Here is a 102,782-nt window from a genome sequence, read left to right on the forward strand (position 1 = left end):
ATCAGCCATCACTATCTATGGTAACTCTTAGAAGATTTGGAATTAATATGAGTATTTAATTTCCTTCTGGGAGCAATAAAGTATTTTTTTGAATTCGAATTTCAAACCATATAAACCAACATAATGGCAGTTTTAACAAATATGTAAAAAAAAAAATAATAATAATTTTAATGAAAGTTACACACTGCAACTTTAAAAGTCATAGATTAGTGTTTTGCCATCGCAGTAAATTCCAACTGAGCGCTTCAGCTAGAAAATAAAACAATAAAATAAAGTGGAAAAAAAATGAAAGGGGAAAATTTCCTCTCACTGGACTTTTAAAGCTGGATGGAGACGCGTTACAAAGTACTCGAAACTGTATTTTCCTTGGAGGATAAGAAGGCAAGCCACTCTTTTCAACATTTTAAGCATGTATAAAAAGAAAAGTAAATAGAAAACGACATCCCCTTTCCTCCCATTCATGAACCACTGAGTGTCGACCTCATAAAAAATCCCAGGGAAAATACATTCAAGCTTCTCTTGACTTCCTTTCCCAACCCTGTTCCCCATATCTCCAGATGTTGTGGGCTTTACAAGCACTTCCGAAGTTCCACGAGTATTTCCGACATAAACCGAAAAGCATTGGAGCGCGCGAATGTGAATTGTGAAAGCGCGCGCGTGAGAAATGAAAAGCACTAAGATCACTGAAACATGCCGGCGTTGCAACCAACTGTGCTTATAAATGCTTCATTTGGGCTCCTTATTCATGCGACAAAGTTATTTAGCCTATTTATGTTTTTTGTTGCTCCGTCCACTCGGACAAGAGGTTCTGTTGTTGTGTGCATATGCTTGGCCTCCATGCTAATAGTGGCACAAGAAAAGTCTTTATCCCTTCTGCCTGACCTTTTGGAATTTCAAAATAATGTCCCTATTATCGGACAGGGCCGTGATACCAAACAAGCAGGAGACGCCTGTATTATCGCCGCCTGCAAGCAGAAAAAAAAAAGAAAGGAAAATGCAACGCAGTTTCTAATGCATGTGGACATAAACCCGACGTGGAGCGTTTTCCGAAGGAGCGAATGGAAAACAAACACGACTGTTTGAACGTTAAGACGCTGCGGTTTGCCTCACAGAGCCCTGCGGGGGGGGAGGAAGCAACAGCCTCCCTGCCTTTCTTCCGCTTTATGTTCCCGTCTGAATAGGAAAACAAAAGAAACGCTCCTTTTGTGCATGAATAGGCGCCCGCCGTCAACAGCGCACAATGGGAGGAACGCATTTCATGCAGCGTTGACCTCCATCTAGTGGCAGAACCGCTTCAGTTCCAAAAAGGCATCAAGATTAATGATGGAGCTTCTCTAACACACAGAGAGAGAGAGACGGAATGAAACCCAAATGACAATAGCGACACATGAACACTCAAGAATGTAACAGCGCGACTTGCTGAACGTTTCGAAGAAAGCAGTGGGAGCCAAATTGTGACAGTGCGATGAGCCGCGGAGCAATTAATTGAATTTAATTGAAAATGACAAATCCTGTTAAAAAAAAAAAAAAACTACCACGCTGTCAGTGACTCAGGAGAGGGACCGTGACTCGTGTGAAATCGCAGCTGCTCCCTGAGACGCAATCACAATCGCAAAACAGGCAAGTGAAAGGTTTGACTGAAATACAGACCAAAACAAAAAACAACAAGAAATATTGTACAAAACGAGACAGAGAGAGCTCGCATTTCGTCAGATTTAGCTCCTCTGACTCATTTACTGAACCATGTGATTCTAATTCAATCCGGGTGCGTCGCCCGACGTCATAGAGCAAAATCAGGTCAAGTTCCGAGTGAGAGCAGTTACCTGACTCTGTAATATTCATCTAAACGTATAGTCGCAGAATGCCCAGCTCGCCTTATTTGCTGAACTCTTGAAGCCCCAGAATCCCTCAGCAGCACAAGGCCTGGCTGACCTTTGTTCTGACAGATGCACAAGAGCTCTGCATAAACAGCCTGGCGCTGCTGATGTTGGCCGACTGAACATTGCCAGCTGTAATCTCCCGGGGAGTTTTTTTTGTTTGTTTGTTTGTTTGTTTCTGGCCTGGACAGCAAATTATTTGCAAACAAAAAGTGTCAAAATACTAAAACGCTTGCAAAAGGAAAAAGATGTCGCATTAACAGCAGACATCGGTGTGAACGTATGCGAGGCGATCCGTATCCCTTGGGATGGATACGCGTTCTCCGCTTTTTTATTGTTTCACAAATAAAAAACATGTCAGTGTTCAGCCCCCTTCACTCTGTTACCTCTAAATGCAAGAGAGTCCTCCTGTGCAGGGGCGGAGGCAGAAGGAGGGGCTTGGGGGGGGCACTGCCCCCACATCTGATTGACTGCCCCCCGGAGGTGCCCTCCAGATGATTGACATGCAATGTCAGACATCATTCCTATACAATATTTGGAATCAATGTAAGCCACACTAATATCCAAAGTAGAAAAACAATAACTTCCTTGTAAGTTATCTCAGAGCTTCCAGTTGTAAGGTAGCAAAATATGCAGAGGTCCAACAGATATGAATGCTTCTTCGAGGCAATGTCCGTCAAACAGTATTCATTATTTGCATTTGGGTTTTTTAAATTATTTTTCAAAAGAGGAGCTAAATATTGATTTACGTTGGTCGGGATCGAGTGCAGCCTTTGCTCCACGGCTCCTTTGACAATCTCATTAGCCTGTTCAATTTACTATTCCAACATGTTGTTTGCGGTTGGTAATGAGAACGAGGCTCTTCAAGCATGAAGAGGAAGGAGGGAGGATTCTTTTCTCTTTTTGTAGCTTGGGTGTATTTTTTTCTTTTTGTCCTTCTGAAAACGAGTCCATCTCAAGGGAACTTTCCCCATTTTCTGCTACTATTTTCGTTGTGCCGGCGTTTGTTTAATTGGTCATGCTGCTTGTGTTTTTTTTTTGTTTCATTGAATGAATTCTTGCTTTCTTGTTAACGACAAGAAGACAAATGGCCTCAACTCATTCACTTCAGTTTAATATATATATATATTTTTTTATGTTTTTTTGTTTTTCTGCAGCAGCGATTCAGGCTCAGAACTTCCTCATATTGAGATAAAAACTAAACTCTGCATTCGGCCATTTGTCATCAGCGTCTAAGGATTCATTAACTTCCCCAGCATCATAACTGGTGCCATTTGTCCATTTAATTAGGACGCAATAACAACGAAAAGATAAATTCCCACAACAGTAGAAAAAAAAAGAGAAGCCTTTGCAGTGTTTATTGGTTTATCAGTTTATTTTCATGCTTGCCTCTTTCTGCTGAAATATGATCGCCTTCCTGTGTTCAATACGTGGCGCTGAATGACAAAAACACTCAACAGCAAATATGCACAATAAGCAAAATATATATTTTATATGTGGAAAGGGGAGCTCTAAAACACCTACTAGCTCCCTGCTGATAAATGATGCAGTGTATATAATCATAGGGTCGAATTGGGTATAAAAAATAACCAAAAACAAACTTTTGGGTCAAACCTCGTGATAATATGAAACGAGATCATCCCGGGTGGAACAAAAGGCTCACACTGCAGGGCTGTGCTAGGGGGGCTGACCTGGTAGCATTACGCATCCTGCAGGCACGGCCTCGTTAAATAAAAATCTCACACACTCCAGATTGTCTGCATGATGCAAAAGAAATTCTGTGTAATGGACAATTTGGACTAACTCTTGCCACTCCAAGCGCCTCCCCTCCTTTTTGCTTCTAGCTTGATAATAAAGTCGATACGGAGGAGGCTGATCAATATGTAGTCAGCAATATTCAATGCAGGGTTTCAAATAATGTTATGATCTCATTTGCATAGGTTGGGCAGCTGTGACCCTTTCTCACTCAGAGGTTCCCATGGGCCTTATTGTGTTGTTTCTTTGGGACTATTCTCCCTCCGGTCCAATTTTTTTTTTTTTTACCTTACATGGAAGATCATTTCTCCAAGAAAGATAATTTGCAAGACTCCTAACCTGCTGAGGCTACTAGAGTCAGCGTCACTGTCCGCAGGGAGGGAAAAATGTTGAATCTTCTGAGCTCAGCAACATGTTCCTGTTCACTGGGAGTAATGTGAATACTTTGGAGTGGACCAGTCAAAGTTCTGACATGGATCAAAGCCATAAGGCTCAACACCAAAAATATTATACTCCAAACACCAGAGAAAACATGCAAAATGTGCTTTATATCACCTTTATGATCACAGGATTCCCCTTAAATAAGCTAAAAATGCTAATAAAATTATTGAATTACCCTCTGAACTTTCTGAATCAGTTCCAAACAGAATTGATTGAACCACATGTGAACATCATCCATGTCTTTTGGAAAACATGTATAAAAGCGGTGCAAATTTGTAAAAGCTGAACTGCAGAAAGCGGCACATGATGGACGTGTACCGCAGTGCACAATGTAAAAGGAAAAACAATGCCATCGAGGGTGCATGCTCTGACAAGTGCAAGGAAATAATAAAAAAAAAAATAAAAATAAAAAAAACTCCATTACATTCAGTTTGTGAAAGTAACAACAGACGTCACAGAATGTCAGACATCAGTACACACGCACATCTTGGGAATCCTTGTTAAGGAAAAGTACTGCCGCGTTTTGAAAGTCACCTGCTTCTCTTGAGCAGCCCTGCAGGAGACATTACAAAACAACATTCTATAAATCACATCCACAAAACAGTTTTTTTTTTGTTGTTGTTGCATCAGCAGGGAGAGCTCTGTTTAAAAGGAGCTTACGCTGAATTTCGCCCTCATCTCCTCGACGTCTCTTGGAACCCGGCCTGGAAGTGGACAGCGAGAGTACTTTAAGAAATAATTACCAAATCCTCTGACTTTGTTCACGCAGATGCATTGGAATTGCGTTTAAGGAAACGAGTGGCCTTACTGTGCAGCCTCCAGAACTTCACAGCCAATATGGCCACGACAGCCAGGAAAATGACAGATGAGGAGACCACCACAGACGCCAACATGGGACTAAAAACGAACAAACAGACACTCAGCCTGCTGATGGCAATCCACGTTGACTCTGAAACTGAAGGCGCAGCACAAATCAGAGATACTGAGCTTCTACCTGTGGCTGCTCCATGTCTCCCTCGTGATGGGTTTGGCTGGAGGCAGGTCTGGAAAGGACTGGCTCGACGCTGGTGGAACTGCCAGAGACAATGCGGCATTAGACGGATATATTTAAGGTAGCAACAACATGAAGAAGAAATTGAAAAAGAAAAATTGAAGCAGTGTGCCGAGCACAAGAGAGTTTGTTGCGCAATAGAAACTCGATGTGTGGCATCAATATTCTTGACAGGTGTTATGAAAAAATCCATACGCTGCAGCAGATGCTTCCTGCAGCACAGTATGATGACATATTGATGCTAAGAGCAGCTTCTTTGCGTTTTAATGGCTACAAAATGGACATTAGCAGCAACAACTCCAAAAGTAGTTAGAAGTTTGAGTGAATTCTTTTCTCCTCGTCATGTTTGAATGAACAACAGGAAGAAGGGTGGAGAGAGAGAGAGTGAGGTGCTTTTTCTTCATTACTGATGTCGTTTTATTGATGACGTGAATGTCATTTTAGAATCTCGGCTGAGATCAAGTTCACAGTGAGTTTATACCTGCGACGTCCCCAGGTGAAATTCTGACGTCAAGCGCATTTCTGACTGTTCCTTTGTGAAATAAAACTTTCAACAGGCGAGAACAATGGATTATCCTCACCTTTATCTCTCTAATCTGACTCTCGAGACGCATTACCTTTGCACCGGCGGGTCTAATTCATAAAACTGCCGATTATAAAATAGAAAAGGGTCTCCTGAGTTGGAATTCTGACGGCGAAAATCAAAGGTTTCCCAGTAACTCACACTTACCCAGGACGTCTCCCGCACAAAAGAAATGTAGATAATATTGCTGCTATGAACTATTTATCAGCACTTCTGAGAGTTTTAGTCTACGAGCTTTGACTTTACAAGCATGGCAGAGAAACTAAAAAAGGCCTGCAAGCTTGAGCGCATCGTCTGGCTTATTCTCTGCAATCCCCCTTTTCTCCTTGTCAAGGTTTTTTGACAATAACTCCTCAGCAGATTCACTTTTGTGGACAATAAATGGGTGACTTTTAAAGACCTCAGAAGCAGCGTGTAAATATCTACAGATGTATCGGACAAAGCGGGCTAGCCACACGGCTTCACTTTAGCAACTCGAGAGCTGAAAGGATTCATTGATCGCAAGAACAGAACAGTTCAAACTTGACAAACGCAAAACCTGGTCCAAACATGACAGCTAAGCGTTTTTCATTTTCTTCCTTTCAGCATCAAGTATTCCCCAGACGATGTGAAGGCCTCGGGGTAGACTCTTATTTAGCCTCTCTCTAGTCTGGGAAAGAATGTTTGTGCTGCAAACTATTAAAGACATAAATTAAGCTTTGTTTGTGCTTCCTTCAGTTTTGCCTCTCATGAAAATACCTTTTTAGTGAACGGCTCATTTTTACCATTAAGAGTAAAAATTGGAATTAAAGTCATAAAGCCATTTCTTATGGTTACTTTCTTTCATGGTTTTAGCTTTTTTTTTTTTTTTACTCTAAGATGATTGCCAAGACCACTTAAATACAGCGAATAACATTTTCCCATGGTGCCACACTATTAGCGCCAACGTCAATTAATTTTACTAGAATTTTAAGTGATAGATTCAATGTTGAGGAGAATCACCAAGTGGAAGGAAAAGGTAAGATGGCCTCCAACAGTGTTTGCCAACAAAAATGTGAAAAGGAAACTGTCCTTTTACCTGATTGAAGAACCCTTAACTCTGATTACTGTCTGACTTATTTTGGGATTTGTCGCTGTCATCTTCCACATTGACAAACTGAAGTTCTTGTTCATTGTTCTATGCAGATTAGCTCGAGATCAGGCAGACTGGATGGAGGATGTCTGTGAGGATCAGTTTTAAAGACTTGCCACAGATTGGATACAAGCCTGGCTTTACATTGATGCTTGCGGCCCTGCAGCCTGTAACCGGCTATTTTCCTGCGTTGGTCTGCGGTTAGTTTTGCCACTTTACCATCAACTCTGTCTAACTTGCCCCTTTTCCTGCTGAAGAAAAGCACACCGCCAGGTTGATGGCATGTTCAGAGAACCGAGCATGGGTGCTGTATAGCATTTTAGATGCAAATCAGAAAAGTAGTCCAGCCTGTCGGTTTTGGTGAACAGCCAAAACCAACACGCTGGTTGGTCACGCATTTGTGCCGTACTGTATTTTCCGATGTCACCTTGAACTATGTTCAAAGCAGTAGCATGTCTCAAAATCGTCTCCCTGAACTATTTGCTCCGTTGCTTTGTGTTCGTTACGCTGCTTGTTAGTTAAAGTTCTCTAAAAAATCCCTGAGCCCTTCACAGGAAAAACAAAAAACTGAATTTACACTGAAATTTAATTATACTTTCTCAGAATAGTATGAGCTTCAACTGCAAGAAGAATTTTGTAAAATAATTTTTTTTTTTCTCTCCCTTTGTGCAGTAACATTTGTAGCCATACTTATGGCAAAATGTGGAAAAAGTATAATAATTTAGAGAAGCTTCTCTGGCTCATGAATTATATGGGATTACATGTCGAAATATGCATCAAACGCAGTGATTCTTTTTTTTTTTTCATTTTGAACGCCTGCCTACCGGTGGTGGGTTGGGGTACGACCACCACTTGCACGGCTATCTTCTCCTGCCCCGCAGAGCACCAGTACCACGCCGTGTCTTTCATCTGCAGCTTCTTAAAGGTGACAGTGAAAGCCCCAGTTCTGTCATCTCTGATGGCCACGGAGGAGTCCTCGTAGCGCCCGTCAGAGCCCGTCGACAGGCAGGATCTCCAGTCGCCACTCCGACACCACTTCTTCTCGCTTCCTCTGTTGGCAGGCAGACACAGGGGAGTCACCGAAAAGCTGATCTTCCACCGTGCGCTCTCAACACGAGTGAAGAGCTTTCTGGTCGTCAAATGCGAATTGTGAAACGTTTCAGCGAGTTGGTCTCGCGGCCTTCGCACGGAATCAGCCCGATTGGTATTTGGGACAAAAGGGGAAAAAAAGTCAAATGCCTGTATCTCTCGCTGTAGAGGCATTCGATTGTGACGGCGCTTCCCTCTGCTCCACTCATTCTGTTCTTCACGGCTGACATGCCTGCAGGAATCATCAGGACAGCGTGTCGTTAATACAGGTGTCTAAATAAATTAGTATGTCGTAGAAAGGCCTATCCAAAGTAAAATAAGCCGTTAAGACACGGTGAGCAAAAACTAAAAGAAAATGTGTGGAAAAAAAAACAATAAGAGGAATTCTTTAGGTAGTCGTAGTATGGAGTGCCTTAGCTGATATGGTTCACAAATGGAAAAAAAAGCGTGGCGTAATATTGAGAGGCAAAACTAAATACATAAAAATAAAGGGTCCTTAGTTGCATTACATTAGTAAAAAGAATAAAAATAACAATAGTACTACTAAAATAACCAAAAAAACAGCTGATCTATTTTGGTAATTCGGTTCAAAAAGTCAAACTTGTGGTCTTAATTTTATGTGTTAAATGTTTATTTGATGCTTGTATTACGGCTTATCACTAATGAAAACCCAAAATGCAGTCTGCAATAGTGTTGAATTATTATCCAAGACCAATGAAATGCAATTTTCCAAATAGAAAAAAAATGCAGCCTGTATGCTGTAAAGCACATCCAGTCGATACTTGTTCTGAGCGCCTTTCGAATGAGTGCATCAGCATGGCTTGCAGGCAATCGGCCTGCAGTTCTGGAGCACAGGTTGCTTTCATAGTTGCCTTCAGGCCATCTTCACTGTTTGATCTGGTGTCTACAGTCTTTCTCTGGACGATGTATCCACAGACTTTCTACAGACCTCAAGCCAAACCAATCAAACACGGTGTTGCCACCGTCATTAAACGGGTCTTTGGCATTCTTCGCAGTGTGAGCCAGGGCCAAGTCCTGCAGGAAGATTAAATCAATATCCCCATAAAGCTTCTCAGCAGAAGGAAGCAAAATGGGATCTCAAATGTCCTGCAAGATGTCTGTGCTGATTGGGACTTGATGAAACACAGTGGGCAAAATTAGGTGGCTCCACAAATCATCACCGACTGTGGAAACTTTCCACTGGACTTCAAGCAAGACGGATTATGTGCCTCTGCACTCATCGTCCAAACTCCTCATGAAACGCAACATTTATTTAAAATACTCAGACCTCTTTGGTGCAGGAGGTGCTGAAACCCTTTGTATATTATTTTATTTAAGGACATAAAAGATTATGCATGTGTGTAGTTTGTTTTGAAGCAGGTGCTAAGTTAAGTATGAATTGTGTATTTTAACACTTAGCTTTAGCTATAGATGTGTAATTAGTTAGCATATCTAGGCATGACTACAACTTCAGAATGGCAGCAAAGTGCTTCCTGTGGAATTTGTAATATGTGTAAAATATGCATCAACCAGCATTCATGGAACATACATGGAACCTTGGTTGAAAGAGTACCAGAGGGTGTTTAAGGTACATTTTTGACTACAGTCTACCTGGTAGACTGTTTACCAGGGATTCTTTCCTTTCACTCAATTTTCTATTTATGTTTTCTTATAGCATATAAAAAGAAAAAACAATATCAGCAGTTGGTTTTTGCAGCTTACCCTCTTTGTGGAGGCTGTCAGTGACTGTCTATCAGACTTGTGTCAATCCACCTCATGCTTTTGCTATGACATGTCTACATTTAGTAATTAGTACACATATTTATTTAGATTTGATTCACTTTGGGTGACCTAATATTTGTTGAGCACCTGGTTTTTTGTTTTTTTTTTTTAATTCACCTTGAGTCATTAAAATTAAGAGAAACATGAATTATTTCCCTCTTGCTGTGCCTAATTTATAAACACAAGTTTCCCATTTTGAATTGAATTACTGAAGTAAATAAAGCGATTAACGGAGTCCCGTTTTTTGTGCTTCAAAAAGCCGATTTGGGCCCTCCAACGCTCACCATGAACCACTTTGACTTTTGTGAAAGCGGTGTCGTCGGCTTCCCACACGCCACCTATCTCCACGCCGCAGATGTACCACCCCGACTCGCCCTCCTTCAGGTCCGTCATGGTCACGGTGAACACCAGCTGGACCGGGTCGTCGAAGATGCTCACTTTCTTCTCGGCCGGGTCGACCAGGTGGTGGTCGTCGGTTCGAGCCCGCGTCCCCCCCTGGTCCTCCCCTGGCACCAGTATTTCACATAGCTGGCGTACTGGGGCTCGTAGTGGCAGGGGATGGTGAGGGAGCCGCCCTCCAGGACGTCGAACTCTTCCTCCATGGTCACCTTACAGAGAAAGGCTGGCAGAAAGGGGATGTGATGAATGCCGAGCACAAGTTTTAATCTTCAGAAAAGGTTCAGCTGGAACAGAAAAGTTATTTCTTGAGGACTTTTTTTCTTTTTAATATTTTTTTTAATCTGCTGCATGGAATAGGGAAAGCGGCCTTGACCGTTTTTGTTGCAAGGGTTTCCTTTGTGGCACGGGAGTTTGTTCCTTCTTTCTTCCCCTCTTTTTTTTTTTTTTTTTTTGAAACTTCCCTTTACTTGTTATTCTGAAAACGGATTATCCTTCCTATAATTCACAGGATTAAAGGCCTAACAAAAACCAACCTCAAACATACCCACCGCCTGCAGCCAAACACTGTGAGAGCTTGCGAGACGTAGAAAAACATTAAATCTCTCGGTGCCTTCCAGCAGAAAACAGCAGCTTCGACAACTTTCAAGCCAGTCTGCCTCCCAAATGATTAATGTAGAAAAGGAATAAAATGATGAAGTGAAGTGAAGCGAAGCGCAAAGAGTATCTTACGATGAAGCACTGCTGTTTGCTAAGTGCACAATAATAAAGAGAGGAGGCAACAGCAGAGGCATTAATCATCCTTTGTGTTAAACTCCATCAACGGCTGAAAATGGGTTGTATTTTCTTTTTGTTTTTTTTTCTGACCTCAACACTCCTACCTGGAATCCATGGTAACAAGAAAAGGGTGCTCGTGGAGAGCTGCCACATGTTTTGACTTCACTTTTGGAGTTTGTTAAGCGTTCTCACCACCCAGCACACAAAACGCTTTGGGATGTGGGTTCCGCAGTGTCAGCCTCTCCCCTCCCTCTGCTGGTCATGTGACCAAAAGCTGGATCCAGATGTTCCAGATGTTAACCACATAGGTGCCAAACGGACAAAAGGGAAGGGTTCAGATGGCAGCGAAACGAGTGAAGGAGAGGAATGATCGGAGAACGAGAGCGACGTGTTGAAGTCACTGAAGCAACTGGGTGACGAAGAGTCGCTTTCGGTCGTCCGTCAAAAGCAGGATTTGTGGGAAGCTGGAATTTATCAGTTGTTTTATTTTGAAACGGCATGCTCCTCGTGCCGGGACGTCATTCCAGCTACTTGACTTCAATCTCCCACCATCCTGGTGGGGATGAGAGTTCACAGTGGGAAAGTCAAAACGTTGACTGAACATCTCCATAAGTTGTGTGACCACTTCACAAAAAAATGTATGCAGTTCAATAAGAGGGCCAATCAAGATGTTTACGACGTAAGGCTAGAACAAAAACGTAAACTGCATTTTTCTCGCTGTCTTGACATTACATCAAAGTAAACATATCATGTTTCGGATCAGCTGGCATTAACGAATTCTTTGGTGGAATTCTAATGAACTTGATTCTTTTCTTTGTGACCTTCCTGAAGCTTCCTTCAATAGTTTGCTGCAATTCCGGCCCATTCCTCCTGACAGAACTGGAGTAACTGGGTGAGGTTTGTTCCTTTTAAGACCTGAGATTAGATCTCAATAAAGGCCTCATCAAAACATTCATTTTGTTGTCCGTAACGCGACATTTGACAGCGTGCTGAAGCTAACTGTCTGTTTGCAAGGCCCATTTGTGTCCAACTTTTTTGACTTCGAGGATGAAGCCTTGAAATGCGGCTGATGTTCCTCGTGCTCGTATTTTATGAAGCGCACCAATTCTCCCGGCAGCAACACACCCGCACAAAGTGCTGCTGTCAGCTCTTCTATTTCCTACACAAACGTAATCGTCATGACCAAACGCTTCAATTTCAACCTTTTATCAAATCACCTAAAACGATTTGTCCCCAAGTGAACAAGTAGGGACTCCCGACCACAAAGTTCGACAAAGCAAAGCATATGGAGAAACGTGGCAACTTTTGTGCTGCAAATGACAACTTTTTACTGAACTTTTCTGTAGAAAATTCCGTTAAGGCATTAAAAAAGCAGACGAGTCTCGACTTTCCAGCGCTATCAATCGCATGTAAGAGGCTGTGCTTTCAAACAGGTTTGAAAACCTAAGATCCACTTTCTGTGGATTTAGTGGGAAATCCATAAAAGTTGGCGGTGAAACCTGGGGGTTATTTGAATTTGCTGGTTTTAATCAACTTTTAGAAACTGTAAGAAAATAAGTTTTCTTTCAGCTTTATGATAGTTGTGATAGAATAAAGACAAGCACATTTGAAAGAAATGTGCTACAGGATGATTATTTTTTAATTTAAAGTGAAACATTTATTACAGTCTAATAAATAAAAACACTGAAATCTTTCAAAATATTCAAACTTTTTGAGATGCACATGTATAAATTCACACTACAACCAGACATGGATTTTTTTAAATTTTATTTTTTAAGCTTTGTTTGGAGGCAGGGCCAAGATGGCTTAGGAGGTAAAAAAAAAAAAAAAGAGAAAAAGTTCAACTAAGAGCAACAACTGAACGTAAATGGATGAATGGTTCAGTGGATTTGGTTAAATGGGACTGAAATTAAAGTTTTCAAAACAATATCTATATATTATTATGTGGTCTTTATAAGAAAGCCAAGTTGAGCTTTTACAGATTATCGATATTCAGAACAAATCAGCACACAAGCGGTTAATCAACCTCCCTCCACAGCCACCTCAGATTTGATTACTTTAGAGAAGCTGTGGTGAGTTGGGTCTTTTTTTTTAAAAAAACACAGAATAACTACAACTTTGGAGACATCTTTTATCATTGTTATTTATGCAACATTTACTCAGCTGCGCTAATGGACAAAAAAACACCAAGGACTCAAGAGTTTCTTCTCTCAGCCCTAAATCCTCTTTTCTGGACTGCAAATTAAGTTCCACTTGAACAACTTTCACCGACAATTCAAAGAGACAAGGTCACCGTTACACTTGCTTTATTTATGTCAGTGCAAAAAGGGAATGCTTTACAAATGTCAACATAACAAAATCGTTGCTATAGGAAAATTGTACTGCGTCAACCGTCGAGACGTAGCGTGTCGATGCTGGGATATTGTCGTCCAGATCAGCTGCTGAAAAACTGATGATTTTCAGAGATTTGATGACTTATTTAGAGATCTGTGGGGAGGAAAGAGAAATTAAGAGCTCGAGTTAGTTGATTTGGAGGTAAGAAATGTAGTCTTTGCTGTTGGGAAGTTAAATATATATATCTATATTTTAATTTTTTTCCCAAAAAATAAAATGCGGCACTTTAGCTGTTTGTGACAGTGGAGAAATAATGATGGCTGGAGGCATTTTATCATGCCAAGTTACAAAATCTAAGGAGATTCTGGAAATAGTTACTTCTTAATACTTTGTTTTTATGAAATGTCTAAAATAAACACCTTCGAGAAGGGGAAACGCCAATTAGAGCTGCGTTCGTTTCAGCCGATGAAGTTCATCACGACGAGATGCAGGACGGTGTGAGCAAACAGGAAGTCGGCGAAGGCTCTCTCCGGAGAAATGGACAGGAAGTCCCCTTTGTTCTGAGGGTTGATCTGGATGCGAAGACACACTGGGGAGAAAAATAAATAAATTAAGATTTAATTTTGAGATCATTTCTCCAGTTTACACTTGTATTAGTCCGCCATCCAACAGCTGTTGTAGATCAGTTTTTTGAACCGTTGCACAACTTGGAAAATGCAAGCAAACGTGTCCATCGGAATAAAAAGCGATTGGGAAATCAGCAACTATTTCCAGATGGCTTTTGCTCTTAAAGACACAGTCCACTCCATCTTCAGCTCCGGTCGCGCTTCCGCTCTCCGTCTCGACCGAGCTCGGCTTCGTGGCACACAGAGCTCTTCGCCGCCAGCTGCAGATTCAGAGTGCAGGTTCCACGCTTCTCAGTGGATTCCCCAGAGAGCGGAACAATTATTCTTGCTGCCAGTTTTGCTCAACTGTTTTGGTGCTCTTTCTGCAGGCCAGAACACAAACACACAGGGGAAGGCTGGCTAAACTGTGTCAAGGGGCCACTTCAGCAGCCACCTTCTCTGTCAGCTACATGAACCTGGCCAGGCTTAGGTTGCAATAGTATAAAACACTTTTTTAGTACTGTGCAAAAAAGTATTGGGTATATTTCTTTACAATTTACTTTATATAAAAAAGGTTGAGGAATAACCCTCTAGTTTTCATTTCTGGTTTGGAAGATACTTTTAGGATTGCAGGATCAAAACCGCCATGACCTAAATCTTTTTTTACAGTTTAACTTTTACAGCTAAGGCTGGTGACGATCTTCAAAAGTTACCCTTTCGTTTGGTGTCCCTCATTATTGGTCCTACTTTTTCTAGAGTATAGTGACATCAAACATTTAAGAAGTGTGGCAATTTACCGCTATGGGACTAAAAAAAAAAGCTTACCTAGAACTAAAATGTGATGTCAGTGCTGCCTTTCAAGCCTTTTTAAGGTTTTAGAAGATGTCAAGATGTGTGCAGCACTTAAGTCATATATATTGGATGTCTGCGCCATTCGGACCGTAGACCAGAAAACAAATGATTCTGACCAGTGGTTTAAACTTTATCCAACAGAAAAATGCTGTAGTGTGATCTAACCTTTTCCAATTAAGTACCGAAGGGATTTATTTTACTCAGTCATCTTAAAAAGGTTCATCATTTTCCATCTTTATGTGATTATTGGGGTGTCACAGATTGGCACATTGAAGTTTGACCAAATTGCTGCGGCATGACTTTTTTTTATTTTTTTAAATTGGCACGCTGCAGTGAGACCCCGTTAGTCACATATATAGTGGTTTCTTTAAACCGACTGGGTTTGTGTTTCTGAATTTATTTTAAATTTTGTTGTTTATTTGAAATATCGAAATGGCTCATAACATAACAGACATAATTTATTTATTTATTTTTATTTTTTAACTCTGCACTCACTCCCAGTAGATCACTGAGATCTGCACCTACACATATAGTCTGCGGACTGAACTTTGAACATGTTTCTGAGAACCCACTTTCATTTTCTTGCTTTTTCACATGAACGTACATTTAATATGATGTCAGTTTTGCAGAATTTTGCTACTCTTGGGACAACAAGGGATATTTTCATTCTTCTTTTATTTCAGTTCGGGGTGACAGGAGTTCGTCCTGCAACTGGTGGTTTGTGGTCCATCTCAGTCATGTCTTCGGACGAGACATTTCTATTCCTGTTGGCTGTGTGGCTTCCTTCCTTCTGTTGGTGTTTTGGGCTTAAGCTGAACTGCAGTTGTGACTACAGCTTAATTTACCACCATCACTGGTGTGTATTAATGGGTGAATAAATGCAGTTTTTTAGTGTAGTAGTAAAAAACTCTGGGCTACATAAAGCACTGTAGATTATTCAACATTGTATTGCTGATCATTTATAGGATCTCCAGAAGTTTTTCTAACAAACTAACATTGTAGGTGTGAAGCACTATGTTGACTATTTTGATGTACTAATTTAATATACAGGACACACATTGCTATACAAGTATTGCAAGGTAAAAAAAACAACAACAATAAAATGTGGTTATTTGTACGCAGAAATGTCTCTGTATTCTCTTTCGAAAACCTAAAATAACTTAATTTGAACACAAAAAAAACTGATGGCAGTTTGCTTTAGCTATGTTAGCCAGTTAGCATGCACAGAGGACACAGCACTGGCTGAAAATTATAAGCGGAAGTGTTGGATATTCCCGAAAAGTTCACACACAAAAAATACTGCAGAAAGCACTACCTGCGAGAATGAAAGAGCCCACGCAGGAGATGAAACCCGAGAGAAAGCTGTTGAAAGGAAATGTTCCAACGAGGAGACAGTAGAGGAACTGCATGGCTCCGGTTAGCAGGATGTACAGCAGATAAGCGTCCACCACTTTCAGCTTGTTGGGCGTCGTGGTGGTGTACTCCTCCAGAAACCGGGAAATAACAGACACCACTGAGTTCGACATGATTTTTCTATTTTTCTCTTTTATCTATACGGAGGTTAGCGCAGCTCGTCTTCCTCTCTTCAATCAGTGACGTGTCCTCACCAGCCGGAAGCGGCCCCGGTGTTACACAAATACATTCCGAGTAACTCGTAATAACGAGCAAGGAGCGTTGTACCTTGTGCGTCAACGTAGCCGCCATATTGTGAGTGGCGGTTTTGTCGAAATGCAACAGAATGAACGGGATTGATGCCCGTCACCCAAACTGCAGAAGATTCCAAAGATTTATAAGTAATATAAAGTTCAACAAAACGTAATGGTGCATGTTGTCGTGTAATTTTACCTCCAATACTTGGCATGTCTTTTACTCTTACGATACTATATTTAATAACAGCATTTTCTTTCTTTAGATATAAATTACTCCTTCCTGCTTGTTGATTTTTTCTTTCTTTTTATATTTATTACTTTTGTATGAATGTGCTTGCTTCCATTTGCTGCTTTTATATTTCTGCCATATTTTTTGTATTATTATATTAATACAGATCAAACACGGGTTTCAAAATGTTTTATAAAAACGTGATAGCATGGTACATTTAAATAAATTTTTACCACATTGTGTTTCGTTGTGGGTGTGTTTTGTTTTGATTTTCGTAATCAGTAGCGGTAAATAACATCAGTATTTATATTATATCAATTAACACACGGCTTATTTGTAGAAATTAGTGAATTAATTTTAAGACTAGCAAAGTTTCCAACTTGCCACTCACCGATAGCTCAGGCGTGATGACGTAGCGATTCTAGGGTCTACGTCTTCTACGTCGCTTGGCTACGTAGAGCAAAGAGGTGGAAACAAAACAACAATGATGTACTCCAACATCATTCCAAGATACGATTTAGTCAATTTATTTCTAGTGTGCGTGCGCGTTAAACGAGTTGACGGATTAGATACACTTTTTTTAAAATATAAACGTTTCCTCTGGTCTACTTTTTTTTTGTTGTTGACAAAAACAACAGCAAAACATGATCTAAAAATATCCTATGTAGTTGTTGTTTCTATATTGTTTTCATTTTGCCTTTCTTTCTTTAACCGAACGGACTATTGATAAACAGAAACACTGTGCGTTTATTAACCGCACTCATGCTTAATTGCGACGGCATTCGCGCTTTTGACACGAGTAAATGCGAGACACGACCCGAATGCTTCGCAGGTGTAAGAGACGATCTTTGCAGTCGGTCAGATGACGTAGGAATGCGCTGGTTACAAAACAAACATCCACAGGCGAGCACCGCGGCAGCTCCTAATATCATTTCAGAGAAGAAGCATTATAATCCGTCTGTGACTTTAAGTGTGATCTGAATGTGACACGCCAATGGATCCCGGTCCAGCTGCAGCTCCGATCCAGAACGACTGTGAGACAGAGTGAGTGACTTTAACAGTACCGATCCGCCTAACGTCGTTCCTCACATTAGGTAAACCAATGGAGAAGAAACTTGATGTGTCGAAACAACTGTTGATGTCACTGGGATTTAAAAAAAAAGAGCGACGTCTCACGGTGGTAGAAACTTGTCTCCCAGTTTGGATTTAAAACGTCGAACACTTTCCCGGGTTCCATGTCGCTTTTTTACTGTGTGTAACATTACATCATCTGAGAAAATGCTGATGTTGCACAACATCAGGGATCTCTATCAGGCATCTGATGCTGTATACAAGAAGTTATAAATGTGTTGCTCCGTCATTAATAGCAGTTGACACAGGCGTTGTCAGAGCAAACGTGTTTGACAAGCTGTGGATGAATAGACGGGGTCAGAGGTCGCTGAGGTGACTCAGCGACCTCTGAGCTGAGGTGGTGCAGGTGGCACCTCTTACCTTTGCCTCGGGTTTGTTCCTCTACTGTCTGACGTCATTACCTGGCCTTCTCTTGTTTGGTGCCCAATTTTCTGTCTTTACAACAGAAGTTAGGAAGCTGAAGTAGAGATCAAGGTGGCGCAGACATGGTGAACGATAATGGCCGACTCCTTTGTTTCATCAGTTTGGTTGTGAAGGAGATGAATGAATGACCTCAGTTCAGTGTCATCACTCTTTTTGTTTCAGATCGGAGACCAAAACTAAGAGGTGAGATGGAGCCTATTATAAAATACTAATAAGCAGTAACAGACAATGGGAACATGCATGTGGCCTTTGGTAAAGCATTCAAACCCTTAACATTGGTCACAGTTGTTGTGGCTTTTCTGTGACAGTAGTACATAGGAAAGGAAGATCATTTCAACCAGCCTTCTTTTAACAACGGTGGTCTTCTTCAAATTCAGTTCAAATTCAAAACATACTTTATCAATCCCAGAGGGACATCAAATGTCGTAGCTCATTAATTCAGAGTCTTCAAAGAGTTACTGAAGATGGTGATGGCTGAAAGATCTCTTGTAGCAGTCTGCATTGCAGCGAATCTGAAGAAGCCTCTGACTGAAGATACGCAAATTCGCTGTAACGTAGTAATGTATTATGACGTATTTATTGGCAAGCTTTGTAAAGTGGGCAGTCAATGGTTCATGTCAGCACTGCACCTCCTCCAGAGTCTCCTGGTTGCTTATCTGATTAACGTTGCCAATGGCTGGCCTGTCAGTCTAAGCTTTCTTATCCTCCTTGGTCTTCATGTTGTTGTTTGTTCACTGGATTTCATTTGGAGCTAGCAGTGTAATGATCGCTGTTTGTAAAACACTTGGCAAATAACGAATCCTTTGTCTTCCCCCTCATAGCTGTTAGTTTTTGCTGGTATGTCATAACATTTGAATATAACCCTTGGAATTGTGTTTAATATGCAAAACAGGCGAAAAGGTAAAGGGGCAAGAAGACTTTTGTAAATATCACTTTGTCGTTGCTGTGGGTGTGTGACACACCCACAGCAACGACATGTGAGTTTAAAGCCTGGTGGCTTTGAAATGTGATTCTCTGTAATACTCCCTCCGCCCCCTTGTCTCTTTCTAAGCATGTGTGGATACTATGCAAATAGTGATAACATTGACTAACCCCGGATTTGTGCCCTAAGCATTGATATTTTGCATTCAGCATATGCTGAACGCTCCCTGTGCTATCTACAATCTCCTCATTCTTTACATGCTTCTCTTTCCACTTACTTTGATTAGGTCAAGTTCACTCTGGAGCTGGTGGCCATCTTGGCGTCCGACCTCCATGTCCCTGTTGAAGGCTGCAGAGTCTAAGATTCTTGCATGTGAGACTGTGCTGACGGATACTATGCTGGCTGATTATGTAACCACTGAGAATTGATTAGAAAATGCAGATTACTGCTTCGTTGCTCCTCTCAACAGGTATTAAGAATGATTTATGGGCCAGGTTTGTGACCCTCGCAAACCAGGACCGCATATGGACTCTGTCTCTTACCAACAAGGGGACTCCCAAATCTGCAGAACAAGGTAATGGGATTTTTAAATAGTCTTCACAAGAAGGAAATAGGCGTGAAAACATAAACTACAAGAGTTTACAATAAGAGACAGCTCACAGAAGATGAATGTCTTCCTGGTCCTGTTGTGTTTTTTCTCCCCCACCCAGCACATAAGACTCCCCTGGTGATGGTTCATGGTTTTGGAGGAGGGGTAGGACTGTGGATCAGGAACTTGGATGCCCTGAGCCGCTCGCGGACCGTCTACGCCTTTGACCTTTTGGGCTTTGGCAGGAGTTCGAGGCCTAGCTTCCCGTCAGATGCTGCCAAGGCAGAGGAGCAGTTTGTGGACTCCATTGAGCAGTGGAGGCAGGCTGTTGGTCTGGAGAACATGATCCTGCTGGGGCACAGTTTGGGGGGCTACCTGGCTACCTCATACGCAATTCAGCACCCTTCCAGGTAATCGTCCACCCTTCTAGTCTCTGTTTCTTGAGATTCGCTTCAGAGACCAATATTAACAACCTTTGATTGAGCTACATTTATGGTCAGTAAAACTATTTAACAAACTCTGTGTTTGGCATTATTTGTGATATCCTTACATCAATACCTTGCACAAACCTTTTGTAGTGATTGGACCTTCCTTAGGCCTGTCCAATAAGATTTCACAAGACAGCATACAGAGAGAACAATCTTTGATTAGTTATCTGAGCTAGCCGTGGAAGAATATCTGGTGAAACATTGCTGTGTTGATTTTAAGCACCAGTTTCATTTAAAGTCCAAGGAAACTCTTCATGTTTTATCATCCTGCTTACTGAGCATCATCTAGCCTGTAGTTGCATGTAATTATTCAACCCTCACTGCAAATTAAGTTTATCGACAAAATATTAAAACTATCAGCTGTTTGCAATAAACAGCAGTACCATCTCCTGTCCCAACACGCTGCAGACATGGTTCATAGCCAGATGGAAGAGTTTCTGGGGAATGTTGCACTGCTCCGGCCTGCCAGTTCATTGACATTCTTGGTGTTGGGTGCTGCAGCCGGCATTTTCAAATTCCACCAGATACATTTTTCAAGAGCTCAAGTCAGGTAATCAAACCTTTGTGGCTCTGCTTGAAGGTCTAACGATACCCGAGATTCAGCTTCTTCACAGATGACCCGACGTTTTCCTCCAAGGATTTCCTGATATGTGATTGAATCCTCAACGTACCGCATGCTTGATTTGAAAAGTTCCAGTTTTCCCAAGCCTAAAGATAAGGCCACTTTGTTCTACTGATGTAGCTTTGAGCAAACTGGCGCTGACGTTTCTTCTGCTTTAGGTTCAGTAGTGATGAGGCCATTTAGCACAAGCCTCACTGGGGAATCTGAAAACCTCAGTGGCCCCATCCATAGAGTCTGTCGCAGGTCTTTTCCAGTAAATCAAGCAAGAGAGTGTGAGTCCATTGTGGTAACATTGTTGTGCAAAAAAAATTCTAGGATCTATTAAGCAAAATTACTTAGGTAAAATTGCACCATCTAGTGGCCATTCAATGTGATACACTACTGCCTTTCTCTGCTTACAACCTGATGCACATATAAGCCGCATCGCGTTTTTATTTGAATATATTTCCAGAGTGTCGCACCTTATCTTGGTGGACCCCTGGGGTTTCCCTGAGCGAGCCAAGCCAGAGACCCAGCAGATCGAGGATCAGGGTGCCGAGGCGGTGAAGAGGCCCACCATTCCCAGATGGGCAAGAGCCATCGTCTTTATTGTTTCTCTCTTCAACCCGCTGGCTGTTATTAGAGCTGCAGGACCATGGGGTACGCATGTGGAAATGTAAATCTGCCTCTGCTGTGTGTTCCATCAAATGTTCCACCATCGTCACCTTGCTGTCTGCGCTTCATTCGTTCAGGCCCAGGCTTGGTGAACAGGTTTCGCCCCGATTTCAAAAGGAAATTCGAGGATCTCTTTGACGATGACACAATGACACAGTACATTTACCACTGTAACGCACAGACTCCGAGGTAGGGCAGAGCAAAGTCCCGAAGTTCCTTTTCCGTCACCGACTTCCATAAATAAAAATGTAACATAACAATGTTATTCCTCTCTTGTTTCCTCTGCTTCTCCCAGTGGGGAGGTAGGTTTCCGGGCCATGTCAGAAACGCTAGGGTGGGCTAAGAGGCCAATGCTGCAGCGAGTGCATCTTCTGCCGCCCTCCATGCCCGTCACCATGCTGTATGGAGCTAGATCCTGGGTGGACAGCTCATCTGGGGACAGAGTAGCCGAGATTAGGGGCAAAGCCCACACCAAAGTGCTGGTGAGTGGACGCAAGAGAGCCTCGATACTTACTGGGCCTTCTAAAATTATTCAAACCACTTGGGCTTTTGCATGTTTCAACAGCGAAAATCAATGATTTTCTCTGGTTTTGTTTGACAAAGCAAGAGAGAGTACTGCAGTGCAAAAATTGTGAAAAGTAAATAGCTTGGTTGACCTCATAAATCCGGGTCAGTAACTGTCCGCGTATTTTGTGCCGCTTCCCTCAAACCGTTCCCCTCTGCAGCTGGTGGACGACGCCTCACACCACGTCTACGCTGATCAACCGGATGACTTCAACAAAGTGGTGGAAAGCATCTGTAAATCTGTGGATTGATGGCACGTGTGCGTCTGCAAGGCACCGGAGGTTCTGCGCTGTGTCGGCACAAGTCGTCGAGGCGGACTCGGCCCCGGAGCCCGAGCACGCAAAGCACCCTGAGCTGTTCTGTTCTGAGGCATTTGAATGAACCTGAGCGCAATTCTGCTGTCTTTCTTTTTCTTTTTTGTTTTCCTTTGTTCCCGTAAATAGTTCTTTTGCTCGTATTTCATGGCTGGTTTGTTTAGTACGATCACACTGGTGTTTATTACCTGATTTCCTCGTTACTCTCTTCAAACAGAACACCAACCACATGTTCAAAGATGTTCATTTAGTTGAATATTTGGTTAACGCCATGCATCCAAATGCGCCTCTGAGAATGCTCGTGTTTTATTGTTTTCTGAGCTGCCAGATGGCTGATGATTCATAATTTATTATGTGCCTGACAAGGTGTTCTTTCTTTGCCTTCTGTGTGTCTTATTGCCTTTTTACATCATCACACAGCTGTAATTTATAAACTAAAAACTTCTCGAAAGAAAAAATGTGTTTCCCAAACCAGCAATCAGTGGTGTACTACACTGCCTCTCCACTAGAGGTCAGCACTCAATGTTCACCTAACATTCCGGCTCACTAAGAGTGAGAACATACAAGAAATTTCTCCCCACATTTGCTATACTTACATATTTATTACTGCTTTTGGGCCTTAACCTTTAACCACATGGTGACCAGTGAATATTAGTGCAGTAAAGTTCTACTGTGAAGCTTCACTTTGATGGAAGGATGGAAAGAATTTGTCCAAAAAAAAAAAAAAAAAAAAAAAAAAAAAAAAAATATATATATATATATATATATATATATATATATATATATATATATATATATATATATATATATATATATATATATATATATATATAAAAAATGCAATGGTTTAGATCAGCATGCTCATGTGTGGAAAGGGCTCAGTCAAAGTCTAGACTTAAATTGAGAATTGTAGGCAAGACGTCAAATCTGATGACCTCATTTCAGACGCAAAGCTTGTAGACTTCTTGTCAGTGAGGTGGAAATCAAAATTTTTTTAACAGCATGAAAATGTAGTGTTTTAGTATCAAATCCTGTTTAGATTCATAACACTCTAAACCCATCATTAACGTATTTGTGTGCGTTTCCCCCCCCATTTCTCCATCAGGTCCTACTTTTCACCGGCTCTGACTCGGAACTGATTCAGTGTTCAACTAAAGAACTGTTCGAATATTGATGGCTAAATCGTTCTGTGACGTTGCTGCACACAAAAATCGGCCTTGTTTTGATTTGTAAAACCAAAATACACACAGATGTCGAATTTAAAATAAAAATTAAAAGATCAGTTTTTGTTGTTATACTTGAATTGTTCCACATAATCCTGAAAAAAAAACAACTTATTTTCACGTGACTGCACTTGGATGAGCAACAGGCTTTCAAAGATTATTTCACACAGTTTCCCCTTATTTGCCACAAGCTGTCACAGACAGTAATGCCTCCCACCACTCAGCCCTTCTCACCCAAAGTCACGGCGGTTTGGTCAAGGCCTCATTGCGAATTCGTTTTGTGTCAACGCGTCTTGCTCTGCGCCGCCGTGTCTGAGACGCGCTGGCAGAGACGTCGCTTCGCTTCAATCAGCCTGCCTTTCTGTCAGTGAGAATCTAGCACTTACCTTCATTAAGTTTGGTGCAGAGGTCAGAGTGAGGTCAGAGGATGAACTCATTAGAAATTAAGACGAGTCAGAAGCAATATCTTTAAAGAAAAAAAAAACTCCCAAGAGAGGACTGTTGGCCAATCCACTTGTGTCCTTTGCAGAGACCCGCAGGGTTGTTTTTAATATCTGAAAACCGGCCTCTAGAGTCATTGAAATGTAAAAACATGGTCTAATTAGATTCTAAAATAAAATATAAATCTCAATTAGTATCGGGAAACTCATGTTAAACTAGGAAAAAATTTAATTATGTCTTAGGTTCATTTCACAACCCTGATTTCACTCTGGGTTAGTAAGACTGGAGAAACGACTGAAAGCAGGCGCCTGAGCAAGGACCGCCGTCAAAATCCATTCAGGTTGGTCTATTTTTGTTTTTTCCTTGTCTTTAGTTTGTCGGCCAAAGACACAGAGGACAATTCACACACAGACTCCACTCGTAGCATTCATTTGACAGCCATACTGGAGCTACAGTTCTTTGCAAGCTTTATACACCTCGTGATATTTCTTGCCATCTGTTTCACTGAAGCACCACAAACCTTAACGTGTTTTATTATGGTTATATGTGACATAGCAACTTGAAGTAAGAGCATAACAAAAATAAGTGTGACGTTCATATGTGATCAGACACTTTAGTCAACATGTTGCTTTTATCTCCATTAATAGATTTTATGTCGTATGTTAAAGAAAAGCAACCAAACCTCATCATGACATCACCATGTCTCACTGTGTGGATAGCGGCTGAAGTTTTTCTAGGGTTCATCATAGACCAGATTTGGTGCGTGTTCATTAAAAAAAAAAATCTCCCTTCTAAGATCTGATAAAGCTTTGTTGTGTTGAATGTGTGCTTTGATGATGTAAAGACCAAAGCGTTTGGGATTACATCAACTATGAGATGCAGCTCAGGCCTGCCGCCTGTTTCAACTTGCCATGCTCCCTGCTGAGTAATCCCGTCGTAATGTTGCTTTTTTTAAATAAAAAAAAAAAATCTGTAATGACAAAAGATGAACATAAAAAATGGTGTAGCGAAAAAAAAGTTGTTAGAATGCAAAAAGGTGCTTGGATGTTTCCTCTGAGAGGCATAGTTCTATAGTGTTGTTTAAAAGGCAAAAAAAAAAAAATTGAAAAAGGCCTTGTCAAAATTTTAGTGAACTTTATTATTGTCACAACAAAATGATACAAAACCTCCCAGACAGATAACATAGATAAATAATATTAGGACAGACAGTTTTCTTCACATTGTGCACTGAGTGCGACAGTTTAAGAGGCCACAACAGGAAGACATTTTGAGAAAAACAAGGATTCTGGATGCAAACTTATGTCAAAAGCTGTTTTTTTTTTTAGAATTATGCATGACTCAGGTCTCAGACAAAAAAAAAAAGAAAAGAAAAATCATCACATATCACAAACCAATATGTTCAGACTTTGTTTAAGTTTATGTTCCTGCACAAGATTTACTGTTGCTACAAAAAGCTCATTCACAAATTGTTCTGCGGTAACAAATCTGATATTCTTTTGATTTTCTCCTTTTGCTCAGCTTCTTTTTAAAATCCACCTGAAAAAAACCAAAGCCGCTGGTCTAATCACTAATACCGCTACTGAATCGCATTGTTCCTGTTCTGTGCAATCGCACGCTAACACATGGCTGAGCTGCTGTCTGGCATGTGTGAATTGGCACTGATGGCCGTTTGGCCAATCGCAAATCTTTTAAAACCAAAGCATTTTTGGCACAATCTCAGTTTACAGACAATAATCTAGGTGCAGAAAAAGGGAAGCAGCCCTGACTGCAGTAAATCTAAATGAAGACATAAAGTTTTGAGATAAAGACAGACATACTCAACCAAAGCCAGGTTCGTGCCCTTCCCTGATATTCTTCTGCACGCCGGTCGTTGCGGTTTCTGCTTGAATGAGCAAGTTATCCGCAATATGTGACAAAGATGTCATGTGTTATTGTAACCAGATGATGGAGAGGCACACAGGAAATCCAGAATATCTTCTGGAGGGGAAATGATTTGCAATTCAGCAGTCAAACGAAGGTTATCTACGGCTCTGGCTCGGAACGTTCTGATGAAAAAAGAGGCACGAAAATTTCAACTCCAGCCTTGATTTCTCCCGTCTTTGGTTAACCGTTTTAGTTTGTTTTTGTCTGCTCGCGGTTTAAAATACTAAAGAAAAGAAAGTGTTAGCAGATATCTGAGGGGGGGAAAAAAGCGTCAATAATTTGCATACGCTCGGTTCTCCCTTCGTTTGAGCCGTGAGAAGTTCATTTTGTCGGTAACTTTCGCATTAAGACGTTCTAAATGAACAACACACAAAGACGTTATTTACATAACCACAGAGTGGCCCCACTGTGAACCTTCACAAGTTTTAGTTCAGTGTTTTACATTCCACTAAAATAGGCTTACATATTTAATACTGGTTAATCAAAGCCTCTGTTTTGGGTTGCATGTATTCAATGCCTTCTCCATGCACCACCAGAGAACAGCAGAAGTGTTACATATATAACAGATAAATAAAAAAATAGTAATAATAATAATACTGATAGTGCTACAGTGGTTAATCGCCGTTTCATTGTTCACAATGGCAAAATTGTGTAAATTTGTAGCAGTAAAAAATAAATCGGACTGCTTACGGTACAGGAACTTAGCACGCTTTGTAGAGTGAGAAGTTCTCATTGTTCGTGAACCACGATGTCAGCTACTCCATGCACTTGTGTTAGCTGTTTACAGTCAAGCGACGCCACCAGTTTCCTGGGTCCAGGTTGGGTGGGGATGAAGTGCTCCGTCACTGTTACTGTAGCTCGGCCTCCGACATCACTGAGACACGCAAGGAGACATCAAACGTTAGTCAAAGAGAGAAAAAATAATGGTAAAAAGAAAGAGATACTGAAAAAAAAAACAAAGTCTTCTTACCCTATGACCACTTCATGGCCCTTCTGAAGGCCCAGGCCCTCCACCCTGAACACGACGTCCTTCAGTATACGTGACAGCGGGTTGGTGAAGGTAATCTTTGCTGACATCGGCTTACCAACCACAGCTTCATCCAGAGGCTGTTTAAAAAAAAAAAATAAAAAAATGAAGTAGAAATTCATCAAAGAAAAGGAACTGAATGGAACGGGGAAACTGAATTTGTGTTTGCCATGCTTGGCTTAAAAAGAAATGCAAATACAAATTGAGATTGTACCGTAATCTGGAGGTCAGGCGTGCGCAGCCTAAAGGTTGTCTGGTTGGCCAACACTTGCTTGGTTTCATTGACTCTTCCAGACAGTGTCAGCATCAGAGCAGCCTGGTCCACTAACTGGTTCTGGTACTGCTGGTATGGCAAAACCCATTCAATAATCTTCTCTGTGTGTGGAGAGGAAGATACATTTTTACCAACTGAACACTCTCAAATTTCAAAAATAAAATGTTTGTCAATACATATTTCTATCAGCCAGGAGCTTTTTTTTAGCTACTATGTTAGCTACTTTGAGCTGACTCTAAAGAGAAATTTGAATCGCAAACTATTTAGTCTGACTTACCAAAGTACTATAGTTGTATATCAACATTCTCTTGATCCTAGAGTAAACTTTTTCACTTTGTCATTTATGACCAACAGAAAATATTTTTTATATATTTTATTGCTGCACACACCTTACATACTATGTACAACATAACTTAGTGGCATTCACAATCACATGACAGAACCTTTCATGTACGTTAAATTTATCACCATAACATGGTTAGCCCAAATGCTCTACTCTGCTCTTGAAAGCTGAAATTATTTAGGCATGTGTAGTACTTGGATAGGAAAACATCTTAGAATAGCTCATCAGTTGTTATTACACTAAAAAATGTGGCAGGACTCAATCATTATTATAACATAAAATCCCGGACAAGCCCCCACTTTTGTTGCAGATTTGAAAAAACACCACTTTTTAACTAACAACATAAAAAAGTACTGTGAAAAGAAAATCAGACCTTCATTGGGCAAAAGCTCCACAGGAATCTTGTCCTTCTTTATAGCGTTCTTCAGCACACCAGTATAGTACATGACAGCCACCTGGCTGTGTAGAGTTGTCTGGCGGGGCTGGGAGCTCTGGTTTTTTACCACAATGCTCAGCTTGGCGTCGTTGCCCATCCTCGGCCCCTCGCCGTCAATCTTCACCTCCACGTTCACATCCTCGGCTGCAGGAGCGCAATAGACGTCTGGCTTGCTGCCATACCGACAAGCTGTCTCCACCGCAATGCGCTCCTCCTCAGACTCTGCCCAGGAAACATACACAAGAGGTAAGTGAACAAGATCGTGTAAATTTACACCAGAAGTCGTACACACAAAAAAGGCAGACAGCGATACACATTTTTAGTAGTTTGGGAGAAATCTCCGGAGAGAAAACAATTTTTTGAAAACAATCATTTTATGATAGAAAAAGATATTGTTGAAATTATTCAGTCCAGCTTTAGGACTGTAATATTAAACTGATATGGTTAAAGTAAAACATGCTTTTCAGTACCTTCTGGATGTTTGTACAGGTGTGTGATGTCGTCACGCTCATCAGAGCCCACTGCTTTGGTGCTGATGCAGTGCCCGACGGCTTTCTTCTCACTGTAGATCTGACTGAAAGTACCATCAAGGTTCCTCTGCCAGTAGATTTTGTCACTGTTCACCTGAGAGTCAAATCCCAAAAAAGAATGATCAGCTTTAAAAATTGATGATCAAGCTGAACTCTGAAAAAACACTATTTAATGCTCATTTGTGTAGAGCTTGGAGGCTCGAGATATTAATCACAATGTGTTTGATTCAATTAGATGATCCTTAAATCCGCTAAAGGAGATGTTTACTGGCATCTCCTTACCAACAGCACCAAATATTGGCTGTAAAATTGCAATAACAAGTTTCTCTAAGCAAAGAGATTATCTGCAAATCCTTTGAAGATTCTGTTTGCAATCGGGATCTTACGAAAAGTCCGCTTACCTCAGCAAAGACAAAAGGCGTGTCATGTTTGAGGTAGACATGACCGGAGCGGATGGCGCTGACAGAGGCTGGGCCGCAGCGGAAGGTGCCCTGGCTCGTCTCTTGGGGTGTGGAGTCGACAGCCTGCCACCCTCCGTTGCCAGGGGGCAGGTCCGGTCTGGCCATCCAACAATCATTCCATACGTGGAAATTCCTGCAGCCGAAAATATTTCCCAGTTGGAGAGAGTACACTTAGCTCCGTCATTACGAAACCGAAGCATTGTTATTCATAAAGTGGGCTTTTCACTTTTCGCACCTTTGGTTAATTTGACTGTTTTAAAAACAGGGTTTTTGGAAACAGAAGGTTTGAGCGCAGATAAACCAAAGACGGTTATTTTGATAATCTTTCTTTCTTTCTGGTTGTTAGGGATGAAGGGCTTATTAAAAAGCAGCTTTCATCACACATCAGAAACATCAGAACATGCAAACGCTGGGAATGGATTGACTGGATATCTGGTTGCTTTGTGGCGAAAACAACCCAATTTTCTCCATAAATCATCCGTGGAGGAAATGAAGGGGGATTTTTTTTGTTTTCCCCCAGGATTATTTTGCTTTATTTGGATGGGGGAATATTAGTAAAGATCACACAGAACATCGGGTCCTGTGGGTTGTAATGAGCTGCAAATAACTAAAGCACATGATTGCACTTAAGCATTCCAGAGTAAGAGGAGTGCTTTTGCAGAGGTCCTAAATTTAAAGCCTGTTCCAGAGGTATGTATCTAGCAGCTGGCACTTTCACACATGTTCTTATGGGATGGATGTATAGAATGATGACCGGTCAGTGAAAGGCTCATTATCTTACCAGACTGAGTCACTGTTGAGGTGGTCAATTGGCTCCATGTTCTCGTCAAAGTAAACATCCGTAGTGAGGGACACGTCGGTGTCGTGAGCCGACTGGAAGTTGGTCACGCTGCGGGCGGGTATGCCAAGGCACCGCAGCACTGAAAACAAAAGACAGAGGATGTGTCAAAAATGACATTTGCAAGTACACTTTGTCGTTGATCTGAAACGAGTGCAAAGATTGTAATGCTGCATGTAATTTTTGCAGATTTTGCAGAGGGAACTTTATTATTTTGACTGAATGAAGGCAACACATGTAGCTCAGTTTGTGACAAAAGTAGCAGGTGTCTCAGGAATTTAGGCTATAGATGAGCTACAGCCTGCTAAAGTCGGCGAGCTATCATGTGAGGTTCCCTGAATGCACGCGCAGAGTTGCAGGAAGAGCTCATCATAGGGCCTGATAAGATCAGAAAAAATATTTGGTTTCTTAATCGAGTTGACTGTTTGAGCTGGTGGATTCAAGAAGGCATCGGCTCAAGATCCTCTCGAGATTCTTCAGACTCCAAAAAAACACGCACGGCCCGCTCCGTCCAGATGCCTGCAAGCAACTTTCCCTTTCCGCTCTGGTTCAAACACTCCCTACAGTCTCCTACACACACACACACCCACAAGCAGAGTTGAGTGATAACTACTCAGTTTCATTTACTGGAGTAGATTTTTTGGGGGTGGAATACTTTACTGTGCTGTACTTTTCACTTTTATTTATTATTTTATTGATGTTGCTACTCTTACTTGAGTAAAATTTCTGGATTCTCTTCCCACTGTGAGTAACTTCACCAAATGAAGAACAAGTTTATCTTAACCAATTATTTGCCAGACGCAGACACACAAATGTGCAGTTTTTGTTCAGGTTTTATACAGAAAGAAACAGATTTGGAAAAAAAATGCTTCCTTTGCCTGACTTTGTTATTTCGTCAAATTAATTTCATTTTGATCTTTAAAATACCAACATTTCCACATAACTTTATACCGTGGTGCATCTGTTCATGTAATTTTTAAATATTAAATGGTTACTGTTTTCACCAGTACTTGAGTAGCCTTTTTTTTCCAAAACACTTTTTTTTACTCTTACTTGAGACATTTATTGGATGGCTACTTTTTTCTAGTACTTTAGTAAAAACATGTTGAAAATATGTAACTTTAGTACAATTTTTGCCCACTCTACCCCTCTTTGCCCTCTAGTGCAGCTTCTATGTTATCTTGCACTCTCTCTCTCACCTGATGTAGTGACACCAGAGAAGACCCAGCATTGGCCATATCTCACGGGTACTCCTGCGGAGGAGTGGTACTTCCTCAGGATCTCCACGCTGCTGCTCCACGCTGCAGGAGAGACGCCGTCAGAGTAGTTCCCTGACCAGTTCCCAACCAGGACTCCATAGTCGTCTTGGGCGTTTATCTGAAAACACAATTTTGTTTGCGCCCTTTCCATTTGCCTTCATTGTAATCCCATGTTCTTGTGTATGCTGCATGCATTTTGCTCACCATGGCAGATACGACTCTGACCACATTGACCGGATCCCCGCGGCCGGATGGAGGCATGTCGCTCTTCTCCAAGACGAACAGACATGCATCCAGGATTCCCTCATGAAACTAGCAAAAGGAATTAAAAAAAAAAGCGAGATTAATTTCCAACAACTTGGACTTCCTGTTCAGTGATACATAACCACAGAATAAAAATTAGGTTGTAACGTATCAGAGTTTATTGTGGTCAATCGACAAGATGCAATGGAGTGAAGAAATTGTGAAGGTGGGGGAGGTGTGTGTAGCAAAATCTGTTCACACAAAAATTTGAAAAGTACATCACCAACATGGTGCAACAATGGCGAATGGAGAATGATACTGTTTTTCGTTAGCTTGGGACTGGGTCGGAGTCAGAACATCAGAGCAAACTGGAAAAGGACCAGATCTAAAATGGTCCAAATTGTTTGCCAGTGATGCTCTATGGCCAGTCTGGGGCGTGTTTGAATATGTAAAGACCTGCAGCTATAATTTTAGCAAAAAGTGGCTTGAAAACGTTTTTGACTCAAGGAGACTGAATACAAATTAACTCCACCCTTCTCCAAATTTTACTTGTTAAAAAAAGAGAGAAATGTGTTTTTTGTTGCCTCTAAAAATTGGAAATTGCTCTCAGCTGGAGTTGAAGTAGCTTTAACGCTACTTCTCCATAAGCCATTCTGTTGCTCTCATACTTATCAGGGCCTGACAGATGAACAGCATGCTCTGTTTTGAGGGCCATGTGGAAAATTTCCAAAAATGTTCCACTTTATTTTAAAGCTACAGCAGATGGGAGAGCCCTTACAGGCTCAGAGTGCTGGAGTCCTTCATAAAGACAAGCTTCGAGTCCGTACCTGCCCAAAGTTCCACGTGCGGGCTCCGATTTGCTTCTCTGTCCCGTAGTAAATCCTCCCGGTGTCATTCAGCACATACTCCTTCCTCTGCTCTTCGTCATCCAGGAACACAGTATCCTCTGGAGAAATAAACCCATGAGATATGAAGCTATTACTGCAACTGTTAAGACTTGAGGAAATGCAGCTGGCAGTTTTCAGATTTCCTCCAATCCAGCAGGATCAGTTACGAGCGTTCACGGAAACGACCCGAAATCTCCGGTTTTATCAACAACCATTGATCAAACCACTTAAGAATGTGGTCTTTTTTCCCATTTTATCCCCATGGTCAGGAAACGGTTAAGAAACACAATGAATCCATGGACCTTGCAGTGCGGGGCCCTCTGTGGCTTATGGGAAACGGCCTGTTTGGACAGAAGTCTGCGCCACAAACTTGGGCGTGGGCCACTTCACATGAGATACCTCTTTTTCCAACTTTTATTTTCCTCCCTTGTTATCAGCTGTGTGATTAAACACGGGTATTGGGGGGGGGAGACGACATGAGAGTAAAAGAGATTGAACAGTCACGGGAGACAACTGGGAGAAAAAGGGGAAGTTATGTTTGGGAGTTTAGAGAGGAGCAGGAAGAGAGAGGGAGGGAAGGGGGGCAAAGAATAACCCAGTGTGTGTTCGGGACTTTTAAAAGAGAAAGCATGCAGAGGTGAAAGTGCAGGATCTGTCAGTTGTGACTGTTTTCATTTTCACTTCTTATGGGAAAAAAAAAAACACAATTCCCAGAATGTGGGAAGAAACATCCAGGAGGATGTGAAGGAGGAGGCTCAAAAACAGGATTGAAGGGAGTGAGGTTCAGGTCAACAAATATCAAAAATAAAATAAAAAAGCAGGAAATACACATGGATGTGATAAAAAGCAGGTTTTTCCCAGCTGCACGGGTCACTCTGGACTCAGCCCCGTGGCATTTTATACAGTAATTGTTGGATTTGGACTTTTTTATGATCATGAGGGAGAGCTTGGGTTTAGGAAGAAGAGATTGGAAGGGAGAGAAGTGGATTGGGCTCGCCTCCAAAGGAAGCAAAACCACAATGAAAGACAGCTTTTTATTCTTTTTATATCAAACTCAGGTTTGTTTGTTCTGTTTTTTTTAAAGTTTGCTCCACTGGAGATGTTCTTCTCTCCTTCAAATATTCTGCACGGATCATTTACCAAACCCAGTCCAGTAAACAATGAAGCTCATTCTCTTTTCTCCTCTGAATAAAATAATAAGCGCTAGGAGTTTTAGAGCCATAGCTAAAGGGAGATTTAACACTGTGGAAGTGGGTTTATAGAAAGAGACCCAAAGTTTTTCCACACTTTGAGATGTTTCTGCCACAATCGTTAATGTATTGTATTTGGATTTTTATGTGATAGCCCAACAGAGCACAGTACAGCGTTACAGAATAAAAATTTATTTATAGTTTTCTTCTTCTTTTTTTTTGGTCTGATATGTGAAATTGGCAAATGATTGTATTGAGAACTTCAAATCTAAAAATTGAATTCCTAGTCCATTAACTTTGCAAAAACAGCTCAAAACCAGTCCAATCTTATCAGAGAGTCAGATTAAAGCTAAATTAAGACTTTGACTGGGCCATTCTAACACATTTGTTTGATCTAAGTCATTCCACTGTAGATCCTAGGTGCACAATTCATTTTGGAAACTTAATATTAAACAGAAAGTTTTTTTTTCTTCTTCTTTTACAATAATGGCTTTGTGTTTGTCTTTCTTCCATTAGGGCCAGATTTGTGAATTGTCTTGTCATCAGATTCCTCCACCTGACAGGTGCATCTCTGCCGTTGCCCAGAGTTACCGTGGGCTTCCTTTCGGTCTACCATCCTTTTTTCAATATGTAAGGAATTGATATTTTCAATCCCCTTTTGGAACATTTACGTTTCGGTTCTCCTTCTCGACTCAGTCAGAGGGAGGAGTTCAGAGAAAACCACATTCTGAAGCACCGCGTCATTAAGCGCCTCGATTTAACAGCAGAAACTGGGGGGCTCATTGAAATGCTGGAATGAGTCGGAGAGCAAAAGCATTAATCTCCGGTTGTCCCGCAGACGCCCGAAAGGCGGCAATAAAAAATACCCACACGGCACAATTGCGCTTTCCTCCTTCGCTCTGATTTAAAGGTGTGTTTACCGTGCTCGTCGCAGCAACACACACACACTCACACCGAACTCTCAATAAAACCAGCTAGCCTAAATTTAACAAGTGAAATATTTTAAGAGTAACCAGTCCTGACACTCTGTGCCTCAGAGGAATTTCATCTAGCCTAAAGTAGACCAAAACAAGAATTCATCCACACTCATGTTGCGAGGTGTATTTTCTGTCAGCCCCCAATCATGCAATGCCCCTAAATGAAATCAGGCTGACTGCCCAATAAAAGGAATTTGTAAATCGATTCCACCTGTGTGGAATTTAATGTGAATGTAAGTGCAGTTTTTCCATTGAAGGTCTTGAAGGTTTGGTGAAGAAAAAGCGTCACATAACACAGCAGACACAACAGCGACAAAATTGTGTGTCCATAATACATTACATTGTGACGGCAAGGAGGCAAACTGTGAAAAAATAAATAAATAAAACAATTCCAGGGGTGTGGATACTTTGCAAAGCACTTCAATTTCAGGCTCATCCCGGATAAAGAACATATTTTCCAAAGTTGCTCCATTTACATATCAAATTAATTGCACATGAGATTGGCTATGTTGTCTGTTGAGGAAACAGTATTTTTTAATGTGAGGGAGTGTGTACATGTGGCACCTTATGGTCCGTTTTTCCACAAAAGCAAACTTGCTTCGATCTCAAACGTAGCCGCGCTTAAGAGGCCCAACCAAGTGAGCCAAAAGTTTTGTATCACGGCCAAGGGAGTTACATAACTCACATTCTTACTCACAGTCATGCCGCATGTGTAGCTGCTGCTTGACGGACAGCAACACACACTCTGCTAACCTTTCTCACTCGTCTGAGACTCCATGTCAGTACTCGGAGATTAAATGTCCAAACAGTCAAGTATTTTCTTCAGGTATTTGCTGTCAGTCTGATTAAAATGTTCTCGTAGCAGCGCAGAAATGATATAGTAACAACACTATTCTAGAACATTTCACAGATTTCTTTTTTCCAGGCACGCAGGCTGAAGCTGCCTTTCATTTCCTTCCTTGTCTTCCTCCTCTCCTCCACTTTTCTACCACTCCTCCCTGCGAACCCTTTGCCCCGTTCCTCCCTCCCTCACCATCTAACCTCTTACCTTCACACCAAGGGTTGAAGAGGATGACGATGTCCTTGCCGGGGTTGTGAACCGTCGGCTCCTCGTCCTTCGCCGACTGAGTCGTGACGGTGAGGCCGAACAGGCCGATCACGGCGTTGGCCGGGGAGTTCACGGACAGCTTGACCTTGTTGCAGGTCTGCTCTGTGACCTTGGCCTCCCAGCGCTCGTCCTCCAGGTGCTCCACCAGAGGAATGATGACGTGGGTTCCTTTAGACACAATAGGCAAGGGACCTACGAGACACAAGACCGAATATATTTTGTTGGCTTCAGATTGGCATGTTTGAAAAATAGCTGCATTTTACACATTAATAAAATAAACACAAAGTTAATTTATTTCTGTAGATCAACCGATCGCGAGAAGCACACGGACTGATGTGTTGAAGCCTTCGTTTCTGTCAATGATGTTGATTCTCCACTTCCAGTAGATGAAAACAAGACATTTAAGATTAGAATATCACTCCAGATCAATAAAATATATATTTAAAAAAACATCTCAAAGAAATATGGTCCAATGAAAAGCATGTTTAAGACCTGCTTAAGGGTTATAACTTGTATAAGGTACTTTTAGTCTTACAAACAAACCTCAAGGGATTCCATCTTCTGATGCATTAAATATGATTGTATCTAGCATCTAATGGTTGCTGTGGAGATTTGGTGACTCCCCAGGATGGTATTCTGCTGCATGTCTCTTATCATTCTGATACTCTTCTTTAGGTTCAAATGGTTCATGGCATTCTGCCAGTTCTATTGTAACATATTTACCATGTAAGAAAATAAGCCAGTTTTTCACAATTTCGCTTAAGATGCTTTCTTTTTTTCCCCTTCCCTTTGAGATTGCAGCCAAGTTTCTCCTTTTGATAAACTGCAATAAACTGCATCACAGAAGAGACAGATAACAGAAGCTTCAAGTTGAAAAAATAAATGTAAAAGTCAGGGAGTTCTGCTTGATAACAGTAAACTCCAATCCACCATCTGCATCCCAGCCTCTCCCAGCTGTGCACAACGTTTTGAAGCAAACAAACCTTTAAGCCTAAAACTCCTCCAAGGCAGTTTTTTATTTCCATTTGGAAAACAAAGCACAAAACTTGTTTAAAGTTTTTTTTTAGTTTTTTTTTTTTTTTTTGTGACCTGAATTTTTCTTATTGGCCACAAAAAAGCCCACTAGCCTCTCTGAAGCACTTAGCAATAAAAGCCTTAACTCTGTTACTCAGCTAGGGGATCATATTCATTTGACTCTTGCACTAACTTTATAGAGAAGCCATTGTTCCCCATCTGACTGCCTTCAGGACTCCTTGCCCTTCCTCTCCTCCCAATGAATATTTACGCAAAAAGGAAATCTAATAGAAAACACAATGTCTTATCTGAAGAAACAACTTCACTCACAAAACAAAAGAAAAATAAATAAAAATTCAACCTCTGTCCAGTTGCCCAGAATTTAGAAACTCGAGCCGAGTTGACCACTTGCTGTAAAAACATCCCCTTCGAATGCAACTGAGAAAATTGTGGTAGTTATCTAAGCCGTGGTTGACAGCAAATCAGTGCTGTGCAGTGATGTAATGGCAGGTTATTTCCAAGTGTGTACTATGAGGATGGTAAATTCCAGAGGGAGGGTTCTGGTGTCCAGAGGTCTGGAAACTGTTAACTCAGAGGAATGGTTGGGTGGAATCCAAATGCTGTGCTGCGGCTCTGGTTCGACTGCAGCTCATTATGCATGTGGTGGTTATACATAGTGACCACATTGTACATGTGCTGAGCTCACTGAGAGTATAAGTTCACATGCAGATAAAGCTAGTCACACATGCAATAGAAAAACTTTTTTTTCTTTAACTTTGTATTGTTTTGTGCTGCTACCACCCACTGAGTCCCACAAACTAGTGCACAATTATGGTCAAATTTCAAATACAACAGCTATGACATTTTAGTAAACTGTGGCAGAGAACTGGCTGTTTTTGTTTCGAGGGGTGGTTTTGAGTAATACCCACTCATCTAAGAGAAAAATGTCTCCTCTCGACCCGAAACACTGCCACTCGGTCACTGGTTTTCTGAACTTCCCGGTTGAGAGAATCAGTCACTCCACACTGAAAACAGGATCTCCAATTCCCTATTATCTGACAAACTGGGGTTCCTCAAGGTTGTGTGTTCAGTCCACTGCTTTTCATACCACTGCATCTGCCAAATCAGTCGATTTTACAGCGGCGGAACTCATTTGTGGAGGCAATGAAGATAAGACCAAACATTGAGGCCAAATCGCCTGGCGATCAACAGAAACAAAACAGAGATATTCAACGACTTCCGAACTCACACTCTGCTACAGTAGACAGAATTTAGATTCACATTTGTTTGAGACGCTGAAGATTAGAAGAGGGGTTTATAGAAGATAATGATGGGAGCAAAGAAGAACAATTTAACTGCTTTCACCTTCTCCTGCAGGAACAGGTTTGTGTACGTTTCCAGAGATTCTTCACTCCCTCTCTATAAACTGCTGCCTTCAGGCAAAGCAGCAGACTGCTGCTCAGCTTTCTGCCCCACTGAGCTGCAATTAAGGTTTTATAACTTTGCGTTATCATCTTTATGGAGATGATAACGCCATCTCCACTGTATCAGCTTTGATACAGTGGCCCTATCAAAGCTGGGGCCACTGTCAATAAGTTTGGGAAAAGGAACCAGAGAGATTCAGTTTGTACCTTGGAGGCCCCACTACAGTAATATTTCTTCATCTTTTGTTTAGTTTTTTTAAACTACCTGTTTTCAGCTCCAAGTGTATCTTATCCGTGTCAGGACTGAAAGGCCTGTTGAACTCTATCTCCATCTGGAAGGTCTGTCCTCTACGGATGATCAGCTCGTCCCCGTGGTATAGATCGGTGTGATGCTCCGTCCTGTTCGCGCCGCTCTTGGAGCTCAGGAGGTCCACCGAGCACACGGAGAGCTTTACGTCTGAGAGACAACAGGCGGATGAGAGCTTAAAAACATTTATTTGCCTTAAATAAAATAAAATAAAGTCTGGTTTTGCTCGATTATTTCAGAATGTCGAACGAGACTTTGACTCCACCTCCGAATTCCTTCATTTCTCCGTTCTCAGGCTTTGGCTTGGCGGGCTCGGGCGTCGTGATCGGGGGCTTGGTGAACTCCACCTTATCCGTGACATCGTAAGACTCGCTGTTTTGGCGCTTGCAGCAGCACGGGCAGATCTTCCTGAGCCAGCGACGGCAGCCTCCCTCCTCCTGCTTCTTCCCCACTTCATTCTGAATGGTCAGCTCCACCCGAATGGGCGGGGCCGCTCCTGGGAAACGCCCGACTTCCGATGAGCTTCGAACTATCAATCGCTCTCCTGGCATTCTGAAAACATTAATACATTTTTTGTCAATTTAAAAATTTATATTTTAATTCCAGACAAAAAAAAACAAAAAACAAAAAAACACTTAATTGAAACTAACTGAACACAGATTTGCTACGCCTGCTTTTTTGTTAAACAACAGTCAATTAACTCAAAATTTACAAACCCCACTCAAAACCCCATAATGAGGAAATCTAAAAGAGGGCTTGTTTGCATTTCTCCAAAAACAAACCAGACCAAAGAGTTCGGATCGTAGACATTTTGTTACAGTACATTTCATTCCACCTCTGCAGCACTTTGTGTGATTAAGCCAACATCTGTCAAGCTCTCTCTCTCTCTCTCTATTTATTTTCACATCATGAAAAGGTCAAATGTCTTTTCATTTCCCACAATTACTTCGTATCCAAATCAGACTCTCAGGCATTAAAAGAGATTTTGCAGACCTTGTTGCGTACACTCCCTGTGTGATCTACCATAACTCTTATGAGCAGCTGGATTTCATTTGCCGCACCCCGCCTGCACACAAACGTAAACGGCAAAGTAATGCGGTTTTGCACGATCACGGTGTTTTTTAGTGCGCCTGCAAGCTATTGATAGATTAGATTCATTTGGAGAGCCTCTATTTTTCATTTAATTCTTTCTATATAACAAAAACCATCCAGACTTTACAAAGTTGTAAAATTATTTACGTCTAATTCTGAGCAGATGTAAGCAGTGAACAGAGTCGACTGCATCATTAGTCATTAAACAAAACCTAAGCTAATTTGGAAAAAATAAAAAATAAAAAAATAAATAACAAAACAGAATAAATGGATGCGTCCATAGGAAGTAAGGAGTAATAGGAGCCCGGCCCTTTCGGTAAGATAAGAAGTTTTAACAGTTCATTGAACTGAAATCAGAGGTTCTGTCAAAAGAAAACAAAGGTGGAAAATATTAGGAATGCCTTTAGAGAGAGAGCTGCTGCAACGTCTCAAGATCTTTAAGTGCACGCAGAACTTTCTATTTTTTGATTTCCATTCTGCATCGACGTTGTTACACTCACCACTTTTCCTCCATGATGAACTCTAGGCATACTTTGTGACACTACTTCAAAACAGCCTACGTTGCAAAGGCGTTACTTAGAGCAATGAGCCTAAAGTTTTCTCAGAACTTTGCACGATTTGCTCTTCCTTCTGCGGCAACTGCATTTTGCGTTTCCAGTGTATAAACAACAGGCCTCTCTTTTTGAAAGGTGGTGCTTCAATAACTCAATTGCTACTGCCAAGTCATGGCTGATTCGTTATAATCTAAAGCTTAATGTCTCCTGCATGCTAACGAATTACAAATATGGGGGTTAACTTTGTTTCCAACTTTCACACACAGTGACTTCATCTGGCATCAAAGAAGTACATTTTTGGTTTGGTGATGTTTAAACTCCCCCTTGATTGTAGACATCAACCTGTTGGCTTCAACACAACAGATTTGGCTCTTAGAGAGATAATACTTTTTTTTTTTTAATGCCCTCAACACTTTAATGCGTTGCGTTGCTTTGCTTTTCGTGCGTTTTTGGAATTTCCTCCAAACCAGCGGACCAAAGGTCACTCTTTAATCGAAGACATGTGATTTCCTGTGATGCCTCTTGAACAATAATTATCTGTTTTCGTATGTTATCATTTAAAGCATTTCTGGGATGCCTACCTTCCAACAAGAGGCTCGCCTCCAGCTAAAGACCAAATCTGTGTTTAAACAGACAAATCCACTGACGGCCTCCACTTACATGTCAAGTCCCCTGTTGATCTCTCTGTTTAAATATTTGTATCAAGTGTTTCTGAGATATCTTTGCAGGCTGATTTGGAAAAAGGGCAGTGGTAGTAAAGCTATGTAGCGGAGGTCAAAGGTCAAATGCATGTATGCCTGCGCGTGTGTGTGTGTGTGCATCTGAGTTCCTGAGTTCAGCAGCTCTCTTCCTCCACTGGAAGAGATCTGGAAACGTTTCCAGATCAAACGAACATTCACAAAACATTTATGCAAAATGCTGAAAACGATCTCCTACTCATAACACTAAATTAAACCATTAATACCTACAACAAAGTTCAAATGAAGCACTCTTCATCCTTTTGACCTTCCATTCAACTCAATACATCTTTCGCAAAGACAAGCTACTGGACCCGAGTGCTTGGTGACGCGAGTCGTACATGCAAGGCATCTATCGGCACCGGCGTGTCAAGTTCTAAGAACTTCAGCAGTTCTTATGTATAAAATTCTCCACCTTTTTTGAATTTTTCAATTTTTTTTATGATGAGCTCTAAGTCACTAGGAGACAGGTTTTCCAACTAGGAGTTGGACTGTACCCTGCATTTTTGGAGTACAATTCTGATCATTGGTGGATTGGATTGGATTGGGTGGGTGGTGGATTGGATTGGATTGGATTGGGTGGGTGGATGGATGGATGGATGGATGGATGGATGGATGGATGGATGGATGGATGGATGGATAGATAGATAGATAGATAGATAGATAGATAGATAGATAGATAGATAGATAGATAGATAGATAGATAGATAGATAGATAGATAGATAGATAGATAGATAGATAGATAGATAGATAGATAGATTCATTCATTCTTCATTTTTTCGTACCAAATTGCTCGTTTTCAAAAATGCATGCAATTCACACAACACTCTATGTTTCAAAGAACAAAACAAAGTTGAAGGAGAAGGCGCAGCTCGCTGTCTCCAACCCCCAAAAGTGAGAGACTTTAACCTACGACTTTCAAACTGAATTTGGAGAACGAGGAGAGCAGAGAACAAACTGAGAGCCTCCACTGAAGGCTTCCAGGCTTCACATTATTTTAGGTTTTACGTCCTCGCGGGACACCGGAGGACAGCTTTGTCTGAACATAAAACATAATGATTTAAAAAATAATGATTTAAAAAAAGGGGGTCGAATCGAACCTGGCCTGGTTGGACTCCTCTTCGTGTCAGCGGGTGAAACCTCTGTTTCCTGGGTGTCAGCTGTTGGAAGTTTTGCCGAATGAAGCCCCTTCTTTTATTATTTCTTCTCTCGTGACGTGCGCCGAGCTCCAGTTCGAACTTTTTCATGTCCAAGACGGAGCAGCGGCTGTACTTAAAGGGAGTCACACGCCCCCCCCTCCGCCTTCAACGCCCAGCCCCACCCCGAGGTGCCGCCGGGAAGTTACCCCACCCCGGCAGCGGGAGGTCCCGGTCCAGAACGCGGTGCGTCAAAGAGGGCGAGTGTGAGCTCGCGGGGAGCGAGGAGCAGCACGAGCGCGAACACGTACGCGCTGATATGTGTCAGTATGTGAAATGGACAAGGTTACGCAATGACGTTATTGGTTAAAACTTTCTGCTTTGTGTGACCTTTAGGAACCGGGGTTAAGTTCTCCCGTTCCCTTCTGTTTTGGGGGAGTTACGAGATTGTAAAAGAAAAAGAGAAGCAAAAAAGCAAAAATAGCAAACCTCCCGTTTCACTTCTCTATTTATTAGCCAGCAGAAAACTTCCGAGCAAAACCCCATCGTGACCCTTGAATCTGCTTAAAGTTGGTGGGGGTTTTAGGCGGCTCTCTGACCAGGGCGGCATCTTATCCGGGGATGGCTCAAGTTGATACTTGATCTGAAGCTGTGGCTTCACTGCTTCAAGGCTCTTTCCCGCTTGTTTTCTTTTAGCAATCTGAACCCATTTCCTCTCGGTAAAGACGGAAAAGTGAAATGAAAATTCACTGACCAAACTTAGCTAAAACTAAATAATAAAAAAAATTAAAAATGTAAATATTCTTGCCTTAAATGCAAGCTGCTGTTTACAACTCGTTGAAGACTCAAGATGAGCTACGACGTTTCATCTCCCTCTGGGATCAGTAAAGTGTTTTTGAATTTGATATTAAATAACTAAAACTGCGAGTTTTTGGACAATAACATGAACGGTTGTCATGTCCCCAATAAAGTACACTCCTGTGTGGCATCAGCCAAATCTTTACTCCACCCATAATGTGATGATTTGACAACCAACCATGCAACAAAGCATTGATGGAAAACTTTCTAAAAAAAAAAGGTATTGGAAACTTACACTTCTGATCTGATGATTACATCAGTCAGAGTGAGTCTTTGTCAGAAAGCTCAGCAGGACGTTTGCGTTTTTTATTAAATCACATCATGACATCATGTGAACTGTGGTGACTTAGGCGATTCATTCCTGGACGTCTCCCGCCTTACTCCGACTCTGCTTGGCAGGAGGAGAGTCATTTTCCAAGAACAGATTCGTTTTACGTGATCAGCTTGGCATCACGCCGTGATGATAGTGGGAAAAAAAAAAATCAAGAATGAACACTGTTGCCTAACTCTACAACCAACTCCTGTGGCTTTAATCAATCAATCAAGTTTATTTGTGTTGTACATTTCCGCAACAAGGCAGTTCAAAGTGCTTTACATAATGGAAACATAAAAACTTCATAAACACATCATGCAGTCATGATGGATGGATGATCAATGTAGTCATTCTGTTCATTTTAACCATATTAACTATAAAGACAATGTTCAAAGTGAACTTTATGTAAAACTGCGTAAAGCACGATTATAGATTCATTCAGGAAGGGTTTTTTTCCCCATTTCTTTTACCGGAAGGTATGTTATGCAACCTTCGTTAAGAATGGTTTGTACCATTGTTAATGTTGATGACTCTAAATTAAAAATGCTCACCTCACAACCAAACTTACCGTTGAATGATAAAAGTCAAACAGCTGATTATTGATTTATTAGCACGAAGGCTCATGGAAATCTTCATCACAGCTTCAAATGTGACAAAGCAAACAAAGAAACAAAAAGGCATTGTTCCAATAAAATGTAGGAATTTTAAGATTAATATTCACTAATAGACAGCTGGTTAGCTTTGGGACAAAAAGAATCATTCTCACTTCAAGTAAAGGCACCATTTAAACTGATTTTTTTGTGTTTTTTTTGTTTCTAAAAGAACATTCATAATTTAACAGGCGTGCCATATTTGATCTTTTATATGACTCAATGCTGTGACGTCAACAGCTATGGATGATTACAGTAGTGTGAGGAAATATGTGTCTGCTTCTGCTCAGTTTTGTCGATTGCAGCGTTCATTCACCGCTCACTTTACACAAACTGATTCATGCACTCCTACTGCTGTTGCTACAGAGACGATCACAAACAGAGGAAACCAAGGGGTGCTGTGCAGGTGTGCAAGTGATTTATCTGGGACAAGGGTGCCCTCTCACAACGCCCTGTGTTTGTGATTAAAAACTGCTCTGTTTTTGCATAAAGTTATTGCATTAATAACATTTTTTTTGTTTGTTTGTTTGTTTTCTGGAAGGTTAAAAAGTGAGCTTGACATGCATCACGTGTCCATTTTACTACAGTTTTTGCTGCATGGTCTTTTTTGTGCTACTAAAACATTGAAGTAGTTTTTTTGATTATTATTTAAAGAGCTCCTCACAACAGAGCTGTGGATTTCTTCCGGCCTCGTCCATCGACTTCCAGGCTGCGTTTGAAATTACTGCTCCTCTTTCTAGCAGAGCCTTAGTGCAGGGGATGTCAGTCATTTTCATTTTGGGCCAAATCAAGACCATGGACTTGCTCTTAAAGGGCCGGTTGTGCCGGAAAGTATTGATAAGACCCGTGAACAAACTATTTTCTGTACTAATAAGTTCTTAAAATTACATTACATTGACCATCGTTTCCCATTGATCAGTTCCTCTGGGGTTTTGCAAATGGTTTGGTGATTATTTGCAGTAAACGTCAAATGTTTGTGGCACTCATCTAGAAACACTTGCGATAATTACACATGTGTACGATGGTAAATGCAGCGTTTTATTCCTCACCGTATGGACCATGGATTGGAGTTTGTCACCAATTCAAGGCTGAGGCAGCTGTTTAGTACAAGTCAGGAAACAGTTTAACATCAATTAAACCCGATGATTTTCTTAATGTTTGCCAAGAAATTGGCAATAAACTCGCAATTTTGCATTAGCACAAAACAGTGTGGGAGTTTGTTGATTTTGCTTAAATTTCCACAAAAATTCGCAAGAAACTGGAGGGACTAACTGATATAATCTGGCAGTAAGTAGATAAAAACTGCTTTGATTTGAATGATAAAGTAATATTTAAGCACGCCGTTGTCCCGCTGAAGTCGAGAGGGCCACATGAAAAAAATATGGTGGGCCAGATTTGGCCCCAGGGCCTCGAGTTTGACACATCAGGTTCGCAGCTGACCCTTTTCTCTTTCAGTTTTAGACGGAGCTGTGTGAGAGTTTCAAAGCTTATGGACAATGTCTTAAAATCTAACCCTTAAGCCTCTCTAAAACCTTAGTCAAAGCTTGTATGTTGTGTTCTTCACTTTCACTGATTGTGGTTGTACATTAAGCCTCAGAGGATTTCATAGAAAAGCTTTATTAATAGAGACTCAGTTACTACGTAATTAGGGAGACGGTTTATTACCAACTCAATCAGATACATTGGATTTCATTTCAGGGCATCGGAGTAAGGAGAATGAATCCAAATGAACGCCATTTGTGGTTCGGTTTGTCACATGATACACCCCCCCTCACCGGCCCCCGCCCCCTCTCCACACACACACACACACACACACACACACACACACACACACACACACACACACCGAAGCTTGTGGTTCGAATGCAGCAGAGTGAAAAAGTTCAAGAGGTCTAAATAGCTTTTTGAGGCACAAGGTTATAAATGTCTTTTGTGTTTAAAGCGCCTGCAGGGAACTTGATCTCGACGTCGCTCGTCTTAAAAAATGCACTGCCGCCGCTTGAGGCGTCGACGTCAGCACCGTAAAACAAGCAAACATCCAGACAAGCGGAGACAAATAGCTCTGATTCGACCCCAGCGGCGTGACTTTCTTTATCGCCTCGTAGTGCAGCAGCTCATATCTCGTCAGGAGCGACTGATGCCCTGATGCCGCCTTGCGATGACCGGATGACACTGAGGCCTTTTTTTTTGTGTACACACACACAAAAAAGTGTGTGTACACACTTTTTTTACACACTTTTTGTTTTCTAGTTCAGCCTGCTTCCTCTCTCGCACCTCTTTCCCGCCTTGCCTTCTTCGTCTTCCTCACATCCACCCTCTTGGCCATGGGCTCAGCAGCAGCTCACTTCCTGTGCGTTGCACTGCTGCCCCGCACGCCCATCCTGAAAGAAATTCTGGCCCATAGCAATGAGAACCAAGTCACGAGAGCGAGATACGGTTTGAAAATGGGCAGGTCCTGATGGAGTGTTTCCGTCCCAGCTTGGGTTGATGTTCTCTACTCTGTGAGAGTGGATGAAAGCAAAGTGAAAGGATGACTCGTGAATAAAGAAAGAAATCACACCTCAAGTTTACATTTTGAGTTGATTTCCATGTATTTAGATGCTGAAAGTGCACAGAGGAGGAATGGGTAAAAAATAAAAAGGTTTGCATCTAGAAATGATGAGATCTACTTCCTGCTCTATCACTGGTACTAGTGTTGGGTGTCCTAAATAGACACTCCATTGACACACCTGGTTATCAAACTACATTATTAAAGCAGAGGGAGTCGTCTTCTTTCTGACATTGTATTGGGCAGAAGTAGATAAAATGGCCAGTTCTCTGCTGTGGTTCTGTCCGGTCTGACCCAGCTGGTTGTGTTTATCTAAACCAGTGAATCGCGGCTGATTTTCCACATATTCCTGTTCTGCTAAACCTGACATTTAGAAAAGTATTCGTACCCCTCTACAGGCAATTTGAATGAAAATTGTTCTACATTATAAGTCACATAGTTACCTGTGTTACAAAATTGTGCAACCCTTCAAACATCGGCGGCCGTCCCTACAAACTGACCTCTGAAGGCACTTAGTTATGCTGGATTTTCTTAAGGGGTATCAGAGTAAAGGGTCCTGAAAACAATCTTTTAATGTGGCGTCGTACGTTAAAGAGTTTTTATTTGAGAAATTTTTTGAAACCACAAATTGTTTCCTCAGACAATATGCCCCCGTTTGGTGTCGACCCATGACATACACGGCCTCTGAAATATGCAGAACAAACTGTGGAAAAGTTCAAGGGGCACGAATTCTCCTGCAAGGCAAAGACAGAGTTTGCGACTTTTTGGCATGTGAGGTCTGTTACTAAAGGATTAAAGAAGAGGAAGCAGTGAAATCTGAGGATTTGCTATAAAATTAATAAGAGCCATTCAGAAATCCTCGCTCTGTCACAGCCTTTTTTTTTTTCTTTCATTCAGATTTTCATTGCAAATTTCAACATCTCGCATTTCCTTACAGTGTGATTCACTGAACCTTTCACCCACACATCAGCCGTGAGTAAAGAAGGATGCCGTACGTCACTGGTCCGTGGAAGCAAGTTGTGAGAAACTGCATCATTTGACAGTGTGGAAGGGGGCCTCTATGGTCTGCTGCCAGTGTTTGTTTGATTGCATCATTGTCTCAAACATGCTTTTGAGCTGAACCTCACAGAACAGAACAAAACAAAACAAAACAAAACAAAAAAAACAGGCTGTAGTGAAGTAAGACCACGTCTCTTCAGAACCACTCTGCCAAAACAACAAAAATGACTGAAAGAGACTAAAACAAAAGGAACATAATGAACACATAAAATGTTAACAAGTCTGTTTTTCACTGATCCGCTTGGTGTAAAGTTGAGAAAGCAGCTTGCTTTGTGCTGAAATTGAACCCGGCACACCCGTCAGATTTTGCTGCTGCTAATGAAAGTGCAAGCTGTTTGATATCAAAAGCCTGATGCGATTACACGCGGGGTTAAAAGCTGAGCCTGTGGTCTGTGCTCTTTCTTTTTCCTCCTCTGCTGTTTTGATCTTGACATAGTGCGGGACTGGTCGGCTGACTGACTGAATCACTTGCATTTGCATTCATGTCCACATCTCATTTTTCTGTCTTATCAGGACAGGATGAAGGGGAGTCACTGGTTCGAAGGAGCAATAGACCAGCAGAGTTACTACACTGCCCCCTGGTGGTGGTAACTAGAAGCAACGTGTGATTGTACGTTCATAAAAATATAAAAAAAGATTTTCTTGCACAACTTTCTTTTACAAAAATCACAGCATCTGACTCTCAGCTCAGCTACTTTGAGATTAAAAGGAAAAAAATCCACTAGCTTGCCTTAAAATCCTCATGAGATTCTTTCAACATGTTTGTTTTTAAAAGCCTCTGACCTTTCTGACCCTCACTTTTTTTTATTTATTTATTTTTTTGCTTAAGTTGTTGTTAAATAAGTCACATGACCAGATGGGAATCTTGAGTGCAACTTCATGTCCTAAAAATACTATGTTATCATTGAAAGAGTTGACATTAGGACAGAAAAAGAAAGTAATACGTTTTTATCGTTTAACTATTGGAGGAAAGTTTCTAATATATATATATATATATATATATTATATATATATATATATATATATATATATATATATATATATATATATATATATATATATATATATATATATATATATATATATATTGTCACGATTAAGTGATTAAAAATTACATAGATGGAAAATAATGGCTTTTTACATAATTGTTCAGCTTCTTATTTACTGGCATCACTCCGGTCCTGTAGGGGGCAGTGTTGCATCTCCAGGCTACTTTTCAGGTACACAAACAGGAACTTTACAGGAGAAGAGGAAGAAGGACGCTTCACAGGTCTCACACGTGAGTCGTCATTTTGCAGTTTTTCTTTAAATAAAACATTTATCTTGTTGAAAAAAAAATTCTTTTCACCGACAGAAATCTCGCTGACGCTGTTTTTCGGTTTTGTTGCAGCGGGCTAGCAAGAACGGCTGTTTTGTTTTTAGCCGGACTCTTTTTTTTAAATTGAAATTTAATCAGTTTTTATAATAAACTCGACATAAATTGCTTGTTCAGAGGAAGCGTTGATATATATATATATTTTTTTATCGACGGTAAATTCGGCATGGGTTCAGTAAAAGCAGAAAATACACCGCCGGTGGGTTTTTATGGGAGCTAAAATCACCAGAGTTGAGGCTTCTTCCGGCTACAACGGCTAACGTCTGCCTCCTGTTTACGGGAACTTCTCGCGGTTTAAACGTCGAAAAGATGTCGAGCAAAGTGAGCGAATGCCAGTTTCTCTCGTTTCTACCAGAGAACCGTAGATGCTGGCGAAAGACGGAGACAAGCCACAGAAAGGAGGGCTGAGGAAGAGGAGGCGCCCTGCCGAGGATGGAGGAAGAGCAGAGTTGGAGAAGAAAAGAAAGAACGGAGGCGAAGAAGAAAAGCGAGGACAAAAGCCTCAGGGAGACGGTGGCAGGAAGCGACTGGATGCTCTGAGCGTTGGCTACTTCCGGCGCGTTGGAGAGCGACTGAGTGAAGGCTTTGAAGAGGATGAGGAGAGAGGTGAGAGGGGTTTGGTTCTCCTCTGGGGAAACTGAAGGTGCAAAGTCAAGAGTTGCATCAGGAGATCAGATACTGTGACTTTTCTGTGTAACACAACATCGGTTGATATGGAGACAACATTTCTATATCTTTGTCCTTCACACACCTGCTGGGCAACTTTGTTTTTCCTCAGTTGAGCTGCAGCAGTCAGGATTTAGGTTTTATTTCGTGTGGACATCGAACATATTCGACACACATATTCCCCTCCTCCTTTTAAGAAGTTAAAACCAGAAAGAGATGAGAACAACAGTAGGAAAACGCTGACACATGATTGGCTCAGAATTGGTTTGTTTGTGCAAGTTGCACATTTATATGGACCCACATTGGAGCAAAAAAGTAACAAAAAAAACTGACAAAAAGTTTTGAAACTTGAAAATTATTTTGAAACTAAAAGAAGAAAGAGATAAATGGTATATATATATGTTTTTAACTTTGATATCGAAAAAGAAATAATTTTGAAGATTCTTTTTCAGTTTCAAATCTTTATTTTCTGCTTTTTTAGTTTTAAATTGAAAACAAGTTGACATTTAAAAGAAAAGGAAAATGTCAGTTTATATCTTTTGAACAAGCTTCATGGCATCAGTTTATCTCCATACATTTATGTGTTAGGTTAAATGTGGAAAAAGTTTTTTTTTTTTCCAACCTTCTAAAAAATGGAATTTACCAGATTTAGAGCCAGTGTATATATTTACATGTATAAAATAAGCTCATGTGGGTAAGACACCAAACTGACCTGGTCATTCCTTGTCTGAATTCCCCATGGCGTTGCTGCGCGTTTCAAATAAATATGTTTTGCAACACATTGGACAGAGATGTTTGTGGGGAACGTCCTCGCCGAAGTGAAAGGTAAAGCCAGCCTGGTGGCCACCGACCGGACGGGAAGCATCACTCTGCAGCGGCTGCTACCGCTGTCCAGCCCGGACCGGGTGGGGGAAGTCCTGGCCGAACTGGGCGGGGAGTCGGGGGCGGGGTTTAAGGAGGTCTCCTGCGACCGCTGTGGAGGCCACGTCGTGGAGAGCGCGCTCAGACAGATGTCCAGGTGGGAGGGTAAGTACTTGTGAAACATGCGATTACTTGATTTTTAATTGTCACCATTGTAACCAAAAACATAGCAGGATGCAAGTCAGAAAAGTGGCGATGTAAAAGCTAAAATGTGGAATGATGACATTCCTCATTCCACAAATGAAAAACCTAAAAAGACATAAGTGACAATGTTTACATGTCCTGATTGTCTGCTGTAGAGTTCTCGCAGAAGGATCCGACCAAAGAAGAAGAAGAGGAGGAGGGAGAGCAGGAAAGCGCTGGGATGCTGGAGAGCCAGGTGTTGTCTTTATGTCAGGTGGTGAAAGACAATGGCGCAGAATTCATCAGACACGTTCACGGCTCACACGTGGTCCGCACACTTTTACACGTGCTGGCGGGCTGCGTCGCACCTCCTCGCACTGAAGCCCAGCCAGGTAAACGCACAGAGGCACTGTGATGGGTTTTAGTGAGAGGTGCATGTGGCCGATCCTTAATCTTTTGATTTTTGTGTATTTATTTATTTTTTGTCCTGGTAAAACGAACTTTCCCTGATTCCAGATGTCTCTTTAAAAAGCTGTAGTGTAATTGTATATAGCAATATAATTGAGGTTTTTCCACCCTTTAAATTTCTGAGCAGCCATTATTTATTTCTGTCAGCTGTTGCAGAGCGCTGTCACTTTAAAGCATTTCAAAACAAATGCAAAATTATAACAAATATGAGGTTTTCAACTAAATTAATCCATTTGAATTGAAGATTATTGATTACTGCTGAATTTAAATTCTTCCCCGACTCCATTAGTGAAGTGAAAATAGTCAACTTCAAGTCATCTTTGCTCCATAGTAGCATCCACACTGAAGAGTGCCATTGTCGGCGTGACCTGGTCATGATATTCTGTTGATGTAAGTGGGACAAAAAAAAACACACAATTTTACAATTGCGGTGTTTCTACTAAATAAAGAATTCACTTAAAATCACAAGTAAGCAAGTTTTATTTATTTATTTTTTCAACGTGTAACATGTTTAATGCTAAAAGTCAGCTTATCGGCCATTGGCTCATATTTTCACCTGGGCAAATCCTTAGTCGACCATATTGGTGTGTTGCTGAATAGTGACACCTGCTGGATTTTAAAAAACACAGCAGGCTGCCTGGACAAAGAAGTTCCAATTTGGTGTGGACAAATCACTGGGAAAAAGCCCGAGGACATTTTTAAAAATTTGTCACAAAATACCGTATGTTGTTTATGGAGACCGTGATTTTGCTGAGGGATGAATCAAATCACTAATTGGATGTTTAAAGTAGGGCTTGTTCTCCAGGCACCCTCTAGTTATAAGCTCCTCTGTTCCTCGCACGAGTTACACCGGACCAATTACCCGACCAGAAGTTTTTCTCCGCAGAGTGCCCATTCATGCCCAGACTAACAAATAACGACTCCTCTCCGCTGGTTTGATTCCTGCCAAACATAACGATGTCCCTGGGTTATAGATGCCATTCACAGCAACTAAATCTGTATAATGTGTGTGTGTTCCGATAGGAATAGCGAGGGAGTTTTGATGCAAATTGCAGCAATTGCTTGTTGTAGGTTTTAAACTATTTTGTTTTTCTGAGAGAGGAAGCGAGAGTTGGCCACATTTTTTATTCCTGTTTGAGAAACGCAGTAGAGCTTTTGATTCCTTTTCCAGTATGCGTGACAGAGGCTGAGTCGGGACGTCTGACTTCACGTCTGTGTCTCTCGTTTGATGTTCTGCTTCGAATTAGGTCCAAAAGAGCACAGGGCTGCCCCCCAGCTGACCGACTTTGAGATTCCCACCTCGTTCTGGTACGAGCTGAAGAGCCTCACCGAGAGCTTGATGGAAAATATTAATCGTAAGCTGCCTTTTATCACGCCATCTCTGTACTCGCTTTTTCTTTTCTTTTTTTTTCCCCCTTTCCCTGGATTATAGATTACGCAATTCTTTCTTTGTTCTCCCATCACAAAGAGAACATCTGAGAGCACAGAGGACTGGAAAATCTCACATCGACTATGAAACGTGTTTTTATTTTTTAAACGTGATGAACAGTTTGCTCTGGCATCAAGAAAGGGAAAGGAAACATCAATCAGATTCAGAAGAAGTGATGAAACCATTTGCTGACTTTTAATCCTGTGGTTTTCACTCCCATGTCTGTTGAGATTTGAAAACAGCAGAGCCAAAGTATAAATGCTAAACCCAAATCCTTACTGTCCTTTAGAAGCAGTTTTATACAATATATCTGGTGTGTTTACCTCAACTCTTCTTCTATTTCTTTTAAACGACTCTTTAAAATGGCCAGCAGCAGATTTCATGCCTTCCCATTCGTCTCCTGTCGGTGGCAGTAAAGCCTCTGCAAGCACTGATAAGAAATGTCAGGGCACAAGGAACTCTAATATTACGCGTACGGATTGTTTTACTTACGGTTGGGGTGAGCGTTCCCGCTCTTTTGTCACATTACAAACACAAACTAGCTGGTGCGTGTTCTGTTGGGATTCCATTGTAACTGTTTTTCCATTTGTTTGTTCTTCAGTGAGCGTTACAGACGGAGCAGCCAGCGCCGTGTTCCAGACCATGCTGACCGTGTGCCACAGAAAGCGACCCAAACTGTGCAAGCAGCTCCTGAAGCGCACCATGGAGTACCTGACCAGCCGCAGCTCGGCCCCCGGGGTCAGGTCAGAGGTGTTTTCGGGGTTTTTTTTTTTTTTTTTTCTCTGTTGGGGTTCTTGTAGCAGAGATATAACATTGGACGCCATTTTGACTCGTCTGCTGCAGTCCGCTGCTGGTGTTCCTGAAGGACCAGGCCTCCAGTCGCCTCATAGAGACGATCATCCAGCTCTCCCACAAATCTCTTCTCCGTGACCTTTACAAGAGCCACTTCAAGGGCAGTTTGGTTGACCTCGCCCTCCATCCTATCGCCAACTTCCCCGTCCAGAGGCTGACAGCCGCCTCGGCCAAGCATAAACTGGTAAGCGGTGTTGTTGTTGTTGTTGATGATGTTGTTGCGGATCTACGGGCCGGAAGAGTTCTCCGCTTGACGGCTTTCCCGTCCCCAGTTCCCGAAGCTGTTCGACGAGCTGGTCCAGGGCGTGGAGGCCGTCCTGGCCGCGGGTCACATGGGCGTGATCGTCCAGCTGGCGGAAAGCTGCGCAGAAAGCGGCGAGAAGCAGGACGACATGATGCGGTGCCTTCTGAACGTGAGCCTCCCAAAAGGTTTCGCCCCGCTACCAGTTCCTCCGTCATGTCAGCTCTGTGCCGTGTTTCCCTTCAGTCTTTCCACTGCGCCGAGCCCGGCTCTCGACACGCCTGCTGCCTGCCGCTCTTTATGTCTTTGCTCACTTATGAGGTGTATTACCAGACCGATGCAACAGAGGGCAGCACACAGAAAGAGGTATGCCGCAAACTCTTTACTTTACTGGTCTTTTTTGTCAGTTAGTTAGTTTTCTGTCTTTAGATACTTAGAATCTCTATTTAATTTTTACATTTCAGCACTATTCATTAAAAGTTGACTTGAAGTTGACAAGTTCAGTTAAAATCAGTAGTTTCCACTTTCTGAGGAAGTCCAGGTGACACATTTCACCTCGTGCGTTTTCCCCGGTGCCGCATCAGATTTTTGTAATTGTGGTTTTCAGGTTCCGCTGACTTCCATCTGCTACCACGGTTCCCGGCTGGTCCAAGCGCTAGCCAAGTTTAAGGAGCGCTCTCACCTCCTCAGCAGCCTGAGCACCCTGAGCCCCGCCGACCTCCTCACGATGGCCTCCGACCCCTCCGGCAGCCACGTCCTGCAGGCCCTCATCACCACATCCAGTGACAAAGGCAGGGGCAAAATCCTCAAGAGACTGCAGGTGCAAAATGTTTGCCGGATTTTGTGTTGGATTGTTCGCAGAGTTCAGAAACGTAAACTCAACTCCGTTTCTCCTCTCAGGGCCAGTACGTGCAGATGGCCTGCTCCAGGCTCGGAAGCCGAGTCCTGGAAGCCGCGTGGAACAGCGCTTCGGTCAGCCAGAGGCAAAGCATCGCGCAGGAGCTTGGTAACGCTGACGGTTTTAGCGCTTTCGGTTTTATTTATTTAGTTTTTTTGCTCACTCCTTCACTTTCTTTCCCGTCCTTCTCTTCCAGCTCCCAGCGAAAGTAAGCTGAGGTCCGATCAGTTCGCTCGTCACGTTTGGGCGAAGTTCGGCCTCTCCCACTTTGTCCACAGGAGAGCCCACTGGCAGGAAATCCAGACGGGAGAGTCCAAGAAACGGAAACTTTTCAGTGACCTTCTGGAATAGAAAGTCGAAATTAGTCAAATTGTTTAGCGTTTATTTGCTTGATAATAAATGCATATAATGTTACTTCTCACTCATTTGCTGATTTGAGATTAATATACAATTTGATGCTAGAAGAGATGTCGCCTGTAGGTGGCACTAGAGGTGTGTGGATGGTGAGGTTGTCCACCTCAACAGTAGCAAACAACATTTTGAATTTCAAAACCTCAGACTTTGTCAGTCACACTGGGGTCATGGCTGTGGGGCTTGATTCCCATTGGTGCAAAAAAATACTAAAAGTAAGAAAATATTTAGACAAATTAAAAGAATGTAAATATTCTTGATACAAATAAGCATTGTCATGAATATATGTCAGTCTTTGGTTATTGTCTGATTCCAGTGGGAGGCTTTTATTGCCGTTTTGTGTATTATAGCACTTTTCAAAAAAATGTAACATGTCCTTGGTTGCATTTGGTTTTATATAACATAATTCAGTACCAAGGGGAATCTGAAATATTGTGTGCGGTTATGTAAATCTCCCCACACGTGCACGTCTGTGGACGGACATTGTTGCCCATTCTTTTTGTTTTGTCAACTAATTTGAGCTCCATCCACCCATAATTTGAGAGATTCCTTTTGTGAGTCTTGCATCTTATTTGACCAGCTCCCTCTTCACTGGCCTCGTCACAAACTGCAAAAGTGAAGTTTCTTACGGCTTTCTTCTTGCCGTTTCACTGACGGGTTGTTTACTCCTCATACGTGTCTTTTACAACATGAGTACTGATCCTCTGATGGCTATCTGTTGTTTATCTGGCAAAGCACATAGCCGTCCCTTCAACTTTTCATCTGCTGAAAAATCCAGGTTAGTGGAGAACGGCAAGAGGATCGCAGCGTCTGACGGGGCTGCATCCCATCTCACAGCTCCCATCACTGCTTTCTCGCTTTCACCCACCCAAGTTCAATGACGACGGTTCCGGCTTCCCTTTGCCGTTTGTTTGCCATAACTGTGCACTCAAAGCCGGGGAGTGATGACCTTTGGGGCCACAATGAATAGAATCATGAGACCCTCAGTTGCTTCCCCTCCTGTAGGGTCGGCCAGGTCTGCTTTCTTTACTAACTCTGCTCCTCCATCATCGGTTACACCTGGCTCTCCTGCCCCCTCCCCAAAGGAAAGCGACTTGCAGCTCATTAGCTATGCACAGTGCTCACTGGAAATAGTCTTTATTCGGTGGAAGCCGAAGAGGAACTTCAACAGGCTTTCTAGTGGTGCTCAGTGGGTGGCTTCTCCCTCTGCCTCCTTTCTCCCCCCCCTTCTCGCATGAAGTGTTTCTTTTTTGCCCAAGAACCACAGAAAATGCCCACTGAATGAGTCAGCGCCAGGGAAACACAAAGAGGGAGGATATCTGTCACAGTCTGAGACGCCGATGGGGCGTCACGGAAACAAATTCTGTCATATCGTCGGCCCTCCCTCCTCTTCCCTCCTCCTGTGGGCGTCGGCGGGTCTCACACGGCTGCCGTTATCTGACGGGTTTTGTTCTTCTTAATTTTTTTCATTCTTTTTGATCTGTTTCAAGCGTGATGAAAACCTTTCGTTTTATTCCAACCTTTTAGCAGAGTCTTCTAGGACGTGGGGGTCATCGTCCATTTGACCTTATCGCCGACAATCCCCTCACAGCCGAGAGGGGTTAAAAAGTGAAATCACACCTAAAAAAAATAGGTTCTGAATATCAACATAAATGTAGGACATTTCAGATGCCAAAGGACTTACTGTCTCCTTGACAACAGTCTCCAAGCAACCATTACTCCTCAAAGCTTCCTTCGTCTCTCCGTCCGACTCGCTCCCTCCATCCCTCCCTCCCTCCCTTCTTCCCCTCCCTCCCTTCTTCCCCTCTCTGCTTCTTTGCCAGTTTGACTTCCTCTCAAGAGTTCTTCAGCGCGTCCACTCCAGATCGCGCCAGAACCCAGGGACTGCTCACGTCTGACAGGCTGCTACGCCCAGGGGGGTAAATGTGTAGCCAGATTTTTATTTATTTATTTTTTTGCAATAATATATGTATGATTTTTTAAATTCTTTTGGTAACTCTAAATGAGGCGTGTTTGTGTTACGTTCGAAGGAGAATAAATAAAAACCCCAGTGTGAGGAGAACAGCGGCTCACATTTCATGCTCTGAACCTCAGTGATGATTATGCAAAAAATAAATTCTAATTAAATAAAAATTCCAAGCTTTCAGCAAATCCAACTCTTAAGCCATGAATAATCCATGAGACTTAAGTTTAATTTTGGAGGCATTTCAGGTAAACAAACGCTGCAAAGTTATTTTTAGCCGTTTTCCTCAGAGGTAGAAAAGTAACACCCCAAACATCACAGGAGTGATTTGTCTTTAAATCCAGACTGTGGAGCATAAGCTAAAGCTCTTCCTGAGTAAACAACACCCGGCGAGGACGTGATGCATAACTCTTACATGGAAGAAACTCATTATTTTTCCCAAGGTATTTAACAAAGAAAAATGGGGGAGGTGTGTGTGCAGCACAGATTAAAACAGCTTTAGAGTAGCTTGGGGTACATCGCTGCCACTTTTGTACAGTAGAGATACTTCTAGGAAGTCTGAACTTCTCTGTTGACTTTACAGGTTTTCCTTTAAGTCACAAGTGTCAAACTCGAGGCTCGTGGGCCAAAGCCGGACCGCCACAGCTTTTCACGTGGCCCTCCAGATTCTAGAGCAAACATTAAGTGTGCTTAAATATTATTTTTATCAGTCAAATCAAATTTTATTCGTCTCCTGCCACATTATGTGAGCCAGACCCTCCACGTTCTCGAGAATTATTGCGGAAATTCACGCAAAATCAACAAATCCTCGCACTTTTTTGCACTAATTGGGAGCTCATGTTTCAAATTTTTCTCAAGAAAATTTTCCGTGTATATACCCAGATTGGTGCTGCAAACAATTTCCGTGCAAAAAAATCAGAAAAAGGTGTTGAGTATTATTTAATTTTAAGAATGAATTGATATTTTAAGAGTCTGTGAACAAGTTTTATCAATACATCCTGGCACAACCGGCCCTTTAAGAGCATTCATGATTTTGATTTGGCCCAAAATCAAAATTAGTTTGACCCCACTGCTTTAGACAAACTGAGAGGACTGTGGTACTAAAAAAAAGCCACACAAGCGAAGCAATATTATTACCGCACTCTCAGCCTTTATTGCAGTGTACGGAAGTATTTTGATGCCATTGTGTTGGTCAAGTTAAAAAAAAGACTCATGTCATTCATACTTTTTCTCCTCGTGTGATGCTTTGACATTAAAAGGTCATTTGAGAGAGAAAGGGGAAAAAAAGCAATTAATGAATGGATCACAGTTGTGACTCTTGCCGAGAGCGTGCATCAACAAAAAGCCAGCGAAATAAGGAAAAGTAATTTTACAAGAAAACATGTATGCAGTGAAGTGAGTAATAACTGTGGCGAATGCTACAAATCTTCTCTCAAAGCTGATCTTGGAGAGAGAGAGAAAAAAATAAGAGCATACTCATCCAGACTCTTCCCTCAGATATTTCAAGTTGCCAGCAGGTAAATTATCTGTAGTTTATTGTCTTTATGATGGGATTTGGATGATGTGTGAACTTGGGGTCCCGCCTGGGGTCCCAAAGGAACTTTCTTTCTTCTACTAAACATCTGCCTCAGCTTTAGTTGGATCTTTTAAACTTTTCAGATCAGCTTAAATATGTAGAAATGGTCTGCATTACCAAAAGCAGCTTTAAAATGGCAGGACTCTGATTTTGCGTTGGTCCTGCGCTCACAAGAAACTAGATGGTAGCAGTGGCATTCTGCTAGCAAGTTATCGACTGTCCAATACCCGTAACATCTCTGTAGATCCCTGCTTTTTCAAAATCTTCACAATGGTAAAAGTTGTATAGAAAAATCTGTTAGAAACAGACAGTAAATCTGGGAGGGAATCGAACTGCTCAGTCAGATAACTGATGCTAAGCTAGCAAGATGCTAACAAGACAGGTTCGCCGGCTTAGCATGCTCTGCCAAAGGCATGAGCCCTGAGCTTTTATTTTAGCAAGCAGCATAAAAGCTCAGAGGTAATAGAGTAGTGAACAGTGTCACATTCAGTACCGTTTGAAATGAAAAGTTGTTGGAGGTTGAAAAAGAAATCTGGGCAGAAAAGCTGAGCTACAATAGAACCGTTTAGATAAAAGTCCAGTCAACAAACCAACATGTAATTGAGAAATGTGGCAAGACTTGAAAATTTCTATTCCCATGCTCTCCATCCCATTAGTTATTTTGCAAAACAGAATAAAACGTGTCTAAATTGCAGCAAAAAGTACTAAGTATCGACTCCGACAGATGCACACCACACTTTTCAGATTTTTATTTAAATATTTTAAAACCATTTTTTTCCAACTTCATTACCATGCACTATTTTGTGATGATAAAAAAAAAAAATCCACAATATGTATTCAAGTTTGTGTTCATAACATACCAAAGTGTTAAACTGGTTTAAGTACCTATACTGGGGTTTAAAGCAATGCTTGTACGCTTCAATCAGATTCATTTGTTAAAGCGCCTTTTTTTAGATAAACAATTTTTTATGGACACTCAAACTTGCTCCTTATCATAGAACTTTAAAATAAATACTTTATGAAAAACATCAAGCTTAAAAAATCAGCTGAATTTGAAAAGCTTAAGGTCAGGGTCTTAAAGAAAAAGTAGAGAATCTCACCAAAGTAGATCAAAGAATTTCCACAAATAAATAGGTAATTTGTTTCACTGCTTATCCTGAAGTCGGGATAAACTCGCTCACATTTCCGCCCCTCCTGAACCAGTATAGAATTTAAGTGAGCGCACATTGTGTTGACGCTGTGTCTTTTTGCCGCTCTGCCCTAAATAAGAGCGGCGAGGCCCTTTGATGACTCACCGGACCTCAAAGGCGTTGAATTCCTTCACCTGGGTTAAACGGCTGCTGTCGCTTCGTAATGCACCCTTTGAAAAATATCACAGAAAAACTCATAAAGATGTCAAACCAAACTGTATTTATTCCCAGTGGAGGGGGCGAGAGTGCTCAGTGGACAAACGAGCAGGGATGTGTGTCGGTGAGGAGGAGATGTCTCGACAGCGTTCCCAGAGCGTCCTCTGGATCTAAACCGCTGAAGAAATCATCCCATTTAGAAGTTCCAACAGGTAACTTAAAAAAGAAAAAGAATAAAATATAGAGAGAATGTCAAACAACCGCAGGTGGATTTGTTTTCCGTGTTTATCCTCCAAGAGCCTCCCTGTGGTCCGTGACTCAGCGTCGTTCAAAGAGCCTCGCCTTAGTCGCTTTTCTTTCCTCGCGTCTTGCAGTAAAGGGTTTGCTGTGCTGGCTGCCCACTGTGCATTCAGCAACAATATGGCTTGAGTGCTGATGTGTTAGCCTGGTACATGAAAGTCTGACATGAACACAATGATTGCAGTGACCGCTGTGGTTTGGTAACAAACAAACAAACCCTCAACGGCAGTCTGGACAGAAAAATGGTGGATGCAGTGTGGACATGTGATAATAGACTTGCCTTTGGGTCGGCATTGTTTCAAACACTGTCGGGATTGTGCATTTGCTATTGGCCACTGAGGTACTGTAAAGTCAAGAAACTGGGCACTGTAAAATCTATAGGGTTAGCTTCTGCTAATACGCATGCTATAAAACATTGTTTTTAACAGATATACATAATAAAATTCTATAAGTCTCTACATTGGTGCGTGCTACCTAGGTGTGTGTTTGTGGCGCCGTTCATCCGTCCGTCGCACTGATTAGGCTTTAAAATCGGCACCTTGACTCTGCTGCTGATTTTCTGTCGCTCGATCCGTTCAGGTAATGAGCGTTCGCTGATTCACTCAAACCTGGAGCTGAAAGGCAGCCCACCTCCTCATCCGTTTGTCCCAAAATTGCCTTCGCTGATGGTTCACTGCCATCCGAGGCAGTCTGCTGTAATCATTCACCTCTCATCTTTCTCGCCCTCGTCATCCCGCGTTTCACCCTGTAATCAAACTTCCTGCACATCATCCGATTTCTCCTACTCACCTGTGTGCTCTTGTCTTTTACAAGTTAAATGTACCTAAATATCCTCTGATTTCACATTTTTATCCCCTTTTCTGCACATTTAAAATATTTTTTAATTTCTCAACATTTCTCTCCTAAGAAAAAAGTCTTCCAGTTTGTTAATATTTTTGTGTTAATGTGGAGTGTGTTTTCGTTTCTGTCTGTGTTCGGGGTGGGGGGTCACAGTGCGCTGAGGTCATGACAGGACCGGGACTTCTGCCGGAGGATCTTGCTGCCCCGGTGGCGGCTCATTTCCCGGTAGCGGCCACGCTCCCGGTCGCGCCCGTACGAGCGAGGCACCAGCCCGGCCAGGAAGCGCTTGGCGCGGCTCGTCAGGCTCTCTCGCCGTCCAGCCGCCGGGTCGCCGTCCGTCCACCCGGGGCCCACGCAGTCCCCTCTCGCGCTCCGCACCGCCGCCTCCAGCAGCTCATTTGTGCCGTGTTCCAAAGAGGCGGAGAGCTCCAGGTAGACGCTGTCGAACATCATGGCGCTGGACTGGGCCTCTGGAGGGGGAAGAAAACCAAAGACAAGAAGACGGATCTCGTTTTAGAAACCTGCTGCTCATTAAGACAAAGTTTCTCACAGCTGCAGCTGCCAATCAGAGACAGCAGGAAATCAAACAAATTTTAGGATCATGAAGGTGGCACATAAGTGTTCCTCCCCGCTGTGTTATATGCTTTACCGCTTCATAATAACTTCAGATCAGATGCTGTTTGTGAGACTCAGTCTCAAAAGTATCTGTCACTTCTGTCACACCTCGTTGTAACAAATAGAGTCTGGTAACATCTTTTTCTTTTTGGGGGTTTTTGATCCTTGCGAAAAAGCAAACTGTGTATTGTGCATCTGAAGTTTGGAGTAGAAATTTTGAAGGAAAAGATGATAAATTGATGCTTTTTCATGGAAGTTTGACTTTCAGATTCTGGTGTAAATGTCTTGAACTCAACTAAACTGATAAAGTTGGCCATACCTCTGCCCAGTATATGACAAACAATAATTTTTCATCATTTATGATCTGAGCATATGCCATAAACCACTGTTGCTAATGTATTTACTTATTTATAATTGTTTTGTTTAAAAAAAAAGTAAGATAGTTTCGCAAATGGTCATAAGTCAAATTTCCAAATGACTTTAAAAAGGAGTCCCGCAAGGCTCAGTTTCAAGCCTCTTTAGCTTTCATTTTAATAAAAAAAAAAAAAAACGGTGTTTGGCTAGTTGCCTTTCTTTCAGAAAGAATGCATTAAGTGAAGAGGCTGAAGTTTAGTACTGAAACAGGATCAGTCTCAATACATTAGAAAAAAACGACAAATATTCCTTTTTTTCAAAAGAAAATATTACATCAAAATATTACACTTCACATCACCGTTTTCGTAACTCTAATATTGTCTGTCAATCCAATCTTGTGAGCTGGATGCGTCTCTACACCCTATTGCATTAATCACATATAAACATAAATATCAAAAAACAACAACAACAACAAAAACCCAGTCGGAATTGCACAGGGTTAATGTTGTCTGTATGTGTTGCATAAGGTGAAATCTATTTGCCGCGCCTCAGATAGAGAAAATGGTTCCTGTGTAAACGGCGGATGAGGACAGGTGACGGAGTGTTTTGTTGACAGCGCCGTGTATCTGAGCTGGAAGTGGCTTTTTGAGCCTGGTCAAACAAACCAGCCATGATAAGGGACACACACAGACCATCTCGCAACAAATGGGCTGCACTGTCACGACAAATGACTGTTTTTTTTCGGCTTTTTCTCTTTTTTTTTTCCGTTGTGTGCTTTTAAGTTCACCGCTGCTCTAAACAGAGGGGAGGGCAGGAGAAGTGAGCTGCTTTGTACCGAGTTCTGTTATTAAAGCTCAGTTTTCCAATTCACAGTGACTATGAGGTATAAGAATGTAAGAGGGTAACACTTCGGTGGCAGATGGAGCAGGTCAGCCCGACATGAACTGTGGGTGGGTGTTATAAAGAGGCCTTTTTTTGTGTTAATCCGTGAAGCACTCAAACAGAATAAAAAACAGAACAGGAAAAAAGGAAGTGTAATATATAAGTATTTGAAAGCACCAATTATGAGTGGCAGGGGGACAAAACATGTGTAGCTGTAATTTTACTCTGAGCATGTTTTAAAACGTTGAGTAATCCTGAAATGTCCATTATCTCCCAGCTGCTGTTAAATCTTTCTACGAGCTCATTGTGTGGTATCATTGTTGTGGTGTTGCTATGCTCAAATAGTAGAAGTAAGCAGCATGAGACGTAGTTAAGCTTCAGTTCACTCTTTACTCTTCTTCTTCCCCTTCTCATACAGCATATCTTAGTCACATACTTATTAAGAGCTCCCCCTTCTGTCATTCCCATGCAATAGCAGAACATAACAATCATGCTGGGAGATTAAACAAGTGCTTTCCTCTGTAAAAATACACAACTTGTAAACTACACCCAGTGATGTCAGCAACGCGTTACTGACGTCGGACTGCTACTTTCAGTAACGAGTAATCCAACGCGTTGCTATTTCAAATCCAGTAGTCAGGCTGCAGTTACTTGTCGAAACCACTTTGGAACTTCTTTAATAATAAATGAACTGCATTCAATTATAAATCAAGCAATGCCAGGTAGCTTTAGCAAATGAAAGTGATGCACAGGCTATAGGGAGGCGGAAAAAAAAAATAGAAATCGTACTCTTAATTCCCACGAACGACCTTAGTTATGCTAATTCACTTTCCCATGTTGCCAATGGCCTGTAATTTGTGCTTACTGCTCAACTGCTCACATTCACTTGTTATGAAGAGTAAAACTGTCTGAGGTGCAATCCTTATTAATTAGATTAAAAATACCAAATAATCCAGTCATACAACTTGCTTCTTTCATTCTTTCTATTTCCCTTAAGCAACTGAAGTGTAATCTACATGATACAAATGTATGATGCAACCTATAAGCAAGAAACTGGATGGTTACTGGAATAGCCTGTTAGCTTAGGGGAGCTAAAAAATATTCAAATGAGAGTCAAAGTGCAGAAATGGGATGGCAGAGGCAAAAAAAAAAAAAGCCTCTTTTTCTCTTTTGGACATTTCAAAAATAATACACGATGCATGTTTGATGCATTCTCTCTTAAAAAGTCCTTTATCAATCTTATTATTTGCTTTTGGAAATAATAAACAGTGATTTTTTTGTGCGTTAGGAAATAACAGAGAGGTATCTTAGGATTTCATGCAGTTTAAAAAGAAAGCTTGTATCAGTTCTGTGACCCTGATCCAACAGGACAGTCTGAACTTTCACCCTGTATCAACGTTCATGTCCTTGAGCATCGTAAGTGCTTGATCGACCTGACTTTTGATGGCATGAGCATTCAGTACGAAAGGCACAGACATAAAAAAACAGGCGCAGATTTGATCTGGGTGTACTAGTCCGACCTCAGCAGCTGTCGAACCGCTGCTCTGGCACATAATAACGGCATAGGTAACGGCGGGAGGAAATAAAGCAAATCCCAAACTGGATCAGCAAAAGGATTCGCCCCAATACCGGCAGCAGCTGATTGAATGATCTGTCAGGAGCACTTGGGGAAAGTGAATTGAAAAGACGGGCAAAAAGACAGGCAAGGGGAAATAAAAACAGACGATGGAGTCAATGCTGTGCAGTGTCATAAAAGAAGACCATGTGGAGGATAACAGAGGAGAAAGTGAGGGCAGGAGAAGAGTGGAAACACGGAACCGGGTGAAAGGAGAGAGCCAGCGTATGAATCAGAGATGCGCTGACAACAAACCCGACTGCTGAGCGGCAGGTCGGGATGTCAAAAGTCGTGTCTAGTTCGTGCCGTACCGGATGCAGTCAGGTTCAAATGACAAACCCTGGTCTATTAGAGACACTGCTGCTGAGCCTGTCACAATAAGCAATTAATCGCACGATAAATTCAAATGAGCTCCATCATTTCCACGCTGAAGATTAATATTTCTCGAAGAGTCATTTTGTTTGCAGAGACTTCATAATCCATTTAATTTATGATGAAGTGTTTGGTTTTTGTTTCATGTTTTTGTCTTTTGTGTATTCAAAGCATCTTCCAGTTCTTTAAAAAATTAGAGTTTGTTGGTCTTTGAGAGGGCAAGCTTGAATTATAATACCATCATCAACATTGTTGATGATGGTATTATAATTAAATTATATATAAATGTCTTAAGACTTTATTCCTAAAATAAAGGCCTAAGACATTTTTTTCCAAAAATGTTTTCTTTTTCTTCTAACATTACTTTTAGGAAACAACAACGATATTATCGTTTATTGGAATCATTTCTGGGATAATTTATCATCCAGCAACATTTGTTATCATGACACACCGAGCTGTTCCTGAAGAAAAGAGACCTGTAGCTGCTTATCTACAATCTTAGCAATGTGATATCTGAGGATGAACTGAGATGGAAGAAGATATTTACAAAGAAACAATATTTTTCACTGCATTTCAAAACAGGAAGACTGACAATGAGGTTGCTCATACTAATCTTTTTTTACTACTTTAAACCTCTGCTACAAATAGAAGAGGATGGATTTAAAATTTGTTTCTCTTTTGCATATTTCAGAGTACAGTTGTATTTCTGTATTGTCTTTGCCTTTGTTGTGGTAAATGACTTGGTTACTCTCTCACATGGTGCGGCAGCACTTCTGCTTCTGGTCTAAAATAATTGATGATGCTGAAAAGAAAATATTTTGAAGACTGTTTTTATGTCTTCCTTAATGAGAAACCATTAAAATTTAGAATCACCTGGTCAAAAATGTAGAATCAAAAGGCCAATGTCCGACTGATGCCAATCGGAAATTAATACAAAGTTAATTTTGCTTCGAAGAAAACCAGAGGAAACAGTCAGAAAAAAAGGAAAACAGACAAGTTTTAAAAAAAATGAGGCAAGAAGAAAGTGTGAAGGATGAATAAGGCCAAAAAACAGGTGAAGCAAATTTGAGATGGTGAGGAGGCGGAAAGAGAGCAGGAAAAAGATTGTCAGGACAAGAAATGGGTCAGAGAGATGTGTTTAGATTAGCGAAAGAGAGATGATAACATGCAGTGTGTAACTTTTTGCTGACTAAGGGAAACGAAGCAAGGAACCGAGGGAAAGATAGAGATGAATAATAAGAAAAGACGACTGGTAAGGTGGTAGATCAAGCACACGTACAGAGAAAGAGGACGGAGATGGACTGAGGGGACAGACAGACATGAAGAACATTGACTACGCAAACAGAGCGCGGCTACTTATTAACCCGAGCCCGGAGGAGCAGGGCAAACGGCGTCACCACACGGAGCGGATGATAAATATGTTCCATTGTGACAGTATGTGTAGCTGTGTGTGGCAAAGATGGAAAAGGACAGCAGGAAGGTAAGAGATACCAGAATTAAAGTGTCACCGTACGCACCATAAATAGATTTTATGAGATCAGCACTCTGAGGCGGGCCTCCGGTTCTTCACGGAGGTTGTCAGGCAGCCACTCAGCTTCCTCCGTCAGGCGAGCGCATCAGAAGAAATTAATGCCGCGTGCTCACAGAGAACATCAGGACTCTTCTCAGGCACTCCAGGAGCATTTCAGTACTGCTGACCCTGGTCAATGTTCTTTGGTTGACTTTATTTTATTTTATTTATTTTTTTGATAGACGTCTGACTGACTTTCCCCATCCACTAATGTCTGACTGTACACGATAGCATCACTCAGAAAAAGAACACAATCCTGAGCTATTCTGCAGACTTTCAGTATATAGATAAATTAAACTTGTAGAGACCTGCCACCAAATGAAATGTATTAATAATTGTAGTAAAATGTAGCGTAACAAGATATCAAAAGGAGGGAAATAAATACTTTGGAAAGTCTCTCTAAATCTATAGATTCCAGAGGTCAAAAAAAGCAACCACAGCTTAAGGATAATGAGACACAGATATTGATTCTTTTTTCTTTTCTTAGCATTTATTCTACATAAATTCTACAATGGGAAAATATTTGTTACTCCTTTAGAAAATACTTCAAAAGGCAAATTACAACAAAGTTGTAAGAACCTACTTCTGTCTATCAAGAGGCAACATTGAGAAACAACTTCAGATTTTTAAAACATTGGGTTTCATGAACGCGCTCAAATTCCTGTTTAGTATGCCTACTACTTGTTCTGGCGCACCTCATTATCATGCAGCATAGTAAATGCAAATGCCGGATGTTTGCTGTGCCAAAAGCCTCCTCTCCTATTCTATTCAGCATTGTTTATATTCTCTCAGACCTTCATATTGCTCCACTGAAAAGATGAAAAGGAACACCTCTCCGTCGGTGAACACCAGAGCAGCATGAGAGCAACAGAGCCAAGATCAATTCACTCCTACAGGATGAAAAGGAGAAAGTGAAAGTGTAGTTGGGTTTTAAAGAGGCTGGCGAGGTAAGGAACCACAAAGCTGCCTAAATTGGGCAGAGTGGAAGACATTTGCCATCTGAATCCAGACTGGAATGACCCGAGCAACATGCTCGTCTTAATTTTAAGCCCCACCCATAGCTATGCTCAGCTTGGTATTCTTTTGAGTGAATTAGTTATCAGTAGTCACTACCTTACCTCCAGTGGATAGCAGTCAGCATGAACTGAAAGTGCAGAAGAGGAAGGGATTTCTCACAACACAACAAAAAGAAGAAGCTTTAATCATTTCTGACAAAAATGCTAATTTTTTTGAATACTTTTGTACATGGATGCTACTTTAGCAGATATAAAATTGCTATATGCTTTTGTATATTTGAAACCTGCTATCTGGTATAATGCATTAAAAAGGTGCATTTATGTCTGAGTTTAGTTTGAAAGGTAAAATTTTCCTTCCCATGTTGCATCCACGCATGTTTTGTGATACTATAATTAAATATTATAAAGACAAAAAATGAATAATAAAGTTCAAATTCTCAGTATCCCATTATCAAAGCGATAGGGTTCTTATTTGTATATCACAAAACATCATTAGTAACATTAGGACAATTTTTGTTTTCATAATTAGTTCCAAACAAATAAGAGAAACTGTCTTGTAGCAAAAACATACTAATTTTTCTGTTTAGCAAGAAAGTGGATGAGATGGCAGTCATTGCTGTCAATGTTTGTCATCTTCAAGGTGAAGTATACACTTCACCTTATTCAACATGCAGAATGTACCTTGAATAAAGCCGAACAAGTAATTAAAGGACAGGCTAAGAAAAGGATCTGGCTCATGTGAATATATTCAGTAGCAGCTCTGTTAAATTTCTATTTCTGGTAGTTTTACATATGTTGCATTTTGGATAGAGCCTAGTGGACTTTTGTCAGCTTTAATGTACACTAAAAGAAAAAAAGAAAAAGCTTAAGCGGTGAAGGTTTTAGCAGCGCTGCTTTGCAGCGAGGAGAACAAGCGTTTGCATCCTTTGGTATTTGGTCTGCATACAGATTGCATGTTCTCACAGTACATATGTGATTTCTCTCAAGGTGAAGCTTTCAAATTGAAAATTTAAGCTCAAGCATTACAAGTTTTGAACTAAATGAAATAGGTCTTATTCTTTCAATCCGAACGTATAAGCTCTTGACTTATGGCAGCAAAATCCCCCCATACTTTAGCTCATTCCCTCATTACAAAAACATGGATGCTCGGTTGATTGGTGTCTTCAAGTTGCTTTTGTTCAGGAAGTAGTGCAACTCCGAAAAGTTCAGAATCTGGACGAAGAAAAGGTCTTTGTTTCTATAAATTTTAATGAATGTGGGTATTTTGGAAGAAATTCTTTTTTTTTATCATTGATTATCAGCAAAATGTAGATTATTCTGACAACCCCAGCCAGTTGGACTGCACCAATTAGCACAACACAGTGCAGCGATACCAGTGTGGGCTCCCCATGAGACTACTGTGTCGTTTGTTGCTGAATTTATTTTACATGCTAAATTTTGTGAGCTGAAACTGCTTTTTTGTATCACTCCTAATCAGCTGAGAATAGTTGTTCTGCCAGTATAACTCTATCGGGACCAGAAGCTGATTTTGGACTCTTTTCATATTTTTTTTTTCCCCCCACTTTTGCAGAATTGAAAAATGTCATTGAAACACCAGAAATGAGGACAAATGGAAACAATTAATGTGGAGTAATTGACAGGAAAGCTGTGTTGTCCGTGCTAAATGCATCATGAAGTTGTGTCCTTGTCAAGTTCCTCTGGTGGCAGCAACAACACTCTAGATGTGATGCCAGGGGGAACCGTTATCCCATCAGCACCACCAAGTACTGTCTCCTCTCAGGAATTAGCCACACTAACAGGCTCCCTTTTTAGCTTAATCTTTCATTTTCCCCTCTCTCTATATTTTTTTAACGTCTGGTTTGAAACATCTGTGGAATGACGAAGCTCACAGCCTGAGGCCTATAATCATGAATGTTAATCAGTTGGGTCATTATGACTCAAAGTAAGCTGATGCCAAGCTAAACAATGGTCTCATGCAAATGAGGTTTATGATTAGCCAATGTAACTTTTCATGAGAATTTTGAACGCAAGTTGTTTTATATTCATAGAAATGACTCAGGTCTGATTAGCAATTAGCCTTCCTCAACTATGAGGACATCTTTTTGCAAATTTTGTCCATTATTACTGCATCTACCGCACACAGCATTTTCACAGGATCCCATTTCCCATCATTTAAATTATCTCCTGAATGAGAGTAATGATAATATTCATTTTAAATCGTGAAGACGCTTTTCCGTCCATTCATCCATCCCTTTGGAGTGTCATTTTGATGACCAATTAGAACCTTCCACACCGAAAAAGCGAAATCTTACCAAGATTTTTAATTTTTTTTTTACTAGTTTCTAATGCAGATATCTTAGTCCATTTGAAATAAGAGAAAACTTTTCAACCAATATAGGAGCTTTTTAAACTCAATCATTCCTTGATATTATATTAGAAGTTACCTTTAGGCTAATTCTTACTTATTTTCAGTGTACAAAGATATTATACAAAAGCTAATTAAATTGCTTCACTGCAAAACACAAAAGCTAAGTGCACAGAAAACAACAGGTCATCATCAAATTCTATTACAGTTTTACATTTGTTCTCTGTCTGCAGCAGTGAAGTGGATGTGGCAGATAAATATGATGTTTTACATCATCAGTGACCATTTCTTCAGGTCATCCCCCCAATCTTGGACAGAAGACGTAAATTATCACATTTAAAGAGTAAACTTTGACACGCTAACATTTTTTCATACATGCATGTAGTGAATTTTGATTAAGGCGTCATGAGTAATAAAACGGATAAAGAGCAGAACAGCAACAAATTAAAAATACTTAATAATAAATCAAATGCCAACTTACAATTTTATACTGTATATTTGTATTCTACATAAATGAATACATTTTATTCATATGAATACATGCAATAAATTTTAATGCAGAATTTATGATCACAATAACAGAAATGTTCATTTGCTGTTTAAAATCAAGTAGAGCCTTTGAAGAAAAAAATTAATTAATTTAAATGATTAACAGTGTGTGCCAAGGCAGATCAAAGAGAACATTTTCTAAAGGAATGTTTATCATCACCCACTGTGGTGAGGGTCATCCATTTTGAATCAGCGAGGACAGGAGATCTTTTGACTATTAATGAAAAAATGGTAAGACGTAACAGACAAAACAAAAGCAGCTGAACACAGAGCCTCACTTTAAGTTCGAATCTGTATTTGTTTCTGTAATTTAGGCTCCTTTTTTGGCTCTCTTTAGAAATCACAGCAGGGATTTTACAAGTCAACTCTTGTTTCCGGAGGTATAATGCAAAACAAGAACATTTTCAGTGAACTTGGCGGGCTAGTCAGGCATGTTTTTCCAAATACACAATAGTTGCGAATGTAAAATCAGGTTAGCCATAAGCAGAGTGTGGCTGCAAAACTCTCCCATCGCCTTCCTGTCTTAAACTGTGCTCAGCCTGAGGTTTTAGGAACTCATTGTGACTCTTTCAAGGACGGCAGAATAGGCCTCACTCTCTCCCACCAGACACTGGCACAATGCATCACACACATCTCCTTTAAACACGAGGTTCCCACTCAGAGACTCACACACACACGCACACACACATCATTTTTGTACACCCGTCCCTCCCTGTGTCACTCCTCTTCCTCTCATCCTTCTTATCACAGCCCTTGCTTCACAACAGCCCTGCCGACATCAGGCAGCGAGTAGATGGGGAGAGAGATGATGGGAACGCTCGTTAACACATCGAATGTGTCTGTGGACGTGCAGCCGCTTGTGCACATACGGTTGCTCCAAACAAACATAAAGATCGCAGGAGCTGTGGTGTCCTGCTAGAGGCAGATAATGCAAATAGAGACCTGCCATCTGGAAAGCAAAACAAAACCAAAACAAGGGGAAAAGCCCAAGGGGATCCAAAGCGCTTGCTTTTGCTAACTTGACATGCGGCTGAAATTGCTGAGATTACGGCAGATGTTTCAGGGTCTTCCATCTCCGTGCGCGCGCACTGATTTCAAATTGTAATCAAGGTCAATCGTTTTCCTCCCACTGGACTCCTCTGTGAACTAATTTCTATTCTAAACGTTAATGAAATCTAGTTAATAGCTCAGCCTGGCAGCACGCCATGAAACATTCACAGAAGAGTCCAATGAATTTACTCAGAAACATCCCATCAGATGATTCTATTGAGTACATTTCTGACTGATCCATAACAGTGAAACCACATAAAACTAAGAAATATATTCTGCTGTCACTGAGCTCACAGCGGCATGGATGATGTAGCAGAGTGCAGCTCAGGCTGATGGGAAAGCTCTGAAGACAGCAATATAGCCGTCACTGTTTAGAATCAACAGTCAACTAAGACGCCACAACAGTGACAATGCCAAAGACAGCAGGACAGCAGGAGTGACACGCACTAGTCTGTGGAAGCCCAAAAGTGCCTTCCATAAAATAAAATCTTAAAATATTTTTTGAGTGTCACTTTTTAATTAAAAAATGTCATTATTTATATCATGTTTAAAGGTCCCATTAATATGATTTATCGTTTTTATTGACTCATGCCCACCAGGTTTTTGAGATATTTTAAAATTATGTACGAATAGTAAAAATGATGCTTTTTTAAATACTCAAAATCTACTAAACATGTAAATATTTGAAAGGTAAGTCAAGCTTGAACTGTAGACAGAACACTGCCCATCTTTGCATCCCCGTTTTGCAAACAACATTTAATCATAAAAAAAGAATAAGGCAGAAATATTATTCATTATTTCCAACAAATAGTAAAAATGACAGAAAAATCGACCTAGGAAAGGAAGTGTTTCAGTAGGTCAGAAACTACCTTTTTCATTGCAACTACTTTACTCCCTCTTAGGATACTTTTCGGTGTGGACGCTGTTACAGAGTGAAGGTGACTCAAAGTTTTCCAGAATAAGTGAAGTAATTATGAGTTTCTGACTAGGATTGCAAACCATTCCTAAAAGCCTTGTCTTGTATTGTATAAATGGAGGAGGTGTCCTACATTAAATTGTCAAGAAGCGCCCTTTGTCCTACATTTCTGATATTCAGAACAAAAAAGGTGCATTTCACGTTTTGGTCAATCAACACAAACATCATTTATTGGTTGTAAGTCAAGGTTTGCAAACTCTGGCCAATTGGAAGTGTTGTCTGCAGGTGTTGCTTTTTGAACAAAATGAGATTTGGGTGAATTTAAGCGATAAATCTCTCAGTTGGAATGCATAAACAAGGCAGCGGACATTGAATTTTATTCACTCTGAGAAATTAGTGTGCATTACATGTAGTTGTGGTACTTGATTAAAAAATATTACATCAATTGTGATTCACTTATTCCCATTGTCAACTAAAAATATCTGACATAATGAGCAGCTTTGTAATTCAATAAAAAGTCAATGAATCAATACATAGATATTACTGTTGGTATAAAATAGATTGTTGTTTATTTAATGCAGTGATTCATAAAATAATTCAGATCTAGTGCTGTTAAAGTCATGTTGCTTTAGTTAAACCAAGAAATTTTGCCAAGAAACAAATATGTATTTCTATATTTTACAAAAAATATATTTTTTGTTTTGCCAATGGTTAACCACATTAATTTTATTAATCAAAGACAGAGTCTGGTACATAGCTAGTCTGGTGCACAGTTACCAAGGTTTGTTTTTTTGGAAAACGGATATGTCTGTGTGTGTTATGTGTGGGAGAGAGGGCATGTATTATTTGCACACTTCTATTTTGGGCTTTTAGTCACTCCTCATTGAAAACAGCAGCAAAAGTGTCAGGATAGATAACTGTAATTACAAGAAATGTTCCATTCAAGATATTCCATTTGAAGAACTGCTTGAAGGCAACACAAAGAAACAAAGACTGCTTTAAATTTTTTATCTTGCGTTCGTCACACAATAACCTGTGAAATTCTGGTCGGGGCAAACCTTAAACCTCTGCAGCCCACCGTAATAATAAACTAGTAAAGTCAACTTAAAGCAACTACATGATTGTAGCTTTTGCTCTAACCTGAGTTGTCAGTATTTCAAACAATACAGAGTAACATTTTTGGAGACTGTTTACACTTTGCCACGTCTGGCAAAGATTCAGTCGAGATTTTTTGCTAGAATGGTAAAAGATCAAGCCTTTGGCTGATGACAGTCCCAATCCAATGCAATGTATAAAAGCAATGCTGTGCATGTTTGTGAAAAACTAGCCTTAAAGTAAAGTAAAATAACATACATCTATTCATTTGTTTAACTGATTATTCATTCACATTTAACCAAATTTACTATAAAGCTGCTTTGATTCTGACAAATCAATGTTTTTAACTACAACACTGCATAAACACTTTAATTTAATGCACTTAAACCTTAAGAAAGCTTTAAGTGTAAGTCCCATAAAACATATCACTGAATTTAAGGTAATTGACAGTGGAGCTCAGATTTGTATTTGTTTTGCAGTGCGTGAAAAAAGCATGCTTTTTAAATTAAGTTGAACTGGGTTAATAGATAAATTAAGTCATAATAATGGCTTAATTAATTCTGAATTAAGCCATAATAATGGCTTAATCATTGCACTTGATTTGTGGACACATTAAAAACAAAGATTACGGTAAGTAAGAAGAAAGTTATACACCATTGTAAATCCACAATGTAACATTTGCAGCATTGCTGTTTCTTACCCTCTATTATGACTTTATAATAATAAAGTTATAAGCTTGTGAAATAATTTATTCAACCACCCTCTTGGGCAGACCAAAAAATTTATCATTTAATGCTTGTTAGGATGCTATAATTTTCAAATTCACAAAGTAGTCCTTAAAAAAAAGAAGAAAACTAATGCAGTTTGTTTAATAAATATTAATGGTTAGTATCAATAAACACTAGTTACATGAGCTACAGAAACATCATTAGCAAGGATTATGCAGATTGTGGCAACATTTATTTAATGAGTGTTTTGAAGAAAGTGATTTTCTTTGCATGGTTTGCAATTTTTCAATTTATTGCAAACAATAAATAGAGCTGATAGAGTTTTCTATTAAAACAGGGGAAACACTGTAGCATTATGAAAGGAATCATTATAGTTTTATATCACTTACCATGAAATAAACCACAATTTGGACATTTATAATAAAAAAAACAAATACGTTCAAATAAAAATATACTATTACTTTTTTCTGTTAATTAATCCTTACCTCCATGGCCAATCAAAAATCTCTGGTATAAACTACCAAATGCTTTAAATCAATGTTTGTCTTTGCATAGTTTCCAAAAACAGCACAAATCCTTTGCCCTTTAATCTATATTACTGGGCAGCCTGAGAAACAGAAGGGAGGAATTATGTTTTACACCCAACAACAGACACATTTAACAATGAGGGCCAACTCATTTGATGGCACTATGGCCATATCTTATCTGCAATCTGTAAGAGTGCCCTCTGCTGATTAGAAAGTGACATTATAGATAGAAGTTAAAGTGGGATATTAAAGGGGACAAACCAATTATTTTGAATATTATATCTGTTCCCTGGTTAAAGGAGAACTATTAAAGCCTTATAAAAGATTAAAGGTAAACCTGGCACAGGATACTATACTATATACAGCAAATTGGGTTTTCACAGCATGGATTAGCTGTAATCTATCAAATATAGATTAATGAATGCATTGGCACTAATAACAAATGCAGTGCTTCAGCTCTGCATTTGAGCTGAACAGCTTTTTGAGAGAAGATCAGACGTTTATCGTCGTTTTGCTTCTCTCAAAATGACCACTTTAGAAGATTGACAGAATCATTACCAAAATGAAAACTGAACCATGGTTTTAAGTTTTCAATGCAACAAAAAAAAACAACAACAGAAAACATAGAAACAGGCCATGATGTGATTGTTTTTATATACAACATTAAAGCAACTATCATTACATTGTGAAAGAAAATATTGTGCTGATTGTTATTGTAATGATATTGTCATTTGGCTTTTGATTCACAAAGCCAGAAAACACGACAGCCACTAACTGTAGTAAATGGTAAAATGGACTGAACTTGTATAGCGCTTTTCCCGTCATTTTGACCACTCAAAGTGCTTTACACTAGAGTCACATCCACCCATTCGCACTCACAAACGCACACACATTCATACACTGATATGCAGAAACACTGGGAACCTAACAAGCTGGGCTATAGATTCAGTTAGCAACCCTGCAGTTTGCAGGCTATAGACACTTAAAATGCTAACTGTGCTTTTTAAAAGAAACATTACCTTAGTGACAATAATGGGAGGCACTATGACCTTTCAAAGAGCAAACTTCCTGTCTTGTAAACTACTGAACTGTATTGGGAACCTGTGACGCGGTGAAAAAGGAAAGTGTAGAACAAGAAACTGTTTTATACAATTGGACAAAAGCTGAGCTCACTCTAAAATTTTCTAAGGTGTCTTCAAAGGAACTTCAAACTTTAGGAAACGTATGTCATATTAACTTTAGAGGTTTGTTTTACATTGAGTTCTGACCTTCATGAGGTGCAGGGCAAACATCAGAAACATAAAACTCCCCTAAAAAATGTTTAGGTGAGTATGGAGAAATATCCAACTTCTATGTTTAGTTTGAGCAGTGAAGCAGTTTCAACGTCATCAGATGTGGGTGCGTACAACTTTAAAGACCTGAGCTCTACCTACCCTCTGAGCTGATTTCACGGGACCGGACGAGGTCGCTCTTGTTGCCCACCAGGATGATGGGCGTTTGTGGCTGGGACTCCCTGAGAAGGAGGCGGAGCTGGGCGGTGCGGTGGAAACTTCGCCTGTCGGTCACTGAGAACACCAAGATACACACATCACACTGCAGAGTGGACAGGTCCTGGGGATCGCAAAACACACACAAACACACACACGCATGTATAATGCTTGCAAGATTCTGCAGGACAAGATCAGTTTGTACACAATGAGAAGGGATCAACTTACACCAGGCCAGGTGTGGAATGTCAGGTAGACGCTACATGCGACACAGGATCTCTTACATGCCATTAATTGATTAAAAATTCGTCCTTGAACATTTCTCTCTCCCCAACACTGGAGCTACTGCCAAGCAGGCGCCAGTCAAGTTTTTAGCACCGTCCCATGAGGACGCCCGCCGTGGAGGCGCTGGTTAGCTTGACTGCATGCGTGTCTTGCTTCACTTTGATTCTCCTGACCCTCTGAACAATGACCACTGAGAGTCCGCTGGCACTTTCTGTCACACAGGCTCAATTAATGTGAGTGCCTCTGTCAGAAACAGCAGTTTAGAAAGCATCTCTGTGCTCCACAGAGATTCAGACAGCTGAGTTCAGATTGGACTGAATGAAGTTTATCAGGGTGAATTGGGTCACGAGGAGATTTGTGTATTTCTGAGTTTGCTTCTGTGTTTGTCCAACTTAGTGGAAGATTATTCAGCAGATCTTAAAAAAAAAACAACAAAAAACCCCAAAAAAGATTATATCTAGAGATCATCCGCAGACCAGCTGACAACTTGCTGACCTGGTTGTTCGTCACAGTCCCTCAATCATATTACCTCTGTAATCTGGTTTAGTCAAAATAATCTAATATGTAGCAGATACCAAAGGATTAAGAGTTCAACAAGCTGAGAGTCCTGTGCTCGCAATTAGATGCAAAGCGATTGTGGAAAAAACTGTGACCTCCTTGAAATGTTGGTTAAACATTCATTAAAGGTGGTATGTGCAATGTTAAAAAAAACTTCATGTGAACAGACCGGTTTACAGCAGATGTAAACAAAAGCCCCCAACTAGCTTGTTGGAGAAGACTAAAAACTATTTGATGACAAATATTTATATTTTAAATATTAATCCTGTATGTCCTACATTAAAAATCTTCACTTGGATATATTTGCTTATTTTAATTGTACTTAGTTCTTTAAATGTCCTATGAGTAAATATATTTGCCCATTTATACATAAGAACTGGGACTTTCAAGTTATTTTCACAATTTACCGTCTATTAAAAGAGTGCCCCTGCTGCGGCGGGGGTGAAATTACCATGAAAGCCCAATACTGGCTGGAAAGAGCAGCATCTTCCCTTTCAGAAACCATTGAAATTTTTCAGATGGCGCAATGTGAGGGAATTACGGTACTGCAAATTTGACTGGATCGCAGCTGCTCCATTTAGGGCTTACGGGGCTATAGAACAAAGATAATTTTGACAAACAAAAAACTGAAAATCCATAAAAAATTTGAAAAAGTGAGAACATTTTCAAATAGATTCTCTATGCATAAATTGACAGAATCGTTTGTGAATCTGAAAAGTTTTCAGGTGATAAAGTTTCACTCCAAACACAGAGAAGTAGCATCTGAATTTTTTCCTCCCGCATCTCCTCTGAGACTTTGGTCATCCAGGAACTGGTCCAGGTTAAACATGGGTCAATCGCCAGTAGGTTTAAAAAAAGTCAAAAACCGAAAAAGAAAAAAAAAAGACTCCCACACATTTCCTCAACCTATAATAAAAAAATTATTTGGCCAATTAGAAATATTTCCACTGACATCTGTTGCTTGGGAACTAAAGGAGCAGCACCCATTACTCTTAAGACACTGCTATTTTTAAATTAAAGTAGACTAACTAGTTACTCAGCTAAAATCAGTTTGTTGTACTTTTGTTGCTCCACAAAGGTAAAATATCCAGCTAAATATATTGTTTGTTTGTTTGTTTTTAGCTAACGGTGCACCAAGAACTCAACTGCAAATATTTGAGAGCTTTCAGGTCTTCAGAGAAACCAACAGTTTAGTATGGAAACAATTAAGTTGTTATGATTTTCTGTATCAGAGAGGTGTGAAAAATTAACTCAAATGAAACACAGAAAGATAAGAAATAACTGAAAAGAACATAGTATTTTCTTTGATATGTTGAAAAATGTCTGTGGGTCATTCAGGCTGCAAAAGAGCAAGAGAGAGCAATACTTTCAGCAGATGACAGGAAGGCTGAACACGGTACAGCAAACATGCTCTGTTTTACTCAGTTTAGCTTTCTAATTCTATCTATCATAGAAAATACAAGATGTTGACATTTTGTTAGCCCTTTGGAAAAGATATAGAAATTATTTGTAGTGTCCAGGCAATACTGTTGTTTTAATAATAGTAACAATTTTAGCCTTGCTAGTGGCTAACATAAGATGCTAAGAACTATTTAAAGTTGTTTTGCCCTTGTTATCCACATCATTGTTTTACTGTGGCTACTCGTACATAAGGTGCACCACTTCTCTGCTTCTTGTATAAATAACTGAAGGCAAGAAAACAATATTTTGAACACTCATTCATTTTGTTATGCCTCAGTTTCCAGAGAAATTGATATCAAGTGGTCGGTATGGGTGACATGTATCATGTTATACAGTATTATGTTTAACTTGTACTATGGAACTGTGATGTTTTATTAATCGAGGTCATCCTACCTGTAACTAATCTAGTGTCACATCTGCACAGAAACAATGAAAGTTTCTAAAATCTTACTATAAAACATTAGGAAAGTCAAATGCACATTTGAGGAACATTTGAAGATCTAAATGTTTTTTTTTTTTTCTGTAGGAAAGCAGAGCAAAAAAAAGTCACCTGGATACATCACGTCTAATACCCAATGTACTTATGTCCTCCCGCTAAAAGGCAAAGCCAGAAAAAATACACCCGAGGAAACAATTTGAGGTTTACAGATGCGCAAATTGACATTATTATAGAATAAGGATTGCTCATATTTACAGCTTCCTGTTGTATTTTCAATAAACCTGTCAGAAATCCACGCCTACTGACTCATCAACGCAAATTGTATTTTAAGAGGAAGTGCGGCTCTGGAGCCATAAACATTTCTGAGTGGATCAATGCAGTCGCAGGAATAACCCCGTCTGTCTGCTGTGGGTCTGAACTGTACATCACAAGTGTGTTTTGAACGCGTGTTGTAAGCTACCAAGATCTCCACAAATTTGCTGACTGCGTGTGTGTCTCTGTGTGTAAATGTGTGGATGCCCTTGTCCCCGGTCCGCTGCCCTGAAGCTACTGTAAATTTCTGTCCGCCAGAGATTTTCAGACAGCTGAAAAATTCACAAGGCTCCAATGGCGAGACCTCGGGCTTTGTCTGTTTGATGGAGCGCAGGAAATAGGCGGGGAGACGAGAAGGCAGGAGGAGAGGGAGCTACCGGCCACCTGTCTCCCTCCGAGATGGGGGGAACGATGATGAGGAGGAAGAGGGATGGAAGTTAAGAATGCACGGAGAGGGACTGAGGGGAAAGACAAATCATTGTAAACAAACAAGTAAAGACACAGACATCAATTAGGATCACGACGGAGTGCTTCAGGAGAAATGCTGCGACCCAGTTAATATGTCTCTTCCTCTATCGCAGGCAAAGCAACTCAGGACAGAGCCAACTAATGCTCCCTCTCCACTTCTTTTTTCTCTCCATTAAGCAGCTCTGCTCAGCTCACGGAGAGCGGGCCATCTGTCAATACATACCCCTCTGACGAGCAAACGCACACAAACACAAAGCCACCGGGGCCCACACGCGGAGAATAATTTAAATAATCTGTAAATACAGGCAGTCATCGCTGAGCAATCAGGAGAATAACAGTGAAATATTTTAATAAGGAAAGACTTCATGCTGATTAGGGCCGTGCAACTGGTAAAGCACACAGGCTTTACCAGTTGCTAAATACAGAAATGATTGGCTGAAATTACAAATATGAAATACTTTGGTGCTCTTGCAGTCTCTGGTTGTTTTGCTTGATTTGAGGTAGGCTCCTTAGTTGTTGGCTTGTCAATACTTATAAAAAAAAAAAAGTTAGAAATTGTTCTTATTGAAATTTCCTTGCTAAGTTGGCTTTTTCAATCACTAGAGTAGAGAAACTTTGTATTATTAGCCTTTAATTTAACGTTTTCAGTCTCAAGAGATGCACTGATTGTTGAAATGACAACTGGAATCTGCCAAAATTTACACTCGACTGACTCGACCACATAGCTGATGGTGGTCCTCAAAGCATGTGATGCACTGGCCAAACAACTTCATATTTTATTGGGTGTCCTCAATTTTTTTCTCCAGGTGCCGCATTTCTACTAGAACGATAACCGTTGACATAATGCCACCCGTCACTCAATCTATTGTGTTTGTCAGCAACCAGTTAGCGGTAGAAATTTGATCGGGTTGGGTGAGGCTAACTCCTGATCCTCAACGCTCCCACATGCTTTGTCCGAATAATCATGTGATTATGGACTGCACAAACAACAGCACAGACCCTAAATTTTCTGTTTTGCTTTTGACAAAGAGGTCAAGGAGCTAACGCCACACTTTCCTGCGAACAACAACATCGCAATTTCCACCCAGGACTTATAAACCACTTTCCGGGATTACTATGATAGGAGATGTATAGTGAAGAATCGTACAAATGTAAATAATTCCTCACAGCATCAGAAAAAACATTCTTCAATCACAAATACTCCTGTCTCCTGGAGATACAAAAACCAAAATCTGAACGCATTTCCACATAGAAGCACAGGAATAAACTTGTGATCAATCAGAATTGCACAGAGCTGTCAAAGTAGATGCAATCTTTGTTGCATGCCTACGTCAATGAGAACTGATGAACTATGTCAAGGCCTTAACCCTTTTAACTTTCACCTCAACATCAACTGTATCAATTCATCCAATCAGCTGCAATGTCAGCCCACTTTCAGTTAACTAAGAGCAGATTAAAGTTTTTAATTTATTATCAAACACTTATTTGACCCACAATATTGAAGACGATGCATGTACTTTTGCAGGACTTATATATGTCTTAAAATAACCAGTGTATTTGTGGATATCCACAAATACACTGGTGGATTCCCAAGCGTCTGAATTTCTTCTGTTCTAAATCGCCAAGCTCAGCTAAAACTGGGAGTCCGACTGACTGACTCACAGAGACACGACGTCCATCTGCAACAAGTAAGGGTTGTAGATGCTGTTGTTACTCACGATAACGTCAAAGAGCTTCACTTGAAAAATATCTAAATGGTCCCTTCAAATCACAGAAAATTATGAGGACGGAAACCTTCCTGTTGGAGTTACAGCACATAGTGAGAAATAAAAATCCCTGTTTGTGTCTGACAGCTAAAAATGTGATTTTTAGATGTACTAATAAATTTAATAAAAAATAAAATAAAAGAATCTTGGACAGTATTGCATAATACACTGACTAATTTTTGGCCAATAATGACACAGTTCAGGACTCTAAAACAAAAAGTGTATTCTCTCATTTCTGGTGCATTTTTGTATAGATTTTTTAACAAGTTAGGAAAAATAAGGAAAGGGCAAAGATCTAAAATTACTTAGCAATATTGTGGGAAATTTCTTTCCACTTGAGTTGCATATGTTTTTATAGCTAACTTGAAGCTAGAAACAGTAAACCCTTTTGGTTTTGGACAGATCGTAAAAGTTATTTCCAGCAGATGTTTCACCGTGAACGCGCTGTTAAACTTCCCGTCCTAACAAGGGCTGCACCATATTAGGAATCCGCCGCTGTGACAGTGCAACACAATTCCCACAAGTTTTATCTAAATCAGGCGTGGGCATCAAGGGCAGGAAGGGTCCATCTGTTTCGCCAAATATATTACTGGCAAGAACATACAGTATGGAAATGAAATGGCCGACTCATTCATTGCAGTCCAAGCACTCCCTTGCGATGCTGAGACGGTTGCATTGTAATGAAGAAAACTTTAGGGTTCTGAATCTCTCAAATAGGCATAATTAAGATAAAATATTGCAAATTCTTGACAGTACTTTAACAAGTGGACTCTGAATGCCAATGTGCATCTGTAGGAACTCACAATCATGACTCTGTATTAAAATCAGGGTGGCTTTAAATTTGGCAGATGATTGCTGCTTGGGGCTGCATCCCAAAATAACTCCACCATATGCTTCATGTTTCTGCTCATCACTTATCTATCTTGTGTCTACTGCTGATTTTCAGACAATCAAAACATTAATCTGCAGCAAAATTACATGGGTGCGTTCATATCCTTCCATAGAAGCTTAAAAAGCGCACACATCAAAACTGTCTCTGGAATTAGGGGAACAGAAATAATATTTTTGAAAGGAGGACTTTTTAAAAGGTTCTGAGCAAAATCTTCCATTTTTTTCTTCTGGTATACAATGACTGGGAATTTGCCGAGTGTGGGCTACCCCAAGTAAATTCAGCTTAAATGCATCATGTTTGATGCAAAAAGAAAAGTCTGAAAACCTCTGGCCCATCCTGCAGCTTTGGGTGTCAAAATTGGACAAAATTGACATGCAAGGAACAAATAAGACAGAAGTAGAATAAAGTTTACTGCAAGTATAACAAAGCACAAATGCTGAGGTAAGGAAATGAAAGACTGGTGTATGCTTTGAACCTTTTTCAAACGTAGTCACGTTACAACCATAATCTTTAACGTACCAGGAAACAACACATTTGTTGCATTGGGTATACATAACCCAGGAGTTTTTATTAGACGCACTCAAAGAATCAACACAAACCTCAATGAACCATTTAAAGCTCCATGATATTTCAATCCCACACTCTACACTTCACATAAAAAAACAACTGAGGGTTCTCCTCTTTATTGCTTCTAACTGTCTCTCTTCAAATAAAGCTGTGGTCAGTGTAAAGAGTTTTCTTTGCTGCATTTTTGCTGAGTGATTAACTTCTTGGCCTCATTTGCAGAATATTGGACACAGAAGCCAGTCATTCCTGCCGATGCTTTCGTATAACTGCATTGCTCACATACATTAGTGTGTACCCAGAAAAAAACACTTAGATGTTGGAGTCCAACACAACATTTGCAACCATTAACTTTAAGGGCAATGAATCACCTATCAGACATAATTTGCATAATAAGCTGTGGCTGTAATAGCGCTCAAACTATTATTCTGTCTGATTGTGGGGAAAAAAAAAAACACAAAAAACAAACACCAGAGCACAATCTGACCCTTTTTGGAAAAGTGCTTCTGCGCGCATGTGTAGCATGCATCCGTCATTATACAACATACTTCTCTCTGTCTGGGAAACAGAGCCAAACTGATTGCAATCTATTGGCTTTTAAGCTGTTTGCTTTGCAAAACCAGATATAAGAGTAAAGCAGCTCTGGGCCTTTACATGGAAGAGAAAAGGTCACGCCTAGCTCCACCTGCCTTCACAAACACGAGCTTGCATGCACTGATAAATACATAGGCGCTCCTGCTACCATTTGGCTTTATCAAAAGCAAACATGTGCACTTTGCACACGTCTGGTTCTTTGGTTTGCGATCTATCTGTAAGTCTGACTGGCTGTCTGAGTGGATTGAAGGACCGGGAAGATCGATAAAGACACAGGGGTGATGAATGGAGGGATTGACAAAGGACAGGAAAAGGAAGCAAGCACAGAGAGAGAGTAGAGATTTAAAAAGGAGGCAGAGAACATCACTATGTGGCAAAGTCAAAAACCTGACGACAGCATGAGAAAGCTCTGTGAAGACGGAGCGCTGAGCTGGTACTTTTCCTCTTTTTTCCATGTTTTGCTGCAAAGAGGCGAAGCGCCCCACAGGAAATGCATCACTAAGGTCATAGCTGCATACGTTGCATTGGCAAAACACACATCTGCTCGTGTATTAATACACATACGCCGACCATCAGAGGTCAGCGACTGCTGAAATCAACCGACCTCAAAGCAATATACTGTATGACAATACACGCTGTTGCACACCGTGTTAAACCACCTCCTCTCAGTCGGTTGGTGCAAAAACTGAGTGTTTCTGTATGACCCAGATTTGAGTCTTTATACAGTATGTTGGCATGTGGAGCCTCCAGCCTGTCCATTAGCAAATCCCTGAATCCCTGCGCACTAGTCATGCTGTTCACGCCCGACCTCTGACCTTCATATTTAGGGGGAGGGTGAAAGAGGATTTGTGTCTTGGCAACAATGTAGTACCAGTAGTAAAAGCATTATGTGAACATTAAACTGAATATACTGCAACATTGTTGGCAAATAATCAGAGTTAGGGCATTTATCTTAGAATTATTTTTTTTTCCGCAGGTTGTGGATTCAGGAAAAATAGTTGTTCTTACACATAGCAACAAAAGAAGATGGAAGCCAATAAACCTTATTCTGTTTATTGCCAATCAAAACACTTCAACAGAGCAAAATATCGACTAAGGAAAGTTGTAGCAGTGTGTATGTGTGGAGGTGGGCTATGGTGCAAGTTTCACAGAGTGGTCTACAGGGCTACAATAATTAAGTGCATTTAGCCATTTAATTTCAGTCTGTTTTGTTGTCACAATATTTCTCCATGAAATCAATAAATGTAAACATGATGCACACAAGTACTGCTGCTTTATTTCCCCCCTTATGCCAGAGGGAATGAATAAAACATCAAGCTGCTGGAAACCAAGCATATGCGAACTGAAAGCTGATTCAATAATTAAGGTCTTTATTATTTAACATATGTGTCTTTTTCTGTAACAGATGCTAATGTTCATTCAAATGGCTAAAATCACTTTTAACTCACTCCCAATCTTGTATTGTCTAGATTAATATTCAAAAAGACAGCAGCGAATCAGATTCATAGTAATCAATAATAATAAATATTAGAAGCTATTTTATTCCTTTTCATCCCCTCTACGCCACAAAAACACTTCAATTAAGGTAACAGATGTCTTGTTGGTCACTCGAGTACTGCAGTCATGTGATGGTTCACATTATTTATTTACAGCTGCATTCAGTCAGAAACCTTTACTGCGGTGTTCCACAGAGCTCAGTGACCTGTTTGTCAGAGCCAACTCTTTTGTTCCTGCCTGTTTTGTCTGGTTGTTTAGATTAAATTAAGGTCCAGTTTGATGACAATTTTATCAAAGTAAACACCGATGAAAAATAACATTTCCGCTCTTGGTCGACTCTTTCCAAGAAGCTGTATTTCTCATTCAGGATGGGCAGTAACTATTCATCCATCACTACATGTTGAGAATGTGAGTGTAGAACTCAGCCGCTCACGTTATGACCAGAACCTGTTTCACTGAACTCAATACTACAATCCTTAAACAACTCCTTCTCGTCCCTGTTAAATATCCATAACCCAACTCCTTTGGACCTCTCTGAGTTGCTCTAACCGTATGCCAGACTCTCCCATCCTCCTCTGTTTTCCAGCTCTCCAATCCATCTGCCTAAACATCCACAATGGGCTTTAGAGCTGTCAGCCACATGGTGTCGTGTCTCTTGAGTACTTTCCTTCTGTCTGCACAATTGTTTGTCAGTAAGATTATAAACTTGTAGTGGAAAAATTACAAGACTTCCTTAAATTGTAATTATCTCATTACATATTTCTGATTAATTGCTGGTTAACAACACAAATGACTGTTATTCAGCAAATAAGGCTAAATTATAATACTGTAACTTAATTTTATTTGACAGTTTAAATCTAGATGTTTTATTATCCCTAGTTCATCACTGTGATTGTTGTAAACTTATGTTCCTGTAGGTTCAAGGAATCCCAAACAAAAGAATCAATTGTTTTTAAGTGTTAGCTCAAATGCTATAAGGAGGTTTTTTATCAAGCAAAATGCTCCTGATGGAGAAAAAAGGTGAATAAAAAAGTTAACATTATTTATTACAACTAAACATTGAATCAATACTTTAGTTGAATGATGCAAAAGCTGTAACTTTGAACTGAATTTTCTATCAATTTGAGTTTGGTACACAGCAAAAAGAGAACAAACTAAACTGCCTAGCAAGCAATACAAACAGTGGAGTACAGCTCTAATAGGACAAAAAACACGGAAGAACAGGAAGAAGATTAAATGTTGAGAAACTTTCTTCCTTGGGCTTGATTCAATGCCAGCCTGTCTCAGTTCCAAGAACCGGCAGAGTGATTTTTGCTTCCCTCTTCTAAGTGAACAACAAAATGTAGCTGCAAACCAATTACTGCCCTCTAAATTACATCCTTATTTTGTTTTTCTCTAACCTCCCAAAACATAATAGGGCATCCAAGTTTTTAAAAAGGTCAGCAGCTCACTTTCATAACCGCATGCATGTGCATCTTACATTTTCCCAGGCCTGCGGCAGCACCAATCTGCTGCCTATGATAAATATTTTAATTTCAAGTTATCAAATAATAATGAAAAGGCGAAAAGTGATTCAAGCTTGATATGAATGGAGACAACCCAAAGGCATTAAAGAGAATGATGCTAATGCTGTGTAAGACATTCTTGTCGATCTGAAGCAGAGGACATCACAGACCAGCCAGGTCAAGGCCAAGTATGTCAGCGTTTCTATTTCTGGCACATGGATGACTTATTTAAACCACCCTACGTTTCATGACACCCACAACACTCACAACGCCCCAGCGTCTGCTTGAACAGACTCTCTGCCTTCTGTGCATGTGTGCTGGAGGTGAACACACGCACACACACACACACACACACACACACACACACACACACACACACACACACACACACACACACACACACACACACACACACACACACGCACACACACACACACCCACTTGGCAGATGCTTCAACAAATTTCAATATCAAAAACCACCCGAGTAAGTACAGAAGGAGTTTTTAGATGCTGAATTCATTTATTAAGTGTAAAAAAAAATGCAATCTCATCCAAGTTAGTAATATGTAAAATAACTAAGTCAGAATTAAACTGTAAGTTGTAAATGATAATTTCTTGGAAAACTGAGTTCAGTTTCACATGCCTGTTTGTAGATTTAAAAAAAAAGATTACTGCGACTGGAACATCTCTGAAAACACAATGTTGGCTTATCTGAAGGAATTCAGAAACTTTTATTATTAATAAAGCTTTTATTAATAAATGAAGGCTTTTCTCAGTGAGATGCCAACCAAATACACAGGCTCGCCACTAAAAATGACATCCAAGTTATATTGGGTGTCAAATACAACTTTCTCACTTCTGATGCGATACAAACAATGTAGCTTTAACAATTGGCTGGTACAATATCGACCTGATATGACATCATCACAAATCATATATGATTTTATTACTTATTTTATTGTGTGGAATGTTAGAAAAGGCTTTAACAAGTGATGCTACTCAAGCAGAAAACAGTAGTCAATGAGAACATCTGACACATTTGAATGGAGACAACCCAATCAATAGGTCTGATTTATAATCCGATATTAATTTTTTGATATTGACCGATTTTTGATAGCGTGGCTCCTTTAGGACCATGGCATGTTTTATGGAGAAGGAAACCTCATCCAACAGTGCAATGATCCAAAGCACACCTCCAAGTCCCCCATCTGAATGTCTCAAAGAAAAAAGATAAATGGTGGTTTTGAAGTGGCCTAGTCAAAATCTGGACTTGCAGTGGAATGACCTTGTACAGGCCTCCAAAGAGTCTGAATGAAAGCAATTCTGAAAAGAAGAAAGGGCAGAAACATACATAAAACCTTAAACGTTGGTTTGGGTCACTTCTTTCCTTTGATAACGGAATTAACGATTTACAAAAGTGCACTGTGTACGGACTCTGGTTCTCTTTTTCTTCTGTTTAAAAATTGTTTGGTTATCTGAAACACGTAATTGTGACCCCCAAAAAACAGAAAAAACAACCATTAAACAAATCTGTGTGGGGGATAAATACTTTTTCACAGCTCTGTGTAAAAATCTGGCCTTCCCAGTTGGCTCCACTTGGGATTTGTCGTGTCCAGTGAAAATTCCTCCTCCCGCTGCTCGACCTGGCCGTCAATCAGCTGCGTTGAAACGCAATTGAAGCAACTGCTGCTGGGCACAACAGCTTGTCCAACGTTTCCCCCCAGTCTGTGTCGCGGGGTAAGGTGCTGATTTTGTTGCAGCGAGAGAGCAACCCCCACGCGCCCCCTCCGCTGCCAGCAGTGCCGCATGCTGACCGCTCTAGCATGATGCCATGCGTGAATGAGTGATTAATCCTGCCCTTGTGCATGCACGTCTCGCGTGCTCGTGTCTGTGCGTGTTGCCGTGGTAACCGGGGTGCGGGTCGGGCCGCCCTGTGGAGGCCGGAAGCCCTCCCCTCTCGGGGACTGCGAGTGCTGGCAGAGCATCCAGTGCCATCGAGAGCCAGTTTCTGGCACTGACTTCATGCCTGACTTACTGGATTTTTTAATTTTTTTTTTTAACTGTTGGATTTTATGTGTGCGTGACTTTAATCTTTCAACACAATCTCCAAAGACACTCAAACAAAAGAAGCCGTCCAGTCCTCTCTGGAGTCGTTCCACACTTATCTCCACCACTGCTGCTTCGTCCCGTATGCCCTGCCTCACTTATTTTTTTTTTAACACGCAAAGAGTAACAAATGTAATGAACTAAAAGTGAGGGGAAGGCGGGGCTCTCCACAAAAACGCTGCAAGAACAAACATGAAGCCATCTGGGGCACTTAAGAGTGATGACAGCTGCAGGACGGAAGGACAGCTAGATTACTGGTGAGAAATGAGCAGTTTTTTCTCCGGGGTTCTTCAGAGTTAAATGTAGCTGCATGTGAATAATTCAACCTGAAAAAGAAGAAGAAGAAGGGCCCCTGTTGCCCCAGTGGACATCAGGAATAGGATGATCTGCCCTACAGAGTAATTAGAGTGCTCTACTGCCCGATTATCTCATTAATATCCATAAATAACCGCATGCTGTTTGATCCGGTATAATGTGATAAGGTGCGGTTTTAACAAGCTCTTGCTGCTTTCCCCCCACCGCTCAATTTTCCACCGGTCCAGATTTGCAGTATAATGATGAAGCAGAGCAATAACAAAACAAAAACATGCTTTTAGTTTCAGAATTGGATTTTTAAAAAAATAGAGCTTTCCAGTTTTCCCAATGAGAAAACTTTGAAAAGTGCGAGTGCAGCCACTCCTGTAACTCTTCCACTCGGAAACACACGAATGGCCATCAGAGAAATGAACCAAATGGCCTTCTCTGTTTCGGTAGTGCAGGCAAAGGATGGCTGACATGAGAGGAACCGTGGGTGCTTTAGCATGAGGCTTGACTCATCTGTGCCGTTCTCCTTGCCGGTGTTCACATTGATGTTTTATGTCAGTCAACCAACTGGAGTTAGCCTCGAAACTTTCTCTTCTAACTTTACCTTGGAATAGAAATAACAACCTGGAGTTATCCTGAGAGTCAGACTTTTTCGGCTCCACGCTAACAGATGTCATGCAAGGTCAGAAGTCAATTCAGAAATATTTAATCTAACCACTGACTGAGGTCAAAGATAAGATTTAGGGTAAAATCTCAAGACATTTTTGGAATCAAGCATTGTCACAAATAAGCACCATCCGATTATCGTTATCTGGAAAATTGGAGGATGTTTTTTGGCAATGTTTTTTTGCCAACACCAAACTTGTCAGAAGGGGTGCCTATTTTTTTTATACTGGTTTTGAGTATAAATTTGAATTTAAACAACTTACACTGAAAAAGTACTTAAGCAAAAGTGCTGCTATTCTGGTAGCCAGACAACAGCAATATTTCCACAAAAATCACGTTTCTTCCATTTTAGTCCTAAGTTGTTCGTCACAACCATGATGCATCAACACCATAACTGACAATTTACAAAATTTTGATAAGGTTTTGTGAAATAAAAGCTTAATTTGAGTAAACTGTAAAGATTTAATGTACCTACAATCTGGCCTCCTTAAGAATAACATCATATGAATTGAGGTCGTTTGGCATTTCGTCAGAGTTTTTAATGGACAGTGTGACTCTTTCAGTGATAAGTGTTGACAAATCTCACGTAAATGTTAATTCATTTTTATGTATTCTACATAAATGGCATTACTTTACTCACTAGTTTGTCACCATCTTCAGTTCTGTGTTAACTCCATCAGATGGACTTTATGTTGTTTTTAGTTTTAAATAATATTTCTTTTGTTTCTTGAGAGGCATTTGTCTGTAAAACTGAGTAAAAATATTACTGATAGAGTAATTAAAAAATTATTATGTATTTATTTTTGTCAGAGAGGATGACAAAGTTCTAGGTCAGGTCCATTAAAAATGTAATTTTCAAAAAAATGTTGCAAAACATTTGTCATATTTGTACACATAAGTTTAAAGGAATCATTTTTAAAAGTTTTGGGAAAATCTAAACCCATTTGTCCCACTTCTCAAGAATGACTGAGCACCATATTGCCACGATATGCATCATTGCAACCGTCTGAAAGCAAAACAGTACGAGCAAAAAGCTGCAGTTGCACAGCGTCCAAAACCAGAGGGTACAATTGTCCAAACATGTAAAGTCTGAGACAAAGTGTTCCTGCTCTGCAACCTAATCAACATAATCGCAGCTGTAAGCTGTTCATGTAAACTAAATTTACATGAACAGGGTTAAAGAGCTTAGAATCATTGCCGCAATTAATACATATGAAGTGAATGAGGTTAAAAATAAGGTAAGCTCAAAAGTTCAGCTATTAAATTCTGAAATCTACACTGATCTGTGCAAAACTCTCCCAGAACTGAAAAAGGTATTTATGTAAATATGTAGAAAGTTGCTTAACCCTCTCAGGCTCAAATTTCTTGAAAAAACAGTCTAAGTTGTTGCAAATCTGCAACACCTGCCTGGAGAGGGTTAAAATGCTGCAGTACATGCATGTAATTTCTGTCATTCTTTACTAATACAATATGTCATCAAAAGGTTTAATTATGACATAATGTTAAGCGAATAGATCAGAAGACACAGATAAAATCTGCTTCCCATTTAGCTAATCTAAACACACAGACAATAGTTTGACTGTTCAAACCTCAAACTCTCAGAGAAAAAGTTCACCAGACCCTCAAAAAGCTCAAAATCAACGTGAGGAGGAAGAAATAAACCAGCTGAACTGACTGTGACTCACCTGTTTCCAGTTGTCAAATATGATGACTTTGCTGTCCTCGTCGTCCACCGTCACCGTGCACTCATAGCCCTCGCCTGCAAACAGACATCAGTGTCACACCCATCCTTCGCCACCACTACAGGAACAACACAACGCCTGGGCTGCGAATGTGTTGTGACAAAAACATCCTTTCACCAAAGTGGGACAATATGTAGATTGTGTTGCAGGAAGCAGAGCAGTATTCGCTAAAGAAGGAAGAGTCTGCACACTTCCAGGGGCAGACTTAAGAGTGGCAGTAGGTTAATGCCATTTTTATCAAATGTTCCTTCACTTGGACCTGAAAGTGAATCCGAGTGTCAAGGAGGATTTTTAAATAAGTGAGGCCAGATGACATTCTTGCACAGATATCTTTAAAACGGCTGAAACTATTCAAGTCTTATTAGTGGAAGCAGGAGAATATAGAGCTTTTCCAGTCACACTGATTAAATATTGTAAATGTAAAAAATAGACTTCTTTATTCTTAATTACTATATTGTGCATGGCATGTCTGACATTCTGCTCCCGTTTGTGAAGACAGATCTACAGCTGAGCCTCAAAATTATTCACAGTCCATTCAGGTTTAGATTTAAAGTTTTATGCCTCCAAGAAGCTTTTTTCTGATCGGAAATGATACAGGCGTCCTCCGAAAGATTAGAAGACAAAATATAATGGTTATCAGAATAAAAGCAATTTCTTTTTTTTTTATTATTTAACAAAAGACATATCCATGTTAAATATGCTCGACAAACAAATGTCTATTACATCAGTGTTATTTTCAAGTCAGAAGAAACGTATTGGTAAAGTTATATTACTTTAGCTCGAAATCAACCAAGGTGATGAATAATATCTGACTTGACTGAATCTTTATAGAGAAATTCCAAGGCTGTGCAAACTTTAGGTGACGCTTAAACACGCAAGCACAGACCTACTGATGAATATGACGCTCACACCCTGTGACCTGTAGCTTCTCAGCAACTAAAAATAAACATCAGGTATTTGTATCAAGGGCAGCAAACGTCCATCCTAATGGCCAATTAGATTATTACCAAGTAGAGCGTGGAATCCATACTAAAATGATAAAAGCCTTGGAAATATTATCTCTGAGTCGTCCTTTGCCATTTTGATAATGCAAACACTGGAATTGCAATGGCGCATGTGATTCAATTATTTATGCAACTCTGGATAATTAAAAACTTTGGTAATGACCTCACTGTGTAACACTGTTGAAATGTAGTGTGTTGTAGTACACCACGTTAAATCTACCAGCTCTTTAAGCATTTATGTGGAACTGAATTTGTTCATTTTACTCTAGTATCGTATGTGTCTATAAATGCCTTGGACAGAACATCTTCAACAGCGTATCTCCTAAAAATCCCAAGAAGCGACAGCTGTGAACGCTCTCACTTACATATTTGAAAAGACATTTTCTCAATTTTGCACTGATGCAAAAGTTTTCAAAGATTTTGAAGCCAAGTAAGGTTTGCCAACTTCAAGTTTTAAGTTAACTTAGAATATGAGAAAGGCGTAGCAAGAAAAAAAAGAAACTGCTACTAGAAAGTGCCTTCTTCTTCTTTCTGAATATGGTGCAGTGATCCAAGAGCACAAGAGGAGCTGATGTAATGAATGCTTTTCAGTGTGGGCCAGGGGCATGTTGGCTGTCACCTCGGGGTGACAATGACTGATCGACTGGCTGGCTGAAGAGTCGAGGGCTGATTAGCCCTGGTGTTACACTGAGCTGCGTGTCAGCAGATCTGCTGACTGACAGATGCCACACCGGAGCACAAAGAAAAGTCCGACTTTGGCTGCTTTAATGTGACATATGCTTAAAAGGAAAGAAGCGAGGTGTTCTTTCACACAAAAATGACGCACGTTGTGGGTGAAAAAGAACTTCTTCAAGCTGCGGCTTGAAACTGCCTAGTGAATATGTTTCTACCATGATTTTCTATCGTTGATGCAAATAGTGGCCATACTAAAAAGCAAAGTCTGCCTTACAATTTGTAATTGGGCGAGTTGCTTCCAGCTTCCCTGTGTGAAATCCAGATTCGCAGGGTATTTCAGTTGATTATTTTAACTGGGAAGTTCCCAGTTCAAAGTACAACTTGGAGTGCAGCATTAGATGCAGCAAAAAGGGTTGAAGCTGAGGTCCTTTCAGCACCACCATGAGCTCAAACAAAAAGCTAGAGCTGCATGCATATTCATTTACGAATGGCCCAATCAAAATGTAGCCTGGATGACTGCTGTTCAGCTTCATGACTTTTAAGAACAAGACAAAACAAATTCAGTTTCTAAATGTTCAAAGGTGGCAGAGATGCACTGAAAATCTTGCAGCTTTAATTGTTGGGAATTGTAGTTCAAAACCTTGATTTGTTATTTGCAGAAAGTTTTGAAAAAAACGACACTCTTTTTCACTTTTGTAAGGTACTACAGGACTATACAAGTGTGCACTCTCTGTTATAGCGTACGGTAGAATCAGGGTTTGTGACTGCAGAGACATATTTCAACAGGCCTGCTCTCTGCTCCCATTAACACACATCTGGCTCTGGAGTGAACACAGCTGCTCTTGCCACAAGATTTTGCTTCCAAATTTTTTTAAACAGGACATTTTAAGCTCAATAAAAGCACAGCAGGCAGCTTTAGACGGGCGGTCTAAAGAAGAATAACATAAGCAAGACTGCCAATTGTCCAAAATAAGCTGATGACAAGATCCAGACCACTGACATGTCTCTCTGCTGGATAAGAAATTATGAAGCTGCTCAAAACTGGAATACAAAAACAAAAATGAAGAACCACAAAAAATAAAGGATATTAAGACATTGATTCACATGATCTTGTCTTTTATATGCTTGTTTATTTTCTTGGACTTTTAGCTTCTGTTGGATCTAGTTGATTATTTGGTATGCACATCATGCCAAATGTGAAAGAAGTCTCCTAATCTAAATCCCATTAAGGCAGGAAGTGGCTGATTAACCGAGATGTTTCTCTTTAATGCTTCAGAGGTGTGTAAATGAACTGACTTTGTGGCTCAGAGAAGAAGTAAGTTGATCTCAGAATATTTTCACTTTAATTTCCAACATGCTTCACACAAAGACCCATTTCTTGAACCACGAGGAAATCATCCGTAAAAGAGATGTAAGAACACACCCTTCCACTCCCCGTGGTTTCTAAATGTAGGCTAAAAATATTTGTAATTGAATTAATGAACAAAGCAGCCAGTATCAACGTTTAGGTTGCATTTTGATAAGACCTATGAGCAAAAAAACTGGACAATCTCAAATAGCCATAAAAAGACGTCCATGAGCATCATTTGTCTAAAGAGCGATTAAGAATAATCTCACCACTATGCACTGAGACAATTCATTTTGAAGAGACTTCTTCCCATTTCTATCCAGAGATCTGAAGCAAACAAACAGAGGAATCCTGGGATCCTCCAATTTTTTATTCATTTTGTTTTATCAAGTCTGATAACTAAAAAACACTCAGTCATTGACACACTGATGATGGTAAGTTCAATCGACACCACCTGTGACCACCAGCAGGACGCGAGGCAAGTGAAGTGCCTTGCCAAAGGATACAACTAGCCCATGGAGCAGGGGTTTCAAACCAGCAACCCACCACTTACAGGACACATCCCTAGCCCTGCTATCATAAGACAATATCTAAATGGCGATGTCCGCAAAAAGCCTTTTTCTGGCGCAACTGACTTTCCTTTTTAATAATAAAAAATATACATATAAAAAAGTAACATTTGTCGTAATAAAGCCTAATTTCAACATCTGCTCAGCCTGGCTGATATTATAAAACTGATACTTAGAATCTGGACCAAATGTATGCAAAGTTATGTGTATAAACTAAAACATTATCAGCAGTCTGGTCTCCGTCTTGGACAGGTAGTCGACATGCCATTGCAATCATCCTACAGAAAACCTTTAGTTTATGCTGAAGAGTACATCATGGACCAGGACTCTGGATGAACTAGAGATATTGTGCAAAGAGGAAAGGTCAAAGGTACCTCTATTTCTTTGCTATACCCTTGTGAACCTTTATGGAGAAAATTTTGGTGATGTGCTTCGGTTTAAAGGAGATTGTACAAAGTACTGACAGTGGAGGTGCAAATAATTGTGGTACCAATGTTCTTGTTAAAACAGTATTCTCACATAGTAAATGTACTGAAATCAAAGGTTGGATTATAATGCAAAATTATGATTGTATTATGTATCTGACATTTTCTTTGCCCACAAATGCAAAAGGTGCTGCATTTTTAATAAAGATCTCCCACTCAACGTTCAATGCATTACCACAAGCTTGTGTCTCAGAGTCTATAGAGAGCGATCTGTCCGACTGTCCGGCCAGGGATAAGGCAAGCGACGACTTGCCCACGCCATTCTGTCCCAGCAGCACTATCCTCAGCGCCCCGCCGTGGCTCTGGTACGTCGGCTGGGATGCCGCCAACTGGCTGAAGGAGTCGTCTCGAGGCACCGCTGTGTCACTGATAGGCAACGTGGTGGGCTCCTCCAGGCCCGGTATCCAATCACAGTCGTCGGACACGGCCTCCTCTCGCTGCAGCTGGTGCTTGACGGGCAGGGGCGTGCTCCCTCGCCGGAGGGGTGGCGCCGTGGTGAGGAACATACTGTACTGCAATTAAACAGAGACAGACAGAAAACGTAAGAGCAAGTACGAGGAAGGAGGGGAGCACGTCGACGGCATATGGTTTCTGTGGATGGAGAACGAGCTTTAAAATCCTTCTGAAGCACATCTACCTGTCAGACCGCGGACAGTCTGTTCTGTATTAGCAAATGTTCTCGGCGGAAAATTTGCTTAAGAGATGCCTTCACATAGTGTATATGTGTGTGCAATGAAGAGGGAGGTGATAACACTGAAGGTGAGGTTCCAGGGTGAGGAAGAAGATGCTGATAGACAAGATCAGAGTCAAAGGACAAAACAGAAAGGAGAGGTAGTAAGGCTGGCTCGCTGGGCAGTGAGATGAGTTGGACATGCGAAGGCGCTGAGGGATTGTAAGAGACAGCAGGCTGATAAAGACAGTGAATAAGGTGGAGACCTGAGAAAAGAGAAGTATCACAAGGGAGAGACAGACATAGAGAGGCTGCTGCTCGGTGTAACAAAAGGTGTAAGCGTGATCCGGAGGCGCCTATACGCTGTTCATGGAGGCTGCAGCACAAAATTAAGAGAAAATGTAATTTCTACACTGGAGCAGAACTGAACAGGGGTGTGCTGGAGAGTCCACATGATGAATCTAAGGTTCTGCACACATGAATATGCAACTGCAGCATGTCCACCATAGATGACCCTCATCAATATTAATACAGCTATTAATCCATCTTCAGCAGCACCACCAGGCGTCTGTGGCTCAGTATCTGTGCGTCGCAAATTCAACAAACACCACCAGCAATTAAACAAAGCGACACAGAAAATGAGAAAAAAGGAAGATGATGTGAAACAGTTCAGTAAAATACAACACACCTGTTTCATTAGAAATTGATTCTGGGATGAAATAATAGAACAAGCTGAGATGAGAAAGCTGGAATGAGATCGCATGTCGCCAGATCTGTTGACATTAGCTGGTCTGTCTTGAGAAGCACTTTGCCATGAACTTGTGACTTGGTCTCGTGAACTATGTTCAACAATGACAATGGATGACTTTTTTTTTTTTTAAATTAAGCTTCCCTGTTGTGTTGTATTCAGGAAAAAAAAACACCAATCGAGTCAGATTAAAATTATTTGAAAGTACTGTAAGAATACCATGACTAGCCAACTATTAGCTGCTAAGAATTGAAAAAGGTTGCCATCTGGTTCAGAGTTTGGTGCCTCCACTACAAATTTACAGAGAACTTGCAGAGAGCAAGTTCTCTGTAAATACACAAGCATAATTGACAGCGCTAAGACCCTCCTCCTTGCAGTTATTGGTTGTTTCTAAAGGCTGTACTTCTGTAGTTAGCAGGGGAAGCACAGGGAGAAGGCAGAGGATCCTAATTTTTCAGACTCTCATATTATGTATTGTCACAACATGGTGACAGCTTTACCAAATATACTCAAACATTTTTTACCCAAGCTATAAAGATACTATCACTTTTTCAGACCATATGGATTGATCATATTTCTTTTAAAAAGAGGACATCATGTCTTACTTTTGCAAACTTCATGTTGTGGCCCATCTTGTCTCATGAGCTAAAAGTATTGTTACGTTGAAACTAATGAGACCCGGATTCCACCTGGTTTAACGTCTGTGTTGAGCTCGTTGCGGACTGGTCTGCAATGCCGTGAAAACTTTCTTCATTAGGCAGATAAGATGAACAAAAACCTTCTTTGACTGTACAGACAAAGAAGGTTTTTTTCTTTTAAAAAAAATTAAATATATCTCTATTAAGCACATTTTGCTGTCTAATTATTAATCAGTTTTTTGATTAATCAATCAAAGAAATATTTATGTCAAATAGCTTTAGCAAACAATTTATTGCCTAAAATGCATCTTTTACTGTATTTCTAATATTGTGTAAAAGAAATTAAGTGGCTGACTGTAAAATCTGTGCCAATATTTTTTTATCCGATTGATTTTATAGTCAAGATAATGGATAAATGAATTGATTACTAAATGAATCATTAGTGGCATGCCTTTTTCTACCATGTCAAACATTTTCCAATCGCTGGTTAACACATTGCCCTCATAAGTATGCCTGGTGGTGCAGGGAGCAATCAGGTTTATAGGTATAATGTATTTATATACATTATACTCCCGTGCAGAAGTGTGGATCCTACAGCTGCTGACAGTGAGTAAGAAGTAAAGTACATCGCGGACAGGTCACCTGTCCATCACTCGGCTAACACAGAGAGGCAGCCCTGCTCTCTCACACCTACAACTTAAATTAGATTCATCAATCACCCTAACCTGGATCTTGTTAGACTGAGAGACAAGTCTGTGACAAGTCTGTGACTGCTGCCGTTAATACACAGTATATTACAAGGATGAACCGCCGTGTAATTTGTGTAATTTCATGTCATGTATAGTTAGCAGACATGCATATATTGTACGTAACTATGTGTTGGAGTTGATTATAGCTGTGAAATACGGTGATTGTGGTGCGCTGTTGTATGTAGTAGAAATCTACAGGGTAAAAAATTGAGATTATTCTGAATACCACCTAAATAAATCCACTGCAATTGTCATCAGAAGTTCCCAAATTAGTAAACCTTGTCCATAACTTGTGATTAAATGTGGGTGTAAATACACCTGCCCTGTGAAAAGTTCAGAAGTCATGAAGTCCAACAGCAGACATGTCATAGAGAAAGAAGGTTATGAAACAATATCTGAATTATTGAATCCTCAGATCAGGTGCGGATGTTCTGTTTTTTTCAGTGAAACAAGAGAGCTGGTCCAAGTTGACAGGAAGTTGTTTGATGCCTAATACAGAGCAATCCTGGATGAAAAGGTGAATGAACTGATGTTTTTCAGAACTTTTTATTATCTACCTGAACAAGTAGGAGCTATTTTGGAATGAAAAATAGGAAAGAAATTCCTCCCTTCTCTTCATACCGATCATACTTGCGTCGCTGCAGCTGAAAGGTGTTTGGATCTGTTGAGTGGTATCAAAGTAAACTGGATAAAACACAAATACGGCACACAGTTTGTTTGTTTTTTTTTTAAAGATTTTTATCTGTGATTTTCCCTTCACAATTATGCCCCACTTTGTGTAGTATGAAAGCAGCCTAGCAAAGCAAACTGGGAAGGGATTTGTTTCTGTTTTTCAGCCAAAACAAAAGAAACGGAAGCAAAAACTGAAATAGTATGCAACAGAGCAGCTGGATTTAGTGTGTAATATTGCTACACTGCAGCTTACTTACAATTATTTTATTAGGAGGGTACAACAAATAGTGGCAATGTCAACTAAGGCCACGCAGCCTACTGATTCACTGCACAACATGGCATAACATTGCATACACTTAAATATAGTGTAGTGCTTTTTTGTCTATAAAGATGCCAGCTGAGGTGTGACAGCGACAGCACCTTTGCACTATCTCGACTCAGGCAAACCCACACACGCGTTTGCGCACTCTAATCACTCTCACGGAATCAGCGGGGGGTTCCTCAGTTAGGTTAAACTGAACGAGCTGATCAATTAGGCATGCCTTTGAGTGTCTGCAGCGGAGACAGGAAGCCGTGACCGGGCGGGCCGAGGCGGCGTGTCAGGGGTTAAATGTGCTCCTTCGCCAGGCTTGCAGAGAGAAACTGGGGCAAACAACGGCAGACAATGCAAAATTAATACCACGGGTTTGTGTTCTCTCCTCCCGTGGTCTGCTTCAGAGTAGTAGCTTCTGCTCACTATGCGGCAATTCTTGAGCGCTCACAGAAAGCAGGGCTGATGGTAAACCCGATAACCGGCGAGGAAAATGTGACTGTTTAAATGCTGCAGTTAGTTCAAAGTGCATTTTGTCGCGGTCCACAGACGCCTGACACTTTAGCGCGGGTTGTTTAAGTGAGCACGTGAGAATGTGTTTCAGGGAAAATAATGTGAGAGGAGCTGCGTGTTTATCCACCTGTGCGTCTATTCTCGGCAGAGCGCACGTTGTGTGTGTGTGTGTGTGTGTGTGTGTGTGTGTGTGTGTGTGTGTGTGTGTGTGTGTGTGTGTGTGTGTGTGTAAAGAGGTGTGGTGAGAGTGCGGGTGGAAAATGTGCGTCGCCTCTTACCTGGTCAGCCATGGTGGTCAATAAGCCTTCTCTGTACGGAGCGGGGAGAGCGGCGTGCCTTCGGGCTGAGGACCCGGCGTCACATTCACAGCGGCGCACCGGATCAGAGAAGCAGCGCGCGCGGTCATCTAACCGCGCTCTTGTCGTTCCTGCCCCGGCGCGTGGGAAACTGGGATAGGTGGTAGTAGGTCCGCGGAGGAGGCTACACCTGCGTCCGCGCTCCGATTCAGCTGCGCCGTAAATGTGAACGTGCTTGGGGGAGGACAGCAGCTCGGCAACACATCCCCACTGGTGTTCTCCTCGTCCCACTGGACGGCCGCGTCTCAGCGCACGCCCTCCCCACCTCCTGCTTATACCTGCGTCTATCTCTCCTCTCCTCTCGCTTTCCCCTTGTGTGTGTGAAGGCGCGTCCCTCGGTGAGAGTGGAGTGATCTTCCGACGGGTTGGGGAGGCAGGGGGTGTTCAGCAATGGAGTAAAAGGAGTGCCCCTCACTTCCGCCTGTCATAATTAATACCTGTCAGCTTTATGCTATCCGAGGCTTCCTCGTAGTAGGTACACCTCACCTGGTGTGTTGCCTTTCACCAAGGATTTAAATGGGAGAAGTGTGGAGAGCGGCCGCCGGAGGGCAGCAGAGAGAAGACCCCAGGTTGATGAATAAAGTATCCCCCGGTCGCTTAAGTCATTGATTGGCTGAACGATCCAGGGCACTGGCTGCCAAAGGCTCTGGAGGAACTGTATTTAAACTGCAGCTGAAGTTCGTTGAAGCATTTGTTGGTTAAAGTTAAAGTGACGGAGGTGTAATTTGGAGTTGATCATAGATTACTTTAAACAAGGAAGTGCGATGGAAGAATGAGTCGATGACTCAGATACCTGAAGAATGAACAGTGATCATTGTAAAAGAAGTGCAAAAGCAGGAGACTGGCAAACCGTGAGCTGAGGAAATAAGAAAAGGAAAGGATTTGAGTCTGATGAAGGAAAAAAATAATAAAAGAAATGAAATTAAAGTGCTTCTTAGATTCCAGAACCCATGTGCTTTGAATCCTTTAAAAATAAATGAGGCGACATACAAAATAGTATAGCTTGTCCACACAGGGGTTGGTGAATGGACTCGGTGGGTTCCTGCTGAGATTAGAGGGGTTAGGGTCAGGGTTAGTAATTTGCCTCTGTATCGGGAAGCCAATTACCCCCCGGTACGGAGGACGTCCACTGTAGAAACAAACGCTTGTTCACGGATTTTGAATATTAGGCCTGAAAAACTGGAGTGAAAGAGTAAAGTAGCGAGCGCGTAAAGAAAGAGAGGTGAGGAGAAGGCATGGAACATGGTGACACCAGCTTCTGTCGGTAACCAGGAACCTTGGTGCAACTTGGTGCAAATTAATATCAGCTGGTTTAGCAGCAGCAGATGGCCTGTTTAAAAGGGTCTCATTACCAAGGAAGCCAGAAGTAGCTGCCACGATCTGTTGGGTTTGGCGTTCCTGCGTTCGCATGTCTGTTTATTTAGTTTTTTCCATCCTGCTTTCTGTTTTGTTTTCCTGTAGCTCGTGCTTCGTAATTTGCTTTTTGTCCGCTCATTCACCCGCGTTCACAAATCTCGCTTCCCTCGTTCATCACCCGACTCTCTGCCATCGCCGTCGTGTTGCTGCTTTTACCAATTTGTTCCCAGCTCCAGAGTTTTGCTGATTCAATTCTGTTTTCATTAAAGCGGCTTAGAAGAAGCTTACTGATTACCGGTACATGAAAAATGTCTGACCGCAAAGAATAAAAGCTCAAAACACTAAATGTTATTTGAACATTCTCAGCTCTGGGGTGGGATTTCACAAAAATAATATACATTGGCATATTTTGAGCTCAGAAGCTCTAAGATGACTATTGAGTTAACTCAAAATAATGTACAAAAGGTTTTAAGAAATGTCTAAGTTATTGATCTGATTCAGGTCCAGCAGGAACAGACAGCAGATGAAGGATCATTTAATGAAAATATTTTCACTATAAAAGATTAAGTATGTAGGTTTTCCTGCAATCATTTTTCTCTTTCTTGTAATAAGATCTTAAAATGAATTTCAACTACCAGAGAGGTTGGATTACAGTTGTTTTTTTTTCCTGCTAATTAAAAGTCAAGCTTTTAAGATCAATAATTCACTCTGGCTTTCCTCACTTCTGAGATATTTCACTAAATTTTATTTAGTGAAATTGGCATGCAAACAAATGCTGAATTATCTATACTGGTTATTATTTCATAAAAAAAATGTGAAGAGATCAAAGGTGGGTCTGATAAAAACCTAGAAAAAGAAAACATACCTTTCCAGTTTTGCACCTTAGGCATGTCTAACTTATCGTCATGTTTTCAGGTTAAATAAAAACAATTTTTGGGACTTTTGCAGAGACGAGATAAGGTGACTGTAGGTATAAACAGGCTTTGTTAAAAGTGGGGTTTGTGAGTCACTGCTGATATATATAAACTCTGCATTAAATGAATCCTCCCCGTGGGAATTACACAGCGATCAATGACAATTAATGAGCTGGCATTCTCCATAAGCCCATTAAGTAGTGCTGTCACACTCAAGATTAAATGTTAAATGTCCATCCAGACGACGGAAAATCACTTCCTTTTTGTAACGATTATCTCCCAGAGTTTTCAAGATGTTAAATCTTCTTCCAGCTCCGTGCATTCAGTGCAGCGGAGCCCTGCAGATGTGTAAGGGATTCCGGAAACACGCTGAATAAAAACGGGAAGGAGCCTCTCAATGGAGCCTGCTGAGCACGACGTTTTTTAAAAAAAAAATTTTTTGAGCTTTTGCTAATCTTCTGACTTAATGAAGCCATACAGTTAGGGTTGCCTTTTGGTTCCACGGTTCAAAAAATGTCAAGAGGTCAAGAAGTAACTAGCATTTTATGTTGTCGCTACCTTTCTATTTATTTTAGTGGGAAAAGTAGTTCTCTTGCAGTCTTAAAGTTGCAGGTTCAATCCCAGTCTGCCACATGTCGATGTGCCGTTGGGAAAGGCGTTTAACCCCAAATTTTCTACTAAGCTGTAAATTGAGTGCCTTTGTTGGCGAATATTGCAAGAGAGTTTAAAGTGAAATAAAAGCAGACACAAACATTATTAATCTGAAGGGTAATTTATGTTTCACTGAGTTACACTTGCATACTTTACAAAGAAATCACATTATTACGATACAAAATATACATTAGATAGAAAATGCTGACATTTTAGCAATACAACATTTAAGCTCACGCTGTCATGATATAAGACATCTACATCTGGTCGAATAGTGAAGGATGTGTGTGCAAGCAAAGTTCAGGATCCACAAGGAAACATGACA

General features: G+C 40.8%; 6 protein-coding genes across 8 annotated transcripts; 2 read left to right on the forward strand and 4 right to left on the reverse strand.

The window, feature by feature from the left end:
• Window positions 1-3,220: 3,220 nt before the first annotated feature.
• pigr (polymeric immunoglobulin receptor) lies at window positions 3,221-11,094 on the reverse strand. Its single transcript, XM_055033394.1, is given in 9 exon segments — window positions 3,221-4,626; window positions 4,734-4,777; window positions 4,882-4,970; window positions 5,068-5,146; window positions 7,643-7,869; window positions 8,058-8,139; window positions 9,974-10,186; window positions 10,189-10,311; window positions 10,967-11,094. Coding segments are annotated over 9 exon segments (990 nt in total). The 5' UTR covers window positions 11,016-11,094; the 3' UTR covers window positions 3,221-4,542.
• Window positions 11,095-13,151: 2,057 nt separating this feature from the next.
• On the reverse strand, window positions 13,152-16,288 carry dad1 (defender against cell death 1). The gene is made up of 3 exons (XM_055033395.1): window positions 15,969-16,288; window positions 13,616-13,785; window positions 13,152-13,349 (listed from the first exon to the last, which is right to left on the reverse strand). Exons 1-2 carry the CDS (start codon window positions 16,177-16,179, stop codon window positions 13,655-13,657), a joined length of 342 nt encoding a protein of 113 aa, XP_054889370.1. The 5' UTR covers window positions 16,180-16,288; the 3' UTR covers window positions 13,152-13,349; window positions 13,616-13,654.
• A 1,052-nt stretch (window positions 16,289-17,340) lies between these two features.
• abhd4 (abhydrolase domain containing 4, N-acyl phospholipase B) lies at window positions 17,341-22,956 on the forward strand. Of its 2 annotated transcripts, XM_055033392.1 has the most exons (9): window positions 17,341-17,575; window positions 18,248-18,268; window positions 19,294-19,379; window positions 19,477-19,581; window positions 19,718-20,006; window positions 21,158-21,345; window positions 21,438-21,549; window positions 21,656-21,842; window positions 22,086-22,956. In XM_055033392.1, the coding sequence occupies exons 1-9, from the start codon at window positions 17,526-17,528 to the stop codon at window positions 22,173-22,175; spliced, it is 1,128 nt and encodes a 375-aa protein (XP_054889367.1). In that variant the 5' UTR covers window positions 17,341-17,525; the 3' UTR covers window positions 22,176-22,956. The 2 variants fall into 2 exon arrangements, with proteins under 2 accessions (XP_054889367.1, XP_054889368.1); XM_055033393.1 differs by lacking the exon at window positions 18,248-18,268 and having other exon boundaries at window positions 17,343-17,575.
• A 2,066-nt stretch (window positions 22,957-25,022) lies between these two features.
• On the reverse strand, window positions 25,023-41,867 carry tgm1l1 (transglutaminase 1 like 1). The gene is made up of 14 exons (XM_055033396.1): window positions 41,628-41,867; window positions 38,409-38,695; window positions 38,102-38,293; window positions 35,339-35,590; window positions 32,064-32,182; window positions 31,198-31,305; window positions 30,934-31,111; window positions 29,678-29,816; window positions 28,837-29,029; window positions 28,376-28,529; window positions 27,843-28,127; window positions 27,067-27,227; window positions 26,796-26,932; window positions 25,023-26,699 (listed from the first exon to the last, which is right to left on the reverse strand). The coding sequence occupies exons 2-14, from the start codon at window positions 38,692-38,694 to the stop codon at window positions 26,555-26,557; spliced, it is 2,349 nt and encodes a 782-aa protein (XP_054889371.1). The 5' UTR covers window position 38,695; window positions 41,628-41,867; the 3' UTR covers window positions 25,023-26,554.
• A 6,419-nt stretch (window positions 41,868-48,286) lies between these two features.
• Window positions 48,287-54,485, forward strand: LOC129362351 (nucleolar protein 9). Of its 2 annotated transcripts, XM_055033846.1 has the most exons (12): window positions 48,287-48,370; window positions 48,822-49,072; window positions 49,922-50,158; window positions 50,353-50,568; window positions 51,892-51,999; window positions 52,675-52,816; window positions 52,917-53,109; window positions 53,198-53,338; window positions 53,413-53,532; window positions 53,774-53,986; window positions 54,067-54,172; window positions 54,261-54,485. In XM_055033846.1, the coding sequence occupies exons 2-12, from the start codon at window positions 48,832-48,834 to the stop codon at window positions 54,413-54,415; spliced, it is 1,872 nt and encodes a 623-aa protein (XP_054889821.1). In that variant the 5' UTR covers window positions 48,287-48,370; window positions 48,822-48,831; the 3' UTR covers window positions 54,416-54,485. The 2 variants fall into 2 exon arrangements, with proteins under 2 accessions (XP_054889821.1, XP_054889822.1); XM_055033847.1 differs by lacking the exon at window positions 51,892-51,999.
• A 3,083-nt stretch (window positions 54,486-57,568) lies between these two features.
• rem2 (RAS (RAD and GEM)-like GTP binding 2) lies at window positions 57,569-100,028 on the reverse strand. The gene is made up of 5 exons (XM_055033663.1): window positions 99,459-100,028; window positions 95,056-95,392; window positions 90,743-90,816; window positions 75,588-75,765; window positions 57,569-60,970 (listed from the first exon to the last, which is right to left on the reverse strand). The coding sequence occupies exons 1-5, from the start codon at window positions 99,468-99,470 to the stop codon at window positions 60,648-60,650; spliced, it is 924 nt and encodes a 307-aa protein (XP_054889638.1). The 5' UTR covers window positions 99,471-100,028; the 3' UTR covers window positions 57,569-60,647.
• Window positions 100,029-102,782: the final 2,754 nt, after the last annotated feature.

The sequence above is a fragment of the Poeciliopsis prolifica genome, unplaced genomic scaffold (genome assembly GCF_027474105.1).
Source record: "Poeciliopsis prolifica strain line A6 unplaced genomic scaffold, Auburn_PproV2 SCAFFOLD008, whole genome shotgun sequence".
In the NCBI taxonomy this organism is placed as follows: domain Eukaryota; kingdom Metazoa; phylum Chordata; class Actinopteri; order Cyprinodontiformes; family Poeciliidae; genus Poeciliopsis; species Poeciliopsis prolifica.

Bases quoted from the DNA above. Each gene is read 5' to 3' on its own strand.
- dad1 (XM_055033395.1), bottom strand. From the start codon at position 16,179: ATGTCGAACTCAGTGGTGTCTGTTATTTCCCGGTTTCTGGAGGAGTAC. The intron at 13,786-15,968 runs GTAGTGCTTTCT...TTTTCTCCCCAG, and splicing joins GGGCTCTTTCATTCTCGCAG to TGTGTCTTCGCATCCAGATC.
- abhd4 (XM_055033392.1), top strand. From the start codon at position 17,526: ATGGATCCCGGTCCAGCTGCAGCTCCGATCCAGAACGACTGTGAGACA. The intron at 21,346-21,437 runs GTACGCATGTGG...TCATTCGTTCAG, and splicing joins TAGAGCTGCAGGACCATGGG to GCCCAGGCTTGGTGAACAGG. The intron at 21,550-21,655 runs GTAGGGCAGAGC...TGCTTCTCCCAG, and splicing joins TGTAACGCACAGACTCCGAG to TGGGGAGGTAGGTTTCCGGG.
- tgm1l1 (XM_055033396.1), bottom strand. From the start codon at position 38,694: ATGCCAGGAGAGCGATTGATAGTTCGAAGCTCATCGGAAGTCGGGCGT. The intron at 31,306-32,063 runs GTACGGACTCGA...TCCTTTTGCTAG, and splicing joins GCACGTGGAACTTTGGGCAG to TTTCATGAGGGAATCCTGGA. The intron at 31,112-31,197 runs GTGAGCAAAATG...TTGTGTTTTCAG, and splicing joins TCAGAGTCGTATCTGCCATG to ATAAACGCCCAAGACGACTA.
- LOC129362351 (XM_055033846.1), top strand. From the start codon at position 48,832: ATGCTGGCGAAAGACGGAGACAAGCCACAGAAAGGAGGGCTGAGGAAG. The intron at 50,159-50,352 runs GTAAGTACTTGT...TGTCTGCTGTAG, and splicing joins ACAGATGTCCAGGTGGGAGG to AGTTCTCGCAGAAGGATCCG. The intron at 53,987-54,066 runs GTGCAAAATGTT...TTCTCCTCTCAG, and splicing joins AAATCCTCAAGAGACTGCAG to GGCCAGTACGTGCAGATGGC.
- rem2 (XM_055033663.1), bottom strand. The intron at 90,817-95,055 runs GTAATGCATTGA...GTCTGTTTGCAG, and splicing joins CTCTGAGACACAAGCTTGTG to GCGAGGGCTATGAGTGCACG. The intron at 75,766-90,742 runs GTGAGTCACAGT...TGCGATCCCCAG, and splicing joins TATTTGACAACTGGAAACAG to GACCTGTCCACTCTGCAGTG.